At 36.9% G+C, this 122,705-nt stretch overlaps 9 protein-coding genes across 11 annotated transcripts; 5 read left to right on the top strand and 4 right to left on the bottom strand.

The window, feature by feature from the left end:
• Positions 1 to 3,756: 3,756 nt before the first annotated feature.
• LOC128239076 (NADH dehydrogenase [ubiquinone] 1 beta subcomplex subunit 9-like) lies at positions 3,757 to 9,938 on the bottom strand. Its single transcript, XM_052955528.1, has 4 exons — positions 9,792 to 9,938; positions 6,416 to 6,555; positions 4,457 to 4,512; positions 3,757 to 4,122 (listed from the first exon to the last, which is right to left on the bottom strand). The coding sequence occupies exons 1-4, from the start codon at positions 9,896 to 9,898 to the stop codon at positions 3,976 to 3,978; spliced, it is 450 nt and encodes a 149-aa protein (XP_052811488.1). The 5' UTR covers positions 9,899 to 9,938; the 3' UTR covers positions 3,757 to 3,975.
• Positions 9,939 to 18,804: 8,866 nt separating this feature from the next.
• LOC128237647 (mesotocin receptor-like) lies at positions 18,805 to 19,824 on the top strand. The gene has a single exon (XM_052953239.1). It carries the CDS (start codon positions 18,805 to 18,807, stop codon positions 19,822 to 19,824), a length of 1,020 nt encoding a protein of 339 aa, XP_052809199.1.
• Positions 19,825 to 20,618: 794 nt separating this feature from the next.
• Positions 20,619 to 27,308, top strand: LOC128238928 (bifunctional 3'-5' exonuclease/ATP-dependent helicase WRN-like). Its single transcript, XM_052955264.1, has 2 exons — positions 20,619 to 20,754; positions 26,057 to 27,308. Exons 1-2 carry the CDS (start codon positions 20,643 to 20,645, stop codon positions 26,779 to 26,781), a joined length of 837 nt encoding a protein of 278 aa, XP_052811224.1. The 5' UTR covers positions 20,619 to 20,642; the 3' UTR covers positions 26,782 to 27,308.
• A 315-nt stretch (positions 27,309 to 27,623) lies between these two features.
• LOC128238854 (probable methyltransferase-like protein 25) lies at positions 27,624 to 37,903 on the bottom strand. Its single transcript, XM_052955139.1, has 7 exons — positions 37,879 to 37,903; positions 35,740 to 36,309; positions 34,255 to 35,218; positions 33,799 to 33,923; positions 31,027 to 31,194; positions 29,560 to 29,706; positions 27,624 to 27,755 (listed from the first exon to the last, which is right to left on the bottom strand). The coding sequence occupies exons 2-7, from the start codon at positions 36,286 to 36,288 to the stop codon at positions 27,672 to 27,674; spliced, it is 2,037 nt and encodes a 678-aa protein (XP_052811099.1). The 5' UTR covers positions 36,289 to 36,309; positions 37,879 to 37,903; the 3' UTR covers positions 27,624 to 27,671.
• Positions 37,904 to 37,960: 57 nt separating this feature from the next.
• LOC128238651 (exostosin-2-like) lies at positions 37,961 to 53,801 on the top strand. Of its 2 annotated transcripts, none has more exons than XM_052954775.1 (12): positions 37,961 to 38,091; positions 41,484 to 41,661; positions 42,539 to 42,681; positions 43,404 to 43,600; positions 44,417 to 44,623; positions 45,242 to 45,431; positions 45,721 to 45,860; positions 46,709 to 46,934; positions 47,250 to 47,433; positions 48,104 to 48,270; positions 51,553 to 51,696; positions 52,174 to 53,801. In XM_052954775.1, exons 2-12 carry the CDS (start codon positions 41,493 to 41,495, stop codon positions 52,522 to 52,524), a joined length of 2,118 nt encoding a protein of 705 aa, XP_052810735.1. In that variant the 5' UTR covers positions 37,961 to 38,091; positions 41,484 to 41,492; the 3' UTR covers positions 52,525 to 53,801. The 2 variants fall into 2 exon arrangements, with proteins under 2 accessions (XP_052810735.1, XP_052810736.1); XM_052954776.1 differs by having other exon boundaries at positions 37,965 to 37,991.
• A 1,654-nt stretch (positions 53,802 to 55,455) lies between these two features.
• On the bottom strand, positions 55,456 to 77,859 carry LOC128239402 (protein CIP2A homolog). 2 transcript variants are annotated; one of them, XM_052956028.1, is made up of 22 exons: positions 77,836 to 77,859; positions 77,312 to 77,431; positions 74,035 to 74,194; positions 72,728 to 72,840; positions 71,930 to 72,024; positions 71,294 to 71,390; positions 70,478 to 70,600; positions 69,999 to 70,144; positions 69,246 to 69,321; positions 68,199 to 68,592; positions 67,720 to 67,861; positions 66,996 to 67,098; positions 66,671 to 66,780; positions 66,196 to 66,313; positions 64,245 to 64,358; positions 61,610 to 61,783; positions 60,782 to 60,915; positions 60,381 to 60,443; positions 59,942 to 60,055; positions 59,235 to 59,317; positions 58,123 to 58,262; positions 55,456 to 57,567 (listed from the first exon to the last, which is right to left on the bottom strand). In XM_052956028.1, the coding sequence occupies exons 2-22, from the start codon at positions 77,414 to 77,416 to the stop codon at positions 57,370 to 57,372; spliced, it is 2,802 nt and encodes a 933-aa protein (XP_052811988.1). In that variant the 5' UTR covers positions 77,417 to 77,431; positions 77,836 to 77,859; the 3' UTR covers positions 55,456 to 57,369. The 2 variants fall into 2 exon arrangements, with proteins under 2 accessions (XP_052811988.1, XP_052811987.1); XM_052956027.1 differs by having other exon boundaries at positions 77,669 to 77,857.
• Positions 77,860 to 81,708: 3,849 nt separating this feature from the next.
• LOC128236492 (integumentary mucin C.1-like) lies at positions 81,709 to 83,567 on the top strand. The gene is made up of 2 exons (XM_052951378.1): positions 81,709 to 81,861; positions 82,380 to 83,567. Exons 1-2 carry the CDS (start codon positions 81,810 to 81,812, stop codon positions 82,958 to 82,960), a joined length of 633 nt encoding a protein of 210 aa, XP_052807338.1. The 5' UTR covers positions 81,709 to 81,809; the 3' UTR covers positions 82,961 to 83,567.
• Positions 83,568 to 84,134: 567 nt separating this feature from the next.
• Positions 84,135 to 87,413, top strand: LOC128237646 (salivary glue protein Sgs-3-like). Its single transcript, XM_052953237.1, has 2 exons — positions 84,135 to 84,678; positions 86,311 to 87,413. The coding sequence occupies exons 1-2, from the start codon at positions 84,612 to 84,614 to the stop codon at positions 87,411 to 87,413; spliced, it is 1,170 nt and encodes a 389-aa protein (XP_052809197.1). The 5' UTR covers positions 84,135 to 84,611.
• Positions 87,414 to 90,246: 2,833 nt separating this feature from the next.
• LOC128237645 (dynein light chain Tctex-type protein 2B-like) lies at positions 90,247 to 95,639 on the bottom strand. Its single transcript, XM_052953236.1, has 3 exons — positions 95,635 to 95,639; positions 91,680 to 91,707; positions 90,247 to 90,870 (listed from the first exon to the last, which is right to left on the bottom strand). The coding sequence occupies exons 1-3, from the start codon at positions 95,637 to 95,639 to the stop codon at positions 90,247 to 90,249; spliced, it is 657 nt and encodes a 218-aa protein (XP_052809196.1).
• Between the last annotated feature and the right edge of the window lie 27,066 nt (positions 95,640 to 122,705).

The raw sequence follows: 122,705 nt of genomic DNA, 5'->3' as shown, positions 1-122,705 counted from the left end.
TGGCCCGCAACCAGCCGGATCAGACTATTCACTCAAGAGTTTATGCCCTTCCTCTACTGTATTATAGTACTACAGACATGGCCCGTAACCAGCCGGATCACACTATTCCCTCAAGAGTTGATGCCCTTGCTCTACTGTATTATAGTACTACAGACATGGCCCGTAACCAGCCGGATCACACTATTCCCTCAAGAGTTTATGCCCTTGCTCTACTGTATTATAGTACTATAGACATGGCCCGCAACCAGCCAGATCACACTATTCCCTCAAGCGTTGATGCCCTTTCTCTACTGTATTATAGTACTATAGACATGGCCCGGAACCAGCCAGATCACACTATTCCCTCAAGAGTTGATGCCCTTGCTCTACTGTATTATAGTACTATAGACATGGCCCGTAACCAGCCAGATCAGACTATTCACTCAAGCGTTGATGTCTTTGCTCTACTGTATTATAGTACTATAGACATGGCCCGTAACCAGCCGGATCACACTATTCCCTCAAGAGTTGATGCCCTTGCTCTACTGTATTATAGTACTATAGACATGGCCCGTAACCAGCCAGATCACACTATTCCCTCAAGAGTTGATGCACTTGCTCTGCTGTATTATAGTACTATAGACATGGCCCGTAACCAGCCGGATCACACTATTCCCTCAAGAGTTGATGCCCTTGCTCTACTGTATTATAGTACTATAGACATGGCCCGTAACCAGCCAGATCACACTATTCCCTCAAGAGTTGATGCCCTTGCTCTGCTGTATTATAGTACTATAGACATGGCCCGTAACCAGCCAGATCACACTATTCCCTCAAGAGTTGATGTCTTTGCTCTACTGTATTATAGTACTATAGACATGGCCCGTAACCAGCCAGATCACACTATTCCCTCAAGAGTTGATGCCCTTGCTCTGCTGTATTATAGTACTACAGACATGGCCCGTAACCAGCCGGATCACACTATTCCCTCAAGAGTTGATGCCCTTGTTCTACTGTATTATAGTACTACAGACATGGCCCGTAACCAGCCGGATCACACTATTCCCTCAAGAGTTGATGCCCTTGCTCTACTGTATTATAGTACTATAGACATGGCCCGTAACCAGCCGGATCACACTATTCCCTCAAGAGTTGATGCCCTTGCTCTGCTGAGAGTTGATGCCCTTGCTCTGCTGTATTATAGTACTATAGACATGGCCCGTAACCAGCCAGATCACACTATTCCCTCAAGAGTTGATGTCTTTGCTCTGCTGAGAGTTGATGCCCTTGCTCTGCTGTATTATAGTACTATAGACATGGCCCGTAACCAGCCAGATCACACTATTCCCTCAAGAGTTGATGTCTTTGCTCTACTGTATTATAGTACTACAGACATGGCCCGTAACCAGCCAGATCACACTATTCCCTCAAGAGTTGATGCCCTTGCTCTGCTGTATTATAGTACTACAGACATGGCCCGTAACCAGCCGGATCACACTATTCCCTCAAGAGTTGATGCCCTTGTTCTACTGTATTATAGTACTACAGACATGGCCCGTAACCAGCCGGATCACACTATTCCCTCAAGAGTTGATGCCCTTGCTCTACTGTATTATAGTACTATAGACATGGCCCGTAACCAGCCGGATCACACTATTCCCTCAAGAGTTGATGCCCTTGCTCTGCTGTATTATAGTACTATAGACATGGCCCGTAACCAGCCGGATCACACTATTCTCTCAAGAGTTGATGCCCTTGCTCTGCTGTATTATAGTACTATAGACATGGCCCGTAACAAGCCGGATCACACTATTCCCTCAAGAGTTGATGCCCTTGCTCTGCTGTATTATAGTACTACAGACATGGCCCGTAACCAGCCGGATCACACTATTCCCTCAAGAGTTGATGCCCTTGCTCTGCTGTATTATAGTACTACAGACATGGCCCGTAACCAGCCAGATCACACTATTCCCCCAAGAGTTGATGCCCTTGCTCTGCTGTATTATAGTACTACAGACATGGCCCGTAACCAGCCAGATCACACTATTCCCCCAAGAGTTGATGTCTTTGCTCTGCTGTATTATAGTACTACAGACATGGCCCGTAACCAGCCGGATCACACTATTCCCTCAAGAGTTGATGCCCTTGCTCTGCTGTATTATAGTACTACAGACATGGCCCGTAACCAGCCGGATCACACTATTCCCTCAAGAGTTGATGCCCTTGCTCTGCTGTATTATAGTACTACAGACATGGCCCGTAACCAGCCGGATCACACTATTCCCTCAAGAGTTGATGCCCTTGCTCTGCTGTATTATAGTACTACAGACATGGCCCGTAACCAGCCAGATCACACTATTCCCTCAAGAGGTGATGCCCTTGCTCTGCTGTATTATAGTACTACAGACATGGCCCGTAACCAGCCAGATCACACTATTCCCTCAAGAGTTGATGCCCTTGCTCTGCTGTATTATAGTACTAGAGACATGGCCCGTAACCAGCCGGATCACACTATTCCCTCAAGAGTTGATGCCCTTGCTCTACTGTATTATAGTACTAGAGACATGGCCCGTAACCAGCCGGATCACACTATTCCCTCAAGAGTTGATGCCCTTGCTCTACTGTATTATAGTACTAGAGACATGGCCCGTAACCAGCCAGATCACACTATTCCCTCAAGAGTTGATGCCCTTGCTCTACTGTATTATAGTACAACAGACATGGCCCGTAACCAGCCAGATCACACTATTCCCTCAAGAGTTGATGCCCTTGCTCTACTGTATTATAGTACTATAGACATGGCCCGTAACCAGCCAGATCACACTATTCCCTCAAGAGTTGATGCCCTTGCTCTGCTGTATTATAGTACTATAGACATGGCCCGTAACCAGCCGGATCACACTATTCCCTCAAGAGTTGATGCCCTTGCTCTACTGTATTATAGTACTACAGACATGGCCCGCAACCAGCCAGATCACACTATTCACTGAGTTGTAGCAATTTCTCTACCTTTTTGTATATCTATAACAAAATGACTCATAACCAGCCAGATCAAACTTTTCACTCTGGAGTTAAATGTCCTTGCTATACCTTTTTATGGAACTATTTGCATGGTACAGTCTAAGCAGCCAGATCATACAAAAATGTTATTCATTCTAGAGTTGTGGCCCTTTCTCCACCTTGACAGCCCTTCTTTTAGAAATATTCTACAATAACCCTGCATGATGATGTACAGTTGTACAGGAAGATTTCTCAAACATAGCTATAGACCACCTTTGACAACTCCTACCATGTCTTCATATAGGTAACTGATGCTGTAGATATTGACTGGCTATAGATACTGATACATAGCTACCTACTATATTCCAAAGAATTTCGTAAAGAATAACTAGATTGTTACCAGAAATTCACTTAAATGCAATTATCACTTGATAATTTCAAGGGCCATAATAGGAGTACCATTAACTAAGGAGTACAAAGCTTCAATGTTTAGCTTTATTTCCTGTCAACTATATCATATGTACGACAAAGGTTCTTAAAAATTATTGCCAAATTGTGATATTATATACTACAATGATATTTGTTTGATGTCATTCTTTGACTTCATTATACTTGATATTTACTTTTTGGCTAAATAGTCGCTGTGTCTAACAACTTTTGATACAGAATAAACTAGCAATTAATGTTTCCTATATATGTAATATATTTTATATGAAAAATATATAACAGGAGGTCCCTAATTTGAATAGTATATAATATAGAATAAAGACCAGAACCAACCATAATACATTTTATTTTTCAGTGCCAAAAACACACATCAAACTGAACTAAGAGATAGATAATGTAGCAGAACCCAAAACATTTATGAAACTCCTAAAAGATCTTTCACAAGTTTATCGCTTTGTACTATCACACATATGCAAGCATATGTCAAGATAAAATAACATTAGGTCTCAGAGAATAAATACATAGTATTTGTCAAAGAAAAATGATCTTCTAAACTTCGACGCCTTCTTTCTGTTTTTTATTGTATTCCTCCACCATTTTGTCATATCGTTCTAAGTGTTCCCTCTTTCGAATATCCCTTACTGCAAAGTAGTGCGGGAACTGGGCCTTTTCGAATGGATGCCACATATCGATCATCTGAAAGTAGGCAAAAATGTTAACATGTACAGTAGACCACTTTAAGGAACACTTTAGTATATTGTCGGATTCTCCCATTGCCACACTTCTCTATGCTTTATTGTGTACTGTGGGTGAATTTGCTATGAAAATCTCGTTATCATGAAAAATTAATGACGCAATTTTATTGGTTTTGTAAGGTACCAGATGTTTTCCTGTAGAAAAAATACTCTGGGGATAGACAGAATTGAACCGGGTCCACTTTCTCAGTAGTGAGTACAATAAATTTTGACCTCAATTTGTCTTCCCCTTAACTGGTAAAAAAAGCCCCGATTATTTAACAGTAAACACTTACGGCATCCTGTTTAGGAGGATAACGCATATAGGCCGTGCCCCCAACACTATTGGGAACTGAAAAGAATACAATACAACATCACAGTTCAATTTCTTGTATGTATATTTCACAATTTGCACATAAACATATTCATAATTTTGATTAGTCGAGAAAGAGGAGTTGACAAATTGTGATATAGACTAGTAAGCAATGAATACTAAACAACATGTATATCTAATGAAACAAGAGTGCTGCAGAGCTAGTGCCAATATTTTCAATTTAACAGTCAAACAAGAGCTGTCACAGAGACAGCGCGCTCGACTACTACGCCGCTTTTTGGTGTATGGATTGAAAAGTTTTGGCGAAACATGCATGGATCACTTTGAAATTAGATTTCAATGCAAAACATGGTGTGCTGAGAAATTTATATAAATTTAATTTGAAAATATTTGTGGTACGCAAACTTTAACATAAATTCTAAGTCGTAAAAGGGGCATTATTTTGTCAAAATGCGTGATAGAGTTACCTCCTCCTGTGTACAGGTTGGGGGCATGACGGTGAACAAGCGTGCTAAGTTTCAAAGCCAGATGTCAATGGACTTTGAAAATATTTGAGGTGGTACGCAAACTTTAACGTAAATTCTAAGTTGAAAAAGGGGCATAATTTTGTCAAAATGCTTGATAGAGTTACCTCCTCCTGTGTACAGGTTGGGGGCATGATGGTGAACAAGTGTGCAAAGTTTCAAAGCCAGATGTCAATGGATTTTGAAAATATTTGAGGTGGTACGCAAACTTTAACATAAATTCTAAGTCGAAAAAGGGGCATAATTTTGTTAAAATGCTTGATAAAGTTACCTCCTCCCGTGTATAGGTTGGGGGCATGATGGTGAACAAGTGTGCAAAGTTTCAAAGCCATATGGCAATGGACTTTGAAAATATTAGAGGTGGTACAAAAACTCTTACAAAAACTTTAACATAAGTGGTTACGCCGACGCTCGGGTGACTAGGATAGCTCTCCTTATTCTTTGAATACTCTCGCTAAAAAAGGGGCATATCTCAACAATTATTGATGCCGGAGTTATGGGCCTTGCTTCACAGGTGTGTATTGCCTTAGGTGAAATGTGTAACAAGTTTCATATAAATATCTTGAACGAGTTAGAATCAAGTTTTTGCATAACGACATTCGTACACAACTGCTTTTACCATAGCTCAATTTTGTTTTCTTTGAAAAAAAAGAAAAGGTATAGAACTGAATCCATACAAGACAAAAGGCCCACCTTTATCACAAAAGCAAGGGGCATTATTCAAACTATAGTTGTCAATGTACATCAAAGTTCCCAATTGCACAACAAAAGAGTGGGGTTATCAAAAGGCAATATCAAGACCAAAACCACCAAGAAATGATGACCTAGAACAATGTATAAAAAGAGCTGTCACAGTGACATTGTGCTCAACTATTCTGCTGTTTGCAAATTTAAAAAAAAAAAAAACCTTGACTGGATGACTTTAAAATTAGATAAAATGCTAAACCGTAACTAGAATTTATATGTTGGATAATAAAGCTCAATCATAAGAATTAACTTGGTTATTAAAGTCTGTTGGTCAGCTGAATACCATTGTGGACAGTCTAAATGAATACATCAAGAATTTGGTGCGATATTAACCTATGTGTGTTTACATGCAAAACCATCACCAGATTTTCTAAGTCAACTAAAGGCCCATAATTTGCATTAAAGTAAGTGTTATCTGACTTGATTTATTAAGTAGGTTGGATAGTTGGAAATACATACATGTATCTAAAGATTCAATGATCCACCATGCATTTGCTGGGATAATGACTAAACTGTGCTGACATGCAAAACCTTAACCAAGGAATGACTGCAACGCTGGGTGAGTAGTATAGTTCTCCTTATTCACAAATAGTCGAGCTAAATAGCAATTAAGCTATATGGCAGATTCAACAAGATATTTAAGCTCTTACAACATAAAGGAGAAGGGTTTGTATATTTATAGCATTCCTCTTCTCCGTCAGCCAGAGCAGTCTGTGCTTCTATCTGAGACATATTTCTGTTTTTCTCAAATCGTTGTCGCACCAGTAAGCAGTTGTACCTTTGGTCGAGTCTGAAATGCCATAAGAAACAAATTAAAGTAAATAGAAAAATTAGTTTTTTAAACTGCATATATCATAATGGGATTGATGGCAACCCTGCCTTTACACTAGGTTGTCTGTTAGGAGGACGTGTACTTGCTACTCACCTAAGTGACCGGGGTTCGATTCCCTGTCTTTGCACATATGAGTTTGAATAGTGGTCACTGATCCAGACAAGTCGGTCAAGAATAATACCATTGAAACATTATGCTCCCCCTGACAGCCATGTTGTCAGGAATATTTTGGACAATTGAATGAAATATACATGGACCTATATGACAGCTAATTTGTCATTGACATTTGATGCCTATGAGGCAGTTTTAAGATTATGACCATTCATAGTGTAAGAATAGTAGGTACAGGTTTTAATCATGTTCAGATGATGACTGAAATATATTAGGGATGCAAACAAATATTCGAATATTTGATCGAACGTTTGGTATTCGAATGTCAAAATCTGTATTCAAATATTCAATGTTTTTTGTTGAATTAATAAATTAATAAACTTTTTGCCTACAACTGTCATCTTCGTCTGTCTTGTTTTTACAACGATGGACCCATAATGCCAGAGGTGTGAACCTGATGACATTATACACGCGTCATATCGGATATATCATCGGGAACTATAAACAGTCCCCGTAATGTTGCATTTACTGGCTGTAAGACGAGCGACATCAAACACATCCCAATTATTTCGGGAACATTTAAGATCGACCTTTATACCAATGTGTTGTCTTCACTGCTAATTAAGCTTGGCGATATTGCGCAAATCGTCTTGATGATTGGAAGGACATGTGCTAGTTATGTGCTTTAAACTGTTTTCCATGTTTCGATACAACGGTCTTGCCTTGAAAAGTAACTATATGGTTTAACGTTTAAGGATATATGTCCTGTATTGTTGTACAATACATCATTAAAAATCGACGTTTGGCCATGGTTGGTGTCATTTTCTATAAATATATTTCATAAACATCAATCCCAGAACGAGGCTGCAAGTACCACATTGGTGCTTATCGTCATTTATTAAACCGGGAAAAACTAAATTACCAGATCTTATTTTTGCATTGTTTACAACAGTGAATGCAGAGGAATTGATATAGTTTTCTTATTTAAAATATATCGCTTTTTCTTGGGATATATTCTGAAAATGGGGAAATTCAGAGGCTAATTTGTGTAACAATAAGTGTCCGTCGCGTGTACCGCATACGACAAATAAGGGTAACAGGGCCCTGGCTATTACGTTAGTGAATATTAGTTTACTACAATTCTTAAAGGATCATTTTGGTATTCGAATATTCGATCGAAAGAATTACCGAATATTCAAATATCAATTTTGCCATTCGTTTGCATCCCTAATATATATATGCAGATAAAAATGTATCCTCTTAGCAGCAGGAAATAAATAGATATGCCATAATTTTTTATGACTAAAATAAGTTGTGACCTTGACCTTTGACTCCATTACCTCAAAATCCATATGTGTCATCTTCTGACCACACTCAACCTAAATTACAAGTTTAAGGGTCATTTTGTAGGCATTGTCAAGTTATCACACCAACAAGCTTTCCATGTTCAAGGTCACTGTGAACTTGACCTTTTACCCATAAAATCAAAAGGGGTCATATACTGGTCAGGCTCAATCTCAAAGTCAAGTTTTGGGGCCATGGGCACAATGATGAGTTATCACTAGGGCACCCTTTTCACATTCAAGGTCACTGTGACCTTGACATTTGACCCGTAAATCAGTAGGGGTCATCTACTCATCAGGCCCAGCCTCCATGACAAGTAAAATGACCATTGGTCCAGGCATTATTGAGTTATCACTCAGAGCAGCTTTGACAACGTTTGCAATAAAACCTGGCAATAAAACTCTCCGCAGAAACCAGCAACTCAGCGAAATTCAGCCGATTTTAGCGAGGGAAGCAGGTTATGTACTTGGCAGATGTTCGCAATAAATTTTTAAACTCTCTTGATTTACCAAGGAAAATGGTAGTTCCGCAAGGAGTGTACTGTAGTCTAAAATAGTAGACGCATTACAGTCATTGAAATTAGACTTTTGGATGAACAAGCCCAAATTCATATATTTTAGTTTGAAATCAAATTTTTGAACAAGCCCTGCTAGATAAAATTCAGAATTTGAGCAAGCCTGGAAGACATCTTACCAGTGAAGGGCTTGCGGGCTTGTGTTAATTTCGACCACTGGTGTTATACGGGATTCTTCCAATCCCTAACGTCTAAACAGGTTTGTGCAAAAACCTGGGGTGTTTGAAAAGTATTGAAATTGTATTAATTAAAGTATTTTATGGTTGAAATTGATCATAAAGGTTAATATTCATATTTTACCATGTAAGTGAAAAGTTATTTTGCACTAAACAAGCATTTAATGTGTTAAAACACATTGTTTACCTTTGCAATAAAACGAAAGTTGACTGACACAAAAAACAATTATGCCAAGTGGAACAACTCAATCCAATTGTATTTTGCACAAACCCATGTTAGACATTAGGGACAAAAAACTCTAAATAAAAGCTGCATAAAATCAAAAGCATACACTGATTTTTTAACTTCAAATTTAATAGATAGACATGCTCCTAAACCGTATGTCCATAAAGCAATCCTTTTGCTCACAATGAAAAATATTAACATTTTTTTGTGTTGTAATGCACCAGTCAATTGTAACCACGCCCCCCCCCAGGTCCAGGGAATAGCGGCGACTTTGACTTTTGGTCTAGCCAACCCCAGGTAAAATCCCTGCTCTGCGAGGACAAACTGATGGTAAAACCCCCGCCAAATGCCCCCGCACCCCAGAGACTCTATATAAGGCCCAATCTCCGCAAAATTTGGTGCCAAGACAAAAACCCTGCGGGCCCACAAGGAAAGTAAAAACACGGCCCATTTCCCACGCTATCCCCCCGGACCTGGGTGGGCCGTGGTTTCAATTGACTGGTGCATAAATTGGAACCACATTAAAAGAATGTCGTGCACGCAAATACAATATTAAACTTTAAGCAGGCTCTCACACAGCACTACTAGAACCCCTCTCTCCGAAGATATATGCCAAAAGTTGCCATTCTACGTATTTAGCCAGCTACATTTTAAAATTATACAAATCAACAAAACAACTTAGTGTTCTGTAACCCATATTGGTCACAAATCGTCTCCATTGGCTTCATTAATAGACACAAACACATGAAATATAAGCAATTACAAGTTTCGGCCATTCTGTCCTATCGTCTGACGCAATGCCTTCTTATACAACCGTAAAACCTTCTGTTGATGTGAAAGAAGCTCGGCAGTTAAAAACCCTGCCGACATTTTTGCTTCTTCAAGGACGTTCTTCAACGTGAAGGCCGGTTCCCGGTGCTGTTTCGATATCAGTTTTAAACATTATTGCACACAGTGAGCTCCCCTGTCTGCTCAATGGCAAACAATAACGTACATTTGTTCAAATCAAATCAAATCAAATCAAATTTTATTTTCAGTCGGTATGACATAACAGAGAAAACATTAGCTATGAATAGCTATTGACCGACTAAATTTGAAAAGATATATATCTATTTTTATAGTTTTTATAAACACAAATGGATTTATTTCGGGATTGCTATGGAAATAATTGGAAAACGGTATTTTTAAAAGGACCAGTTCATATATAAGAAAGGAGACCTTTCGGACCCTAACAACTACAGGGGGATTACACTGATCAGTTGCTTTGCAAAGTTGTTCACCGGTATATTAAATGAGAGGATTAAGAAATGGGCGATGGAGTACGATGTTCTCACGGATGCACAATTTGGTTTTAAGAACAATTGTAGTACAGTAGATCCCATATTTATATTACAATCATTGATTCAAAGACAGTTAAACTCTAAAAAGAAGTTGTATTGTTGTTTTGTGGACTTTAAAAAGGCGTATGACAGTATAAGTAGGAGCAGGCTATGGTATAAACTAATAAAATCCGGCGTCGATGGTAAATTACTGGCCCTTTTACGCTCAATGTACGAGGAAGTGAAGCTTTGTGTTAAACATGTTGGGACATTGTCTGATTTCTTCGATAGTAATGTCGGATTATTTCAAGGGGAAATAACTTCCCCGATTTGTTTCTCTCTGTTTTTAAATGATATAGAGTTACATATGCAACAAGGAACTTATGCCGGGATCTCTCTCGATGAAATAAATATCTTTATGTTGTTGTTTGCAGACGATGCTGTGTTAATGTCAGAGTCGAAAGAAGGCCTTCAGACGTCATTAGATAACTTACAAACATACTGTGATCGCTGGAATCTCACTGTAAATATTGAAAAAACTAAAATAGTTGTATTTAGAAAAGGCGGTAGATTGTCGCAAAATGTTGAATGGAAATATAAAGGTGTTGTTGTAGAAATCGTAAATTCCTTCAATTATCTTGGTGTTGTTTTCTCATCTGGTGGCTCATTTGCTCAAGCAGCTAAAACTTTAGCTGGCAAAGCTATAAGGTCTATGAATAGTCTATTTGCGGTTATAAAAGATACACTCGCCCCTGTCCATATTCTTTTTAATCTGTTTGATGCATATGTTATGTCTATACTTAATTATGGATCGGAGGTATGGGGATTTGGTAAGTATGAATGTTTGGAAAGAGTGCAAAAAAGGTTTTGTAAATGGATCCTCAAAGTGAAAAGGTCGACAAATACTCTTTCTCTATATAGCGAGCTGGGCCGGTTCCCATTGTATATTGAAAGATACATGCGATGCATTAAATACTTTGTTAAATTGTTTACATGCAAATCTAAGAATTGTATTTTAAGAACTATCATTTTAAAGGAAGTGAGTGAAGTAGAACTAAATCCTGTTGTCATAAATTGGGCCTCGAATGTTCGAGATGTATTACAACGCTCAGGTTTTAATGATGTTTGGTTATTCCCCGAATCAGTGAATATGTCTGCATTTGTACCTCTGCTTAGAAATAGATTACGAGATATTTATATCTCAGAATGGAGAGTGGGTATGGATAGCTGTAGTTCATTAAATATATATAAAAAATTTAAATGTAATTACCAAGTTTCTAATTATATTTCTCTATTAGACAATATCAAATACAGACAAGTGCTTGCACAATTACGGCTGTCTTCCCATAGGTTAAATATTGAAGTTGGCCGACATAATGGTATTGCAAGACATGATAGAAAATGTACCTATTGCAACCTTAACGATATAGAAGACGAGTACCATTTCGTTTTAAGATGTCCACTATATGCTGAAATTCGTAGAAGGTATTTGCCAAATTACTATTCAAGACATCCTAGTATGGAAAAATTTATTACCTTACTGCAAACAGATAATAAACCTCTTCTGGTTAAACTAGCTATTTATTGTTTAAAAGCTTTCAAAGAAAGAAATGATTATGTTTGAATACATATATGCTTTTTCTAGAAATATTTATATCCTTGTACTGGATGTTATCCCATGTGTTTTGTAAGGTCTTAAGATTAGTTGTATTTGTACTGTTATCTTTGCGCTGATAACTATTTAGTGATCAAACCACTGTATTCTTTTAAAGTACCCTTGCCTAACATTTGCCTAAACGTTCCTCTATGGAGAGTAGGGAGTGAACACTCTCACAGGTATCTATAGGCGCGATGAAAGCTGTTGTTGTTGTTTTGTTGTTGTTGTTTTTTCTCTATCACCATATATATAGAAATTGAATAATTCATGCATTTATTCATCTATGTATTATTTATTTGTATGTGTATGCGTATTGTGTATGTTGTGTAATGTGACGATGAGCTGTTTATATGCTTAAGTCAAAATAAATTTTCTGTTCTGTAAAAAAAAAAAAAAAAAAAAAAAATATTTATATATTGACCAATGATAGGTACATGTGCATGTACATGAAGAACGAAATCAGTCTACGGCGAACCAGTGCAGTATGGACTCAGGGAAAAACAAACACGTTAATTAAATGAAAAAAAAAACATGCCGCGGTCTTTTTAAAATTGCATTATTGGAGGCTTCGATTCGCATTTTTTGTTTAAACTGAGAGAATGATTTTTTTAGTAGTCCTAAGTCAAAGAAAACATGTTTATGTCGATATCGAAGATAAAATATTTCTATCAATTTTTCTTAGGGCAGAACTACAATGTTCAACAGTCGAACATTTAAGTTGTTTTCGTTTTTACGCCAATCTTGGATCAGGCACCAATTTCTCAAAAAATCTTAGGCCTAACTAACTTACATAATGTAAGTATCTTATTTCATGTAGCAAAACACTTACTTAAATATGATTTTATAAAACAAAAAATTGTTTCCTTATTTATCTCAAATACCTTTTCCTTTATAAGCCTCAAATTGACTCTTTAAAACGAGAATATTACACAATCTTTACCAAATCAAAAATAGTGTGCTGAGCTTGATCCTGTTATAGCTAGGAGACTTAAGATGTTTCGAGAAATTGGGGCCATGTCTTATATATAAAAATACGGGTGCATCATGAATGTGTGTAATACGTGGCATGATTGTGTGCCGAAGGAAATAGCGGAATATTTTAGAAAAACTAATTATGCTTTTGATTGCAGCATTAACACCATGCGTCTACTACGGCTTTTTCAGGGACCATTTACAAAACGTGTCCTTCGGGAAGATGGGTGCTGGAAGATATAGATAGATATATCTATTTCAGTAAGGAATGTACATACATGGACATTTAAAATAAACAACATGTATAGTAAATAACATTATACATACATGATATTTTCAATAGCCATGACAGGTACACCAAACCAAGGATGACACAAAAAAGCGAAAACTCTTATTTACGTTGTGGTCCTTTGTTTTGGTGGCTTGGCATAAGGAGGCATTGCATATTTAAGTAATAATATAGCTGTAATCGTACAAATATATTAAAAGTTAGTCTTTATGCATTAAAATAAATATTGCCGTAGTTGTATCACAGTCACTATACATAATTTAGTAACATAAAGTTATAAGTTGAGAAAGTTAAACATAATTATTACAATATAGCAATACAGTATGAATATGACAGTATGTAGTACTTAAAAAATGCGAGATAAAGTTAAAATAGTTCTTTTACTGAAAATCTTTGAATAAATAAATGCGTAAACTGTCTTTGCTTTTGTGTAAACATTGTTTGTTTTTGTTCGGCATCGTAGACTGTCTTTGTTTTTGTTCGTCTGCGTAAACTGTATTTGCTTTTGATCGGCAGCGTAAACCTTGCTTGCTTTTGTTCGGCAGCGTAAACTGTCTTTTTTTTATTTGACAGCGTGGTCATTTCTTTTGTTTCGGCAGCGTAAACGGTGTTTGTTTTTTGATCGCTGGCGTAATCTGTGTTTGCTATTGATCGGCAGCGTACACTGCGTTAAACTGGGTTCGACAGCGTAAACGTTGTCTGTTTTTATTCACCAGCGTAAACTGTCATTTCTTTTAATGAGAAGCGTAAACTCTGGTTGTTATTGTTTGGCAGTATACTGCATTTCCTTTTGTTCGACAGCGTAAACATTGTTAGATTTTGTTCGGCTGCGTAAACGGTGTTTGTTTTCTTCGTCAGCGTCAATTGTGTTTGCTTTGTTTCGGCAGCCTAAACGGTGTTTGCTTTTATTCACCAGCGTCAACTCTGTTTGCTTTGTTTCGGCAGCCTAAACGGTGTTTGCTTTTATTTCGGCAGCGTAAACTTCGTTTGCTTCTGTTTGGCAGCTGAACGGTGTTTGCATTCATCAGCGTAACGTATCTTTATTTATGTATCAATTCATAGTAATTTATGTTGTTGTAAAATAGAATACTATGAAGCCGTGTATCTAAAACTATATGCACATAATTGATCATTGTAGATTGGGAATTAGTTTGGCACCTTGCTGAAAATGCCTTACTGAGATCTTTTGTCTCAGAATTCCTACTGGGCCAAAATCATTAAGATAATCATGTTCTGAGGATTAGGCAATTTTTAATTAAACATTTTCTACCATTGTTAAAAGGTTGAAGCAAGTTGCCAAGAATTAAAGCCCAGAAAATAGTCATCTCATGGATATTCAAGCTAACTATTTAAGGTAGCCACCATGACCAATACCTAGTAAAGTGACTGTTAATATTCGTCTTATGGACATTCAAGTTGACTACTAAGTTAAGCTAATCACCATGTTTCAATGCCGCTAGAAAAGTGACTTTTTACATAGTCGTCTTATGGACAAGATGGCTTGCTATAAACTATAAAACTATGTTCCTAGACTGGTTATTTTTCAGTATATACAATATCTAATACTATGTACTTATGTACTACAATGACGCAGATATAATTAACACCAACGCCACCAGATTTTACCGCATGGCGCGGCAGTGTTGGCATGGAACTTTATCAAACTGTTCACAATAATTGATTATCAACTGATTTGTTCACACGTTCGAAGACGACATTTCAGGCTTGGGATCCCTGAGCTGTCACGAGCAAATGTTACCTTGAAGCGTATAGTTGATGTATTCTATATTATAAAATATAACTCGTTATGTGAAAAAATACATGCATATAAACATCTATATAAGCTTGGTTGTCAACTTGTCAGTATTGAACTGACGAATAGAAATAATTTAAGTCTAAGTTTCATGAACATGTACAATTTAAGCTTTCAAGCGGCTGGAATCTCTTTGAACCCAATTCAATGCTATGCAATGCAATACTCAATTCAATTCAATGCAATTCAATTTAATTCAATTCAATGCAAGGAATTCAATTAAATGCATTTATTTACTACAGACTTTCGGCCCAGGACAAAATTATTTCAGCATAACATACACTTGAGTGATAGTGGTCAACGTGAAAGTAATATAAAACACGGATTATAACAGAAAAAATTGCCAATGTATATACATGTACAAGCAAAAAAAGTGAAGTCGAATAGTTTGACGTACATACTGTTTACATGCATGATATTGGAAAGCCGCATACATGCACGAGGGACAAGTATAAACTGGTTCCACATATTTTATGTTCATACAGCCGAACCTCCATTGGCTTGAACTCTCAGCCTGGAGAAATTCGAGCCAAGCGGGAATTCTAGTAACAAAAAACAAACGTTCATTTACACCCATTTCGAGACAACGAAGAAATTGAGCAAGGCAAAATCGAGCCAACGGGGTTCGAATGTATTTATTTACGAGGGATGTATTTTATTCGTAAGTGTATATTATATGCTTTCCGGCGGTTTATAGAGATTTATCAGTGAAATAAAACTGATATTTCACCGTATTTAACTGTTTTTTTAACTGTTTTGAAATTTAAGCCCGCTCTCGGTTCCCTGACGTTACGTGCGCATACAAATTGGCGCCTTTTTGTAAAGAAGTTAATTAAATTACCTTTAATTCTAATTTTAGGCATTTAATGATAATATTATTTATTTGTTTCAGTGGAAGATATAAAATTATATTTAATCTCGTGACCATCAATAGTGAATACATTTTGGTGGTAACTATGTGAAAGATATAACGATCTTATTCTAAAACAAACAATTATCCTCCATATAATATATACACTTCTATATAAAAAAGTTGGTCAGTTTCTGACTCGGTCTTTACATAATTTGTTTATCAAAATTAACTTTCCACACTTTTATTTCCATATTGCCCAGTAACATAACATTTGTTTGATCTACAACAAGTTTGCATTGAAAATGAAAACTTACGAAAAAGAAAAAAAATGCCAGAAAGAACATTATAAAAATAAGTCGACGATTTGTCACAACATATTAACAAACTTCTTGTGAAACGACATCTTAAAATAAAATAATAAAATAAAGTGTTAACTTATTCGATAAGTCAACATTTGTAGAATGCCACTCCTGAAAATATTTGTCAAAGTTTTAAGTGCCAATTTCCTGCGACGCGGAACGTTATTTGTTTTATCCTTATTTTTTCTTGTCGATTATTAAAATACTGACAAGTATTTAAGGTGGAATTGTTTGAATTTATGTCCGGAAAATTGGTATACAACAGCATAAACAGTTCATATTAAATGCTTCGCAGCGTAAAAGAATATCCACTGATGAAGTAATAGAGGGCGCGCGAACACGAAACGTTCAAGTCACCCGATCAACGTCATTTTCGCTGCAGTAGGTAAGTGCCTTTTTTCGTTTATAAATTTTATATCATTTTAGGACCGGAAAACTAAACTAAGAACATGTGTAAGAACATGATATTGATAGATGTTTTTAAATTTAAGAACATGCTTAAGAAAACGCTTAAGAAAATGCTTATAAATATCAAAAGTATTTTTCAAGTTAATGCGAAGTAATTTCAGTATATGAATGCTACCTTTGGCTGAGATTTGTTTTCTGTTGCGATTTGAACGCGCCACATGTCTTTGGTTGAATTAAGGAAGCCTTAAAGAGGTGTGCTACTGTAACAGAGCAAATTAACTAAGCGAGATGGTTCATGTTACACCACATTGCACCGAAAAGACGATCAATTTGTACCGCCCATATAGCATCTTTAACACTTCCAAGAGTTTCGTTTGTCACCGCGCCGTTCTTAAAATGCAATACTGCCTCATTAGGTAGTCAAAACTCCTAGAGGGCCTCTTTTGTGGCCCAACAATAACCCTGTTTAGGACAGATATTAAAAGTTTAATGTGAAATTAAAGAATGGTCATTTTTGATAATTTCTGACGTCATTTCCGCGTTGAAGTCGTCTGCGTGATATTTCGCGCGCGAAATTGGCAATGCCGTCGCTATACTGGGTATTTTTTTTATACTTTTAGTTCAATAAGTTTAGTTCAATATTTAATAAATTATTAGAGTGCATGTTTCGCTTTTGAATAAATCATTTTTCGTGCAGTAAAAGTATATTCACTCAACTCCAAAGAAATTCCTGTATCCACTGACTCATAAAGTTAAGAACTAAAAGCACAGCCTACCAACTGTCTGAAACAAATAATTAGAACAGAACACCAGTCAATGAAAGGAAATGTCAAAAATGCAACAAACTTGTTGACGAATTCCATTTTTTTTCGAGTGACTTATTTTTGACAGTGAGCGATAGCAAAAAAATTAAACCATACTTTCACAGATATCCAAAAATGAACAAACTAGAAAGAAATTGTTCAATGCGAATAGAGCTAATGCACCAGTCAATTGCTACCACGCCCCCCACCCCCGAGGTCCGGGAAATAGCGGGACTTTCGGTCCAGCCAATCCCATGTAAAATCCCCGCCAAATGCCCGAGGACATCCTATGTAAGGCCTATTTTAATGTACCAAAGCCACGGCCCATCCATTCCCCATTATTTTCGGCGCGAAAACAAAACCATCGCATTTACTCGGCACTGCGAAGCCACCAGCAAGATGAAAACACGACACATTTCCCCCGTTATCCCCGGTTTACTGGGGGGGGGGGCGTGGTTACAATTGACTGGTGCAAAATAAAATATATTTTTTGAAACTGTGTAAAATGGCAGATGTTATTATCAGATTCTTGCAATATATGTTATATTTGACGTACATTGTAACTAGTCAGGAGCGTATCCAGGATTTGACGTAAGAGGGGCGACACTTAGGGGCGAAACCTTATGACATGCGCCCCTTCCTCAGAACCATTTTTGTGTGACGTCACAATATCTTGCAAATATTGACAATTTTGGAGTCGCATTGCTCCGTTACCTTTGGTTACTTTAATATTCACGAAGAAATTACTTAATCAACTCTAACCTATGCTTTTGTATTTCCCACTTGCCATTTTGGCGCACGGATAACATCATGCACGTGGAAGTTATATGAAGTCCCCGGCGTTTGTAGAAGGATGGCGAATATCTGGATGGAATTTAATCCGTCGGAAAAAATGTAGTTCGTTTCATCGCTAATCAAGATGTGCTTTAAGCACGTACTGTAAGCTTTTTATACGGTTTACTGTTGTTTTAAGTCGAATAAGGGGCATCACTCAATAAGTAAGCCAGCGTTATGAGCATTACTTTACAAGAGTGTGATGTCTTTTGTGTGTATCATTTCAGTATCTTGGCCAAGGTTATAGTATTTGCACACCGACCAGAACCAGGGCTTTGGCAATGCCTCGACTCTTTCTTAAGGAATCTAACGAGCTAAAATAGGTTCGTGTATTGAGTAGTAATACTATTTCCCGTTATCAAGAGTTTACACTTGTTTCTATGTCGAACAGGCAACTACTGTATGCGAAAAAATTGATAGCAAATTTTGCATTGGTTTAGAATACTACCGTTGTGTTTGCAGATCCGCGATGGGGGTCCGACTTCCGGCACACATAGCGTTCATCGCCCTGTCACCGATACTTTCCACGGCATTCGTCGTCCTGAATAGTTTCACGATCGCCATTTTCGTGAAAAAGTTTCGCCTCGCTTCACTATCGCTCGTCGTCATGGTGAACATTTGCGTTTGCGATATTTTTGTTTGCCTGTTTTCAAACAACTTCTACTTGCTGAATCTTCTTAACCCAGCGTACTCATGGAACACAGGTGGCCTAGCCTGCAAGCTCTTCAAAACGCTCACGATGATGGCGAATTTGAATCAGATATTTAGTTTGGTTTTCCTTTGCGTCGATAGAATGGGCCGTTTCATCAGTACAAGCAGTCGCCAGTTCAAAAAGGAACATGGTTTCGCGTTCTTAGTTATAACATGGGTTGCATCGATGATATTGAGTGCTCCTAGAATGTTTCTTTTCGACGAAAAAATAATCACGAAATTCATCCCAGAAACAAACACGTCAGTGATTGTAAACTACGCCTGTAAACCCATTGGAATAGAGGCTGCAGGATACATAGCACTTACAGTTGTCCAGTTTATTGCCGGCTACGCCATACCGATGGTGGTTATACTCTACTGTCTAATACGTTGCGAGATATTCATCCGACGCCACATGTTAATGTTGTCGCAACTGAATCTAGAACGCGCGTCAAGCGTCGCGATGCTAAACCAACAGATCTCCCAGACCTTCAACATGACGGGACTCCTGTTCATGGTCATCTGGACGCCGTTCTTCATCCTTTCCATTCTCGACCTTCACGTGAACCTCCTCGGCCGCAATGACCTCAAGGATATCAACTTCACGCTCCGTTGCACGTTGTTAGTACTAGGAAGTGGTAAGCCACTTATCTACTTGGTGAGCCTGAAGAAGTTCCGGTCTGCGTTCTGCGGATACTTTAGGAAGGGTTCTTCGCTTTCTTCTGGGAGTTCCAAGTACAGCCACTCTTCAGGCACTGCACACGGCAAAGGGGTGTCATTATCCACATCGGGCATGTAGGATTTTGTGCTGGGATGCTCAATCCAAAGTCACATTTGTAAGAGAATCTTTCAAATGATGCGTATTTGAGGTGGTAAAATCAGTTAAGTTAAAGCCTTTTATTTATTGTAATTATCGTATTTGTGGAACCCTTCGAGATGTCAAGATGTAAATGGAAACGACTATAAATGTTGTTTGCTAGTACATTGTATGTGCTGTTGAATAATATTGTGTTGGTGTCCACAGATTTGGTTGGCAATTTTATTATTATATCTGTTTGATATTGAGTTATTTTACTAGAGTTTATGAAGACCAAACAGTTAATGGCAGATGTTCATTTGAACATGATTTATCAATCCCGTGCCTAAAAATATTAAATTTCGATCCTTTTAGTAACTTGGCTATGTTATTAATATAATTCGAGTTGTTAATAATTATTAAAAATGTGACAGAAGATGCTTTAATTTGAATTATCATTGTTACCTACATTTTGTTCATGTTCACATTGGACTGCGACTTTTATTATAATAGTATGTCTATAGTTTTGTTACATATACGTTGTTATATATTATACCTAATTTTAAACACGATTTTTTCAATTCACTTAACTATCCAAAACAAGCCTTTTTTGGGCCAAAAACAATGTACAATGTCGTGATAATAAATTCGTTATGACATGAGAAGTAACATTTTGTGATGATTTTGAGTTGATCAGCACCGAATATCTACCGCTGTAAACACATGCTGATTATAGAACATTGTAATAGTTATACGTAGCCTTTCTAATACAAAGTTACGTCCCCTATTTTAATTTTCGCCATTAACTTTATTTACCGAGAATGGCATCAAGGAGGAAAAGAGCGCTGCCACCTTGGCTACAAGGCACATCTGTAAAAAAGAAAACTTTAGAAGAAAATATCTGTTCAAATGAAGAGGCCGTTACTAAATCAGGTACTCCACTACTTAATCCACCTTGATGGCCGTCCCATGAACGCTCATTATTGTATTTGTAGCTACTACACTGTATTTTGAATGATCGAAACATTGTTCATGCTGAAGAAAATGTTGTCCTATAAATAAAAGCCAGGAGTCTTTTGGTGTGTTTTGGTATTGGCACACTTGTTGTGTCCATACCCATTGCCATTTACTCAAATGTTGCATCCACCACAAACAAATGTTTATAATGTTACTGGGCAGTTGCCTAATTCCGGATCAATTTTGAAGTTTTCTTAAAATATTGTCATAATTACTGAATATAAGTACATAAACTTTTAATAGAAAAATGTTTGGTCCTATATCGACCAAAATGGAAAAAGAATAAAAGAAAAAAACAATTAATTATAATATAATATTCAGTACAAATAAGGGCATAAACGACGTCCAAAAACCTGCATTCAGTGCCTAAATATTCGGATTTTTTCAAAGAACAAAGTAAACATTATCATGTCAATATACAAATATTTAAATGCTTCTTAAATGAACATCATGTATTAAATGTTTAACCAGAATATAAATTTTATACATCTCTGAAGTATTTGTATGTGTATTTAAGGCGTATCCGAACTACTAATTTGTCCGAATTTGCAAAATGTTGAAAGTACAAATCTGCTTCATTTTTGCTTCGTTTTCATATCAAATGCTGCACAACACAAAACAATGATATCATCAATTTATTTACTTTATATGTAATTGGCATTGTATTTCGTGATTGACGATAAGTTATAAACATTGTATAGTAGGTCTAGTGTTTAAAGATAACCCTGTCGAACCTTAATATAAAAGCTCGTGCTGTGTGACGTCATCCCCCACGTGACTAAATATTGACATTTAGGAAAGCGAAAGTTTAGAGGTATTTATTTTGGGGTTATACTCGAATAGCTGCACTTTTGCGTTGTTTCTGTTGCTATGGAGGTCAGTTGCGTAGACTGTGATCATTCTATATTGATCACGGTCGCCGAAACGCTTTTCAAACGATTTCCGAATATTTAGGCAAATCCGGAATTAGGCAACTGCCCAGTACTTGTAGTAGCATCACAAAGTTCATTTATTACAGATCATACATGCCATATTTCCGCAAATACATAAATCGTCAAAAACTCTAAAGCAGCTGTTTATATGGACTATGGAGGAACCAGTTTTTAAACAGCTTTTCACATTGGAACGACTAACGTTGTTGTTTGGGCGTGCGCGCAGTTAGGGTTGACATAACTTGACAAAACTTTGTATATAGAAAGAGATTATGGAGACCTTTCATCTGATTGCCATTGGGGACCTTAGGTTCACGGTCAAGGTCACTGTTATTAAAAATAGAAAAATGGTTGAACTGATTAATTTTAGTTAGGGCTGACATATCTTGACTTAAGTTGGTGTGTAGGAAGAGATTATGGAGACCTTTCATGGTATTGCGTTAGAGGTACCTGGGGTCAAGGTCAAGGTTACTAAAAATAGAAAAACGGATGAAACTAAGTAACTTTAGTTAGGGTTGACATAGGAAGAGTTTATGGATGATCAATATCAGGATCAAACACATTCGACTATTAGGGAAATGGAGGGAATGTACAATACTGATAATATTTTATAATTCGGTTTATATACAAATATTAATGAATGAATCACTTCGGGGATGAAGAAAAAAGGTAAATTGATGCTTATGTGGATGTGATAAGTATTGAAAAATGAAAATCCCCTGGGAAGCCTTCTAAATGGCATGTATGCTGAAAATGTGAGATTAATGTTGAAAAAGACTTCTTTATGATTGAGTTTTAGTGTTTTTAATACAGTTTTTCAAAAAAACAGAACCTTTTTATGCCCCCGAAGGTGGGCATATTAAAATCGCACCGTCCGTCCGTCCGTCTGTCCGTCCGTCCGTCCGGCCGGTTGGCTCTGTAACTTTCCCTTGTATGGACAGATTTTAAAATAACTTGCCACATGTGTTCCACATACCAAGACGACGTGTGGCGTGCAAGACTCGTGTCCCTACCTCAAAGGTCAAGGTCACACTTAGTGTTTATTCACAATAGAGTGCTGCATATAAGGACATATAGAGTATAGGTTGTCGTGTCCGGGCTGTAACTTTCTCTTGTATGGACAGATTTTAAAATAACTTGCCACATGTGTACCACATACCAAGACGACGTGTCGCGTGCAAGACCCGTGTCACTACCTCAAAGGTCAAGGTCACACTTAGTGTTTATTCACAATGGAGTGTGCATATAAGGACATAGAGTATAGGTTGTCGTGTCCGGGCTGTAACTTTCCCTTGTATGGACAGATTTTAAAGTAACTTGCCACATGTGTTCCACATACCAAGACGACGTGTCGCGTGCAAGACCCGTGTCCCTACCTCAAAGGTCAAGGTCACACTTAGTGTTTATTCACAATGGAGTGCTGCATATAAGGACATAGAGTATAGGTTGTCGTGTCCAGGCTGTAACTTTCTCTTGTATGGACAGATTTTAAAATAACTTGCCACATGTGTTGCACATACCAAGACGACGTGTCACTTGCAAGACCTGTGTCCCTACCTCAAAGGTCAAGGTCACACTTAGTGTTTATTCACAATGGAGTGCTGCATATAAGGACATAGAGTATAGGTTGTCGTGTCCGGGCTGTAACTTTCTCTTGTATGGACAGATTTTAAAATAACTTGCCACATGTGTTCCACATACCAAGACGACGTGTCGCGTGCAAGACCCGTGACCCTACCTCAAAGGTCAAGGTCACACTTAGTGTTTATTTACAATGGAGTGCTGCATATAAGGACATAGAGTATAGGTTGTCGTGTCCGGGCTGTAACTTTCTCTTGTATGGACAGATTTTAAAATAACTTGCCACATGTGTTCCACATACCAAGACGACGTGTCGCGTGCAAGACCCGTGTCCCTGCCTCAAAGGTCAAGGTCACACATAGTGTTTATTCACAATGGAGTGCTGCATATAAGGACATAGAGTATAGGTTGTCGTGTCCGGGCTGTAACTTTCCCTTGTATGGACAGATTTTAAAATAACTTGCCACATGTGTTCCACATACCAAGACGACGTGTCGCGTGCAAGACCCGTGTCCCTACCTCTAAGGTGAAAGATACACTAAGTGTTTATTCACAAGGGAATTCTGAATATAAGGACATAACAGTGTAGGTTGTCAAGTATGGGTGTTATTTTTTTATGTTCAGAGGCAATTTAAAATAACTTGCCATATGTATTTGACACATAAAGGCAAGATCGACTTTTCATGTACTGACCTTGTTCATAGGTCAATGTCACATTCGGGGGCATTCGTCACATACTGTGACAGCTCTTGTTTAAACATGTCTTCATTGTTTTCACCATGAAGGTAACCTTCTAATCGTCAGGAAGGCACCGACTAGTATCTGTCCTTTTTATGCCTTCAAAGTTTTTCATGAAATTAATAGGGTCAATAAAGTGTCCAATACCAATTTGAAGGTTGAATACTTTCTGGTATCATAAGAATAGGGGCTCATAGAATGGCTGCGCTGCATTTAGCACTAAGTGAACAACATGAATGCTAAAGGTCAATACCAAAGATCATAAAAAAGACTCCTGGTGTCCTAATTTGTGTAGGGGCCTAGTCTGATAAATGTAGCTATGATGTTAAATCCATCAGGCCCCATGATTATGGTTTGAACAGTATCAAGTCTAAGTTTAGTCTTAGAATCAGAAATACACTTCTATCAAATCTTTTATTATTAAAGAATCACCTTTATAATAAAGGTTATTCTTTATTTCATTTTTAGCTTGACTATTCGAAGAATAAGGAGAGCTCTACTACTCACCCTAGCGTCAGTGTCTCACCTTGGTTAAGGTTTTGCATGTGAGAACCTTTAAGTCATTATGTCAGTAAATACATCATTTATTGCATTGTAACTTTGGATATGTATTCCCAACTATCTAACCTACTTAATTAATGAAGTTAGATAACCCTTTATGTGAATATAATGCAAAAAATAGGCCTTCATTATTTGACTACTTGATGTATTGCATTGAGACTTTATACAACGGTACTCAACCATCCAGTCTACTTAATTAACTAAGTTAGATAACTCTAGTTTGCATTAATATTGCAAATATGGTAAATTCTGAAGTTAGATAACACTTTTTTGAATATAATGCAAATTATGGGCCTTTATTATTTGACTTAGAAATTCTGTTTAAGGTTTTGCATGTAAGCACAGATAGGTTAATATCTAAACAACTACTTGATGTTTTGCATTGATACAATGGTATTTAACCATCCAATCTACTTAAATAACCAAGTAAGATAACTCAAGTTTGCATGAAATAAAAAAAATGGCCCTATAATAATAATCCTTACACTGGAAAGTGGCGGATTAGTCGAGCACACTGTCTCTGTGACAGCTGTTGTTTTTTACAACACTAAATGTAGATAATTGTACATCATCAAATAGTACCTATCATCAATATTCAACTAGATGGGGTAAGTTGCAATGAAATGAAGATGTGCAGTTTTGCCACTTGAGCCTGAACTCAGACTCGATACTGGCCTCAGAGAATAGCTAGTCAATCTTAAAGGGAGATAGACACCAGATGATACCATTGCCAAAAAAAGAGAAAATTGTCAAAAACTCACATAAAATTGACATTGCATTAAATCTTACTTACTGATGTATCACATCGCTTACGACATACGCTTTTTACGCAGTTTTTGCTCATTTTTCAAATTCGAAAATAACTAGTGTTGTCTACCACGTAATATCCACTAAGTTTAAAAATAGCGATGGTATATTTATGGTAAAACTGTATTTATTAAACTGGGAAACCATTATGCGCTACAGGAAAACACAGATGAGACAGCAAAATGATCGATGCGTTTATTATTTAAACCATTTAAAGAGATGTATTAACGGCTTCCTACTAGCTCGCATTCACAATTCTAGGCTAATGTTTTGAGGAAATACTGTATTTGCTGATTTTCGGACCATCTGGTGTCTAGCCCTCATTTACATACTCTGAACATTATACGGTAATGTACAAGATGTAATGTAAGATAAATTGAAAGTACCTAAGATTTATATAAAATGATTTCAAAACCTGATTCAGGTAGTGAATCAGGTCCAGGATCTTGGGAAAAAAAGATTAGAATAAAAGTTCAGTGACTAATAATGTCCATACCCAAAATAGCAATCATCTTGTAAAGAATTTCCTGAACGAATACATTTTAGATTTTCAGGAGTGTCAAATCAATATTGTAAAATTTATTTTTTTTTGGTTACAGATACACAAATCGAAAGATCTGTAGATGCCAAAAAGACTTCAGATAAGCAAGTTGAGAGATCTTTTAATGCCAAAAAGACTTCAGAAGAACAAGGAAAAGTTGAATGGACAGCAGAAGAAGCAGTTGCCATGTCATATAAAGAATTCCTATTTCAAGGATGTATAATCTACTCATATGACATTAATGACTGCAATATATTGTGTGAAGAAATAATCATTAGCATTGGCACTGATAACAGCAATGATGTTTTCATAGGATTTGACTCAGAGTGGCCTGTGACATATGAGAAAGGTGCTCAAGCAAAGACCGCTCTAGTACAGCTGTGTTTAAATACTGAAAAATGTTACCTCTTTCATTTGTCTTGTATGTCAAAGTTTCCTTCAATGTTAAAGAAGTTAATCGAGATGGAGAATGTGAAGAAAGTTGGTTTGAATGTTGAGTATGACATCTGGAAATTAGGGACCGACTTTGATATCAAGTCCAAAGAAGTCGTACAAAAGAGTACAGTAGAGTTACGGACACTAGCCAACAAGAAACTCAGGTCATCGGAAAACTGGAGCTTGGAGGGGCTAACAAGGAATGTTTTACATCGTCGAATCAGCAAAGACCCTAGTGTGCGAAAATGTGACTGGAGGCAATTCCCACTCCCAGAAACCCAGCAGAGATATGCTGCCACCGACGCTGTTGTGTCCTTACTTCTTTACCAGCATTTGATAAAGAAATAAAACAACATTTGACAAATGTGAATGTACTCTTGTGTGAATAACATTATATTTATTAAATTATTCATAAAATATGATATTAGCAATGAATTTGCCAGACTGCAGTTAAAGCTGCACTCTCACAGATTTACCGTTTTTACAACTACTTTATTTTTTGTTCTGAAAAGAGCAATTTTTTTGCGTAAATATCTGCAAACCAATGACAAAAGATTGCCGACAAAAGATCTGATGGCAGATTTTTGTTTTCCGTCCGATGGCTTAAACGGTTTAAGAAAAATGTATAAAACATCAATATTTGTGGGATGGGCCAATTTATATGCCTTCCTGGCGTAGTGTATGTCTAAATGAAGTAGCCCTTAATGAACTGTGTCTTTTTTTGTTTTGTTACAGAAACTGACATTGTGACACCGTAATTTGGGCATTTATATATATTAGATATATTGTGTTTTTTTCTGTTCAAATGAATTCTTGTTAGAATTAAATTGATATTGCTCTGTACTTATATTACTATTAAAACATTTAAGGTTTAATGACCTTGGTAAAACTATCAGTTAGAGAGATCAACTGGTCAAGGATAATCCACCACTGAAGTTTGATGGTCCTGGGTCAATTTGTTTTCGAGTTATTGTGCGGACAAAGTTTTCCTGCTTGTTGAAAGTCAAATCTTTTGAGTTATTGAGTGGACTTGACAGACCAGCATTTGCAATCCTATAAAAAATTATGCTCTTTATTTCAAAAGAAGTCGAAACGAAGACATTTTTTTGTCCTGTATAAAACTCTGTGAACCTTGAAAAGGTCACATCTATTACCCAAACTTGTACAGAAGGAAGTACAAAAGTCAAACGATATGTTAAAAATTTAATGAAAATATCACATGAATTCTGTATCACAGTTTATTTCAAGGCTACAATGCCATAACAGCGTGGAGAGATGAGAGGATCAAACATCTTCACGAGGTAGACGTCTCGCACAGTTGGCTGAAATTGATTTAAAGAATGCATTAATATTTAAAAAAGTACATTCTTAAATTGTTACATATCAATCGCATACATAAATTGTCAAATTTAGTGGAAACCTTGGAGACAATTTTCAGACATCTCTGAGCTTCAATTTCATGCCATATTAATCACTCTTTGAACAATTGACATGACACCAGAACACCCTGATAGTGTTAAACCAATGGAGATGTTTACTAGTTACATGAAAACCATGGACACAATTAATTATTGATTTAAAAGCCACATCAACATGTCTTATACTGGCTTAAAAGGGGTTCATACAGGCTTACCCTCAAAGGGGTTCATACTGGCTTTAAATTACAGTACAGGCTAACTGTTAAAGGGGTTGATACTGGCTTAAAAGGTCTATAAAAGGGGTTTGTACTTGGGGGGGATAATACAGGCTTACCATAAAAGATGTATGGGGATCATATAGGCTTAAAAGGGGTTCATATAGGAAAACCATAAAAGGTGTTCTTACAGGCATAAAAGGGGTTCATACTGGCTTAAAAGGAGTTCATATGTGCTTAAAAGGGGTGCATATGTGCTTAAAAGGGGTGCATATGTGCTTAAAAGGGGTTCATACAGGCTTGAAAGGGATTCATACAAGTTGACTGCAAAATGGGTTCATACAGGTTTACTGTAAAAGGGGCTCATACTGGCTCAAAAGGGGTTCATACAGGTTTACTGTAAAAGGGGCTCATATTGGCTTAAAAGGGGTTCATACATGCTAACTGTAAAAGGGGCTCATACTAGCTTAAAAGGGTTACAGGTTAACTGTAAAAAGGGTTCATACAGGTTTACTGTAAAAGGGGCTCAAACTGGCTTAAAAGGGGGTTCATACAGGTTAACTGTAAAAGGGGTTCATACAGGTTTACTGTAAAAGGGGCTCATACAGGTTTACTGTAAAAGGGTTTCATACAGGTTTACTGTAAAATGGTTTCATACAGGTTTAGTGTAAAAGGGGTTCATACAGGTTTACTGTAAAAGGGGTTCATACAGGTTTACTGTAAAAGGGGTTCATACAGGTTTACTGTAAAAGGGGTTCATACAGGTTTACTGTAAAAGGGGTTCATACAGGTTTACTGTAAAAGGGTTTCATACAGGTTTACTGTAAAAGGGTTTCATACAGGTTTACTGTAAAAGGGTTTCTTACAGGTTAACTGTAAAAGGGTTTCATACAGGTTTACTGTAAAAGGGGCTCATACTGGCTTAAAAGGGGTTCATACAGGTTTACTGTAAAAGGGACTCATACTGGCTTAAAAGGGGTACATACAGGTTTAGTGTAAAAGGGGCTCATACAGGTTTACTGTAAAAGGGTTTCATACAGGTTTACTGTAAAAGGGGTTCATACAGGTTTACTGTAAAAGGGGTTCATACAGGTTTACTGTAAAAGGGTTTCATACAGGTTTACTGTAAAAGGGACTCATACTGGCTTAAAAGGGGTACATACAGGTTTAGTGTAAAAGGGGCTCATACAGGTTTAGTGTAAAAGGGGCTCTTAAAGGTTTACTGTAAAAGGGAATCTTACAGGTTTACTGTAAAAGGGGTTCTTACAGGTTAACTGTTAAAGGGGCTCATACAGGTTTAAAAGGGATTGATACAGGTTTACTGTAAAAGGGGCTCATACTAGCTTATGAAGGGGTTCATGCAATTGACATGATTTAAAATGAGTTTTTCACATTTTGGAAGGCCTATAGATAAAATACCTTTCATAAGAAATCACTAGAACCTTAACAAAATTTGCTACAGGGGAAAACTTTATCTGGTACTTATAATTTACCTGTTCAAGAAGAAAGCACACTCTGTCAAGGACCAGCAAGGCCTCTATACAAGGCGCAAGGATGGTTTTCAACTGGAAAAATGCTGCTTGTTTGGCACGTTCTGGCTTGAACCTCACCAAATACTGCCGAATGTGGTCGTCAGAGATCTGTTTACAATACGTACATGAAGCACTTGATTATTTTATCTTACTAAGTATTAGCAAGTGGGAGTGAGAAGGATACATGAGTAAGAATCGAGTTATCAGAAATACTGTGTACAGTAAGATCACAAATTTATATGACAGCCATCAAAATTAGGCTTTTGAATCAACAAGTGTGATTTCCAACTTCTACTTGGCATAAGAAATTGCAACAAGCATGGCTATATAAAATAAAGATATTGAGCAAGCCAGCATTAACCATAAAGGGCATGTGGGCTTGTGCTTATTTTGACCACTGCTTTACTCCAGGTTCAATGGCAGCAATAACTATAAACATTTCTCATAACATACATTATATGGCCTGGTAAGTAAAAAGGTCTTTAAATATTAAGAATTTACCTCTAATATACACATATCGGCTTATCATTAAATACAACACTTTTAAGTAAGTGAGAGAGAAACACTCCTTCAGGGTATGAATTGGTAAATGGTGCCATTTTTAGTGTTTTATTGAAGATAAAATAATTGTACAGTGTAAAATTAATGTATCAGGCCCCAACTAATAGACAGTTTGTTTTTATATTTCCAGACTGACTCCAAAAAATATCTGTGACCCCGAAAGTATTTTTAGACTTTCTTGGTGGTCATTATTTTCATAGTTTAGTTTATTATAAACATTGTAAAACAAGTTATAACAACATTATATCAATCACTGTTGTTGGTAAGATTTTACGCCATTGTAACATTGTAAACTGTCCATATTACACATTCGAGGTTGTTTTCCATGGAAAATGGCTTAAGTGTTCCAATTGAATGATGTACATGTGATTAACAATCTATATTTCACTTGACAAGATGAATGAAATTCAAATTAAATAAATATGATATCACAGAGAAAAAAAGATTTTACGCCAGTGTGGTCTTGTGTTGTGGGGTGAATGGAATATGCGGAGAAAAATCCACTCGGTGAACACTTAACAAACTCACATTCACCTAGGTGAAAAATAAGTGCTCTAACCACTGCACTAACCGGACAACAGTTAAAAAAAAAATCATTATGGAGTTAGGAAGAAGCCAACTTAACAATTAATTGTCCCCCCCCCTCAAAAAATATTTGGGTAGGTAAGTAGGCGAGAAGGAGATTCTGTACCAAGCTGACCTATGTAAAGGTATATCACTATTGTATATAATTTAAGATTACTAAAAATGAGAAAATAACGGGAAAAAATACACGCTCTGGCACGGTGTACGGTTGGGAGGAAAATATAGGAAAACAAGTTAGTTAACAAAATTTTCGATTGAAAACATATATTTCTGTATAATCACCTGATCAGAAACACCAAGTTTATGGCAAGCAGCCTTGATGTAGCCAAAGTCTGAAGTTGATTTCTGGAGAAGTTTCCGCAGTCCTGTCCACTTAAAGGAGCCCATGTCACACAGGTCCGTCACAATCTTCTCAAGCAAGGCACGAGGGTAAAACTGCTCACCCTGTAGCTGTATTAAAAGAGACTATATGTATTCAAAATGTTGTCTATGAAAAAAGTTAATTATTCATTCATGTACAGTAGATACAACCCACATATAGACGAAGTCAATGCAGATACAATACAAATTTAGACGAAAAAAGCCAAAATAACTGATAAATGATTCCATTTTGCCTCTTTCCTCTGGATATACAACTGAAAAGTGAGACATTAATTTCAAACAATCTTCAGTAATTGGAAGCATTTCAAAGAAATCAAAATGATAATGAGGGGTGTTCAAAAATCATGCATAATAATAAAAAAAAAATCAGGGCGGGTAAGGTTGAATGACTTGCCTATGAGACTGCCCTCCATTTATTAACAGACCTATTACTATTTTGTTGCATCAATCAGCTATACTCTAATAAAGTTATTATATACATTTCGTAAAAGTGTTGGTGTGTCAGTTTCGGTTATATTTGAAGAAATGGAAGCACTTTTCAGAGTATATTTTTTAAACACCACTTCTATATATAAATATATATATATACTTGAAAGATATTGTATAATCTTCTTTTACCATGGTCACATAACTGCCTTGCAAGTTGACCCATACAAGATGGTAAGATGGCAATATAAATACATGTATAGCACAATCATGGGAAAATTGCTTAAACATCAATCCTAGTTACTTATTCAAAGATAATTGAGAACTAGAGATTGCTTTTTAGTTCACCTGAGCACAAAGTGCTCAAGGTGAGCTATTGTGATCGGTCTATGTCCGGCGTCTATCGTCCGGCGTCTGTCGTCAACAATTAGTTATTATGATCATCTTCTCCTAAACCGCTTGGACAATTTTAATGAACCTTCATAGGAATGATCCTTGGTTGGTGCTTTTTCAAAATGGTTTAAAGAAATGAATTCCATGCAGAACTCTGGTTGCCATGGCAACCTATAGGAAAAGCATCAAAAATTGGTTATAATCATCATTTTCTCCTAAACCGCTTGGACAATTTTAATGAAACTGCATAGGAAGGATCCATGGTTGGTGCTTTTTCAAAATTGTTCAAAGAAATGATTTCCATGCAGAACTCTGGTTGCCATGGCAACCTAAAGGAAAAACTACAAAACTTTTTTGCACTACTTTCTATTTTTAGTAACAAGAATTAAAATTTTACTTATGATGAATTTAATTATCAGACTTTTCCATTGAACCTCATCTTTTGTGTTGATAGTGAATAAGCGTTATATAAAAAGAATTTGATTTCGTAAATATGAAGGAAGGTGATGTTGTCTTAGATGGAAGAAGAGATAATATTAGTTATAAGTGCAGAATGGGTACGGATATTTGATTTTTAGAGCTTTAGGCTGTTTATTGATTTTATTGGATGGTGCACTGTGTGTTGTTTGTGAGTCTATACTAAAAGTTCTTTCAGTGTGCAAGCAATTTAATATAGTTTTGTCAGTGTGCAGGCAATTGAACGAAGTTCTGTCAGAGTGCAGGCAATTGAACAAAGTCCTGTCAGTGTGCAGGCAATTGAAAAAAGTCTTGTCAGTGTGCATGTATCTGTATCAAGTGCTGTCAGTGTACAGTCAATTATCAAGTCCTGTCAGTGTGAAGGCAACTGAATAAAGTCCTGTCAGTGTGCAGGTATGAGAATCAAATTCTGTCCGTGTGCAGTGAATTATCAAGTCCTGTCCATGTGCAGTGAATTATCAAGTCCTGTCAGTGTGCAGTCAATCATCAAGTCCTGTCAGTGTGCAGGCAATCACCAAGTCCTGTCAGTGTGCAGGCACCAGTGAAAAGTCCTGTCAGTGATTATCCAGGCAACATGTTTGACCAGTATGTTTTTCAATATTCTTTGAGAACAAATATTAAGCTAGATTGATTACAAAAGTTAAACTCTTTTACTCAGATGAGCGATTAGGGGCCATCATGGCACTCTTGTTTGAAAAAGTGCTTGTCTCCCCTATTGCGTGGTCGTAGCTGAGAAAAAATAACTGATGGACATGAAATTTGTCATTTTCGACTGGATATGAACCAACAGTGAAGTTTGGTTTATTCACCCGTATTAAATAATGAATATCTACTGCAACCTTGACCTTATCATCTACTAGTCATGACCAACTAGCATACCAAGTATTTAAGTTCCTGGGTCTAAGCATTCTATAGTCATTGAGCGGAAACGAAGTGTGATGTACAGTCTGACGGACGGACTCATGGCGGACAGGGCAAAAACAATATGTCTCCTAATGAATAGGGGAGACATAAATAATGGCGGAAAATAATTTTTAGTAACAGTTAAATACAAACGTGGGGCTAATTCCTGATAAATAAATAACAGTACTGGTATAAAAAAAGGGCTAAGTGATTGCAACTCTTTGGTTCAACTGACGGTAAATGGAACTAGAGAAATGCGAGCAGAATTGCAAACAATTATCCCTTTTCTCAAGGGGCTTTATTCAGCAAGTATTTTAGCAAGATTTACTGTATGAGACTTGCTACAGATACATGTGTTTATTATTTTACCTACATCTCTTTGGCATAAAGAACAATAGGCAATGTCAATTCATTGACAAGCTATATATCTACTCTTTAAATAAAATATCCAGCTCTGCTCCATAATGACATTACCTGGTTGGCCTCTGCCACTCTATGTACAGACTGGCAGGCGAGGTTCCTGGCTGTGATTCCAAGGACTATCTTTCTCTCTGTCAGAAAGTTGCTCATCGGAAAGCCATACTCATCTTCAGTCTCATCTGCAACACGTGAGTTAATGTACATGAAGAAAACATTCAGGACATATTATGAAAACATGAACTTTATACAAGAACATGATAAACAGATAATGATCCATGTTACAATAGAACATACTCCTCCATTTAATGAAAACTTTCTAATGGGAACAGCTTCTGAGACTACATCTATGTTAAATTAGCTACAAGACTACCCTAGTTTTTCATGGATTGTTTTTGCCTGCGTCTTATACTCATTATCGTCTTATAACCAGTCATTTACAGTATCCACAAAAATAAAACCCAAAACATGATGTATATATCCACAGAATAAAGCCATTGACATAACTAATACCTGAGGCTGAGCAATTGTCCTCGTTATTCAGGAATCTTTCGTGTAGAAAATGGTAGCAGCAACTGACATTGCACAGTGCAGTCAACACTGGACTGGTTGCAAACAGTTCTACTGAGGTGCTGGCTAGGTTTCCACATGTGTGTAAACCAGTCAACAGAATCCTGAAGTCATTCTGTGGTGGCTGTTGTTCACATCTTTCTGTTGTTAACAGAGATTCACCGTCTTCAACACTATTGTCAGAGCATGAACAATGTTCACAGAGATGATAATTTACTGCCATTTCTGCATTACTATTTTCACAAATTATCGGTTTGCAAGAACTTTCATCTTCTGCCTTTGTTATTCTATCACTTTGTTCAGAGTTACAATCATTAGAAACTGAAACACTTGCCAGATTAGATATAATATGATCATTTATCATATCAACTGATTCATAAGAATGTTTAAAACTATTTGGAAGCTTGTGGATAGTTTTTCTTGTGCAGACTTGTTTTGATTGACAGTTATCACCTGCTGCCGAATATAACCTGTTTCTTCTTTTCTCTAGTATTTCTGGAATACATTTCTCCACAATATCCATAAAGTCTGTTTCTTTATCAATGTACACTGTACAAGGAACAAATCTAGCTTTGCAAGCAGACTTAGCTTTGACACAGTTCGGCTGACTATGTGTAGATTTTACAGTAGAATTATCAATGCCATCTCCCGAAGATTTCATCACATCATTAATAGACTTATCAGAGGCAGCTTTCAGTTTCTTTTTCTCCTTCTTAGTCAATTTTTGATTGGATGAAGCCAACTTGACATTTCTCTCCAGGCCCTCCCACTGTTTAGCGAGGATATTTTTGCGTCGTTCTGCCGACCTCGTGTTGATATCCCTAGCATCCGCACCAATCACTGGGATCCCATGTTGTAATACAAGCTGGTTACTTAGGTAACCCTTACCACTTCCGAAATCAAGCACCTGAAAAGATGAAAAAAGTAAAAACCATACTTTTATAATTGCTTAAATGCCTAAAAATAACACTTCACATGCTGGATTGAAAACATAATCCTTAACAAATTTCTAATCCTTATTTAAAAGTGAAAATATCAAGAGTGTCACGGGGCAAACACTCGTCAGTTGTTCCAATTTTGAAAAGGGACATTGTGCCTTCATACACATTTGTCTAAGGCAGCATGTGTGTTAAGTTTCATTGGAAAATCTTGAACGGTTTTTGAGTTATGGCCAAAGATTGTTCACCACAACACCATTGACAATGACACCAAGGCTATGACAATACCTCAACTTTTTCCTTCAAATAACAGTAATTAATCAAGCCTTTCTATTATAAATTAATAATAATCAAATAGCTAGAGAAATAAACAAAGAGTGAGTGTTGTTTTTACTTTAAACATTTTCCCAAAACGTTGTATTATTGTGTGTTCTGCAAATGATTAAAAAACTTTAAACCAAATTGAAAGGTCATAAGCGTAATTTTATACCAGGTCAGAACGGCAATGTTTGGTCAATGTTGCACAGACACCCGACATAATCTCAACTTCATGACATTTCTTTTCATCCATAAAAGCTCCAACAAAGTCCTGCTGTTGACTGGAATTGAAAGTCTTGAGTAAGTCTGAAACTGAAGTGTCAAGCCTGCAGCCTTCTATTGTGCAGCGTGAAGCATCTGCACAAAACTTGCTCAATTGTGTAAAAACTTTATCATCTGCACTCTCATTTGAGCTAAATGTATTAGTTTCCTCCGATATTGTTAAATCTGGACACTCATCTGATGATAAAACTGTATCATTTGATATCTTATTCCTGACATGCACATCAAATGGAAGTGTCTTTAAATGTAAATTAGGAAAAGACAAGAGTTCTTGTTGTATTTCAGGTTGCAATATATCCCAGTGATTCTTAGTAATAAAGTCAGATGCATGGGTATTTGCCAGCTTTAAATGTGGTGTTAAAAATTTCAAAATGTTTTGCAGACTTTCCTCAACAACATCTAAAGTCAGTTTTTGACAGGAAGAATCTCTTTCCGCCATTGTTGTATCCTTCAGCAAACTCTGAAAAATAAACTTTTTTTTTATCAACAACATACATGTATGCAATATTGATTCCAACCCATCTCGTGGTCCCCTGATGGAGGATCTATATCCCCTGGAATAAAAAATAAATAAAAAAACTAGCTCAAGGTTGACAGTGGAACGCATCCATAATATTATGAGTGTGAAATTCCATGAAGGACCATGATCACTTAGTCTTAAAATTATTGTAATAAGAGTATGTTTCTGTATTTATTCTTATATCATAAATATAGATATTGTGCTAAATTTCGCTGCGTAAAAATCCCCTGGGATCAATCCTACTCCAATATAATATCAAAATCCCTGGAATTCAGACCAAAAAAACAACTTTGAAGCCACTCAGAAATATGGCAAGTATGAAACAAATATAAATTGTCTAAAATGGTCAATAGATATGTAAGGCATACAAATAAATTTTATAAAGCAGAGGACAATTCACAAACAAATATTTTTTTTCCTGCATGATCAATCTGATTTATCAAGGTTTAATCTGACAAATCAGTTATTGCTTGTATTTCCAGTTAGCAGGACTGAGGAAACACCCCCTCCCCAATTGTATGTGTAACTCTTTGTATGTATTTCTTAAGACCTTGCAGTCAGGCTTCTTTTCTTTAATGATGTTTAGCCTGGATTGCATTTTAGAATGACTATGTGCTTAGTGTAAAGCACCGATACTTTGGACATGACTATGCTGGGTTAAACCAGTACTGAGTACACCACTTTTCCCAGCACTACCCTTTAAATGCCCAGTGCAAGGCAAGGGAGCTACCAGTACTTTTACCAACTTTACCGTCTTTCAGTTTGATGCGGCCAGGGGTCCTATTAAGCTATTAATTAGGTAGGGTCAGGTAACCCTAACCAAATGTATTTTTAGTTTAGGCTTACAACTATATTAAGTGTCTGACAACAAAATAATGCATTATTTATTGTCTCTGCATACAGTGTAACACCATCTTGAATCCTTAATTACCGCTCTTTAAAGCCACGATCATACCATAAACCATGGTACTGTTACTGTAACACTAACAGTCCGCTGTAGGCGGCAGATGTGCGTTCATAGTATAACATTCTGTTGTAGACAGAGGTATGTTTATTGTATGTATGTTTACTTGGTTGATAATATGCAAATAAGCAAAGCCTGGGCTCTGTATAGATTGAGAATTTACTGTATATAAAGACCAAAGTACCCCTTCAGGGTCAAACATGCTTTACTCTGTTCAAAGGGATCCATTGCGTCTTTGACGTCGCACGTTACAATACTACAAACAGGGTTATGTAATCTGCAATCTCATATAATTGATTGTGAAATTTATTTTTAGTTCCAACACTCATTTGACATGTTAAACGAAAGAAAGAGTTATGGTATAAAAGTCCGAAATTTATATATATTCCGAAAAACTTATACACTTTCAGAAAACTAAATTTATGTTCCTTTCCAATAATTTTCATTTCAAAAATCTTTGGATAGTTGCAAACACGAGTTGAATGACACATATTGTATTTCTGATATTAAATTTTTTAAAGTACACAATTAGATAAAACAAAAACCTTTAACAGCTGGAAATCACGTCGGAATCACACAACAGTTTTAAACATGTTGTGTGCTCTTTGTAGGACCACTTTCGTGGGAAGCATTTAGCACGAACACCGTAAAATGGGAAGTGAGTTGTCAACAAATTAAAATGTTTCAAAAGAACAGGAAACATTAATTGTACAATCGAAATGAATAGGCAGTATTTTTCAGTGAATTTCCCATAGTCTGTAAGTGTCATATTCGATTAAATTCCATTAGTTCATCTCGCTTGAATTGTTTTGATGAAATGTTAAAAAAGGACTAAATTTTTAAGAAAAAGAAGATTTTAATCACAGAAATATTATGGTAGATGATTTTTTTGCTCTAGTTAACACATGGGGCAGGGGATCACGGGGGGGGGGGAGGGGGTGCTGTGTAGGGTTGCAGTCACAGTATGTATAACGGTATTCATCACCCAGAATATATTTATGTGAAAATAACGACTCTAATGACAAATTCCATCCAGTTAAGATCACTGTTGGGTATATATTGAACAACTTTGTCATTATTAGTCAACATCGATGGCTAATATACTATACATTCTTTTGCCCGGTGTTAAATGTTAGAGTTGTAGCGTTACAGGGATACATAAGAAATGTCAAAATAATAAAACAAGTATCTCTGATCGCTCATTATTGTATCTAGGCGCCTCCCCAATATTTCGGCTGCTGAAGAGAAAAAAAAATGTTATAAAAATATAATTTGTATACTCAAAAATCAGTTGCTGCTGCAAGCAGAAGCAGTAATGTATCATTTCTTCTTCATATTTCTATGATAAAAATGTCAGAGCCAAGTCATCCTCAAAATATAAATTTTCAAAAGCGTTTATTTTGAAAAAAAGAATCCAGAGTTACGGTCATTCAATGCTCGGTGGTTCAAATTACATTCTTGGCTGCATTATGATGAGCTATGAATATTAATATACATTCATATAAAAAAGCTGTTTCATACGATTGATGTGAGACCTGAAAATGTGTTAAAATGTGTTTTAAGCAATGTGGTTTAAAAGAATCTGCGCAACTGGAAGAGGGGTCATACCCTCCTGGACCCACCCCTGTCTCCCCACTAGTCATTCTAAAATGCAGTCCAGGCTTTTTTTTTTTAATGATGGTTAGCCTGGCTAACCATCATTAAAAAAAAATGCCTGGACGGCATTTTAGAATGACTACCTCCCCACGTACGAAATTCTTTCCTGTGCTTCTGCGTTGACAGTTGTCCTGGAAAACTTGTGTTATCATGACTCGTAACACCCAGACAGAACGAAAGTTTTAATTATTCAAACTTATATTACTATAATTATTCTTTCTCTCTGCAAACCCTAATATTACTATAATTATGTCTCCCCCTCTCTGGGGGAGACATATTGTTTTTGCCCTGTCCGTCAGTCCGGTAGTCCGTCAGTCCGTCAGTCCGTCCGTACGTCACACTTCGTTTCCGATCGATAACTGGAAAACCGCATGACCTAGGATCACCAAACTTGGTAGGGAGGTTGGTCGTGAGGTGTAGAGGATCCCTATTGTTTTTGGGGTCACTAGGTCAAAGGTCAAGGTCGCGGCGACCCCCAATATAAAAAACATTTCTGCTCAAAATCTTGAGAACGGTTTGACCTAGGTTCACCAAACTTGGTAGGGAGGTTGGTCATGAGGTGTAGAAGATCCCTATTGTTTTTGGGGTCACTAGGTCAAAGGTCAAGGTCGCGGCGACCCCCAATGTAAAAAACATTTCCGCTCAATATCTTGAGAATGGTTTGACCTAGGTTCACCAAACTTGGTAGGGAGGTTGATCATGAGGTTTAGAAAACTCCTATATTTTGGGGGGTCACAAGGTCAAAGGTCAACGTCGCTGTGACCTCTAATGTAAAAAAATATTTCCGTGCAATATCAGGAGAATGCTTTGATCTAGGTTCACCAAACTTTGAAGTGAGGTTGGTCATGATGTCTAGATGATCCCAATTGTTTTGGGGGTAACAAGGTCAATAGTCAAGGTCGTGGTGACCTTCCATGTAAAAATCATTTGCGTGTAATATCTTTATGTCTCCCCCATTTATGGGGAGACATATTGTTTTTGCCCTGTCCGTCAGTCAGTCCAGTCCATCAGTCTGTCAGTCAGTCAGTCAGTATGTCACACTTCGTTTCCGCCCAATAACTATAGAACTCTTAGACCCAGGAACTTCATACTTGGTATGCTAGTTGGTCATGACTAGTAGATGACCCCTATTGAATTTGGGGTCACTAGGTCAAAGATCAGGGTCAACGTGACCTTGAGGTGAAGAAACGGTTTCCACTCAATAACTCAAGATCCTTTGGGTCCAGGAACTTCATACTTGGTATGCTAGTTGTTCATGACTATTAGATCAAAAGGTCAAAGGTCAAGGTTACCTTCAGGTAAAAAATGTTATGTTGGCAGTGACCTTAAGCTTAAAAATGGTTTCTGCTCAATAACTAAAGAAAGCTTGTACCCAGGAACTTCATAGTTGTTCATGACTAGTAGATGACTCCTATTGATTTTGAGATCAGTAGGTCAATGGTCAAGGTCACCGTGACCTTGAGGTGAAGAAACTGTTTCCGCTCAATAACTAGAGAACGCTTGCAACCAGGAATTTCATACTTGGTATGCTAGTTGGTCATGACTAGAAGATGACCCATATTGATTTTGAGATCACTAGGTCAAAGGTCAAGGTTGCCATGACCTTGAAGTGAAGAAAAAGTTTCCGCTCAATAACTAAAGATCCTTTGGTTTCAGGAACTTCATACTTGGTAAGCTAGTTGTTCATGACTAGAAGATGACCCCTATTGATTTTCAGATCAAAAGGTCTAAGGTCAAGGTTACCTTCAGGTAAAAAATGATACGTTGGCGGTGACCTTAAGCTTAAAAATGGTTTCTGCTCAATAACTTAAGAACGCTTGTACCCAGGAACTTCATTCTTGGTACGCTAGTCGGTCATGACTAGTAGATGACCCCTATTGATTTTGAGATCAGTAGGTCAAAGGTCAAGGTTGCCATGACCTTGAGTTGAAGAAATGGTTACCGCTCAGTAACTAAAGAACACTTGCACCCAAGAACTTAATACTTGGTATGCAAGTTGGTTATGTAGATGATCCCTATTGATGTTGTGATCAGTAGGTAAAAGGTCATGGTCACGATGACTGTGAGCTGAAAAATGGTTTCCGATCAATAATTGAATAACGCTTGCGCCCAGGAAATTCATACAATGCAAACTTCGTTTACATTTTCCATGATTAATCAACAACACTTTCTACTCTTCACTATTTAATATAATCCAATAAACCAAACTTCACTGTTGGTTTGTCTCCAGTCCAAAGTTACAAATTTCATGTCCATCATTTATTTTTTCTCAGCTACGACCACACAATAGGGGAGACAAGCGCTTTTTCAAAAAAGCAATCTCTAGTTATTCTTTCTCTCTGCAAACCCTACTAGGTTTAAAACAAAGAGATTTTTGGTGGGGTTACCCGGCCCTTCCTACAAAATAAAAGCCGACCCTAGTCTGTCTGTTAAATCCCCTCAAAAAATAAGTGATTTTTGTGATTAAATTTAATGAATTTACTATTTTATTCAGAATTACAAGATGAATAAGCAACTTACTCGGAGCAGGTCCCTGTTCAAGCGTTTTTTCATATGTCTTTTTGCGGTGCTGCTGTCAGTGCTAGTAGTAGCCCTGATTGTGCTGGTTTGGCCCCAGGAAAGTCCACAGGAGGTTCATGCAGAAAAACAGCAGACCAGTAGGCTTCCCACAGGTGTGTATTTGATTTGATGTTAAATGGAATATAAGTTTACCTGCATTTCATTCATGCCACATGTTATTTATTTGAATAGTGGATGATATTGTACATCAACTATATATCCAAAACTTATGGAAAGAACAGACCACGAACCTGGGGCTGTATTCAATAAGTATCTTAGATTAAACTTAAATTTAAGATTAGAAAATAAGTGTTTTGATTAGCCAGTATATTTAGCTGACCAATAGGCTGAATGGAATCACAGGGGCATATCTAAGAACAAGGATAAGATCAATATTGAATACTGGCCCTGATCCACAGATGATAGTGCCCAGATTGGTAAAAATACAGCCAAGGTTGAAAGACAATATGGCGCAATTAAAAAATCATACATTCCACATTTGTCCACGATTCTGGGCTGTCTTGTTTTCAAATTTGTACCTTTTCAGATTAGCTTATCTTGATCATACCAGCTGATCTGGGCAATATGGCCCATGTTTGGACTATGATTTTCACTTTGGGCCATAATTTTATGGTCTTAGTCTTTTTTCTATCTATGATGTATTGTCTGCTGATCTGGACTGTATAAGTGTTTAATGAATCACACTTAAAAAATTCTCAGGTAAAATCAGTACAGGCGTCAATTTCACGAGGTCAGAAATAACTGCTGCTCAGGGGGGTTGAACCCACCATCTTTTTTTGAAAACTTTGTAATTTAGTGTGATATTAGAGTCAAACATTAAGTTACACCTTCAATCTATTAGTTATTGATACAGATAATTTTAAATTGATTAAAAAAGTATTATTTTGAAAATATACATCAATTTTGTATAATGAATCAATCATTCTCGTATGACAATACCCAGGTCACTTGATTCTGTCCATGATATAGGTCCTGCTATTGTGCTTCGTGATGACAGCCCCCTTGCAGATTCACGGGACGAGCTATGTACCTTCCACAAGTGCTTCAATGTATACGACTGTGGATACAATGACCAGACCAGGATCAGTGTGTATGTCTATCCTCTACAACAGGTAGGTGTTCAGTAGCAATTTTTACTGCAGATAATATAGACAATGCGCCTTGAAGTAATGGTAAGAATTTTTTCTGTAAAATCTTATTTCTAAATAAGATTTGGAGGCTTTTCTAATATCAGCCTGAAATGTATTTGGAAAATCTTGTCCAAAACATAAAACGATCTATAGCCCCATGGATGTGATTGACCTGGCAGCTGAAGTGCTGAAACCATTTTGGCGATGGCTTTATGTGGCACTTTAGGCCCCCAATGAAGCTCAAAAAGTCTGAACTGTAGGCATGCCGTCCTTCCCTTCTAATCACATTTTTTGGAGAATATTTGTGTATGACCGACAGTAAAAGTTTTGTCTGTTAAATTGTTTATGTGATTAAACTTTGAAAGTCATGCTTACCGGTTACTTACATTGTAATTATTATAATTTGAGTGTATACAGTTATATACTACATGGTCATCTTCTTATGAGCTTTGCCATATTATGATAAAAATATATGAAGTAAGGAAATTACAATGTAAAGTGTCCATGTATAACTTTTAAAGCCAAAAATACAACTTAGCAGTAATTCTCCTCTTTTTTATCTTTTTTTTTTCAAACAATAAGTCAAAAACACCTGAAAATTTGGTTTCATTTCAAGCACTTGGAGAAAAATGAATCCTCATCCAAAAGATTTTTATTTTATCTACATTATAAACTATGACTGTTAACTGTGATACACATTTCAGTTTGTTGATGAGACTGGTGCCGCTGTGCTGCTTCCAATCTCCAAAGAGTTTTACGAGATACTGACAGCCATCATGGACTCCCCGTTTTATACCACAGACCCTCAGAAATGCTGCCTTTACGTGCCAGCGGTGGATCTTCTCAACCAGAACAAACTACGGCTGAAAGAGACCAGCCAGGCACTAGCCTCTCTGAAATGGTAGGTATATAAGGTATGAATAGTTGATGAGTTTAAGTGCTTCACATTTGGTGTCCATTATTCTGATTGATAGTGGTTTAACTCTGTCGAATGGTTCTTTTTGCATATCCCTACCTCTTTTGTTATTGTTTTTCCTGAGAATACAACTTCTTAAATATGTTCATCCAGGACATGCACTGTTTTAAAGTGAAATGTACACAAAGACATGCTTGTGAATCTCAGAGTTTATTTCAGTACCTATGTTGGTGAAATATGTGAGTCTCAAGGAAAGCACTTACACATATTTGAAAATGAATCTTATCTGCTATCTTAATTCATCATGATGCACAGACTAGCAACTTGTACGCCAATTAGTTTATTTTCATTATTATTTATCATTTCGATGCAATCATAAAGTACATGTATTGAACAGCTACTTTTTAAGGAATGATAGAAATTATTCGTTTGTTCCATAAACTAACTTTTCACCCCTCTGATGTAAGCATGTGCTAGAAACTTAATTAAAAAAGGGATTGTTTTTATAATCATCATCGCATGATGCACTGGAAACAATACATTATTGATAATTGGATTTAAGTTGTTAATTAAACAGTATAAGGTGAAAAAACTAACACTAACAAAGCTTGTGTTAGTATTTAATTGTGTTTTTGGTGCCAGATGACACATAGGGCGTCAAAGCAATTATAGATATCTGTCCACCTGCTATGTTTCTCAGTTAAGCCTTTAAATGATTAAAGAAACTGTTTATGGCAGTACATCATTATCCTAAATAACAAAAACCTTGACAGCTAATGCAAATATTTATATATTGTTCAGGTGGGGAGACGGATCAAACCACCTGCTGTTCAACATGTTACCTGGCAGTGTACCTGAATACAACACTGTACTTGACGTAGATGTAGAGCGGGCTGTTATTGCAGGTGGGGGTTTCTCCTCATGGACATACAGACGGACGTACGATGTCGCCATCCCCGTGTATAACCCTCTTACTGCCCAAGTGAAGCTGCCAGAGAAGTCCTATCTGTAAGTCAATTAATAATTAAGTTTTGCAATGTTTCTATAATGATCAAAATTATCAATAGTACATTGCTGAACATAATGATAATGTTCCAGATTATTCATTATTTCATTGCAAGTAAATACAAGTAATCGGTATTCCATAGAGTGTTTCGGCTGGAGGTACTGTGACCCTCCTGGTCAACAAATTAAGCATCGCTAGAAATTATAGAGTCCAAGAATGTCCAAGGTTCTATGAGGCAGACATAATAAATGATGATATAATTTAAGTATTTTACGATTAACTGTAGAGTCTACTAAAAATAACTGGCCTCCACCCTAGTTTCTCTAGACCCTGCCCCTAAAATACTAGAAATAAATGTTTAAGCATCCAGCTGATTCCATTCAGTGAGGCGCTTCAAAGACTGCTGGTATCTGTACCCTGTCCTTGAAGTACTTTTTGTAATATTATACAGCTGTTATCTTCGTTTCCTATTTTAACTTCACGTCAGTGACTGCTGGTGTCTGCCCGAACTGGCCTCCATCAGAAATACTGGAACATCATGGCCTGTCTAGACTCTGTCCTTGAAATACTAGTTGTAGTATCATACAGTTAATTCCATTGTCCCCTATTTTAACTTCCAGCGAGGCGCGTCAGTGGCTGCTGGTTTCTTCACAGACGGGCCTCCACCGAGAATACCGAGACGTCTTGGCCCGGCTAGACTCTACCCTGGTTCTCACTGTTGACAAGTGTGCCAGCTCAGACGAAGGAGACTGGGACTTCTATAAGCGATGCCAGGGAGAGTACGAGTTCCAGTATCCACATATTCTACAGGTATATACCTTAGTTATTGTTGATTCTCTAAGTAAATCTCTGAAAATGAAACCATTACTCAATTGAGTTTTAAGCATTTGCTTAAACATACAATATTAATTTAGATTTAAATACATATATCTAAGTAAACTTTAAGAAAAGATGTTGACTGATTTATGTACAGAAGAAAAAGCCCAATTTTTGCTCTGAGATGTCCTGCTTGGCATACATAGGAACTTTCAAACAATTATTCAACTATTAAATGATATAACAGATAACAATGACCTTAATGTTGTTGCTGTTTTTACAGGAGGCTACATTTTGCTTGGTATTACGAGGTTCACGTCTGGGTCAGACGGCTCTTTATGATGCCATGAAGGCGGGCTGTATTCCTGTGGTTGTAGCTGACAGCTATGTCTTGCCCTTCCATGAGGTCATCGACTGGAAAAGGTAAAAACTAAAATACATTGCCTTATTCAACAATAACATTAAGCTTGTTGATCTTGAAATGAAAATATATTTTCTGCATAATACATTTACAAATTTGAAACTAAATAAACAGAAAGAACCTAGTTCTGTATGACCATGTACATTATCGATGTAAACTTGAGTTTAATAAACTGTGAAGATGAGGTTGTGAAATAGAAAAGGTATCTGCCTCACACTTATGGTGCTGGCAGGTTTTTTATGCCTTATATAGGATTTGAAGATGTTTGATAGCACAATATATTCAAAAGAAATCCCCTTTTTAAAAAAAATGCAGCGATTTTTCCACTTCTCAAAGGTGGCAGGCCCCTTCCCCTTTTTCAGAAAAAAACTTGGCCTGTGACCGATTGTTGGACGTTTTTGATTCACCCCCAAAAGGGTCACTTTGTAGATAGGACTAGTTTCTACCCAAAATATTCGATTCAGATGGTTCAATTTTAAAGCTTACAGCTTATTTCACAATCAAACTATAATAAATACACCAGCCTATCAGTACAGGTGCCCATAAAGGGAAATTAAACTGGGAGTTTACATAAATGTTTGATTATATTTTTTTTATTTATGTTGTTGAAAATAGTCCAAGGGTTCGGTAATAGTCAAACTTACAAGGAATTTCTCATGCTCTCCCAACAGCGCTATCAAGGATAACATAATTCTTGAAAAGTTTTAATATCTTTCTGAACATTTTTGGTCTAGAAGCTGCAGTGATCCAGAAATTGGAATTAAACTTGAATCTCATTTGTCCACAAACATTTGCATCCTATAAACATGATAAAATAAAATTACAATACTATTGGCTGTTTTTTTTACAGGGCTGCAGTGACAGTTCGTGAGGACGATCTAGGGGAGGTGGTGAAAATCCTCCAGGGGACAAGCCCTGCGCAGGTCCTCGAGATGAGGCGTCAAGTGGGCTTCCTGTTTGAGCATTACATGCGCACAATACGGGACATGACACTTACGACTCTCCAGATTATTAACGATCGAGTATTCTCATTTGCTAGTAAAAAGTATGAGGATTGGAATGATTTCAACAGACCTGTGAGTATTTATTTCAAAAATATGTATCAATTACCGTAGTTATGCCACTAAAGTCATGAGAGCTACAAGTGACAGTTAAACAGTAATAAGTTATGAGAAGTGGACTTCCATAGAACTGAATAGTCTGTTTGAAAAAGATATATCACTTTTCAACGCCTATTTTGTAAATATAAATTAGTTTTAAATAATAGCACTTCATTTACAAGGAAACTGACCCAAGCAGAATTCAGATATTGTCTCATAATTTGGCAAATGCTATATATTTTTTGGCCATAAAGCTCCGATGGAAACATACATTTGAACATTTATATTCAGGGCAGTTCAAGAAACCCATTGTTCCTACCATTAATGCCGCCCAGCAGTCAGGGCTTCACGGCAGTAATTCTCACGTATGACCGTCTGGAATCGCTATTCGAGGTGATTCTGCAGGTTGCCAAGGTGCCGAGTCTTGCCAAGATACTCGTTGTGTGGAATAACCAAGAAAAACCTCCGCCACAGAGTGAGTTTTGACCAACAAGTTTAAGTCACTAGTTGTTATTCACTGATATATTAAAGCATTTGGTTAATATGAGATTTGTTTTATCATCATATCCATTGATACACATTTATTACTTAGTATTACCAGAAAAAAAAACAGTGGAAATTTTATCAAAGTGGTTGCCGCCTTAAGTCTGTTAAACAATCCCAAACAAGCTGTGTAAGTGTTATATGCCCTTAAGGCTACAAAGATATGCAGCTCTTATGGTATCGGATGTACAATTAAGTTTGTGATTTTACCGAGCCATAGGTGATTATGTTAAAATTTAAATGCCTGTCAGCCAAATATAATTTTGGTACTTTTTTGTAAGGCTATTGCTTGCTGATTAATGAGATGTTTAGTAAAAATACATTATAGATGAAGTTATGATACCTGTATGATATTGCAGTGTGTATATTTTTCTTTATTTGAATTGAAGTTGGGTTTTAAATAGCCTGTTTAGCAATCTTTCAAAGATAGTACATGTATGAACTATTTTTTGGGGGGGGGGGGGTAATTTTTACATATTCTTTCACTACGCATTTAACACTTTCAAAAGGTACAACAATAATACAGAGTCACCAGCTATATACAATTGTAATTGTGCAGAAGATAAAACAAGTTATGAATTACTGAGTGTTAAATATTTCAGTGTCCGCCTGGCCGTCTGTTGGTAAACCCCTGAAGGTTGTACAGACGTCACAGAACAAACTGAGTAACCGATTCATGCCGTACGAAGAAATCGAGACAGAGTGTATCCTCGCCCTAGACGATGACATAGTCATGCTCACAGCTGATGAGCTCCAGTTTGCATTTGAGGTAAATGTTACGTTAACTCGTTTTGCATAACTGTGTATTAATTGGGGTCGAGCACATGACCAGATATTATTGGATGAAGAATTTTAGTAGGAGATTATGTTATGAGCACTTGCTGAACAATTTATAAGCAAATTAGAAAATGCTGTAACTTAAATAATAAGATTAAAAAAAATCATGATTGCTACTTCCATTAACCAGTTCATAAAAGTGATTGTATGTATATGTTTCGATTGTTGAGATGGCCTCATTTGGTGTAAAACAGACAATCACATTGATACATGTAATGATACCTGCAAAGAAGGATAATTGATGAAAATACTGCCATTCAATGATCCTTTATTATCCTTTATTAATGATTCAGACCAAACTTACAGCGGTCAAGATCAAAATCCTACTGCATCATGCATTTCATTTTTGTGATGACTCGTGCTCAATTTTTATACGCCCGAAGGGTCGTATTATGTTATGGCTTCCATCGTCTGTCCATCTGTCTGTCCGTCTGTCCGTCCGTTAGCAATTCTGTGTCCGGGCCATAACTTGGTAACTAATAAAGCGATTTTCAAATAACTTTATACAAATCATCACAACATTAAAAGGATGTGTCGCGCGCAATTTCCAGGTCCATACCTCAAAGACTAGAATCACCAGGGGGTGAGTTAGCAATACCGTGTCCGGGCCACAACTTTGTCACTAATAAAGTCATTTTCAAATAACTTTATACAAAGCATCATTACATTAAAAGGATGTGTCGCGCGCAATTTCCAGGTCCATACCTCAAAGACTAGAATCACCATGGGGGGGCGTTACAACTTTGTCACTAATAAAGTCATTTTCAAATAACTTTATACAAAGCATCATTACATTAAAAGGATGTGTCGCGCGCAATTTCCAGGTCCATACCTCAAAGACTAGAATCACCATGGGGGGCGTTAGCAATTCCGTGTCCGGGCCATAACTTGGTAACTAATAAAGCGATTTTCAAATAACTTTATACAAATCATCACAACATTAAAAGGATGTGTCGCGCGCAATTTCCAGGTCCATACCTCAAAGACTAGAATCACCAGGGGGTGAGTTAGCAATTCCGTGTCCGGGCAACAACTTTGTCACTAATAAAGTCATTTTCAAATAACTTTATACAAAGCATCATTACATAAAAAGGATGTGTCGCGCGCAATTTCCAGGTCCATACCTCAAAGACTAGAATCACCATGGGGGGGCGTTACAACTTTGTCACTAATAAAGTCATTTTCAAATAACTTTATACAAAGCATCATTACATTAAAAGGATGTGTCGCGCGCAATTTCCAGGTCCATACCTCAAAGACTAGAATCACCATGGGGAGGCGTTAGCAATTCCGTGTCCGGGCCATAACTTGGTAACTAATAAAGCGATTTTCAAATAACTTTATACAAAGCATCATTACATTAAAAGGATGTGTTGCGCGCAATTTCCAGGGCCATACCTCAAAGACTAGAATCACAATGGGGGGGGGGCGTTAGCAATTCTGTGTCCGGGCAACATATTTGTTACTAATAAAGTCATTTTCAAATAACTTTATACAAATCATCACTACAATAAAAGGATGTGTCACATGGAATTTCCAGGTCCATACCTCAAAGTCTAGAATCACCATGGGGGGGGGACGTTAGCAATTCCATGTCCAGGCCATAACTCAAAGATTAGAATCACCAATGGGGGGCGTTAGCAATTCTGTGTCCGGGCCACATCTTTGTTACTCGTCCGTTAGCAATTCCGTGTCCGGGCCATAACTTGGTAACTGATAAAGCGATTTTCAAATAACTTTATACAAATCATCACTACATTAAAAGGATGTGTCGCGCGCAATTTCCAGGTCCATACCTCAAAGACTAGAATCACCATGGGGGGGCTTTTGCAATTCTGTTTCCGGGCCACATCTTTGTTACTCGTCCGTTAGCAATTCCGTGTCCGGGCCATAACTTAGTAACTAATAAAGCGATTTTCAAATAACTTTATACAAATCATCACTACATTAAAAGGATGTGTCGCGCGCAATTTCCAGGTCCATACCTCAAAGACTACAATCACAATGGGGGGGCGTTAGCAATTCTGTGTCCGGGCCACATCTTTGTTACTAATAAAGTCATTTTCAAATAACTATATACAAATCATCACTACATTAAAAGGATGTGTCACATGGAATTTCCAGGTCCATACCTCAAAGTCTAGAATCACCATGGGGGGGGGACGTTAGCAATTCCATGTCCAGGCCATAACTCAAAGATTAGAATCACCAATGGGGGGCGTTAGCAATTCTGTGTCCGGGCCACATCTTTGTTACTCGTCCGTTAGCAATTCCGTGTCCGGGCCATAACTTGGTAACTAATAAAGCGATTTTCAAATAACTTTATACAAATCATCACTACATTAAAAGGATGTGTCGCGCGCAATTTCCAGGTCCATACCTCAAAGACTAGAATCACCATGGGGGGGCGTTAGCAATTCTGTTTCCGGGCCACATCTTTGTTACTCGTCCGTTAGCAGTTCCGTGTCCGGGCCATAACTTAGTAACTAATAAAGCGATTTTCAAATAACTTGACACAAATCATCACTACATTAAAAGGATGTGTCGCGCGCAATTTCCAGGTCCATACCTCAAAGACTAGAATCACAATGGGGGGGCGTTAGCAATTCTGTGTCCGGGCCACATCTTTGTTACTAATAAAGTCATTTTCAAATAACTTTATACAAATCATCACTACATTAAAAGGATGTGTCACATGGAATTTCCAGGTCCATACCTCAAAGTCTAGAATCACCATGGGGGGGACGTTAGCAATTCCATGTCCAGGCCATAACTCAAAGACTAGAATCACCATGGGGGGGCGTTAGCAATTCTGTGTCCGGGCCACATCTTTGTAACCCGTCCGTTAGCAATTCCGTGTCCGGGCCATAACTTGGTAACTAATAAAGCGATTTTCAAATAACTTTATACAAATCATCACTACATTAAAAGGATGTGTCGCGCGCAATTTCCAGGTCCATACCTCAAAGACTAGAATCACCATGGGGGGCTTTTGCAATTCTGTGTCCGGGCCACATCTTTGTTACTCGTCCGTTAGCAATTCCGTGTCCGGGCCATAACTTGGTAACTAATAAAGCGATTTTCAAATAACTTTTTACAAATCATCACTACATTAAAAGGACCTCAAGCCGAATCTTCTTCGGGCGTATAATGCTCTGTTTCACGGTGCTCTTGTTAAATTTGACACTATCAGTGTATGATTGGTTCTGTGCAGGTATGGCGTGAGTTCCCTGACCGACTTGTCGGGTTTCCATCTCGGGTCCAGCTGTGGGACAACACAACGGGCAAGTGGCGGTATGAATCCGAGTGGACCAATGCCATATCCATGGTTCTCACTGGAGCTGCCTTCTATCACAAGGTGAGTAAGATTAATGTGGGGTTACATTTGCATATATATTTAATATTTATACAAAATCTTCTGTAAAATGAAGCCCCAAACTAGAAATAATAAAAGAATGCATTTCTCTTTTAAAAACGTTGTCTTCAACAGAACAATTTTATTCTTACATTGTTAATATTTCTTCAGTAGTGATGTACTATTAATTTGGTTTAACTAATTTATTTTTGGTTGTGTTGAAAGCTGAAAGCTTATAAGATCACTCTCAAGTCTGTTTCTTGGGCAGAAACAAGTACTGTGTCTTTTTTGAGAGGTCATGAGAAAGTACCCCTGGTGGGGATTGAACCCACAACTTTTTGGCTGAGAGGCAGACACCTATTCCACTAGACCACTCTCACCCTCTACGACCTTATTAACTGTAGGGATATCGCCATGAACTTTTTCTGTTCAATATAAAATATACATGTAATCTATTGTCTGTATTCCCCTGTGTTACAGTACTTCAGCTACCTGTATACCCACAACATGCCGGGCAACATTAAGGCCTGGGTGGACGACCACATGAACTGTGAAGATATCGCCATGAATTTCCTGATCTCTAACATTACTGGGAAAGCCCCCATCAAGGTCACGCCACGGAAGAAGTTTAAGTGTCCGGAATGCACAAATACCGAAATGTTGTCAGCAGATATCACACACATGGTCGAGAGGTCAGAGTGTATTAATAAGTTCACAGACGTTTACCAGGCCATGCCACTTAAGACAGTCGAGTTCCGGGCTGATCCAGTATTATACAAGGACAATTACCCGCCAGAGTTGAAAAAGTTCAATGACATTGGAAGTTTGTGAGATTAGGAACCTCTCATCTTTAAGGTGCCATTCGGTTTAAATTTCATTGTGAATGTAAATAGTGTTTGCTGCTTTTATCTGATACAACTGCATTTAAGAGATCTGTGATAATGTATTTTAATACACATGTAATTTAACATATAGCTTGTTAACCTTACAACAGACAATAAATTCAAATAAAAATTGTTAACCTTACAACAGACAATAAATTCAGATAAAAAATTGTTAACCTTACAATAGACATAAAATTGTTAACCTTACAATAGACAATAAATTCAGATAAAAAATTGTTAACCTTACAATAGACAAAAAAAATCAGATAAAAAATTGTTAACCTTCCAATAGACCATAAATTCAGATAAAAAAAATTGTTAACCTTACAACAGACAATAAATTTAAGTAAAAAAAGATAAGAAAAGATAGCAAAACATGTTGTTTTTAAGGCAGTATTATGATAGTTTCAATTGCAACATGTATTGTTGGTAAATTCAATTGTTTTCGGTCGAATATAAAGGGGATGATAAAAGATCAAGAACATTTAGTGCTAGTATAAGGGATTCAGACGCATGACTCGGATAAGGGTCTAAGACCCCTGTTAAAAATGTTTTGCAAGCCTTTTATATCAATGTATCTCTTACTATTTAGAATTCAAAGACCATTTTCACCATTACATATTTTTTACAGCTGTATAAATGCCAGAAATTGGGAGCTCTCGATCCTGATCCAGAATTAATCCTGGAGCCAATTTCTCAAAGAAGTTTAAGCAGCTTAAGTCTCCTATTTCATTTAGTCGAATTACTTACTTATAAGTTCATTTTACAAAATAAAAAAGGTTTATCATATAGTAATTATCATAATAATAATATCCTATAAAAGTCTTAAAACTTGTCAATATAAAAATATCACACATATTATACCTAAACAAAAATAGCATACTTTACATATAATCCTGTTATAAGGGATTTAAACTTGTTCAAGAAATTGGGTCCTCAATTTTATCATCCCTGATATTATACTACCAAGATATACTGTGTTACATGTATTATGTACATTTTGACTTCTTGTGTGGTCAGCATTCATTTATCATTTACATATGGGCATAGCTCTCCATTTTTATATATCTGTATTTATTGCTGTTGCTGCAGGCTTGTGATAAATGTATCCTTTATCATATTTTTTGCTTTAATATAACATTATACATTCTGAATGTTTATGAAACTATCTGGAATGAATGCATTTATATATTTGTATTTGTAATAAAGATATTTTACAAAGAATTTCTCAAAGAACCGGGAATTTCTGCATCTGCATTAAATTCCTTGTTTGTATCCAACATACGGTGGGTGACACGGTGAAGAATATTGATGAAACTTGTCAAATGTTCTATGTACAGTAAAACTGCGATCGCTCAAGGACCGAGCCAAAACCTCGAGGGAACTGATGTTTCGAACGACCCGAATTTCAATTTTACAGTCTGTTATGAAATATCTTCCAGTGTGTTTTTTTAAGTTTGAAGTCGTCAAATCAACTGTTTACCACGACACCGATTATGTGTTGCGTTGTGGAAATCCCTCATATGTTCAAAGGCTGTCGTATACTGAATGTAAAATGTAAAAGAAATATCAATAAGTGAATAAATAGAAATGTTATTTTTACAAATTTGCCATATTGCAAAGCAAAGTGACAAGAAGAAATTATTTCCAGAGATTCTGATGTTGGACCATTATGGTAGCGTTTATTCATATTTTTTATTACTCATGACATTTCTAAAAATTTACTTCTCATAATTATCTTCACAAATGCCCTTATCAACTACTATTGGTCATGCGTAAACAGTGATATACGGTTTTTCACACCTTATCAAATTGCCTTTCAACTGTCATTGCAATTTTAACAACTTGAGAAAATTTAAGCAACTAACAATTCTTTGTTTATTTTGGAACAAGTGTTCGGGAAAAAGTGTGAAATTATGACCTCGAGGGAGCCATAAGGTTTTGTGCATAATTTGTGTTCATGGGACCGACTTTATTGCTCGACTCCACGACATATTTAGGTTTCGATGTAGCGTAGGTATATTTTATATGAAAATAGAAGGAAAAATGTTCGGGACCAAGCTCCGACCTCGAAGAACCGCTGTTTCTCGAACAACCGCAGTTTTACTGTATTAATCAATAAGGGGACAAGCTGGTCCAGGCCCAGGTCATAATACTTGATCCAGGCTTTGAGCCTGGCATTTCATGTCTGCTTCATATAACCTACATCCATTGAAGGATATTGATTAAACTTTGGTCACTTGTTTGACTTCAAGTTTGTATGAAGAGCACATGATAAAAGAACACAAGCATTAGATTAAGGTCACATTCGGTCTATTGCATGTCATTCCTGCTCGATATCTTTAACCTTCATGGAAGTAAATTGCTGCAAGTAAGATCTCAATGTACCTTATAAATGAGAAGTGCAAACCTATCTACCTTTTCATGGCACTGGGATTAAAGCTGCATCAAAGCATCTGCGGTACTTTATTCAGTAGTATGAAGCAGAGCTTAACATTGTACAGGTAGGATCAAATGATGGTTTCCAGGAGGATTTTGAAATAAGTGGGCATAAAATTAATGTTATTCACATCAAGGTGACATTGCAATTATTTTTTTCCAGCCAAGCTGCTTCACATTTTAAGATACAGCTGTCAGTGTGAGGGAGGGTTCAAGTTTATTCATTCTTGAAATCTGGCTGATGGTTCTTCGGTATATGTGTTGCAGCCAAAAAAGAGGCTCCCTTCACAATCTGATCAAAATGGGGCCAGATGAACACAATTTAATTTAATCTATGCAGTTACTTCCACTATAATACCAAATAATCTTATGTTACGTTTTGTTTTTTTCTAAAATGGAATTCTAAACTTCGAAAACAAAATAATAAAACAAATTTATAAACATTTTGTGTTTATTTCAAGACATTTTTAATATCAAAACAAGTAAAAAATGTTAAAAATGTCAGACAGTGAGGCTATTCTACATAACACAAAATTTAGTAGAAGTTAGCCATTACAATTAAGAAATAAATGCATATTGGTAATATTTCAGCATGTGTGGTCATGAATAATTACTAAATAATTACATTTAATAACATCTACAACTTTCCCTTACCAATTTGTTATACTTGACAATTACAATAAGATACAACAACTTAAAATTCCTTTAGAGAGATTAAAGTGACACTCTTGTCCAAAATCTATAAACACACATGTATAACAAACAAACAATTTGAGTAATAAACCTTAAACCTTCTTTAAACACTTACTAAATAATGCATTTAGGAAAAATACTAATTACGATAAAAAGATTGTAACTGTGTATTTAATAGCTGAAAACGCAAACATATTAAATGATTGGTGAATGCAAAAAGGTTTACTGCGATCTACTATAGTCCCACAAGCCAGAAATACTGTTTTTTCTGCATCTTTCTTTCAAATTAAACTTGGTATCCTTTATAAAAGCCATTGTTTTCGACAATTATTTATCATTTTTGGTATATTTAAACAATTATATTATTTGTGGTAAATCTTATTTGGGAGTAAGAGTGCATCTTTATAAAATAAATAATGGCTTATGCTTAATATTTCATTACAATCAATAAAATTCGAAATAAGCAAATATTTGCATTTGACTAAGAATTTGGGACTTTAATGTTACGGTAATCTAACAATTCTCTCCATATAAGAAAATTAGAAACTAATTTGTAACTGTTGATAACAATGATACTAAGTCTAAAAAGTCCCGCTTAATTGATGAAAAGTATGAGACGTTTGGACAAAGGCTGAATACACATGTACGTAACAATACCATAAGAATAAATAACACAGTTACTGGCACACACAAAAAGAAAAATGTGGAGCTGAAAGTTAGACATATAGACATAATACAGATGATGAGGATAGAAAAGAGAAGAAATAATGAGAATGATAACATGTGCATGTCGATGCAGATTTACAATGTACATTAGAGGTGGTGTTTTCATTAGGGGTGGGGTTTTGTATAGACACATTGAATGTTTTTGTTTACATGTGTTCATATGCCAATTAACCAACCAGTATGCCATTGGTCATGGGTTGGATTTCATTATGAAATCAACCAATCAAAAACTGGTAGGAAAATACCATATGAATTGTTATGTCACTCGTCAATCTGTCTATTGGTTTTATTTGAAACTAATAATAAACAGATTGCCATGTTAATTAGAGTCTGTATTCAATATCGTTCTTATCCTTGTCCTAAGACACGCCTCAGTGATTCAATGCAGTCCATTGGCCATTTAATTTTACAGTCCAATCAAAACACTTGGATTCTAATCATAAAATTAAGTGAAATCTAAGATGGTCATTGAATACAGCCCCAGATTGTGCAGAAAAGAACAAACATTTGGCATACATGTATACATATATACATACAGCATTTATGCATAGCCTCAAATCGTCTTAAATGTAAGTAACTTACATTTTTTAATATCACCCAAGATTTGAGTTTTAGAACTACTAACAAAGGAAGGGCATGTACAAACATGTACATGTAGATTAGTATCTTTAATTACCTAGCAACATGTAACATGTACAACTTACATTTGTTTTCTGAAATTTTGATTTATACAACTAACTTAGACAAAACAAACTTTTACCTTTAATAAGATATATAAATGTTTCGCAAAGGAAGGGCAACAAATAACAAATTGGATCAGTGATTGCCAAAATGCTTTTCCATCTTTCAATTTTCATTCTCAAATAAGCCATCTTTGCAATGCAAAGGCACACAAATATTCATATCACATTTCCCACTTTAGCACAATTTTCCATTAATGCTCTCCCTTTGTTGAAGATGTTTTTGAAGCATTTGACATGCTGGCATCTGAAGGCTGTCCACCGCTTAGACTGTTTATCAATGCTGCTATTTGTCGATGCTTATGAACCTCGGTTTTCAGTTCTTTAATTTCCTCTTCATAACTGGTGATCTTCGCTTCATTTTGGCTACATGCAAATTCCAGTTGCGACACCTAGAAGAATTACAGAAGTTTTATCAAAAGTGTTTAGCAATCACTGCCAATAATTATTTTCAAACTTAACTTATTCTTCACTGACCATTTGTTATAAATGCCTTTGAGCAGGGCAGCATGATATTACATGTGGCATACAGTAAATCATGATAAATGTAGTTATCGAATTTGAGATATTTAGAAGAACAAGCCTGAATTCTAAGACTAGTGCTTGGAATCATATATTGTAACAAGCCCTGCAGTATAAAATCCAGACCCAGAAACCATTTTACCAATGCAAGGAGTTCTGGCATGAGCTTATGACGTATGAAGTAGTCAAAAACACAACTTGTCAAGCGTAATGAAAATTACAAAAGCCTTCTTAATTCTTCACTCATTCTGCTTCTAAACAATTATCTTAGTCAAGATGCTTGAAAACATTTATTGGTCACTTCTCTGCAATTTGTGATTTACTCAAGACCACCATCCTTGGCACCCCAGCGTATCATAACCTATATGTATCATATAGGTTATGATACCCTGGAGGGCCGAGGACAAAGTACAAAAGTTGCCTACCTTTTCAAGTAACTGTTTGTTTTTGCTCTCAGAAGACGTGAGGTCACTACGGAGTTTCTCAATACTCATCTCCATCGTCTCACGCTCCTCCTCTGACCGCTTATAATCATACTCCCATTTCAGCGCTGCCTTCTTCGAATCTGAAACATATTAGACCTCAAAATATGTAGTTCTGACTCAATTTGTTCCTCAGTCTTGGGGTGAGTTTTGCATAGGCTTAGCGCTAATTGAGTGTACCAGATAAGAGCCCATTTACCTAAGCAACATTCTGAATCAAAATAGTGCTATCTGGCTAAAAAAAATATCAACAAGGGGAAATAACTTTGCAATCAGGAGCGCCAGAGTTATAATTCTAGAAAGATGCACAACTTATCAGTATCTTTATATATTTCAAGTTTCAATCATTTTCTACAAGATGTTTTTGAGTTCTGTTCCTGATAAAATTTGGTTGAAGAAAGGGAAAAATGAGAGTAAGGACAAATGCCTCAGTATGCCTGCCTTTGAGCTAAAGGGGAGGCATACTAATAAATAGAAAAAGGGCAGGAAAGGTTGAGGCCCACATGCAAAGAATCTGCATGTTTTTTTACAATTTACATTTCAGACACAATTTTCTATGCAATGTTCAACCTAAATCAAAGTATTGCTATCTGCAAACGATAACCAAGATGGTGCTGTATGCTGATGTACAGTTGTATAGGGTTTGGTTGTAAATTGCTATATAGAAAACATCTTAAGAACTGCACGCATGGTTTTTGGCTAGAAACAAGTAGTAGTATCAATTGTGGAAACCAAGTTATACATGTGAACTACCACAAAGAAAGGCCCCTTGTATCCCATCAGCTCAGGTTTACTCATTTAACACCTGGGACTGTATCCAACGAACACCTTAGTTTTTCAAAATATGAATCCAAGAATTTTGATTGGACTGTAAAAATAACTGGACAATGAACTGAATGGAATCATTGAGGCATGACTAAGGACAAGGATAAGAATGTTATTTAATATGTCCCAACAGTTGTCTTATAAGTATGATCATTTCAAACAAATTTGTGCTTATTTTACTAAAAAAATGTTCCTTCATCTCTGAGTTTCATATCAACAGGTCTACTCACCATCCAGTTTTGCTTCTGAAGTCTTCAGCTGTGTGGATATCTTTCTCCGTTCATCCTGTAATGCTGTCAATTGCTCCATGGCTCTATAATAAAGAAACATAATCATAACATAGGTCTTATTCAATTAAATAGGTGAGCAAAATCAGACACAATCTGATTTTATTGTCAAAATCTTTTTGAAATCAGCCTAAGAAATGGACTTAAAACTTAAAACTATTTATAGAACACAGGCAATATTTAAATCCTATTCTTTGGAGACACAATCTTATAATAACTCAAGTCAATTCTCATTCAAAGGTACAAGGATAGGATCTACCCTTTCCCTTACATGGGTTGTATAAACATCCATTGGTACTCACAAATCATACTGCTGTTAACAGGAATACACATGCTATATATACATCCATTGGTACTCACAAATCATACTGCTGTTTACAGGAATACACATGCTATATATACATCCATTGGTACTCACAAATCATACTGCTGTTAACAGGAATACACATGCTATATATACATCCATTGGTACTCACAAATCATACTGCTGTTAACAGGAATACACATGCTATATATACATCCATTGGTACTCACAAATCATACTGCTGTTAACAGGAATACACATGCTATATATACATCCATTGGTACTCACAAATCATACTGCTGTTTACAGGAATACACATGCTATATATACATCCATTGGTACTCACAAATCATACTGTTGTTTAAGGTTGGTGTTATGTTTCTGTAACATCTCGTGCATCTCTGTCAGGGAGTTATGCTCCTGTCGTAACGTCTGGTGCGACTTCTGTAGGCTCTCATGACTGAAAAAAAGTATCAAGAATAGTGAATACAGCTCTTAGCATTCAAGTATCTTCATATACCAGTATGTTAGAATCATGTTCATACAGAACTTAGTTTTGCCACAAGTGACAAAGTCTTGAATTTGGTAAAATGGCCAGATCAACCATTGATAATCTTACTACATCCATGTGTTAATATCTGGGTTTTACAGTATTGTCTAATCCATTTCATTGATATTTAATTATTAACCTTCATTTATACTTATTAATTGAGACAGATCACAATATGGCAGATATACTGCTGATATTCAAAGGGTTTCAAACACTACTCCTTTGTACTACTTACGCCTCAGTGAGCTCTGTGTGAACCACTGTTAACTGCTGGTGCATCTTGGCCACCTCCTGCAGTCTGCAAGGAAAAACCCATAACTCATTTAAAATTGTCAAAAACCTCTCCGCAAATGATTATATCTAACGGGGATATATTTGATATTTGAATTTCCCATATGCAGTAGTAGGCTGTACTCTTGTAACTTGGTGTTCAGAAACAGCAAAATAAATTACACATTTGGTAATCGTTACTTGTGACATAATTACATCTCGGATCAAATGATTCTGTCTGCACTTTAAATATTGACTGTGCCACTGTGGTACATGGTGTATACCTGTTTGATATAATTTGAGGTAGTGGTCGTAATTATGACAAAGGCCTAGTATCATAATGTTGCAATATTCTATCTGACTCACTTCCTGTTCTCTGTGTGAAGGTCATCCACCTCCTTGCTGTACTTGTCAATGCGGCCCTGCATGTCCGTGCTGCCATGTTGCAAGCCCTCACATCTCTTCTCCGCTTGAATCAGCAGGGACCGAAGCCGATTAAACTGAAACATATTTAATGCAGTGAAACATTTATACAACTGAATTTATATGTATGACTTTTGAAATGCACCATCTGACGTGTACAATTTTGGCGAGTTTTTTGCAATTTTAGGAAATGAGTTTAATAAATTTCATATCGAGATTGTGAGATTCTATTTATATCATAAATACTTGCGTGCCAATTAACAGCGCAAAATATATAAAACATCACTATATAGCACGGCCATAACATTACAATTTTTGGATAGTTATTACACTAGTTAGTTATATATGAAAGATATTGACGTTATTGCATGATGGTCATGCCATTTATGATATAAAAATACATGTAATACATAACAAAGCACCACAATCAGACTTCATTGCACATCTTCATTTCAATGTACTGGCAGTATAAGGAACATAAAACAAGAAACATAAAAGTCAAATCTTTTAATAGGTACTTCACATACATTTTGATTGTATAAAACTGGTAAATACTTTGGTTTGGTTAAAGTTAGCCAAAATGTTTATTCATGGGACAACATAAATCTAACAACTACTATTAGCCCATCAAATAATTTCAATGTGACACGAGCCAAATCTTATCAAAGTTTTTGAGTCTGCTGACCAAGTTTTTTGCACAACGCCAACATAAACGAAAACATGACAGCTACATCAAAGCTATTGCTTTTCTGATGGAAATACAGTCCCTACCTCAGCCTCATCCTGGCCCTTCCTGGACCGGTACTGGGCCAGCATCCTGTCTGCTTGTGTCAAGGCCAGGGTCTTGGCCTCCAGCAGGTCCTGTAGATGCTGCTCCTTCGTCTGAAGAGCTTGCAACGAGCGCTCATACACAGCCATGAGCTCGGGCATCTTCCCGTCCTTTATCTAGGAATACATGCATTGCTAACAAGGCGTAATTGTCATCTCTGTTATAACTGCGTATTGAGATACATGTGGATTATACTCCATGGAATGAAATGTTAGCAAATATATTCTATTTGTAATATATTCTATTGATATCATTCATGTTGTCCGTTCAGCAAGGTGGTAAGCACATTTGTTTTTCACCTAGGCAACCCGGGTATGATTACCAGCCTGGGAGTAAGTGAGTTTGGTTTCTGGTCAGCAAGCTGGACAAAATGGGTTTCCTCAGGGTACTCCCGTTACCCCCACTACACAATACCACACTCTTGTGCAACTCAGTTATAAAAAAAATAATAAATAACTGACTGCCTATAGTCTATGAGACTTATTCATAACAATATTACAAGTAGCAATTATCCATAATATATAAACTAGAGCTGTCACAGGAGTGACGAATACCCCCAAAAGCCATAACTCCAAGGTTACTGCACATTGCATCTTCTTTTATCATGCATGTATTGTTTGTCCGGAAACCGTTTTTCTATTTTCGTAACAGTGCACAAAAACCTTTACTCCACTGGCCCCATTTTCAATCACAAGCATTGTCTTCACAGAGGCTGCCTATACAGCAAGTTTCATCACAATATCTCATGCCCAATTAAAGTTATGAAGCAGAAACCATTTTTCTTTTTTTAGTAACAGTGACCTTGACCTTGGCCCCACCAGCCCCAATATCGAACTTGACCTGTATCTTCTGATGTTACACCTGTGTACCAAAAAATGTTCAAATCTGTCAAGCCTTTCATGAGTTATTGTCCGGAAACCATTTTTCTATTTTTAATAACAGTGACCTTGACCCCACCAGCCCCAATATTGAACTTGATCTGTATCTTCTGATGTTACACCTGTGTACCAAAAATTGTTCAAATCCGTTTAGCCTTTCATGAGTTATCGTCCAGAAACCGTTTTTCTTTTTTTAGTAACAGTGACCTTGACCTTGGCCCCACCAGCCCCAATATCGAACTTGACCTGTATCTTCTGATGTTACACCTGTGTACCAAAAAATGTTCAAATCTGTCAAGCCTTTCATGAGTTATCGTCCGCAAACCATTTTTCTATTTTTAGTAACAGTGACCTTGACCCCACCAGCCCCAATATCGAACTTGATCTGTATCTTCTGATGTTACACCTGTGTACCAAAAATTGTTCAAATCCGTTTAGCCTTTCATGAGTTATCGTCCAGAAACCGTTTTTCTTTTTTTAGTAACAGTGACCTTGACCTTGGCCCCACCAGCCCCAATATCGAACTTGACCTGTATCTTCTGATGTTACACCTGTGTACCAAAATTTTTTCAAATCTGTCAAGCCTTTCATGTGTTATCGTCCAGAAACCGTTTTTCTATTTTTAGTAACAGTGACCTTGACCTTGGCCCCACCGGCCCCAATATCAAACTTGACCTGTATCTTCTGATGTTACACCTGTGTACTAAAAATTTTTCAAATCTGTCAAGCCTTTCATGAGTTATCGTCCGGAAACCATTTTTCTATTTTTAGTAACAGTGACCTTGACCTTGGCCCCACCAGCCCCAATATTGAACTTGACCTGCATCTTCTGATGTTACACCTGTGTACCAAAATTTTTCAAATCTGTCAAGCCTTTCATGAGTTATCGTCCGGAAACCGTTTTTCTATTTTTAGTAACAGTGACCTTGACCTTAGCCCCACCAGCCCCAACATCGAACTTGACCTGTATCTTCTGATGTTACACCTGTGTACCAAATTTTTTTCAAATCTGTCAAGCCTTTCATGAGTTATCGTCCGGAAACCATGAAAACCGACAGACCGACCGACCGACCGACCGACCGACAAGCTCACTCCTATATACCCCCTCAAACTTCGTTTGTGGGGGTATAAATATGATGAAATACAATTTTTATTGTGATAACAATTTTTTTTAGACAGCTAAAAATTGTCTAGGCTGAAAAATAGCTGGAGTCTGTTTGAGTATTAAAATTGTTGCTAGTAGATTATATTCATTTCAAGGTACTTCTTACTGTCTTTGATGCAAATGTCGGAGCTCAAGACAATCTTTACAACAGTCTTTACAAGAGTGTGAAGTAAAACGTTCCCAATCCTAATTTCAAGATTAGTCCTGGTCCCAATTTCTCGAAACTTCTTAAGCTTAACAGGCTTAAGTCGCTTATTTCAATTAGCCAAAATACATACTGAAAATGGATTTTGATAAATGAAAAATGGTTTATTCTGATAATCATATAGATTATTCCTACATAATTTCTAAAAATTATTGAAGAAGAAAATATAACACATTTTATAGAACAACAAAAATAGTGAGATTAGCTTAATCCTGTTATAAGGGACTTAAGAAGTTTCGAGAAATTGGGGCCTGATCCTTAGAACCCCTCACTAGATCTTAAACTTAATTTAATTTAACGGGACACTGAATTAAGCTCTTTATCCTTACCGCCAGACTATTATTGAGACTACTGATGAGAGTTTGTATTGAATCATCTCCATCTGATTTGTCGGGGAAGTCCTGACCATGATGACTATTCACTGGCTTATTTCGCAGGACCATCTGAGGAAAAAAATGCTAGAAATTATTAAATGTAGCTTTATTTAAAATGTGATAAATAGATAAAGACTTAAAAGGACATGCTGTATGTTTTGATAATAAACACATACTGGTAATATCCCATTATACACACCTGTAAGACATGCCAGGCATATGCCATTTTGAAAACCCTGCATGCTAAATCAGAAGCATTTTTCATGTTGTCGTTTTTTAAATCTGCTAAATTTGATGATTGGTCATATATATAGAGTCATAAATATCCAACATTGACTGCACTTGTCAGTATCCGTTAGAGTGTAGCTGTATACACTCCCGGGTGTAAATCAATAATAGTGTTCTAAACACCCGGCTTCAATATATCTTTACACAATGTTCAGGAAGAATGAGAAATGTTTCCCTGTTTTCAACATAGCTGATGTAACCATAATTATAAAGTATGGTATGGGTTTTTGTGAATAACATCAGCAGTCTTATACATGCCATATCCCCCGGCTGGGGGGGGGGGGGGGGGGGGGAATCCCCCGGAATTTCGAAAATCCCCCAGATCAGGCAATAATGACAAAGTGAAATCACAGTATGTGAGTGAAACTGAATATAAAGAAACAACTCCACAAGGGTGAAATGCCAAAAGGAAACTTTTACAACAAGTGATCAATTAATTTATAGTAATTATCAAAGGCAAAGAAATATTACTATTTTGGAAGGAAGAAATTAATAATATTTATTCTATTCTCATATTGTCTGAAAGTCATCAAGCTGATAGAATTAAGCACAATTCGAAAACATATTTTTCCAATGACATATTTGGTTCTGCAAGTGCATTACAGTATGACATGACAGTGTATCATAAGAATGTGATAAATCATGACATAAAATAATTCTGTATAATGAAAAAGTTAAGAGGTTTTCAAAGCAAACTATATTTTAATACATTTTTTCATACTTGCGTCTAAAAATACTTTAAAATTTCGCCAACTTAGACCTGTTAAAAAAATCCCCCTGAATACAACCAAAATCCCCCTGAATTTTCAGCCTTTTGAACAAATCCCCCTGAATAGTCTCCAGAAAATATGGCATGTATGCAGTCTGAGCATACACGCTTTAAGCAAATGTCATAAAGGGAATGCTTTTTCTAAGAATAAATTGTTTTAAGTGTATACTCTATGTAAGTAGAATGGGAAAATAAACCCACGACCTTTTGCACATAAATAAGAACATGTTCATATAATAAGACATTAACAGTATTTTCAAATGAGGTTCAAACAGCTAGCAATCAGCAATTTTGGTAGTTACAATTTAATACATGTTAGCCAAGTTACACAGATTATTAATTAGTTCTTGGCTCAAATTTAAATGGAAAACTTAATGAATTCAACTTTCAATACATTTTATCCAATGAATGCATACTGTAAATACATGTAGGATATTTTATAACTTTATATAACAGTGATTTTTTTTGTGCAATTTACTGCCTTCTAAAGGCTGTTTCCCCTTGCGAAAAACTGTCCATTTTTCCCAGAATTTTATATTTTTTTCCAAATTTGATAAATGCAGATTATATTAATGAATAAAAAAGCAATTAATTTCTTTTAATATAAACCAGATCTTGACAATGCTTATTCTTTAACAGCATAATGTATGCATAAAAAGGTTAATTTAACATATATATATATTTGCCATTATATTAGCTGTTTGGGCCTCATTTTGTATTTTTCCCAGTTTACTTTTTTTCCCAATTTGGAAGGCACAGGCGGTTTAAATAATTCCAAAAAAAATCACTGTATCAGCAAATTCAAAGCTAAAGTGGCAGGCAGAATAAGAATCAAGACTGTAATGTCACCTGATTTTCTTTATCCTCGATGAGCTGACGTTTGTGTGGGTGGGTGGGGTAACAGCTGGATGAGTGAGACGTCTGGGAATCCCGACCAGAGTTGTTGTACACCAGGGCATCAGACAGGCTGGACGTGCAAATGAATTTAGGAATTATTAAGTTTGAAAAATACATTTTTAGATTATATATCGGGTATTCATTTAGGCTTACTTGTAACGATATCTGAGAGCTGATAGGAATCATGTTTGAGTCGATTTCCTCAGTAAAATCTACTGTGTTCTTATTGATAAGCAATGAGTAAGTCTTTATGGCTGCGTTTAAATTTCCAACCTATGACCTCAATTGAAAGAGGAATCTGTACCACAAAATTTATAAGAAATTTCATCAAGTTACTGAAAAACTAAAAGCAATTTTGTAAAAGTAATCAAAATACACATAAATTATATCTACTATGTGAAGCTATATTCACTATATATGTACATACATGACAGTTGGAAATCCCTCCAGCTTAGCTCCCAGCACAATTATCTCCATGGTCTGTTGAACCCGCTGTCGATTTGTGCTGCCTAGACCACAAGCTAGGAAAGGCACCACCTGACATATGGCAGTCAAACAATTATATAATACATATCAATACATATAACAGAACGGTAGTTTATTTTTTCCATAAAATTGGTTGAAAGCAAGTAAAAATCCCATAAAACATGCAAAATTCAAATATGTTGAACGGTTTTTAATTTGTCCACAAAAACACATACATATTTAAACAACTAAATATTAACAACCATAGCATCAGTGTGTAAATGTACCTGTGTGTCTTGCATTACAAGCATGAAAAGATCCTCCAGGGACGAGCTGTTGAGGCGACCAATCAGATCCAACAGATGTAACACCAGGTCAACACCTGTCGTGCTGCAATCATACATGATCTATTAATGACCCAGTCTTCGAAAATGAATGTTGTTGAGTTATTCATGTTGACTGAAATGAACTTTAACCAAGTGGTAGGATAAATAAACAAACCTATAACGATGTGTAAAATTGAACTGAAGAAATTTCTCCCCAAAAATAGCTCTTACCGAATGTTTATGAGGCATAAGAACTCACTTAAATTGTCACTTTTTCTTCTAAAGGACTTCATTTTGTTGACTATGTCACAATTATATACATTTCCATTCCCTACATTCCACTGGCGTTGTTCATGATTTAAAAAAATGTTTCTGTTTCTTATGCCCAAAATCCAGACAAGCCAAATTACAAGGAATTTTGACCAATTACCCTAAATTGTGACCATGACCTTTGACCTACCAGTACAGACTTGGGTCATGCATGCAACATACCCTCTCGTCATAATGATATTTTTGTGCAAAATTATATTTAAATCCCATAATGCATGGCTAAGTTACAGCTCAGACAAGCCAAATTACAAGAAATTTGGATCAATGACCCTTGCTGTGTAATTTTTAAATTTGACCTTGACCAACAGACATGGGTCTTGTCAATAAACTAACTACAATCATAACACTGTACTACCTCCAGTCATCTGAGGGGGGTTGAGTGCTGGTTTTCAGGGCTACATGGTTATGTTCAAACTGGTAACACAGCAGCTTGTTTAACACTCCATGGGGCACATTCTTCGATATCAGCGTTAGGAAACTGTCATCATGACAAAAGGCTGGGCAGAGTTAAGGAAAGCAAATAAATTCAGTCCGTATATTTTTTACATGAACACGCAAATAACTAAACAGTCCAACGACGAAAACATTTACCGTAGTTATCAAAACAAAGATTTACCCAAAAATAAAATAATTTCTGCCATAATAATTAGGCCAAATTCTTAATCTCTATATGAAGCAAGCTCAGACAGCTATGTAAAATTCAAATTTTTATCAAGTCTGGTGAACCTTTTTTCATGCTTGAAACAAACAGCATTCTAATATAAACTAATGCACTTTAATAGGTATTTTCTCATCAAAGTCTGGACTGAAAAACTTTGCAAATATGAAGGATACTGTTCAGTAGCTTCACACACTTGACCATGGCTTCACACCGTCTTTGTATGGTAGCGTTATCTCCATCTAGTGGAACACTCAATGTTTGTAACACAGTAGGGAGCACAGCTGAAATGTGTTTCTCGTGGTGTATGCGGTCATGTGAAAACACCAGAGCCTCGTATATTTCATGCAGCAGGTCTAAGGCGGCCAGCGGGGTGCGACCATACGTGTCTGTTGACTGCCCTGACCAGTGTATAGTGGCAAGGAGGGGGTCTGCTATCTGGCTAAGGGGGGTCTTGGCAAGATTTGGAAATGTTTTCTGGTCCTGGATTTGGAATGTGGCCAGCATGGCCTTGCACACTTTGATACGGACCTCCTTCTCTTGACACAGTGTTGTTAATAACTCAAATATCTGGAATAGACGGCAGTTAAGTTCTTGATGCACAACAAATTAATTAACTTGCTCTGAAGCTATGAAGTCAAATATTTAAATAGGATTAATTTCAATAGCTTTTACATAACTAGTAATAAATAAGAACTGATAAGAACTAAAATTCAAAGAATTGATGGCGTCTCCTGTGAGGTGGCAAACAATTGTTTTAGTAAATGTTACCATGACTTTGACCTATTGACTCCAAAATCAATAGGGGTCATCTAGTGACCATGACCAATGTGCATACCAAGTTTGAAGACTCTACGCCTTTTCGTTAAAAAGTCATTGCTCAGAAATATAAGTGTGACATCAACATCAACAGACAAAGTAAACTTTACATGATAGGCATGCTTCACAGCCCAAACAAAAAAATCTTCACACAGACATAAATTAATATTAGGGGTGACAGTGGTCTAGTGGTATAGGTGTCTGCCTCTCACCCAATAGGTTGTGGGTTCGATCCCCACTAGGGGTACCTTCTCAAAGCCTTTCAAAATGGATATCAATAATGGTTTCTGCCCAGGAAAAGGACACAAGAGTGAATCTATAAGCTATGAGCTTTCGTCATAATCGAGCTAAAATAAATTAGTATATACTAAGTGAATATAACTATGAATACAGCCTGCTTTTACTTTGATAGCCGAGTCCTGTGAAGATGTTGTAAGGAGAGTTAGGGTCTGCTCAAGACATGTGTCTAGGTACTCATACCTGCAAATGCAAAAAAAACATGTAACACTCCATCTACAAATCTCCCATACATTGTTGCCTTGAAACACTAGAACTATCAAGCCCATTCTACCAGGATGCCAATGCCATCACTAATTCATTTACCTCCGTTAACCCATGGGCAGTCACCCAGTTAACATTATGCAAGAGTGCTATATAATAACACTACAACTCTACAAAGACTATACCAATACCTATACTTATTTCTTTTAAAAAGACCAGCAAAAAATCTATATACAGGTATTTGCATTTATTGTAAAACTCATACATTTCAACCCATTTCTAATCATCCCAACACATACAAGTGATGTAAGATCCAATATTATACCTTACATGAATGTGTTCCTTCTTTGTATATTTAAAGTTTTTTTGTCCGTATATCATTGTTTTTTAATAAAAATCCAGTTTTATGACATCACAGTCCATATAGTACTTTTGGCCGGTCTGAACCTGTCAAAAAAGAAAATATGGACCGCTGATGTCATAAAACTGCTGAGTGCGGCTTTGCAATTTTCACAACGGTGAAATATTCTCCAGGTAAACAAGACCCTGTTCAATAATACACACCCGTCTCTTATATCCTAAGTGATGTGTGATATAAGATCTATTATTAAAAGTAACATCCTGTAGGTACCATACAATACCATGATCACACGTACAATGCAAGGCTTCTCTGAAGACGAGCGACTTTCATGGCATCCTTCATGAGGTCCACAGCGTATTTCCTAACCTCCCCAGAGTCCGCATCCATCAACATGTTAAAGATCATTTGGAACGTCCGGGGTGCATTCGTGTCCGTGAAGAACTGATACATTGTATAGAATACAAACATTACATGTAAATTCCAAATGTTGTGTTTGTGAAAATTGATTTTATCTTTTTTATTTTCTATTTAATTTCATAAACAACTCTTGCATGACTTCATTTAATATATATGGCTTTATTGAATACTAAATTAAGATATTATAAAATACCTATACATGTTATTGTATTCCCATAATCTCTCCAAAAAAGCAGCATAACACATCTTATGCTTAAATTATTCAAGCAACCAAGAAGCACAATCTTTCACATTTATCATTTACATGCAAATTGCTGAGAAGTGGAGAAAACCAATTTGTCTTAATAGGGAGCTTACCTTGCCTCCCACTTTTTCCTGTGAGCAAACATTCAGCAGGAGTGTAAGAGAAAACAGGACCATTGTCTGTGGCTGGTCTCCCAGAAGTTTGGTGAGTGTCCGCGCCAGGTCAGCTATATTCTCCTGGAACACAGATATACAGAGGTGACCAAGTTGTTTTTGCAAAGTGTACTTTTCCAAGCATGGACATATCTTATCACACATCACGATGAGTGAACTGTACAGTCACATGTCCACCATGAACAACAGTTTTGGATGTGAGACACAGCACATAACTCCAGCAGCACTAGGATACACCGTGTTTTCCCCATGAACATACAAGTAAATGACATTGTGCCAAGTTGCCTAGATTTTAGTACTCACTGTTAGAACAGTCCATTTTAGCTGGCAGCTGGTTCATCTTGAGAACATTGAGTATGAATGGAATGTGTACCATATAATCTGAGTTTAGTGTAAAATTACTGTCAGAAATATTATAGATTGTAATGCATACTTTCATGTATGATACAAACTACTGTTACTGGGTGAGGAACAATGTAACAGCATGTCAATCCTAGACAAATACTTCACAAAGAGAACTGAAACTTTCGACACTTGTGCTAATTATCATGGTGAACATAATTATCTGTGAAGTTTAATGTCAATGTGACTGATTTTAAACAGTTTTTATGTTATGGCAAACTTTTAAGTTAATATACTACAGCAACTCTGCTGGAAACAGCACCAAAACTACAACAATACCTTGATTGTTTTTCTTTAACACAAAAAGACAAGCAAAATCGGTTTGGAGCCTATAAAATGTTTATCACCACTTACATTGTTTTTAATGTAGGAGAGGACGGAGAAGTTGTCCCGGGTCAGGTTGACAAGGACACCCATGGAAGGCTGAGTAAACCCTGTGGTAGGGTACGCCCTGAAATACCATAATAACTGCTCAAACTACATGTATATTCCAGTAGAAAATCAGACTTTTTGGATTTACCATAATTCCTATATTCTTATATAAACCACCAAAAAAACAAACACAAGCTTGAGGTGATATAACTGATACAAATATTTAATTTCTAACCCCAAAACATTTTATTTGGGGTTTTTTAACTTTCAGCTTGTGTGAATTTCGATCGCTGATATAAGTCAATCTCTGTATGTCTGTATTACTATTAGTACAGCCATAACTGTCTGAATCCTTTAAAAATGATTTTGTTAAATTGCGGATCACCATATAAACATTGCCTAAGTATGCAGTGCCTAGGTAATAGATGATGTTAACAAAAAACAAAATGTTTTAGGCCATGATAATACATCATAGCAGCACTACAGTGATTAAGGAGTAAGTGTAGCAGATATTTCCGGCCGACTTGAATAACATGTAGCTACAAGTAGCATGATAAGTAATGTGCTACACATTTATCTGTTCAGGCCTTCATATAATTCCACAGCAGCATTACTTACACGTGCGTGAGAAGGAAATGTAGCAGATCCTCCATGAACGACTCCTCGAAACTGATCCTTTGGCCGTACGTGATTTTCTGGAGCAGGTGCAGCGCCTGAAAATAACACATGCATGCTTAGCTTCACAAAAATTTTAAGATGTATACAGTCAAACCCCATTGGCCCAAACTCGCTTCACTTGAAATCCTCTTTCGCTACAACTGGATGTAAAGGACCGATTTCTTTATACTGAATATAAGCATTCCCGCTTGGCTCGAATTTCCCTAGGCTCAAGGTATTTTCGCCAATCCCTTGGAGTTCAAGCCAATGGGGATCAACTGTATATATTTTTTTTCTTTGATATGTGATAGGGATTGGCATATTGCAATAAATATAGGGTCTGCAATATAAATAAATGTATGGTAGTTTAGTCAGTTTTCATGCTTATATTAATTATCATTATTTCACTTTCTGTTTTGATAAACATCAGATAATTATATTGCATTAATGATGTAAAAGTGACCATTATAATTGAACAGTTTTATGTTGTATTATGCATCAAACGTGTTTCTCAATTGTTTGAAAAACAGCCGAAAAATTCTTTAAGCGTTAACGCTTTTAGCCAAAAAACATCAATTTTCAACCATGAATATGAAGAACTGCGATCTAATCCTTAGTCAGCCTTCTCATAGCACTGGTTTCTGGGCATTAACGCAATAATTTGCTCATTTCAAGACAAAAATAAAAAAAAAGTATTCAAAATGGACAATCTGTGAGAGTGCAGCTTTAAGGAAGTAATGAATACAGACACAACCCTACCTCAACTGTGAGAGTGTCACCACTAGAGGATCCATGATGCCTTATTACACTCACAAGTGCCGGGGTCAGGTAAAACTTCTCATGCAGGGAAGCTCGGATAAGGCTGTCTGATACTAAAATACAACAAACAGTAATTTAACCACTGATCTTATAAATGGTTTTAGCTAGAGTTGTGGAAGGGTGCACCCTTCTGCACTCATGGAGACCAGCATTGGCACCCTTCTGCCTTGAAGTACATATATCCAAATACTTAAGACTGTCAAATATCTCTTTGGTTCTGAGTAAAACCTGATTACAAATTCATACTCGTAAACTAAAATAAATACATATTTGGAAATTTAAACTTAATATTACATGAACTACAATTAAACAAAGAGTATTTTTTCGTCAAATTCTTTACAGCCCGATGAAATGTGTCCTTTCCACCGTAAGGCTAGCACCCTGTAACTCTTCCACAACGCCCCAACCTTTTGTAAATCTGGCTTAACCCCTTAGTCAAATTCTTAACAGCCCCATGAAATGTGTCCTTTCCACCGTAAGGCTAGCACCCTGTAACTCTTCCACAGCGCCCCAACCTTTTATAAATCTGGCTTAACCCCTTAATCTCTTGTCGTTTGATTTAAAAACATACTTGTTATACCAATTAATTTATTTCAGGTTGGAATAGCAAGTCAATCAACTATCCATCTCATTATATTTATCAAGTGACTTAGTGTATCTTCTTACTGTTAGACTCATACAAAAACAGGGGTTTCATTAAGAATTTGAAACTGGAAGTATAAACTTCCTGACATTCAATTTTGGAAGTTTTTCACTGAAATGTGGAAGTTTAAGTCTCCAGAATACAATATCTTTTTCAACCATTTTTCAACAACTATATGTAAAATCAAATTTGCAACTGTAACTTGCCAAATTCACATACTTACGATATATTATAAAAATTTGTTTTACCTAAAACAGTTAAACTGATTGAAATTGTGACCACAAAAGTAATATTGGCGAAATGTTTTGATATTTTGAACTTCCATGCTTTCAGCTGTACATCCAAAGGTTCAGTTTTGGAAGTTTTAACCCATTTCTATGGAGTAATATACTTCCAAACTTCCTTTAACGAAAGCCCTGCAAAAACCATTCTTATTTCACTATATACATGTCAGTCATGACGTGTAGTTATAGTTCACAATATTATAATAGATTTAAATAGATTGGATATTCATATCTTTCACTAAATAGTGCTCTTTGATAACTATAATAATCTATTTACTCAATATTTAATCTCAATTAAAAAATATTAACTAAAAACATACCTAGGTTATTAAATAAAAGAAGGCACTTGAGGACAAGCGTGGACTTGGTGGAAGGGTCGGAAACAATGTTCACCAGGCAGGTGATACACTCCGCAGGAAGAACTTCTGATGGATTGAAGAACTTGAGAGAACAACCACGACTTGTTTTGCTTATCAGAACCTAGAACAATTTACAACAGCAGGATGATATAATCATAATGGGAAGACCATGCCTCCATTCCAAGACACATCACCAATATCGGATAAACATATAATTTAATATTTTTTAGAAACTTCATATATATGGATTTACCCTCGAGAACATAAAGCAAAACCAATTAAATAGAATAAACACTTGTGATGTTTATTTTTTTTTTTAATTATAATTTTCTTAAACCGATACACCTTCGCTTGATTGTGATATTTTAAAACATATTTACATTAAATACTTAACCCCTCTCTTCATAGACATACTTTTTAAAAATTGACTACTCATATCATACATGTAGCCTTATAGATTCGCCTTTTACACAAGTTTTATAATGAGGGGATTAACTAAAGGTGGCAGACACTGCCACTTCTCTTAAAAGGAAAGGGTTAATAAAGCAAACAATTAATAGTTTGAGACAACATTTTTGAGTTCAAGAACTAAGAAACACCACAGATCTATAAACCATGGATTGGCAACTGCCCCATATCGGTGAAACGATAAGAAATAATAATTTACCCACAATCCTTAGCGTGCGCTTGGCAAATATCGGAAAATTCCGCCGAATCTCCAATCGGTGATTAACGGCGATCTTTGGTTATTTCCGCCAACTCTGCTAATAACCCCTTGTTCGTTATAGATTTAATTATAATTAATAACTGTGATTTTAATCAGATTCAATTGGACTATTATCAACTCAAATGAAAGTACCGCGCATTTGAGTCAATTTTAATTAATGTTTCAGGGCTCTCACTAGGCTGAAAATTTTGGGAGAAGTGACTTCTCTCTTCAGTCAATTTAGGGAGAAGTGGGGAGACTTTAGGGAGAAGTGATACTTTTCGTAACACCTGATACAAAAACTATGCCATACCACACACCTAAGTTTATATTCACATTCAAATTAATTGCTATAACTATACAAAATGTTCACAAATAATATATCATTTTTGGCTCAGCAAAAGTGTATTTGTCAATGTCACATAGTTTATCTCCAAATAGAATCTAAAATGAATCAAAAACCAAGACAGCTAAGGATTTGAAACAATCAAAATGACCTTATAAATGAACTGTCAATATGGAAGGGGGACGAATCTTATTTTGGTACGTTCGGGAGGGAGCAAGACAAATCGGCCCCTTACCAAATCGGCCCCTAAGACGTTTCGGCCCTGCCATTTCGTCCCCTTAATTAAATTGACTCGAGACGTTTCGGCCCCTTACTGATTTTCAACAGAGACATTTCGGCCCCTTAATTTTATTTTATTTTTTATTTTGAATATAAAGCATCGTCAAATTTTTAGTTCAAAAGAAGTTGTAAATGAGATCTATAAATGCACAAATAGACAAATATTCATGAAATACATTATGTACTTATTTGATGTTATTACTATAGCTCTCAATATTTCATAAAAATATACCCTTATTTCAATATTTGTAGTGCATTCAATACATATTAAAGTTTGACACTGTGCCTAAAATTAAAAAAAAAAAAATCTAGTTTAGTTAAAAGAAGTAGGTACTCTTTTAATTTTAAATATAAAAATGCATACATAATAATGACGTTTAGTTGCTGTTTACTTATTGTCATTTTTTTGGTGACCTGAGTGTAGACGAATAAACTTGTAAGCTTGTAAAGTGTCACAAATTCCTACGCCTGACACCTGTAAGGAATGTGACAATTCGCCATAAGGCCGTCTGTCTCGAAAAAAATAACATCTTATAACTATCAGATTTGGTTGTTTTTTTTCATCAATTATTATCCATCTTTAAAGGCATCTCCATAGAAGATAACTTCAAAGCAAGGTAAGATTTAATTAGGGAGTTTTTGAGAAATGTTAATGCCATCTACGGAGGGCGATAGGTGCTTGATACAGTTTTAGACAGTAGACTTAATATTAAACACATATCATTATACCTCTTGTAAATATCAGCAACATGCTTATGTATATTATTTAATGATTATTTAAAGATTTTTTGAAGTTTAAAGATTATTTTTTTTACTTGATTTCTATAAAAAAAATTCATGAATAAATGTCTTTGTTCTGATGTATATTTGTGTTCAAGTAGAAAGATATTTTCTTTTAAATCTATTTTTTTATCATTTTTTATGCATATATATATATATATATATATATATATATATATATATATATATATATATATATATATATATATATATATATATATATATAGCTTTATGTGAATAATTGAAATTTTATGTTTTTATCTTATATTTAGAAATAAAAAAATAAGGGCCGAAACGTCTCCGTAATCAGGGGCCGAAAAGTCTACAGGATGGGGCCGATTTGGTAAGGGGCCAAAAAGGTAACCTGTTTAACTAGGTGCCGAATTGGTAAGGGGCTGATTTGTCTGGTAGCCGTTCGGGATGGGTACGAATGTCACATTCAGCTATGCTGTTATATACTTGTCTCTGGCTAAATAATTTTCAATATGCTGACATTTAAGAACTTCAAAAACAACAATTTTTAAAATGTCTTGCATTGTTTGTTCAATACATATATCAGTTACTTTTTAACTTCTTTAATGTTTGACAAGATTTTTCAATCTGATTAAAACAAACTTATATCATTTGATCAGGCTTCTCAATGTACATTCTGATTGGTTGACCATCAATAGCTCCGCCTACTGGCGATGTTTTGGTAATTGGATGGCACGGCCCAATTATCGGATTAGGAGATTACCTAATTTTATGAATGGCTAATTGCGGTGTTTTGACTAATGTGACAGTGGTCAAATACTCGCTGATTGACAGATTTACAATGTGCAAATTTTTTCGGTGAAGTCAATGTCGCTTTGATGATACAAAAGGGCGTAGTCTAGGAATTTTAGGCGACCACTTTGCCCAAGTCGCCCCCTCGCGAGAGCCCTGTGTTTTCCTACATGTATATATTTGGCCGATGTCGGACGTCTCGAAAATGACCACCCGGTAAGACCTCGGAATGAAATCCCGCTGTACGCGTGAGTTTGAGGTTATCGCATTAACACAGATGAGAGTTGCCAATCAACGGTTTATAGGTCCATGGAAACACAAATGATTTTCACTTGAAAGAACTTTTAAAAGATGGAAATTACATCTATCTGTCTTTGTAAGAAGACAAGGTTGCGTTCAATCTTATGACCAACGTATTGTGATGTTGCGACCACAACACTTTTAAGGAGGTTTGGTGCTGTCTCCATCCTCTATAGCTGAACCTTAAAAAATAAGACAAAAATTAGGTTTATACACAAAATTGAATACAGCTGTGGGAGAGAGACTTTACTAAAAAATAAACTAGGGAAATTTGGTCTTATGCCTTTTATATGGTCGGGTTTCTTTTCTTCGAACATCTTAATTTTGGACGTTTTGACTTGCGTTTAACCAATTAAAGTCACTTTTGTTATAATATATCATTATTTGATATATAATAAATTTCTAAATTAGTCTTTCACCTTTGTCAGAACCAATTTTGAAGAGCGATCCAACAGACACAGACACAGACACAATGAATATGAAAAATGAAACCACGTTTCACACGAAAAGAGAAAAGCTAATAAGGTGGTGTTTTATCATTGCCTTTTACAGTATTTATGTCATATTTTCGAGTTTGTTTACTTGCCGCGGATCGAATTCAAACTTGTTTAGTCTGCATCACCAACAGCTTGAAAAAAAAGAAGCAATGGATTTAGTCAAAACGGATTTTAAAAAACGGGATTTTGAGAAGCAGCTACAGAACCGATCTAAACATTGTACAAAAACAATTTACAGTAAATATTCTAGTAAAAAACAAAGAGAAATTAACAATTGTCACAATAAATGCTGTAGCAATTGTAATGCATTTTCTATAACATAACTCTTTCCCATGTATTTAAATAGGAAAAAATGGATTTCGGATTATGATATATCTGGGAGTAGGAATAATTATTAATAATTATATATAGTCCCTGGATTTTTACCAGGGTACAGTATAATTTAACATGTTTCACGTTCGTTGTATAAATAGTACTGTATACTATCATTCTATTTAAAAAGATATATGTAGATATAAAATTAAATGTTTCAGGCAACTTGGTTCTCCCCCAGCTCTCAAGACCGGCTCGGGTCTAAAGCCTCGGAGCCGAGCCAAGCACTGTAAGTCGACCACTCGCCATTTTGGTCGCCGGACGGATTCCGACCTAATCAATACGCTTTTTTCATGGTTCAGAAAACAAACAAACTATTACTAAATGTTTATTTTTACTCAAGCAACAATTTAGATTATAAATACAGTAATTGCATCAGTATGATACTGAAAAGAGAAAATGGGCAGCATCGATGTACACTGAATGCAATAACACAAATCAGAAAAACAGTTTAAACCACACGTTGTCGAGATTTATGTTAATACTGATTTTTTTGTTAATTTACTGCTATGTTTGATTATATACCTGTTCTATTTCAATGAAAACTTCCCGTTAGGATGAATTGACACCCTATTTTGTCACATCGTCGGTCTACCCTCATAAACTACAGCGCTATGCTTCCTTATGCAGGGGCGTAGCTAGAGTATTAAAAACTTGTAGGCCCGATGATTCCATGGGGGTTTGGGGACTTTAATATGCACATTACACACACTTAATTATACTTGCAATGATTACAATAAAATAAAGCAATACACCATGCATGTTGTTTAAATAAACGCCAAACTTGCTTTGGTTAAACTAATACAAACTTGTGTTGTTTTAAGTGTTTGAGTTGCTATAAGTTTTTATTGCATTTCTTGGTTATTTAAATTTTGTTATTTTTCTTAAAGAGTTGTAGGCCCAGGCCTACAAGGCCTATATATAGCTACACCACTGTTATGGTACATCGTTGTAAACGATTTGGCTAGAAAAAAATATTGTATTCATGAGTTAGAGTTATTGAGGCAGTTTAATTTTTTCAAGGAAACCTCACAGGAAATCTGACTCTCACGTATGCATAGACATTCAAACTAATGTTTCCCCGTAGATAAATAATTTTTGCGAAAGCTCGAATTAGACTTAGTCAGTTAATTTCCCCAGTTTAACAGTCTCCGTGGCCTTGTGGTTAAGCGTCCGCTTACGGAGCGGGAGGTCGTGGGTTCGATCCCAGGCCGCGTCATACCGAAAGACGTTAAAAGCTGGTACAAGTAGCTCCCTTGCCTGGCGTTTGGCATTTAAAGGGTAGTGCTTGGGAAAGTGGTGTACACAGTACTGGTTCAACCCAGGAAAGTTGTATCCCGTGTATCGGTGCTTTACACCGAGCACGTTAAAGAACCAAGAGGTCTCTTCGCAAAGAGCTAGGGTATCGCACCCGGATTTCTTGTATCTCACTCTGTTTCTTCAAGTCTTCCAATGCCTGGATTTGACTGCGAATTGCTGTCACTTCTATCTCATGTCACTTATGGCATTTAAACACAATTTAAGTCGTGATGGCGTCACGGCGGGGTCAAGCCATAATGCAGCCAATGGGCGCGGGCAGACCTTGATAAACTCAAACAAACAATTTCCCCAGTGGCGGATCCGTAGTCTAGTGATAACGCACTTGACTATCAATCCAGGGATCGCAGGTTCGATTCCCCGTCGCATCACTAAAAAAGACTAATCCGGAGGGACGTTAAATGGGGGTCCCGTGTGACAGTGCTATATACTGGTGCACGTTAAATAACCAGGGTAGCTCTAAACAGGGTTACATTCTGTCTGTGCACTATGCTCCAAACAACCTAAAATGACTAACAATCTTAACGGAACACGCGCCGAATGGGCAAGGCCCGAGTGCGAGTACAAATAAGCTTACAACACTCAATTTCCCCATGTGTATGAAGTGTAACGGAAGAAAGAACCGTAGTTGCCGACGATGACTTTGCCATGATAATGTAATGCCTTATTGCAAGCCAGCTGCCGACATTTTAATTTTCAATTATGAATGCCAAGCTAGCGTAGAATATTAATGGATAAACCAGCTTCAGGGGCCAAGGCTACGACCAGACTCAAGTCCGTGTATAAAATCAGATAAAACACTTTTATTAAATTACAAAGAATCATCTCTTTTTCATTCTTTTAACAAACACGAATGTGGAAAAATGTACAATTTCGAATAGTTATTGAATAAAGCAGAAAATTGCAATGAAAAGAAGATTCTCAGTTTTGCCACTTCAGTCTGATTTTACACTGTTCGTATGATAATTAATTTGGAGCCCATTTTAATATGGATCTTACTCGATCTTAGGTCTTAATTAAAATTATTTGAGTGTCATAGGGTTTCATTATTTTGGAACATATTTGTATGAATTGAACTGAGCACTGAAAGTAACAAAAAAGTTGAGGAAAATAAATCGTTGTACATAAATTATTACTATTACATGTATTAAAGATTTAAGATTATTAAAGACTAAAATTCTTTATTGTAACAAGCCCCTGGCCGCGTGACTGGCACTTCAAGTATTCACCAAAACTATATTCATAAACAGTGGTATAAAGGCCGCGTGACTTCAAGTATTCTCCAAAACTATATTCATGAACAGTGGTACAAAGGCCCCTGGCACTTCAAGTATTCTCAAAAACTATATTCATGAACAGTGGTACAAAGGCCTCTGGCACTTCAAGTATTCTCCAAAACTATATTCAACTATATTCATGAACAGTGGTACAAAGGCCCCTGGCACTTCAAGTATTCACCAAAACTATATTCATGAACAGTGGTACAAAGGCATCCACTATTGCTCTTTCAGATATATGATAAGGGCAATATATTAAATCGTTACAGACTACACTGTTATGAATTGTTATGAATTAAGAGGGATATGCCTGATTTTACTATTTTAAAAAGTTCATAAAAATGATACAAGCCTGTGTGATTTCTATCAGGTTTGTTCATTTTTATGTGAACAAACAAATTCCACATGGCAATAACCTGTTAACATTATAATGGTAAGAGAAACGGAGCCGTGGTCTGGTAGTAACTCACTTGACTGTCATTCCAAGGATCGCAGGTTCGATTCCCAGACAGGTTACTTAAACAAATACTAATCGTCTTCCGAGAGGGACGTTAAATGGGGATCCCTTGTGACAGTGTTATACACTGGTGCACGTTAAAGAACCAGGGTAGCTGTAACCAGGGTTTCATTATGTCTGTGCACTATACTTAAAAATCATATTGACTTACAATCTTATCGGAGCACTCGCCAAATGGGCCTTGCTCGAGTGCGATTATAAATAAGTCCCCCACCCCCACCCCATTAGAGTAACAAAAATGATCCACTTATATTATTTCTCCTCTTCCTGATACAGGAACACTTACGCATACCTTTGTTTGCATATGAAACCATAATTAAGGAAATTAAAATCATTTTCGTGTTTATTTTTTGTCACTGGAGATGAATTTGTTAACATTGATAAAGCAGCATTCCACGTACACAAATCGATGCAGGATATGATAGTCCCTTATCGTTTCCTTGATCGAAAACTTCGCTTCCTTATTCAATCAAGTCATATCCTTGTTTCAGTTCGGTCTATGTCTACATCTGACAGTATCGTCTGTATAAGCTGCAATATTGTCAAATATATGAAATTTTATTACTTAAGGTGAATACAAATGGATTCTAGGTGCCTTTTGCAGTTGTTTGTTGTTTGTTTTTACGTTTGTGGTAAGTGTATAAAATTATATTTGCATCTTATAGTTGTTTTAATTCTTAAAGTCGTACCGACTGGGCTCAATCTAATCATAGAACGTACGACAATAATCAAAAGATCAAGACATATATTTAATTTATAAGCGATTGTCAGACATATTATTATGGTATCATAGTTGATCACACACACGCACGCATGCACGCGCATACGCACGCACATACGCACGCACACACGCAGACCCACAATGATTGTATGGCGAGTCATTTTGCACCCTTTATTTGTTTGTAAAATGAAAATGATGCTATTCATGTTAAATCAACTTCCTTATTTGACAAAAAAGTTCTGCCTTGAAGTACAAGGTTCAAATATTATATGGCGAATCATTTTGCACGTTTTATTTGTTTTTACTTTAATTAAATGAAAATGATGCTTAGTTTAAGTGATATCAACTCCCTTATTTGACCAAAAGCTCTGCTTTTAAATTCCATGTTATTTCACATATATATATATATGAAAGGATTTTGCGTTTCAGGTATCTTGGCCACTACGACGACTGGTAACGTAACTACCAAGCCGCCTGCTATCACAACCACCCCGCCGACCAATACAACTACGTCACATGCTATCATTACAACGACAGCGTCTGCAAGCGTAACCACGACGTCACATGCTAAGGAAACCACGACGTCACATGCTAACATAACCACGACGTCGCCTGCTAACACAACTACTACGTCTGCTAAAACAACTACACGACCGACCAACAAAACCACAACACCTGCTAACACAACTACTACGCCAGCAAAAACAACCACACGGCCGACCAACAAAACCACAACGCCTGCTAACATAACGACGCCACATTCTAACACCACTACCACGACCACCACCACTGTTACGACCACCCCAGCTAACGCAACCACCAAACATCCGAATTCCACGACGAAGATAACAACGACTTCAAAACCGCAACCATCTGGCAGGCACCACCGCCATCTCGATGTGATATCTTTTGTTGGAGGGATTATACTGGGATTCGGCGTAGCGCTTATCATTGGACTTATTATCTACTGCTGTCACAAGAGGAGACTTAGAGGATACCAGTCCATTTAACTTCCTGTTTGTTTGATGCTTTTTGTGCCTATCCTATAGAGAAATCTATATCTTGTATGAATCTCAAATGGAGGAATTGCATCTAACACATAACCTGACCATGCCTGCATATATTACTAATACACAAATTAATTGAATGGATAATGCACCAGTCAATTGTAACCATGCCGTGTTTTTACCTTCCATGTTGCCCCGCAGTGCCGATTGAATGCGGTGGTTTTGTCTTCGCGCCAAAAATAGCGGGGCCGTACCTAGGTATCCCGAGGAGCAGGGGCATTTGGCAGGGATTTTACCATCATTTTGTCCCCGCAGGACGGGGATTTTACCCGGGATTGGCTGAACCGAAAGTTAAAGTCCCCACTATTCACCGGACCTGTGGGGGGGGGGGGTGCGTGGTTACAATTGACTGGTGCATCAGGAGTGTTTATTTCATAATTTGATTCATCCTTTTTGACGTTAGATATATTTGTAAAATCATGATACTCATTTGTTACGGTACATTACCATACAAAAGTAAGCAAAGTTTTGTTTGTACTATTATAATATATCATCCCTATTGTTTAAGGGCAATCACACCAAACGATTATTGATTAAAGTGATACTCGTATTTGAAATCAATACATACACATGCATAACAGATATAAATTTTGAGTGATAAAACTGTAACTACTTACTAAATAATGTATTTATGGAAGAATATTTATTACTGATAACAAGATTGAAGCCCTGTTTTAAATGGCTGAAAACGTACTAATATTAAATTATTGGTGAGTCCTAAAAGATTTACGGTGATCAACTATCGCTATCGTTCGAAAATTAATATTTAGTTAGTAACGGTTTAAGAACAATGCATTTATCATCATTTTTTGAGCTTAAATATAAAAATCTGCGTCCTTTTTTGTCAACAGTCTTATATAACTGGTTTCCAAAGATTTTCGCAACCATTAGCTCGTTCCAAGAAAAAAAATAAAAAAAATAAAAATAAAAAAAATATCAAAGCGTTCAATATGTCAGAGTGCAGCTAATAAAATATTGACATGGTCCCACAAGATGTTGGTATATTCGTTGACTACACCCCTGAAACTTGCAGATTTAATAGAAGATCCCGACAGATGACCATATTCGATTAAAAGCGAATGAGTTTTCAGAGATTTTGCATCTTGTACATTCGGAACACCTCGACCAATTTCCATCGAAAACAACCTCGGATGTATGCCGGTACATCAGTAGAAGCAGCTCGTAAACTATTAAATATATAAATTAATTGTAGGTTTTTAACGTGTATTTTGTACATCAAAGTTTAAATTGATTGCCAGCGAAGTGAATTATTCATAAATGAGCAATATTCACAAGAGTAAAGTCATTAAGTTTATTAAACTAAATTGAAATTACTACGCGAACTTAAATGAAAATATTTCTGACATTGTAAACCGTCCACGTTTTCGATGGAAACTGGCCGAGGTGTTCCGAATGACATTTTGGTACAGTTTACGTACAGTTGCACTTATAATACAACTGTATCAATACCATTGTTTAAAATCAGTGATAATCACTACAATTATCATCAGAATGCATGTCAGCAACTGCATACGAGATAAAAGGTTACCGTATACATTTGATACAACGTTTATAACTAAAATCGCAATAAATCATGCATCGTACTGGAAGCTCTAAGATCAGTGTGATATTCGGATTTGGAATTATTTTCCTCACTACATGTATGTTCTTTTCATATCTTATTTTGTTATTGAAATTTAAGGCAGAAAATATGGTGGCATATGACTGCCGTAAGATAACCTGTTAAAGGGACTATACACCATATTGGCACCCAAAAAAGTTTTTTCTGTAACGAATCTCAGGACAATTATTTAAAAGAATGTTTTACTCTTTGATATCATACTTGTAAAAAGCTTACCCGAAACCGTTGGAACATTTAAGCTATATACCTAACTTGGTAATATCACATGATAGCATCCACCAGCCAATCATGCATAAGAATGAATTCTACATACATACCTTGTAATATTTTTAATGGAAAAAAACCTGCAAAAATAAGCTCATTGTAAACTATGTGGTACTTCAGTTAATTAGTTTCAATGCATTGTACACATCGATACAAAGTTTATGTCAGTTTTCGACAATTTTCTTTTTTTCGCTATTTCATCATACGGTGTATAGCCCCTTTAACGTTCGCGAATTGTTTCGTGTTAACCACTTTATTTTCGTCATAATTATCTAGCTATCTAGTTAATATTCGCGAAACGTTTTCGGTAAGATAAATATCATAAGACTAAAAACTGGCTTGATATTGCCCAAAACTGCCACCTGTTACCTTTTTTACTGTACAACACTAACAGGTTAACTAGTTATGGTTTGCGAATTTTACTTAATATGAAACATAATAACTGGTTAACTAGGAAAGATTCGTGTTACCACTTATCTATTAAAGCATAAACGCATTTTTTTGGCTTCTAGCAGTATCTGGTCATACATAATATCTTCATCACACCAGACGAAGACCATGATGACCGCACTACGTCCTGGCAATTTCGACGAAAGCAGCGAGGACGCGGTCAAATTGTTAAAAAAATGCTTAACTCAAGTTCATACTACGTCCTTACTACGTCCCTGCTAGGCATTCAAAGCGTCTTACACGTTCCAAATACGTTCTTACTGCACGCATCTTCACTCTCGCACTACGTCCAATGCATTCTTAATACGCGCGCACCACGTCCAATGCGTTCTTTGTTAAGTTCTTACTACGACAAGGAAGATTGCACCATGCGCTTATCACGTCTTCATAACGTTCTTATGACTTGAATTAATTTGTAAATGTAGATATGGAATTACCGTGTTCTATTTATAACTGTTTGTTTTAGTTACGCCGTCACTACGTCCAAGCCGTCGTTAATACGTTCTAACTACGTCCTGATTCGATCACGTCCTCACTACGTGTTCTAAACATGTTTCAAAGACCGCTCAAGTCCTTCATGTCCATAAAGACCATATCACATTCTGCTGTGTTCCTTCTACGTTGACCAAGTTCTAACTGCGTCCTGTCAGAATTTTGAAGACGTAGTGGGAACGTGGCTTAGTGTTGATGGGGGTATTAACTAATTCTGGTTTGCGAGAATGATACAAACATGGTTCATACAGTCATGTTCTGGGATGTTCATCATTTTTTCAATACACATGACACTGTTAAAACAATATAGATACTCAAATTGAAACATGTAATTCATAAATATTTTATTTCAATATTAAAGTCTTAGTTGAATTAAAGTAATAAATTAATACCGTTACATTAAAGAAACTCTTTCAAATTGCATATTTTTATTCAAATTGCTTAGTGTTGGCTGTCGAAACACGACCCTCGGCTGTGGTCGACAAAATCAATGGCGAGGGACCTTCGTCAGACGCGCCACCTACAGTCAGCAATGCGACACAAGTCACTGATGAATTCCGAGATGATGACTTTGTGGCAGCATTTGTAAAGAATCAGAATGAACCGACGACAGAAACTTCTCAGCCGTTGACAAAATCAAGAGCTATTGACACTACACCACCAACAAACGCTACTAGTGCTCATCCAAGTCGAAAAACACCAAAACAAATGATACCAGCTTTTAACCCACTGAACATAAACGCTAAAGCGTCCATAAAAATGGCAAACCCCCTCCAAGTTATTAATCCAAATTCAATGACGGCAATGCCAAACACAGAGGAGTCAGCAACCGCTGCAACTACAACACCAGAGCCAACAAACAACAACACTGACACACCAGAGCCAGCAACCGCAACAACTACAGAACCAGAGCCAGCTGCCACACCAACTTCAAAGCCAGAGCCAGCTTCCGCATCAACAACAATGAATACAACGACCGCATCAACAACAACAACAACAACAAATAAAACAACCTCATCACCAACAACATTTTCAACAACCGCATTAACAACAACAACTACAACAACCGCATCAACAACAGCAACAAAAACTACAACAACCGCACCTACAACAACAGCAAAGTCAACAACCGCATCAACAACAACTACAACAACCGCACCAACAACAACAGCAAAGTCAACAACCGCATCAACAACAACAACTACAACAACCGCACCTACAACAACAGCAAAGTCAACAACCGCATCAACAACAACAACTACAACAACCGCACCAACAACAACAGCAAAGTCAACAACCGCATCATTAACAACAAAACCAACAACCCCATTAACAACAACAACTAAATCAACTACCGCATCAACAACAACAAAATCAACAACCGCAACAGTAAAAACACCACGACATAACAGTGGGTACTATCTTGACCCCGGGGCTTTCGTTGGTGGTACTGTGTTCGGAATCATAGCACTCTATATAATGTACTTTGTGTATAAGAAAGTGCAGAATCACCGATCCAGTGGCTTCCAATACGGATTAGTGCAATAAAACCCCCCAGCTAGACTGGACCATTTGGGGGAAAACGGCAGTGCCAACCAAATATACACATCATTGGCCGATGGTTCAGAGGTTTGTTATTTATGAACGACATCGTTGTTATTTTTTAAACTCGGAAAAACGGATGATTTGCTACTATATTTAAATTTAAACAAACACAGCTAAAACTTTTGTCAGAATTCGTGTTAGAAATACAGTGGAACACAAGTGTTTCCACTGAACTTAAAGGACAGTAAATATTTGAAAGTTAACAACGATGGCGTTAACAACCGTTGTTAACGTCAACAAAATTCTGAACAATTGGTCCCATATTGTATAACTATTAAAAATTTCAATACCAAAGGTCTGTTACTGTTAGCTGAAGTCACCATTTTTTGGGGGGCTCCGTTTTCGTGACGCATCAGGTTATGGGAACGTCTTGATTTCTTTATCAAAATAACATGCATACTTTGCACATTATCATTATTATTTTAAGCTTGCTAGTAATTGTTTACATGCACGTATATTTGTTTATCATTTTAAAGATAACGCTATCGGAAAGCACGAACCTTGTTCCGTGTAAAATAATAAAAATGCGATAAAATGCGGGGTTGTCGATGTCCACCTCTCACTCAATGGGTTGTTGATTCCAGGGTCATTTTCACAGGGCTTCTCAAAATGGACAACAATGTTCGTACGTACCCAGTAGCCCGGCTGCTGAATGGGATATTCAAGCCAAATCTTGCATGGCTGTGTAAAGAAAATGTGTTTGCATGTTTTTGTATCCTAAAACCTACTCTTATGCTAGAATCCGATTGATGGCCTCCATCTGTTCAAGTTAATTGTCGTAATATATGAAACGGTAGTTACATTTTATCCATAGCTTCATTCGGAACTCCTCGGCCATTTTTATCAAAAACAACATCGGATGTATGCCGGTACATCAGTTAAAGTAGTTCGTAAATTTTTGAATTATATCATTTATGAAATGACGCGTTTTAGAGTTGTATTTATTGATCTAAGTTTAAATTGATTGTCAGTGAAGTATATTATTGCAAACATAATTAAGATTTCCAAGAGTAAAGTCATGAAGTTTAACTGTTAAATAAAAGTACTACGCGATCTACTTGCAGCGGACTTAAACGTACCTCTTTTTGAGTATGTAAACCGTCCAAATACATCCGAGGTTGTTTTCGATAAAAATGGCCGAGGAGCTCCGAATGCCATAGCTTAAGCGTCCATTATCGAACGAGCGAGTAGCAATGACCATGACAAAAGCCGCTATTGTTCTATGTTGAGAGAACGAATGTCAACGAATACTAACGAATGCAACGCAGTTTCTAACCCACGCTCTTGAATTGTGCGTAGTCCTAATATAGCATAGGGGCGGATCCAGTATTTGACGTTAGAGGGGGCATAACTTTTTGACCTTTTGACTTGCGCCCCTCCCTCAGAACTGTTGGCAAGAAATATCATCCATGTCTAGACTGAAATGGTGCATTTTAGTGAAATAGAAAGAAAACTTAGACGATTTTATGGGTGGTGGTGGTGCCGCCCCCCCCCCCCCCCCGGCTGCAAGTGGATGGGTCAATACTGCTTTTTACTTCACCAGGACATTGTAAATCGGGGAATATGAGGCAAAACCGGGACATTGGGAACCATGCTTATTGTAGAACCGTTAACGAACCATCCGTCTTTAGTTCTATAACCGTGTTCTCCTGTTGTTAACATCTTAACATTTCTTTTTTCATTTTCACAATTACTTTTCAAACACATCTACTAATGCATATTTAGGTCATTTCCGTCGAAATAATACAAAAAAATATGCGATGCACGAAATACCGGACAACCGAATAGGCAACAATGACAGAAGGACTGGAAGTACACTTTTAATAGTTGGTACTATTTCATTTCCTATCCAAATCTGTTAACATACCATTATTTCAAACACAATTCAGACATAATACATTTACAGGAAAGTTGCCATCTTCATAATAGTCAGCTAATAAAATGATATTGACCATCTTTGACGAACCATTGGCTATAGGATCTATTTTGTATTTTTGAGTAAAAAGTAATTTGATATCTTTGAGTAATTTTTTAAGACATTATATATTTTCGAAATTACTTAAGGCAACATATCAAATAGAAGTCTACATAGAAAATAGTTATTTTATTCTAGAATACATGCCTTTTAAAAATTACCTCCATTTTGTTTTATTTGGCGGCATTGTTTGACGCCACTTTAAACTTGTTATGATCCAAAATAGTGTGTTATTACTTTTAAAAATAGTTTCCATTGTTTAAAAAACATAACGATTATTTCTGACCATATATCAAGCTTGCACAACTTTGAGAGAAATGCACCATTTTTTGTGACCATCTTGGAAGCCATTTTGTCGTGTTGTCGTCTGAGAGCTAAATCTATAACTGACACAACACATTTATGTTTAGCAAGACCCGTAACTCTGGCTTGAATAATTGTTGAGTTATGCCCCTTATGGACTGAAATAAGACGAGCGTTGGCGTTATCTCTGCGGTGCTCTTGTTAGTCTTGAGACTCAATCTCGGACTTAACACATAAGTGGATATGGGCAAGGACGTGGACTCTAGCATGTTTCACAGCTTTTTTAAGCACCTGGAACAACCATTAAAATATGAATTCAAACATGTAGTTTATTTACCGTAAATAACATTCCGAGATGTCTTTCCCAACAAATTGAACTCTAAATCAATACTAAAAATCATATACATGTAATCGAGATAACCTGCACATGACATACATATCAAATTAATGTTTGGCAAGCATTAAAAAAAGTTACTATCGTTCTTAACCGCCGAACGTTCATTCAAAGTAGGCCCCGAACACAAGGGCGACAACAAAAAGGTCTTTGTGGGAGAATGTGACACAAACAGAGTTGTCGTTCTTGTCATCCCAGACACAGCGACTTGCCACCTCCATTCCCTGGTCCGCCGCCTGGCCCACCATAACGTTTACGGCGATCTTGTGGCGGTTAAAACCTAACTCCTTCACTGTATCTTTAATTTTGTCCGACAAATCGCAAGTTAGCTTGCTAGCGAAGTCTTGTTCATATCCGAAATCGCCTAGTTCATCTTGCAAAAGTGTTTCCACGGCGCTCTTTATCTTTGGACAAGTTAGTTTAACGTTCTCGTCGGGTTTCATTTTGTATGTATTTTCCTGCTTAACTTTGGTCTGACCGAAATTATCAGCCGAAAGTTCTGACTTTCCTCTCATGCTCATGGATAGTGTAAGGCGCCGGAGGCCCATCCCGGGGGTCCGCGTCATGTTGAGGTGTGCAGCAAGGTCCTTGAGGTTGGATTTCCTGCGGCTGGATAGCTGCGCCCCCGATTGCATTGGCGCAATCGACTGCTTCCGTTTCTGCCATTCAGCAAATACGCCGTCCTTATCACCTTTACTGAGGTCCGACCCTTCTTTCTTAATAGCAACCTGTGAAGTTCACAAATATTTAAACTATAGTTTAATATACAATTGTGACAGTAGCTCGAAGCTAAGTCCCTGGTTCTAATCGAACATTCTGGACTACTTAAATGAATAGATACTTTTGGGTATTAACTATTAAGTGAATATGTTCAAGTAAATTTTCTATTTCATAACAAAATCATTTTTGGTGGTGGTGGCGGCGGTGGTGGTGTTTGTGGTGGTGGTGGTGGCGGCGGTGGTGGTGGTGTTTGTGGTGGTGGTGGCGGTGGCGGCGGCGGCGGTGGTGGTGGTGGTGTTTGTGGTGGTGGTGGTTTTTGTGGTGGTGTAGGTGGTGGTGGTGGCGGCGTCGGTGGTGGTGTTTGTGGTGGTGGTGGTGGCGGCGTCGGTGGTGGTGTTTGTGGTGGTGGTGTTGGTGGTGGTGGCGGCGTCGGTGGTGGTGTTGGTGGTGTTTGTGGTGGTGGTGGTGTTTGTGGTGGTGTCGGTGGTGGTGGTGGTGGCGGCGTCGGTGGTGGTGGTGGTGGTGGTGGTGGTGGTGGTGGTGGTGGTGGTGGTGTTTGTGGTGGTGTAGGTGGTGGTGGTGGCGGCGTCGGTGGTGGTATTGGTGTTGTTGGTGGTGGTGGTGATGATGGTGGTTGTGATGAGGGGTTAGGGGTTAGGTATACAGTGCTAGTTGTGAATGTTAATAAAGACCTCAGCCAAACCGGTAGTAACGATGTTAGAACAATGATGGTGTGATATGACTATTTACATGACCAACATAACGTGTTCGTACAAAAACACGATTGTTTTACATTCGCACAACAGCAGATACATACTTTGACAGACTCAGTCATATCCTGTGGCCTGGAATAAAGAAAATAAATACATTTGAATTTACATTATAAATGTTCACGCAAAGAAGAATGGGAAAAGGTTCTTACATGGCAACATGATTACAAGATGTTTTTGTCTGAGGTTTAAGTCTACTGAAGTATATTATGGAAGCGTATAATGTATATGCGCAAGATGTGAGCATGTAGTTTTGTCGACGTCTTTTTATGCCGACCACATTAATTTTATCATGAAAGGTTGTCAAAATTATGTCGACCTGTTCCATCATTAAGTATGCTGATATTTTTGTCGCTAAACCTGCTAAACATACTTTGTAAACTAAACAATATGCTTTCGGGTTAACTTGTTTAACCTTATTTGTCGACAAAAATAAGTCGTTATATCCAGTAAATAAGTGAAGACAGCAAGTCATGCAATAACTCGTCAACCCGACATAAAACAACTGTACAGCAAGTCATGCAATAACTCGTCAACCCGACATAAAACAACTCTACAGCAAGTCATGCAATAACTCGTCAACCCGACATAAAACAACTCTACAGCAAGTCATGCAATAACTCGTCAACCCGACATAAAACAACTCAATAACTCGTCAACCCGACATAAAACAACTCTACAGCAAGTCATGCAATAACTCGTCAACCCGACATAAAACAACTGTACAGCAAGTCATGCAATAACTCGTCAACCCGACATAAAACAACTCTACAGCAAGTCATGCTATAACTCGTCAACCCGACATAAAACAACTCTACAGCAAGTCGTGCAATAACTCGTCAACCCGACATAAAACAACTCTACAGCAAGTCATGCAATAACTCGTCAACCCGACATAAAACAACTCTACAGCAAGTCGTGCAATAACTCGTCAACCCGACATAAAACAACTCTACAGCAAGTCGTGCAATAACTCGTCAACCCGACATAAAACAACTCTACAGCAAGTCATGCAATAACTCGTCAACCCGACATAAAACAACTCTACAGCAAGTCATGCTATAACTCGTCAACCCGACATAAAACAACTCTACAGCAAGTCATGCAATAACTCGTCAACCCGACATAAAACAACTCTACAGCAAGTCATGCAATAACTCGTCAACCCGACATAAAACAACTCTACAGCAAGTCATGCTATAACTCGTCAACCCGACATAAAACAACTGTACAGCAAGTCATGCTATAACTCAACCCGACATGAAACAACTCTACAGCAAGTCATGCAATAACTCGTCCACCCGACATGAAACAACTCTACAGCAAATCATGCAATAACTCGTCCACCCGACATAAAACAACTCTACAGCAAGTCATGCAGTAACTCGTCAACCCGACATAAAACAACTCTACAGCAAGTCATGCAATAACTCGTCAACCCGACATAAAACAACTCTACAGCAAGTCATGCAATAACTCGTCAACCCGACATAAAACAACTCTACAGCAAGTCATGCAGTAACTCGTCAGCCCGACATAAAACAACTCTACAGCAAGTCATGCAGTAACTCGTCAACCCGACATAAAACAACTCTACAGCAAGTCATGCAGTAACTCGTCAACCCGACATAAAACAACTCTACAGCAAGTCATGCTATAACTCGTCAACCCGACATAAAACAACTCTACAGCAAGTCATGCAATAACTCGTCAACCCGACATAAAGCAACTCTACAGCAAGTCATGCAATAACTCGTCAACCCGACATAAAGCAACTCTACAGCAAGTCATGCAATAACTCGTCAACCCGACATAAAACAACTCTACAGCAAGTCAGGCAATAACTCGTCAACCCGACATAAAACAACTCTACAGCAAGTCATGCAATAACTCGTCAACCCGACATAAAACAACTGTACAGCAAGTCATGCAATAACTCGTCAACCCGACATAAAACAACTCTACAGCAAGTCATGCAATAACTCGTCAACCCGACATAAAACAACTCTACAGCAAGTCATGCAATAACTCGTCAACCCATAACTCGTCAACCCGACATAAAGCAACTCTACAGCAAGTCATGCAATAACTCGTCAACCCGACATAAAGCAACTCTACAGCAAGTCATGCAATAACTCGTCAACCCGACATAAAACAACTCTACAGCAAGTCGTGCAATAACTCGTCAACCCGACATAAAACAACTCTACAGCAAGTCGTGCTATAACTCGTCAACCCGACATAAAACAACTCTACACCAAGTCATGCAATAACTCGTCAACCCGACATAAAACAACTCTACAGCAAGTCGTGCAATAACTCGTCAACCCGACATAAAACAACTCTACAGCAAGTCGTGCAATAACTCGTCAACCCGACATAAAACAACTCTACAGCAAGTCATGCTATAACTCGTCAACCCGACATAAAACAACTCTACAGCAAGTCATGCTATAACTCGTCAACCCGACATAAAACAACTCTACAGCAAGCCATGCAATAACTCGTCAATCCGACATAAAACAACTCTACAGCAAGTCATGCAGTAACTCGTCAACCCGACATGAAACAACTGTACAGCAAGTCATGCAGTAACTCGTCAACCTGACATAAAACAACTGTACAGCAAGTCATGCAATAACTCGTCAACCCGACATAAAACAACTGTACAGCAAGTCATGCAATAACTCGTCAACCCGACATAAAACAACTGTACAGCAAGTCATACAATAACTCCTCAACCCGACATAAAACAACTCTACAGCAAGTCATGCAATAACTCGTCAACCCGACATAAAACAACTCTACAGCAAGTCTTGCAATAACTCGTCAACCCGACATAAAACAACTCTACAGCAAGTCATGCAATAACTCGTCAACCCGACATAAAACAACTCTACAGCAAGTCGTGCAATAACTCGTCAACCCGACATAAAACAACTCTACAGCAAGTCGTGCAATAACTCGTCAACCCGACATAAAACAACTCTACAGCAAGTCGTGCAATAACTCGTCAACCCGACATAAAACAACTCTACAGCAAGTCGTGCAATAACTCGTCAACCCGACATAAAACAACTCTACAGCAAGTCATGCAATAACTCGTCAACCCGACATAAAACAACTCTACAGCAAGTCATGCAATAACTCGTCAACCCGACATAAAACAACTCTACAGCAAGTCATGCAATAACTCGTCAACCCGACATAAAACAACTCTACAGCAAGTCATGCAATAACTCGTCAACCCGACATAAAACAACTCTACAGCAAGTCATGCAATAACTCGTCAACCCGACATAAAACAACTCTACAGCAAGTCATGCAATAACTCGTTAACCCGACATAAAACAACTCTACAGCAAATCATGCAATAACTCGTCAACCCGACATAAAACAACTCTACAGCAAGTCATGCAATAACTCGTCAACCCGACATAAAACAACTCTACAGCAAGTCATGCAATAACTCGTCAACCCGACATAAAACAACTCTACAGCAAGTCATGCAATAACTCGTCAACCCGACATAAAACAACTCTACAGCAAGTCATGCAATAACTCGTCAACCCGACATAAAACAACTCAACAGCAAGTCATGCAATAACTCGTCAACCCGACATAAAACAACTCTACAGCAAGTCATGCAATAACTCGTCAACCCGACATAAAACAACTCTTCAGCAAGTCATGCTATAACTCGTCAACCCGAAATAAAACAACTCTACAGCAAGTCATGCTATACGCTTCCATATTCGAGTCGCGTTCCCTGGGTTTTCCTTTTTATCTTTTTTGTATTTCTCTTTAACTGCTTCCTCATAGACATATATTTCTCCCTCGTTTCCACAAAACACGCTACGCTCGGGTCGGGATGAACCTATCTTACAATCATAATCATTCAGTTTTCAACAACTGCGTTCTTCCATCGGGCCAGACAATTTAAGCCTATGTGCTATAATGGATAGGTAAATAATTTTGCAAATGTGGTGCAAAAGAACCCACCTCATAATGTAGGATATATAAAGTGTGTAAAGATTGTTTACTGCAAAGCAAAGAATTAAAAGTACTGTTTTAATTCCATTTTGATCGTCTAATTAGGCAGACATAATCCTATGAAATAGGCAGTTGATCCATACTTGTCATTTGGGATTTAGCTTAATTTGTGACAGTTTAAATACAGAAAACCTTCAATCACGGCTGCAAATGGTGTGTTAAACATTTCGAATGATTTCGAAAGTTTCGAAGCACAATACTTTTTTATCATCAATCATCAGTCCTCTATCGATCGAAGACCAGTTTCGGTGGACTATAAGTGATTGTGATTGTTCCCATTCGTCGGCTCATCCGTCCGTCCGTCCTCCATTTCTGCGTCTGCTCTTAAACTTCAATAGAGACCAGCATTGGCTAAATTGTCACAAATGTCCACCACAATAAGATGACGTGTCGCGAACAACCACATCGATAAACTGATAAAGGATCCGCCCTTTATAATGACATGTTCTACTGGAAAACTTCTTTTCTCGTGTACGCTCTGTAGTCAAAACAGTTTCATCTTACGCCCAACCCACTGTCACTGACATTAGCCTACATTGTCTTATACAGACATACTTATAATGTGATTAACGGGACCCATTCACTACAGCGAAACTATTCCCTTCATGTAATATGTGAAAAAAGATCTTGTCACAATGATAAAACATTATCAATAGTTTAAATTAAAACAAACAGAACAGTCTATGAGTGGAAATTCGCATCTGGACAATCAAGCGCCTTTTCACCACATCTTATAACATTCATATAATACTACGTATACCTCAAGTTCGTTTTCAAATATTGATATAGTAGTAAAAGTACAAAACTATTTTCCTTGTCTCTGTCATTCTTGAATAACAATATTATTCATTTTTGTTTAAATTAAAACATAACGCACGTATAATTGAATTAACAAGGATCATCCAACGCATATGCGATTCCATACCTACGCAATATGTATGTAACTTTTCAATACTCAGTTTGGTTTACCATTATAACCGTCTTGTAACAAAAACGTATTGATACCAGTTAAAACACAATGTTCACTATAAAAGACCTTAAACCAATATTTTATAATTCTACAAAATCTGCGTATATAAAATGGATACCCCTGTAACTCACTGCAAACTGAAGCATTACTTCATGTTAATTGAACAACTTATATTCGTTTACAAAATTTCAAGTGAATTCGTTCGATTTCCTCAGTTTAACGTTACCCCAAATTTCGCATGAATAGTTTAAAATAGAAGTTACAGATTAATCAAGAAGCTCACAACAAACAACATAAATGTGTGTATTTTAAATTTGGTACCAACGTGTTTATGACCCAAGCCTTTTCTTGCAACGGTGTTATGGTTTGTACTAATGTACCAAATGCACTAAGCAAAGATCCCAGACAGATGAATTTGTGTTGTCTTTGTACAACAATCGTTCCCTATTTTGTTTTTTACCTCTCCCTTTAAATAGGTTTACTTCCGATTTGTCTGTATTGACACTTAATCCCCAGTTCGTACAAAAGTATAAGTGTTATATCGTTAAATATTAATCCGCTTTCGAATCCCGATGCTAAGTACATTTCTTAATCTTTAATGTTAAGCGAGTGAAATAAAGAAGAACGAAGTTCAATTTTAGGACCATGGGATCCGATTTCTCTCGCCACAATGCTTCACTTTCCTTAGTGGTGGTGTTAGTAGTTTATACTCCGGTCCCGGCGTGAACACATTGAAGGGTCCCAGAGCGACAGTTCAATCACCTATCCTGGGCAGACTATCAGGCGGTTAACCAGTACTAGGTGCCTTCATCTCTGCAAGGAACTGACAACTTCTGTACATGCCAGGGGCAGTGGTACAGTGCGAAGGGTCGTAGAAAGGATTTCATAACCAATCACAACAGAAGTGACCTTGTCCGCCCGGGAATCGAACCCAGGTTGTCCGATTCACATTCCAACGTTCTACCGATTGAGCTAACCGGGCGGATTCTTCCCGTAGTACTGATGAATACATGCTTTAAGCGATGTTAACAATCGTAACATCTCGGCCATCTCCGGCAAGCTTCGAGTCAGTTATGTTAGATACTGGCCGATGTGATCCGATTGCCTAATTTGCCCAAAAAATGACACAGGGCGTCTTTCCGGATGCTGTCCGACAAAGGCCTATCGCATATTGATAAACGCACAATACAGCCTTTTGCAGTTCGGACTATAATGTTCAATAAATCCACTTAAACAAAATATGTCATCTACTGTCGACAAACACCAAATTGTGCATCGGTAAAGATGGTATACACCTAACAGTATAAACTTCGTCGATGGAGAATAACGGAAGTAAATTATTTCGCAACTGAAAAGAACGATGCCTCTGTAATTATTTACGGCATTCCCCTCCCATTTCTTAAATATTGGGACAATATAACCATCCGTCCATTCGTTAGAAAAAAATTCGCTATGCAATATAAGGTAAAATATGTCAACTAAAGTGTCAGATAAAAATGTCACCCGCTTCTATGATTGAAATATCCTGTATTCAACATGCCAAGGCCTTTATAGAGTTTGCCTATTTTCAGTGTTCTAAGTGCGTCTCTGATCTCCTCAATTGTTAAGTCAAAATCAAGTTCTTCATTTGGCAAAGGCACGTCCGGTTCTTTGTCATGCGCCGCAGCGTTAGAGTCATTTTACCTATCTATATCTTCTGATAAATATTGAAAGTATTTACAATAGAAAGTTGATGCATGACATGAATGTTGCCAGAAAACTTTGCATGTTTTTCAATGTAGCGGTCTTTTATTGACATCAAAACTAAATTGATAAAGTGCTGACTTGAGACAAATATGTTAGTCGCGTGTTCCAAACTTTCTTTGTGTATGTTACATTCGTAGTCGCCAATCAAATCTGCTCTACTATATCTACATGTATTCTGCGTTTTATATCAAGGACCAGTTATTGATTATTATTAAACTATTAAAAATATCCAATATTACAGACACCAAAGCATTATCCGATATATAGCATTACAATAAGTAACATATAGAGGATATTTGTTTATTTCAGTGTAAGATCGTATTTTATTTCACGAGTATCATAGAAAAACATATTTTCACGAGTGGCGAAGACTGCTTATTTTGCAATGAAAATATCAAATTTTCACTGTTGTTATTTCTGTGATAAAACCCCAAATTTCATCGAAAAGCATGAAAGAAAAACAAATATTTTTTTAAAACAAATACAACCATTTATATTATCGAGGCAAAAATAAGTAGTTTTTTGTAATCATCTGAATAAGAACGTCTCCTACCATGAGCAAAATGAAAAAAGGGAATAATACAAATAGAGCCGCCTTCTGGCCGGCGACTAATAAAAGTTTGTCATGTGAATTTTTCGCCCGGTCGTCGTTTCTTTCTTTGAAAATTACTTGCAGACAATGTTCAGGCGTTTTCGTTTTAGACCTTTTATGATAATATCCTAAGTTACTTCATATGTATGAAATACCCTTTTTGTCTTACGTGTAATAAATTTATATGCTATCAATACATAACTACACTATTATAAATCTAATGTTAATAATAACTAAAAGATGGGTCAGAAAATGTTATATTCTTCAGAAAGGCTTTGGCATCGTCGGCAACCACGGTACATTTTCCGTTTCACTTCATAATGTAAGTGTATCGGGGGTTTCCGACAATTGGCTTTGGTAACGCAATTGAACATTGAAATTATTTAGGCTTGGATTTACACAATTCTTTTGAAATACAGTTGTTTTTTTGTGTGTTTTTTGTGTTTGCTCATATTTTCACTGTTTTTAGATTTAGTTTTGAGGTTACCAGTGATTTCTTTGGTTCGTTTTGGGACCGAAATTCGGCGCCATTCAGGCCTCTACTGGAAAAGTATATATTTATCCCATGCCAAGGTAAAATATCTCCTTAAAACGCGTTTTTTAGAAGCAATGAACTCTTTAAATTTAGTAAATGTAACACTATAGCGCCATTCATAAATACCATGACGATAGGGTTTGTTGAAGTAAAGGTTTGAAAACAAAGTGCACATTACATGTATATGAATCATGTTATTATTATTATTCCACTGTTTGACAAAACGACGCTATTTTCCCCCGCCAGTATTCCCTTAACGATGAAATCTCACAGATTGAACATTTTGACATTTTTTTCTTATTTTTTTTGTCTTGGAACGAGCCAATTTATGCGAAAATGCATGTTAAACAGTCATATAACACTGCTGACAAAATTAGATCGCATATTTTTATAATTAAGTTAAAATGATGTTTTATGCATTTTTCTTAAACCGTTAGTAACACTTTTAGCCATACAATATTGATTATCGAACGGAAATATAAAATCTGCTATCTGATCTTATGTCAGCAATCTTTTATCACTGGTTTGCAGATGTTTACGTACAAATTTGCTCATTCCAAGACAAAAAAGGAGTAAAAATGGTAAATCTGTGAGAGTGCAGCTTTGAAAATGGAGAGAAAAAACACAGGCTTCGAGGCTTCTAATGTACACAACTTTATAATTATTATTCCGTACAAGTGAATAATGCTCTCTCTTACCTGGAGATCAACTGTCCAGATATAAAATAAAACAAAAATGTAAATTCAGTTGTCGTTGTTTATTCCTTCAAAGCTCTGGCATTTATCCGCTCGGTATCCTAACAAACAATAGTCAATGGACTAATGTACATAATGGACTAATGGTAGTGATTATGTTGAGAAGATCAAGAGATTATGGCCTTTAATGACGCTGCGAGTCCATTTCTATTGTGTTACAAATATACTGACCGCTAGTACAATCGGTCAAGTGAGTAATACTTTTATGAAATCAATTCACTTTTTCTCTTCTTTTTTCCGTGTTTGGTGAGTGTGTGTGGGGGGTGGGGGTGGGGTGGGATTGTATTTTGGGGGATGACTGGTAGTGTGTGTGTGGGGGGGGGGGGGGGGGCTGATCGTGGGGGGAGTGTGTGTCTGTGTGTGTGTGTGTGGGGGGGGGGAAGTGTGTGATTGTGTCGGGGGAGGGAGTTTGTGATTGTGTGTGTGTTGTTGGGGGGGGGGGGTGTTTGACTGTGTGTGTGGGGAGTGTGTGTGGGGGGGGGGGGGGGGGTTGGGAGGAGTGAGTGATTGTGTTTGTGTGTGGGGGGGGGAGTGTGTGACTGCGTGTGGGGGGGAGTGTGTGAGTGTGTGTGTGGGGGGGGGGAGGGGGCTGTGTGTGTGTGTGTGTGGGGGGGGGTGATTGTGTGTGTGTGTGTGGGGGGGGGGGTTAGTTATTATCAAACGCATCTGGACAACTTTTTCAGCAAAGACTGGTAAAACAAATCGAAGGCAATAGCGTAAGAAAACCAGAAATGATCTTAGTAATTGTATCCCAAAAATAGCAACATCATGTGGTCGCCGTTGTTATTGCTAGATGAGGCCTGCCATTTTTGATGACCACTATTGTTAAATATTTCCGGATTTTTTGACTACTTACTTAGTATAAGTAAGACTTTGTCTTTGTTTTTCTTTATTGACCATCTTATTCCAACGATTTGGCTGGCACCTTAAATGGCATTAACATATTTTGTCATGGTTTTCAAAATATTTTTCAAATTTAGCTTATACTTACGGCTTTTTTGTTGATACCAAACTAGTTTCAGATTTGGTTTCAAGGGTTTCGGCGGTTTGCAAACCTGTTTCGAAAGTTTTGCTGGAAGTAACAAATGCATGGTTTGTGAACAGTTCCAAAAACATGATGTCGCCTTTGCATGTAGCCATTACTTCTGATTTTTTTTTAAACTACGATACTGCAGATGGTCGTTTGCCTGTTTGAACAAAATGGTGTTTCAAAACATGGCGGTAAAGTTGGAAGGTAGTTGCCAGTTGGGGATTCGAATATTCAACTACCTGCTAGTTGCCGGTTGGGGATTCGAACATTCAACTACCTGCTAGTTGCCAGTTGGGGAATCGAACATTCAACTACTTGCTAGTTGCCAGTTGGGGATTCGAACATTCAACTACCTGCTAGTTGCCAGTTGGGGATTCGAACATTCAACTACCTGCTAGTTGCCAGTTGGGGATTCGAACATTCAACTACCTGCTAGTTGCCAGTTGGGGATTCGAACATTCAACTACTTACTAAAGAAATATCACGTTTTTGTCCTTTACCCATATTACAAACACTGTTTATTTCACAGTTTTCGTACATTAGCTAGTTGGTTCTTCGAACATTGCTAGTCGGTTATTCGCGAATATCCAACTACCAACCAGATGTGTTTTTATTCATGCACACATATATGTATCGAAGTTGGATTTTTTATTCATTGGAACGTATAACACGTGTCTTAGTAGTTGTTGTGATAACATTCCCCTGAGCGTTCATAGTTTCATGTTTAAACCCTCTCCGTAGTTAAGGGCTCCGCCTTGGGAGCGGAAGGTCGAAGGTTCTATTCTTACACGCGTTTTGTTCTGATATGGTCTGGTTGCTGACCCAGGAGCTAGAACAATTGATGCGTACCGATTGCCTTTTTGTCAGGCGCCATGCACAAGGAATCGGGAGTAAATAGGTTTATCATTCAAGGTGTCTCGTAAGCCCAACGGCTGGCCCTTAATTGAGACGTTTTACACTATAATAAACACACACATTAGTATGTACACGTTTAACGTTTACAATAATTAAAAAGAGTCACAATATGAAAATACTGTAAATTTAATCAATTTCAAACTATTATTTGGTTACATAACTTTGAGCTTAAAGCTGCACTCTCACAGATTGAACGTTTTGACAACTTTTTTTATTTTTTGTCTTGGAACGAGCCAATTTTTGCGAAAATCCATGGAAACCAGTTATATAAGACTGCTGACAAAAAAATGGATTGCAGATTTTTAATTAATGTTTTATGCATTTTTCTTAAACCCGGTAGTAACGGCGTGAGAGTGCAGCTTTAAACAAAATGTATTGGGTTGTGTTTCAAATTACGGAAATCCGCATGTTCGTCTATGGTATGAAGCTCTTTCCCGTGTCTGTGACTATTGTTGTGAATGGTTTTATTCGGGCGAAGGCAAATGCCCCAACAATGTTATAGGTTTTTTTTTGCAATTCAGGGAAATACACGAACAAAAGTGATTTAAACCAGTGTTTGTCACACAGATTCATATGTATAGACGCATAAACATATATTTGGCGTGTGATTTATTCACATTTCAACCTTTCAACCATAAAACATGACAAAATCTGAATCCCCAACTACCAATTGGTTGGTAGTTGAAAATGTTTCAAACTAGTTTTCGGATGGAACGAACCGACGAAACCGCCTCCGGTGGGGGTTTCGATAATTTCGGTTTTTGTAAAACAAACGATGCACTTGTTTTCATTTTATTTGAAACTGTTACAACAAATATACAGTTTGTGAAACCAATGTTAAACCAAAAAAAGTTAATTTCCAACAAAAACGCCCTTAAACTGAATATTTATCATTATTTAAACGTGTTTCTAATTGGTTTCATTCAAAACCAAAACCGAACAAAAAAAACAACATATTTTCATCTAAAACCAGCTTTAGTTCAAAAGTCGGTTCGCTATAAATTTATAGCATGACCTTACACTTTTCTGTAGAAATTTAACCTTGTAATTAAGTTCTTGAAACCACGCCGAAACAAGAAGTTTGGTGATGTGCGATCGTATTTGCTGTAGTCCATTCAAACAGATACATGCAAACCGTAAAATGAGCTGTGTCAATGGTTCAATTTCGGATATATCGAACTTTCGTTATCTCAAATTGTCAATTTCGACACAACTGAAGTTTGTATTCTACTCAAAATATACGGCGTTCACGATGGCAAATGCCGATAAGTGAGCATTGGCGAAGGTTGCGCACACATGGTTATCCGTATGTTGGTTCCACAAGAACTTGCTGGCCGCCTTCATGTCCTGATCTTTAGATTCAGTTATTATAACTTGGCAAATAATCTTGTACCTAGGCATGTTTAACTGCTTCACCTCGTTTTTGATCACGTTTGCCACGTTGCAAGCCAATCGTCCTGCGGTGTTCGGGCAATAACTTTCACCATTCAGTTCTCTTTCTAAAACCTCATTGGCCAACTGTTGAACCCTCGTTTGACTAAATTTCTTATCCGAGTCCGGTCCAGTTTTAAACGTGTTTTCATACTTGATCGTCGGCTTCTGCTCAATTGCATTGCTTATTCGTGTCATACGACGTAGTTTCAACACTTCCGTCACGCTCTGTGCTATGCCGTTGAACGTACTGCGACGTCGTAACAGTGCGCCGTTTGACGTTGACGCCGTTTCGTTTACTTTAGTGCCAGACTTTCCATTACATTCAGTGACGTTATTTGCATAAGACAGACGTCGGTTCTTCATGACGCTGGGGCAACTCGCCGGCATTGATCCGACATCATGTGTGTCCGTCTGAAAAAACAGATACAAAGAAGAGTTATTCATAAAGCAAACGCGTTTTTATTAATAGTGTTATACTTCTAAACGCTAAGCGGTTAAATCCATTAGCCGTAAAGTTATCGGTGCCACCAAGCACGGCATTCTTTCATTTTAACAGGGTGGATATGTTGACCTATTAAGGATACATTGATAACATCACGTGATAATGTCAATCAACTAATCACGCAACACCACAGCCGTAATCAATTTTCAATCGCGTTATAAACGCTAATGAAAATTGTGGTCTTCAAAGACGATATTTGAGCAAATATCAACATTTGCTGAAGGGTTCCAGCTTTTGGTATTTTTGTTTTAACACTTCTTATGATTTGCCACAGTTTAATTTGGTAATTAAAAAAAATGAATTTCACAAACCATGAGCGAGTCACTTTAAGCTTACGAAGATAAATAAAGGCACCAAGTTGACGACCGCGCTCTAGAATAAATCTAATTTAGCCTCAAATTTTTTTTTTAGAAATGCAAGAAAAACTAAAATGATACACACAAAATTCTTAATTAATGATCTATCTTTCGAGTGCTAACATATTTTAAATATATTTAAAAGTTTCTGCTTAATACAAAGATACCACATATAGACACACATTACGGACTGTTCGTAATCATAGACCTCGGGCTCGGACTGTTCGTAATCATAGACCTCGGGCTCGGACTGTTCGTAATTATAGCCCTCGAGCTCGGACTATTCGTTATCATGGCCCTCGAGCTCGGACTGTTCGTAATAATGGCCCTCGAGCTCGGACTGTTCGTATTCATGGCCCTCGAGCTCGGACTGTTCGTAATAATGGCACTCGAGCTCGGACTATTCGTTATCATGGCCCTCGAGCTCGGACTGTTCGTAATAATGGCACTCGAGCTCGGACTGTTCGTATTCATGGCCCTAGAGCTCGGACTATTCGTAATCATGACCCTCGAGCTCGGACTGTTCGTATTCATGCACCCTTGACAAAAGAAACTTACCGCGGTGTTAGAAGAAGCAACAGACGTCATAATGGTACCTGAAACAGCCATACAAAACAGTTACACTTTAATTGTGCACGGGTAGCATGCAAAAACATGTCGCCATTAGCTGTGACATTCGGAACTCTTGGGCCATTTTTATCGAAACAACCTCGGATGTGTGTGAACGGTTTACATATTCAGAAATTGGTATGTTTAGGTCCGCTGCAAGTAGATCGCGTAGTAATTTAATTTAGCGGCTACACTTAATGACTTAACTCTTGGGAATCTTAATTATGTTTGCAATAATACACTTCACTGGCAATCAATTTAAACTAAGATCAATAAATACGAGCTAAAACTCTACATTTGATAACGATATAATTAAAAAAATACGAACTATTTCAACTGATGTACCGGCGTACATACGAGGTTGTTTCGATAAAAATGGCCAAGGAGTTCCGAATGTGATACTCGTATTTAAAATCAATATATACACATGTAAAACAACAACAGTTTTGACGGACTGTCAAAACATAATTTTGGAAACAGGGTTGTCGAAGTGTTTGATGAAACTAATCGCCTTATCAAACTCCGTTAATAAAACGCAGGCGGGGCTCTTTAAGTGGCATAAACTGCCCTTTGTTTCATTTGAAAGGTGTAGTAAAAGACAGGTTATCTTTGTTTTAAGTCTCCATTTAAGCAAAATGTTGCCTTCCGACGTAGCATATATGACGTATTTATCACGTGGTATACACACACTGTAACAAACAATGCTAATGTAATGTTGACTTGTCCATTTTTTGTGAAGCTGAAAACTTTTTTAAACAGATTTGTTGACAAAACGTCAATAGATACAAATATTAAGTGAACACGTCGACATCCATTTGACAAACTGTCGCGTTACAGTTCGTCAAATCGAGTCTAAATAAGTCGACACGATTTTATCATCAGTATATCCGATATACGCTTCCATACATATGCATGTTTATGACCAGAAAGATGGAGTTGCAGACTAGCGAACTTTGATAAATGAAGCAAAATGACATACCCAATAATTAGGGGCGGATCCAGGAATCAACGTTAGAGGGGGCGTAGCTTAGGGGCGCAACCTTTTGACATGCACCCCTCCCTCTGAACCGAAAGTGTATGGCATAAACTGTTTGCAGATGGATTGGGGTTTAGCAATCAAGAAAAATTAACAATTTGTAGTTGGAAATGATGCATTATGGGCGTATTTTATTATTTTTTATCTCCTAAATTGACATAAAAAGTAACCTTTGACGATTTTAGAGGGGGTGCGCGCCGGATGCGCCCCCCTCTAAATCCGCTAGTGATAATAATAATAATAATCCAAGAAGATATTGGTAAGTAAAACTATACGAAATATTTCTGTCCCCAAAGAAATTGAGCGAAAGATTGATTCCATTTATCGTAAACAAGCTGTCATACTCTAAAATTAAGTACAACGGCAGGTTTTAAGTCACTATTAGATAATATCTTTAAATGTTTTCAATAAAACCAAAATATGTTACATACTATTTGATATGGTTTGATATTTATGTGGTACATTATTATCTATGAACAAAAGGATTATGATATCAACGGATAATTCTATTTCTTGAAAGGCTCTTATTGACACAACAATATTTACAGACATTGTCCAATAACAAAAGAATGGAATTACAAGAGATTTGTTGCGTACTTCATTGAAAGAAACTTTAGTGTATGACAACTGTATTAACTGCAACAAAGTTCGGTCACTAAACATTAAAGATGCACTCTTACTCCCAAATAAGATTTAACACATTTAATACAATTGTTTAATATACCAAAAATGATGAACAAATGTCGAAAACAATGTTCTTATGGAGGATACCGAGGTTCAATTTGAAAGAAATGTGCAGATAACACGGTATTGCTACCTTAGACGATAGTAGAACGCAGTAAATCTTTTAGCACTCACCAATCATTTAATATATTTGCGTTTTCAGCTATTAAATACACGGTTACAATCTTGTTATCAGTAATTAAATTTTTTAATAAATGTATTATTTACTACGTTAAAGGTTTATCACTTAAAATTTTAATGTTATACATGTGTATGTATTGATTTTGAATTAAGAGTGTCACTTTAATAAATATATGCAAGGGCAATTTAGAATAATTTATTGAGCACAATTAACATACAGACATGTATTTTCTACAAAAAAAGGATTTAGTTACAGATAATAAAATCTTAGTATTAGCCTTTATGTACATGTTTTCTTTAAATTAATTGTTACGTGTCCACACATTCCCCAGTTAAAAAACACAAAAAGATATCGCTAATATTTTAATGTCTGTACCTAAATTATATGCATTATTAATTTTGATACTAAATTCATCATATAAACGAAATTGTCTGTCCATAAATACAAAATCACAATAAGACATATTTGGAAGGTATTTAAAACGTTATCATCAGAAGGTGGTCCAACGTTCATTCAAAGTAAGCCCCAAATATAAGTGCGACAACAAAAAGGTCATCGTGGGAGAATGTGACAGATAGAGTTGTCGTTCTTGTCGCCCCAAACACAGCGACTTGCCACCTCCATTCCCTGCCCGCCGTCTGGCCCACCAAGACGTTAACCGCGATCTTGTGGCGGTTAAAACCTAACTCCTTCACTGTATCTTTAATTTTGTCCGACAAATCGCAAGTTAGCTTGCTAGCCAGGGGCGTACCTTGACGAAAATATATGTGTAGGCCACGTTTTAGGGGGGGCGGGGACATGCTCCCAACCCCCCGGAAATTTTGCTTAGCTAGGTGATTGTAGGTGTGTTTTGGCGTATAATTCGTTGTTGTAAAAACATTAAAGAGAGCAACGAAATCATTATGTTTTACCTAAAATCCATTTTGTACGTATTTTAGCTAAAGAAGACAGGCCATAGAACCAAAACATTGAACATTTTATTAATTAAATTTCACTCACTATTAATGCATTTTGTTACCAAAATCAAAGTTAATCATATGTGTATTTGCACAATATATATATATATATATATATATATATATATATATATATATATATATATATAATGTCGCTCTCTACAGCACAGTTGACTTTCCGGGATCATTAAAAAACTCTAGCTTCCGGCATTTTCGCGACGCAAACACTTTGATGACGCGGTCAACATCTATGATCATGCTCTTGTGGCTGTGGATTAGGGCCAAGGATGACAACCCGTCGCTTTTCATTGTCGTTTGCAGGAAGTTTTTTATTCGTTTCCACTAAACGACCTTTCACAAAAGGTTGATGTAGGTGGCATAGTAAGAAGAACCTCGAATATTGTAAATATGCTAGGATACAGGTCCTTGTTGGTCTGCTTCGTGGTCTCTTGTAGTCTAGATAAACTTGCGGCTGCGATGCTCCATCTCACATTCCATTCTGTTTTAAATGTGTCGAATGTTTCGTGGCGATCAGGGGCCTTAGCAGCATAAATTGGTGGCAGCATGTCGTCCTTGTAGAATTTCCAGTTTTGATGGCAATACATGATGTGCACTGTATCTGTCTTTGAAGACATTGTACAAGGTTAATCTGAAGTAGTCAGATGGTGTTTGCACCTCAAGATTTGCTCTGTTTTGGTATCGACCAACTCTTCTTGGCATTTATGGTTGAATGTCGAAGCCTGAGCTTATATCCGTTGCTTTCATGTACAGTCCATTCTATACATCAGGATCAGCCCTCCAGTCATTGCACAATTTGGCAATGACGTTTGTTTCTTCAACAGCGTGTAGTAGACCATTGCCTTCCTTCTGAAGAAGATTCGTCAGGTTCATGGTAGTACCCAATGTGTTGCGCCACTACAAGTGTGATTATGAATTCAAAGCGCAGTACAGCGGGCAAATACTGGCCGGCCTTCTCGTCTCCGTCTTCATTAATAGTTTCAAGTGCGTGGACCACTACGGGGAACGCATTTTGGAACGCTTCGAGTGCATCCGCACGACTGAACAATCGTGTCTCACATAACGAGCGAAGCTTAGTGCGCCGGTTTAATTCCTCTTTCGTTGCGACTTCTCTAGAAAGCTCGTCCTGAAAGGCTGCTAGACGATTTGCTGAAAAATTGAACAAGAATCCAATGTCCTGAACTGTGTCCATCATAGTTCAGACACTCGGGTGGAAACTGGTACTGGAGGCATGATTGCCAACTTCCTTCTAGCAGTTGTTGTTTGGTATCTCTATCTATTGAAGTCAAAGTGAGACTATCGAACTCAGGATACGTAGGACTATGTTCGGCAATATTTGCGCCAGACAGTTTACAATATCAAATAATAAAGCGCCCTTAAACTTTTACCAAGCCGATTAGAAATATTTAATGTAAGGCGTCAACGCGCAGGCTACTGGTATGCAACTTTCGATAAATTATATACGAAACATTAATGTCGCGTGAAAATGTACTTTAGAGCAAAGGAAAACGATATATTTGAAATACCAGGTTTCCTATATATTAAAGCGCATTTATCGGAATTTCATATTTTAGCCCCTCACCCTCCTATGCCTTCAGTTTTTATTGCAGATTTGGCATTTTTATTTTATCGGTTTTTCTGAAAAATGTGTAGGCCGCGGCCTACACGGCCTATAGGAAGCTACGCCACTGCTAGCGAAGTCTTGTTCATATCCGAAATCGCCTAGTTCATCTTGCAAAAGTGTTTCTACGGCGTTCTTTATCTTTGGACAAGATAGTTTTACGTTCTCGTCGGGTTTCATTTTGTAGGTACTTTCCTGCTTAACTTTGGTCTGACCGAAATTATCAGCCGAAAGTTCTGACCCACCACTACGGTTACCGCGATCTTGTGGCGGTTAAAACCTTACTCCTTTACTGTAAATTTGTCCGACAAATTCATGTGCGTGAAGTTAGCACCGTAGCACCGCAACACCGCAGCACCGCGGTGCTATCACCGAAACCACGGTGCTAGAACCGAATCACCGGAATTTTACCAAAGTAAATTAATGTTATTTTAGTATAGAATAGGAGCTGCTCTTGGTCATGGTATATGTCACTGAACTGCGAACCTAGGTCATGGCAACGGTCAATTGGCTGCGATTTTAGGCAGGCTCTGGGGTTTTGATATGTTTAGGCTAACACCATAGGAATTTTCCATCAAATTTTCAAATATCTGTAGCGGTGATACCTTAAAAATGAGAAAGGGGACAACTGACACCTATACCACAGTGTAGCCTTGGCATGAACCTAGGTCATGATAGAGGGCACTGGTCTGCGATTTTAGGCAGGGTCTATGTGTTTTTTTTAATTCTTTTAGGCTTATGCCCAAAGAGTTTTACATCAAATTTTGAATATTTGTTGCGGTGATACCTTAAAAATGAGAAAGGGGACAAATGACACCTATACCACAGAGTAGCCTAGGCCTCAACCTAGGTCATGACAGAGGTCATTGGTCTACGATTTTAGCAAAACTGTATGTTTTTTATACTTAAATGTAAAAACCCTAGAAATGTTCATCAAGAATTCACGTTTATAGAGGTGATACATTAAAATGGGAAAGGGGGCCACTTTCATCTTGAAGTGTTGCCTAGGCCTAAAGTAGGTCAGGTCACAAGGCTGCAAATTAAGGCAGGTTTTGAGTGTTTGATTCTTATAACCTTACATACGAGAAAGTTTCTATCGAAATTTAAAATGTTATTTGGGTGAGATATTAAAAAATGATAAAGAAGACCACTGACACATATACTACTGTGCAGCATAAACATTTCTGTATGTCAATGCATAGGTTATTGAACTGCGATTAAAGACAGGCTCTATTTTGTATACTTATAGGCTTATTCTCGAGGTAATTTCCGTCAGAATCCGTGTGGCTTAGGCCTTGCCCTAGGTTACAGCATAGGTCACTGGAGTTCGCTGTTGGACAGTCTGTGGAATTTAGGTTAAATTTTGTGGATTTAAATTCAACATACTGTCTAACAGTGTCAGTGGTCCCCTTTCTCATTTTTAAGGTATCACCGCAACAAATATTGAAAAATTAATGAAAAATTCTTTGGGTATAAGCCTAAAAGTATAAAAAGCCCAAAACCTGCTTTAATTCACAGCCCATTGACCTATCCTATGACTTAGGCCGAGGCCTAAGCTACTCTCTATTATAGGTGAGAGTGGTCCCCTTTCTCATTTTTAAGGTATCACTGCAACACATATTGGAAAAATTGATGTTATATTCTTTGGGTATAAGCCTAAAAGTATACAACAGAGACACCCTGCCTAAAATCGCAGCCAATTGACCTATGCCATGACCTAGGTTAAGGCTTGGGCTAAACGGTGGTATAGGTGCCACTGGTCCCCTTTCTCATTTTTAAGGTATCACCGCTACACATAATTGAAATTTTGATGGAAAATGCCTAGGGTATTAACCTAAAAGTATTAAAAACCCTGATCCTGCCTAAAATCGCAGCCCATTGACCTATGCCATGACCTAGGTTAAGGCCTAGGCTACACTGTGGTATAGTTGTCAGTTGTCCCCTTTCTCATTTTTAAGGTATCACCGCTAAACATTATTGAAACTTTGATGGAAAATTCCTATGGTGTTAGCCTAAACATATCAAAAACCCTGAGCCTGCCTAAAAACGCAGCCCATTGGCCTATGCCATGACCTAGGATAAGGCTAAGGCTACACTGTGGTATAGGTGTCAGTGGTCCCCTTTCTCATTTTTAAGGTATCACCGCTTAACATAATATAAATTTTGATGGAAAATACCTAGGGTATTAACTTAAAAGTATCAAAAACCCAAAGCCTGCCTAAAATCGCAGCCCATTGACCTATGCCATGATCTAGGTTGTGGCCTAGGCTACACTGTGGTATAGGTGTCAGTGTTCCCCTTTCTAATTTTTAAGGTATCACCGCTACGCATAATTGAAATTATCATAGAAAATGCCTAGGATATTAACCTAAAAGTATCAAAACACCAAAGCCTGCCTAAAATCACCGCCAATTGACCTATGCCATGACCTAGGTTAAGGCCTAGGCTACACTGTGGTATAGGTGTCAGTGGTCCCCTTTCTCATTTTTAAGGTATCACCGCTACACATTATAGAAATGTTGATGGAAAATGCCAAGGGTATTAACCTAAAAGTATCAAAAACCCTGAGCCTGCCTAAAATCGCAGCCCATTGAGCTATGCCATGACCTAGGTTAAGGCCTAGGCTACACTGTGGTTTAGGTGTCAGTGGTCCCCTTTCTCATTTTTAAGGTATCACCGCTACGCATAATTGAAATTATCATGGAAAATGCCTAGGGTATTAACCTAAAAGTATCAAAAACCAAAGCCTGCCTAAAATCACAGCAAATTGACCTATGCCATGACCTAGGTTAAGGCCTAGGCTACACAGTGGTATAGGTGTCAGTGGTCCCCTTTATCATTTCTAAGGTATCACCGCTAAACATAATTGAAATTATTATGAAAAATGCCTAGGGTATTAACCTAAACGTATCAAAAACCCTGAGCCTGCCTAAAATCGCAGCCCATTGACCTATGCCATGATCTAGGTTTAGGCCTAGGCTACACTGTGGTATAGGTGTCAGCGGTCCCCTTTCTCATTTTTAAGGTATAACCGCTACGCATAATTGAAATTATCATGGAAAATGCCTAGGGTATTAACCTAAAAGTATCAAAAACCAAAGCCTGCCTAAAATCACCGCCAATTGACCTATGCCATGACCTAGGTTAAGGCCTAGGCTACACTGTGGTATAGGTGTCAGTGGTCCCCTTTCTCATTTTTAAGGTATCACCGCTACGCATAATTGAAATTATCATGGAAAATGCCTAGGGTATTAAGTTATTAACCTAAAAGTATCAACAACCAAAGCCTGCCTAAAATCACCGCCAATTGATCTATGCCATGACCTAGGTTAAGGCCTAGGCTACACTGTGGTATAGGTGTCAGTGGTCCCCTTTATCATTTTTAAGGTATCACCGCTAAACATAATTAAAATTATTATGAAAAATGCCTAGGGTATTAACCTAAAAGTATCAAAACCCCTGAGCCTGCCTAAAATCGCAGCCCATTGGTCTATGCCATGACCTAGGATAAGGCCTAGGCTACACTGTGGTATAGGTGTCCCTGGTCCCCTTTCTCATTTTTAAGGTATCACCGCTACGCATAATAGAAATTTTGATGGAAAATGCCTAGGGTATTAACTTAAAAGTATCAAAAACCAAAAGCCTGCCTAAAATCGCAACCCATTGACCTATGCCATGATCTAGGTTAAGGCCTAGGCTACACTGTGATATAGGTGTTCCTGTTCCCCTTTCTCATTTTTAAGGTATCACCTCAACAAATATTGAAAAAATGATTTAAAATTATTATTGTTTAAGCCTAAATGTACCAAAAACCCTGAGCCTGCCTAAAATTGCAGCCCATTGACCTATGCCATGACCTAGGTTGTGGCCTAGGCTACACTGTGGTATAGGTGTCAGTGGTCCCCTTTCTCATTTTTAAGGTATCACCGCTACGCATAATTGAAATTATCATGGAAAATGCCTAGGGTATTAACCTGATAGTATCAAAAACCCAAAGCCTGCCTAAAATCACCGCAAATTGACCTATGCCATGACCTAGGTTAAGGCCTAGGCTACACTGTGGTATAGGTGGCAGTGGTCCCCTTTCTCATTTTTAAGGTATCACCGCTACACATAATAGGAATGTTGATGGAAAATGCCTAGGGTATTAACCTAAAAGTATCAAAAACCCTGAGCCTGCCTAAAATCGCAGCCCATTGATCTATGCCATGACCTAGGTTAAGGCCTAGGCTACACTGTGGTATAGGTGTCAGTGGTCCCCTTTCTCATTTTTAAAGTATCACCGCTACGCATAATTGAAATTATCATGGAAAATGCCTAGGGTATTAACCTAAAAGTATCAAAAACCAAAGCCTGCCTAAAATCACCGCAAATTGACCTATGCCATGACCTAGGTTAAGGCCTAGGCTACACTGTGGTATAGGTGTCAGTGGTCCCCTTTATCATTTCTAAGGTATCACTGCTAAACATAATTGAAATTATTGTGAAAAATGCCTAGGGCATTAACCTAAAAGTATCAAAAACCCTGAGCCTGCCTAAAATCGCAGCCCATTGACCTATGCCATGACCTAGGTTTAGGCCTAGGCTACACCGTGGTATCACAGTCTACGGAGCCTAGCCTTCGGTCTTTTATCTGAGTTTGAATGAAAGTCTAGTGTGTAAAAACACTCCGACAAACCTTTTCACAAAACCGCCGCCTGATAGAGCACAGTCAAAACATTATTTTGGAAAAAGGTTTGTCGAAGTTTTTTTGAAAATAATCACTTAATCGAACACCAGAAATAAAACAAAGGCGGGACTCTTTAAGCGGCATAGACTGTCCTTTGTTTCATTAAAACTGGTGAAGCATGAGTAAAGTTATCTTATCATTTAAGTTTTTATTTTAAGCAAAATGTTGCCTTCCTACGTAGGATATACGACGCAATTTATCACATGGTATACACACACTGGGTATCAATACGACAATAGCATAGGCCGTAGCTTCGATTTACGCCCGGGAATCTGAAACTACTATATGCCACACGGCCTCTCATAAAACGGACTCAATATTTCTTCTGTAATACATTAAGCAATCCGTTCCGTAACAATCAGGCAAAAACTGAACAAAATAACATAATTCAACAGAAACAATACACAATTAAATTTGGAATACAGTCGACCCCTCGTTGGCTCGAACTCGCTTGGATCGAATTTCTCTTTGGCTCGAACTAGATGTAAAGGACCGATTTTTTAACTGAGGGTAAACAATCCCGCATGGCTCTAAATTTTCGAGGCTCGATATATTTTCATCGGTCCCTGGGAGTTCGAGCCATCGGAGTTCGACTGTATTTCAATGAAATTAACGTGTTTTCGCAATATTTTCATCGTGTATTTAGCATTCGTACATACAAGCATTTATCGTACACAAGAAAAATATTGTCAAGTATTGTTGTCGACTAGATTTATGTCGACTTGACGAGATATGACACATGATGCTGAAGTTATGTTGATGTGTCCATTACACGTACAGTCGAACCCCGTTGGCTCGAACTCCCAGGGACCGGCGAAAATACCTCTAGCCTCGCAAAAAATGAGCTAAGCGGGATTTTTTACCCTCAGTTTAAAGAAATCTGTCCTTTACATCTAGTTCAAGCCAACGAGGTATTCGAGCCAAGCGAGTTCGAGCCACCGGGGTTGGACTGTATTGTGCATTTTATTTGATTTGTCGACAAAATCTTATGTCAATATATCCACTAATAAGTGAACAGCTCGACATACTCTTGTAGCTCTATAATTCGTCAAGTCGACATAAAAGAAGTCGACAAGACTTTATAGCTGCAATACAGTGATTGTAAGTGTTGACACATTAAAATGATTTGTCTCAAAATCGGCTGATTTGGGCATCAATGCCTTAAATTCAGTCATATTAGCAAAATATATCTAAAACATACATTTTTGAACCTAAATATGAAAAAATGCGATCTGATATTTTGTCAGAAGTCCTATATTAATGATTTCCAGACATTCACACAAAAATTGACTCATTAAAAGACAAAACATAATGTCAAAACGATCAATTCGTTAGAGTGCAGCTTTAAGATCACGTGACCAGTAAATACGATAAACGCTTCCATACATATGTGTTTTATTTTATACCAGCAAGATGAATATGCAGAATACTGAACTTTGTTAAATACAGCAAAATGACATACCCCAAAGTTATATAGTTATATACAAAATTATAGTTATATAATTATATATTATGATAGTCAAAGAACACATTCGTTAGTAATTAATATACGAAAAATGTATGTTTCAAAAGAAATTGAGAGAGAGAATGAAAATAATAAGCGTTGATACTCTAAAATTAAAAACAATTGCAGTTTTTACGCCACTATAAGATAACCTCTTTAAATGCTTCAAATAAAACCAAAATTACATACCTAAATAACTGATATTCCAACAAAATATTTCAAAGAAATGCCTGTCCCCGAAGAAAATGAGCGGAATAATGATTGCGAAAATTTTAATAACCTTTTTATAGGCCGACTGTATGAAAGCCCCCTTGAATGTAACCAATAAAAGCAAATTAAAAGAGGTTTGATAAGTTGATGGTTTAATATTACATACATGAGAGTTATCAAGATAATGGATAATACATTTTCTAATAGGACACTATCTTACATAACAATAGATTTGGGCATTGATTGCCCAATAACAAACAAAAGTATTACTACACCATTTAAAGATTTGTTCTTTGAGAGAAAATTTAACTGTCCGCCACCTGGTTGAATTACATCATAAGTCTACAACTTTAGTTGCGTTACTACATTAGAGAAGTACATGTTAGTGCGTTGTTATTATTGTGATATTTACAATTCAAACAAATTACAGCGACCCGATGGGGCTATCAGTCACCAAAGCTGGGAAATTTTCGTTTATACATATGACGTCGAATTATAGACTATAGAATCAAAGAAAAATTCCTTTCAATATTGATTAATTTGACACTACGAATATAGAATACTTCGTCTTATCAAATAAATTTAGATATTTTTCGAGGATATAAGAACATCTAAACATGTAATAATATAGTTAAAAACTACGGCACATGTCCGTGCAAAATGTTATATTTCAGAGTTTCAGTTTGTTGGCAATATCATGAAATACATGTCGTTGGCCAAACAAAATCATCATTATATAAATTATCAAACAATATGACTCTGAGTGGTATAGGGAAATATTCCGACACCAATGGATTCATCGCCACCAACGATGCATCCAGTGTGACGGCGATTATTTTGAAAAACACTAGGATGACGTCGATTACGCTGTTAACGTCATTCCAATGCATCCGGCGTGCTCCGGGTCTGCGTTAGTGACCTTGTTCAGAGCCCTGTAACTTTTGCAACATACGTACTATTTTCATGAAATTGTCAGTGTTTGTAGTGGATACTATCCGCGTCTTGTTAATGTATATTTTGATGCATAAATATTAAACCATATTGGTTATGTGAGAACAATCCTGTTTATTTTGGATCATCCCTCGTATATGCAAATGGCCATACACAAAAACACAACAGATTAACATCTGACAAATAGAAGTTGTAGCTACACAAAATACATTTATATGTCAATATTTATAAATTTATATCAATAAATATCAAATAAATCAAGCAAAACATAACATAAAGTAATGGTGAAAGGTTGTTGTTGGAATGTACTAACAATAAAAAGTTGTTTGAAGTAAACTAAACATTCGACATTGGACATTCAAAATGGAAAGTCGTCCTGGCAGGTCATTGGACATTGGACATTCTAAATGGAAAGTCGTGCTGGCAGTAGTAGTAGTAGCAGTAGCAGTAGCAGTAGTAGTAGTAGTAGTAGTAGTAGTAGTAGTAGTAGTAGTAGTAGTAGTAGTAGTAGTAGTAGTAGTAGGTAATAGTAGTAGTAGTAGTAGTAGTAGTAGTAGTAGTAGTAGTAGTAGTAGGTAGTAGGTAGTAGTAGTAGTAGTAGTAGCAGTAGCAGTAGCAGCAGCAGCAGCAGCAGCAGCAGCAGCAGTAGCAGCAGCAGCAGTAGCAGTAGCAGTAGTAGTAGTAAGTATGTCTTACAGTCAACTAATTCCTAAGTTCCTTTGTTTATAAAAGTTTTACGCTTGTCTTTATTTTCTGAAAATTTCTTGTTTTATAAATTTACGTGAACAAGTGTTTATACAATTGAGCTTAGATTGCAGGCTTTAGAAATTTGAAGTAAATATGCCTATCCAATAGCAAAAAAAACATATAAGGACAGCGTATCAATAGCCTTATAGTAAGGTTCTCAAAATCTATTCTATCTCTAAACTAGTCGATAAAAAAGAACAAATATGAATGAGGAGAGGGTTGCACCTTGTTTCGCTCCGAAAAATACATGAAAGTAAGTCGAAAATATCTTTCACACATGATTTAACACTCTGGTATACAGAATATATCATATTTTAAATCTTATTACTAATTCCAGGGTGTCCTAATTTAATTCACCAGAATCGTGAATGAGCATGTCAAACGCCTTTTCGTCACCGATAAAAGCACACTCAAGTTTCATTTACTTTGCGAACAGAGTGTAAATGCTAAAAACAAAAAATCCATATAGAGCAACGATAAGTTAATTTTCACTTTCCCACCACTTATTTATTCGATTACGTAATGTAGGGATAATAATTAAGCCATCTTATACACACGTGTTATGCCTCGGAAAATAGAGGGATTATGTTTATCCCCCTTTTTATTATTTCGAACAATAATCCATGCATCGGAGTAGGACCATCTGTCTAAATTACAATTAAAACATGTGCAAGATATGTCGAAATAAAATCTTTGCAGTCAATAAAGGAAGTCTGCAACTGTTCATGTACAATTAGGACTCTTATGACTTGGCATGGAATAATATGTTTTAATTATTTTATCAATCTAAACACTCCAGAAACTATAATCATTTAGCGTAGAAGACATAACAGTATACTATCTCATTTCAATATTTACTATTGTTACTGTTCGCGAATTTCAAAACTAATATATGACTGTTTCATTTCAATATGCATATTTAAGCTAAATTATTGTAAACTTTACCAACTGATGACTTATTGGTACAAAGAGCCGGGTGTTATTTGTTCGATTCTTTATATTTTGAGATTTTCTGTACTGTATATACACATGTAACAATAATAAACAACTTACTAACTTACTTTTATTAAAATGATTTACAAATTAAGTCGTGTCCACATCTTTTACATCTGGTTTCTTTTTATTATATTTGTTAATAAATTTCCAAATCTTACGAAAGTTTGGTTCACCTAGGTTGCGTGGATAGTTCTGTCACTGCTATTGTGATAAAAGTGATAATTTAGATCCTAATAAATTATCGAGGCATTACATTAACTAGCTGTTTTGCTAAGTTATTTACTGTGTTAATAAATGAAACGATGGGTTAATGCAACGGTCTAACTCACTGATGCTCAATTCGTGTTTAGAAGTAATTATAGTACAATAGATGCAATTTTCTTGTTAAAGTTGTTTATTGACGAACTACTGCAAAATAAAAATAAGTTATATTGTTGTTACGTTGACCTACTTAAGTGTTTTTATTCTATTTATAGAAAGTTTATAGAAATGGATTACTGTATTTATAAGCTATTAAAGTCTGGATTAGACGGTCGTCTATTAAAATAATTAAATCAATTTATTGGGAAGTAAAATTATGTGTTAAACATATGGGCTCGTTATCTGATTTTATGAGTGTGATATTGGCCTTTTACAGGGTGAAATATTGTCACCGATTTCATTTTCAATGTAAGTTAATGATATAAAACTATACTTAAGTGTAAATAACGATGCAGGTTTAACATTAGACCAACTTTCAATTTATTTGTTATTGTTTGCAGATGCTGCTGTAATATTTTTTGATACGATTGAAGGTCTCAAAGATCTTTAAATATGATGATGTAAATCTTTACTATAGTAATAAATTGATAGGTTTAAACTCTTTAACTATCTTGGTATTGTTTTACATGTATTAACATACATAAGCAGATAAAGGAGAAAGCTATGGGAAATTTGTTTGGGATAACTAGGGGGAAAGAATTTTCTGTTAAAATTATGTTGGGTTTATTCGACTCATTTGTTTCATCAATTTGGTTTTATTCTTGTGAAGTATGGGGCTTTTGTAGAGCTGAATATATTGAAAGGCTTCATGGAAAATTTCTGAAAAGATTTCTTGGTGTAAAAATAAGCACTAGTAACTCTGCAGCATATGGTGAACTAGGACGGTACCCTCTTTATGTTACTAGATATGTACGAATTGTAAAGTATTGTAAAGCCTGGTAAAATAGTTCCTTTAACTGTATCAGTTTAAAAGAGACAATTGCATTTTATACCATGTATTGCAAAGCCTTCGATACGATGCAGATGACGCAAACTCTATTCATGTTAAAGTAACAATTAGCCAATTCTCAGGGAACTACCACTGCTTTAAATAGCATTAAACATATCAGATAAATGTAAGGACAAAATGTCAATAAATTCTATAAAATATTTGTTTCACAACGCATCTCGACCACTAGACTTATATACGATTTGGCAGCATTTTTTTTGCAAAAACTGTAAAATTTCAGCCTCTTATAATGGTTCAAAGCCGTCTGCATTGTAAAAATCGTTATTTCTTACAATCGTCACGGCACCATTGGTTTTTGTTTGTAAAATACAAAATATCATTACTTAATTCAGCAAAATATTTAGAAAATGCTTCCAATGTTATGCCATTATATTTGCTTTTTACACCTTTTCAGTATTTTCAAAAGACGTTATTAAGTTTAGAAAAACATAACTGTTCAATACGTTTATATAGTTCGGCCTTAAACAATTTACGTTTGTGTTTGACAAGCCATTTATACACTTTTTACATACGACATGAATCTATTTTCGCTTGTTTAAGTTTCGGCAATGCATCAACCTTTTGGCCATGAACAATACAATTGGAAAGGTGGCAAATACAATAAAAGGCCAAAGAAAGTCACACGTACATATTATAAAAATAGAAAAAAAATATATAATTGATTGAACTATCTACTGAATATGAAGCAACTGCATCGATGCTGAAAGAACGTCGTAGAAAAACCATGTAAATATATTTAGACTCATATATTATAAGTTATATTGTTTAACAATGATTGTATAAATTTACATCATCGGTGTAATGACGTCTGGCCGTTAAACAATGTGGACATACCACGTGGTGACGTCACATTTGGTTATAACGTGAAGCAAAAGACCGATCGATTCGGAAAGGATTATAGCTATAAGTTTGTTATTTTCATATCAATTTTTATAAAGCGGAGGCTATGCGGAAAAATGTACTCTATACTCGTTTACTGAGCGAAATGTTGAGCGATTTATGTGACGTCAAAAACCACGTGGTATGTCCACACTGTCATACAATCACCATCAAACCACTGTTTATTATTACGAAAACTACCATTAACTGTTTCTCTCATTCAAATATAACGTTTGTTTAACAAGGGATTAGCAACGATCGGACAGTAAAAGAAATTATTTGTCATAGTGTCAATATCAGATTGATGTTGCATATTTTTGATCTCTGTAAATGTATTAAACACGTGTATTTAAGATAGAATACCCGATTTAAACTGATCCTTTAATTCATCACACCATACCAGTCATGTTGGTCGCTAAGAGCGTAACTAGCTCTCAATGAAAACCATATTGGACAATGGTCACTTCATATACAAAATGGATAAAGATTTAATCCAGTTATATCATCAAAATATAATTCTGTGTATAGGTTAGAGTATATTAAGTAATTTCTTCGTGAATAAGTGACCTAAGGAAGCGGAACCCCCACATATTGCATCCGCTTTAAAATTAAGCCGTGCGCCTGTTTAAAAGACTTGTCAATCAATTCAATATATGGTCACGTCATTTAAATCAGCGTTGACACAGAACATTTTTATTTATTATATAAAACTTAATGCAAAACAACCCGAGGTGTTCAATGTGACCCGTTAACTTTTATTATCTAATAGTAAGATGACACGAGCCCTTCTTAATCATTTAGATTTACTTCAGGTCATCTAACTGACTAAGAATACAACCAGGTTACCTCTTTGTTGACGCATTAACAACGCAAAGTCTGACGCAGGGAGTGTATATCGGATGTCTGGCAGTAGGCGGACCTTTAAACAAACGCGAAAGTTGAAATTCTTAATTGTTAAGCCCTTTCGGAACATACATCCGTGGTTGTTTTCGATGGGAAATGGTCGAGGCGTTCTAAAAAGACCAAGCCTAGTATCATCGTCATCATCATCATCGTCGTCGTCGTCGTCGTCGTCGTCATCATCATCATCATCATCATCATCATCATCATCATCATCATCATCATCATCATCATCATCATCATCCATCGTCATCGTCATCGTCACCACCACCACCACCACCACCACCACCATCATCATCATCATCATCATCATCATCATCATCATCATCATCATCATCATCATCATCATTACCACCACCACCACCACCACCACCACCACCACAACCACAACCACCACCACCGAACACTGTGAGGTTAATGAATATATTTTTCTTAGACCTGGCAAAATTATGGTCCTACAGAGCCGGTTCGGAGTTCGATCTACGATCTTAAAGCCCCTATCTTAGTTGTAAACATTACGCGGCTTAACAGTGTTCAGGTACACCAGTAAAGCTAGGGGCAGAAATTATATGCGAAATATTCTTACGTTATTTTTATTGAAACGCAGTTGACAGCAAGAACGAGGTTAAAAATGCACCCTTAATCTCAAATATGTTTTACCACAATTAAAATAATTAACCAAAATGGATGGGGATGTCAAAAACAAGAGTTTAATTTGAAAGAAAGGTGTAGAAAACACGGTTTTTTCTACCTTGTGAGAATATAGTAGATCACAGTAAATCTTTTAGCACTCACCAAACATTTAATATTTCAGGTATTAAATACACGGTTACAATCTTGTTATCAGTAATTCATATTTTCCATAAATGCATTATTTAGTCAGTAGGTTTATCA

This window comes from Mya arenaria, chromosome 6 (genome assembly GCF_026914265.1).
Source record: "Mya arenaria isolate MELC-2E11 chromosome 6, ASM2691426v1".
Lineage (NCBI taxonomy): Eukaryota > Metazoa > Mollusca > Bivalvia > Myida > Myidae > Mya > Mya arenaria.
This window is presented reverse-complemented; position numbering and strand designations above follow the sequence as displayed.

Coding starts and splice junctions, on each gene's coding strand:
- LOC128239076 (XM_052955528.1), bottom strand. CDS start 9,898: ATGTCGGCAGGGTTTTTAACTGCCGAGCTTCTTTCACATCAACAGAAG. Junction 6,556..9,791: donor GGACAGAATGGCCGAAACTT/GTAATTGCTTAT, acceptor ATGGCATTTCAG/ACTCGACCAAAGGTACAACT. Junction 4,123..4,456: donor ATCCTCCTAAACAGGATGCC/GTAAGTGTTTAC, acceptor GCCTACTTTCAG/ATGATCGATATGTGGCATCC.
- LOC128237647 (XM_052953239.1), top strand. CDS start 18,805: ATGGGGGTCCGACTTCCGGCACACATAGCGTTCATCGCCCTGTCACCG.
- LOC128238928 (XM_052955264.1), top strand. CDS start 20,643: ATGGCATCAAGGAGGAAAAGAGCGCTGCCACCTTGGCTACAAGGCACA. Junction 20,755..26,056: donor AGAGGCCGTTACTAAATCAG/GTACTCCACTAC, acceptor TTTTGGTTACAG/ATACACAAATCGAAAGATCT.
- LOC128238854 (XM_052955139.1), bottom strand. CDS start 36,288: ATGGCGGAAAGAGATTCTTCCTGTCAAAAACTGACTTTAGATGTTGTT. Junction 33,924..34,254: donor GGACAATTGCTCAGCCTCAG/GTATTAGTTATG, acceptor CACGTGTTGCAG/ATGAGACTGAAGATGAGTAT. Junction 31,195..33,798: donor GAGTGGCAGAGGCCAACCAG/GTAATGTCATTA, acceptor CTTTTAATACAG/CTACAGGGTGAGCAGTTTTA.
- LOC128238651 (XM_052954775.1), top strand. CDS start 41,493: ATGAATAAGCAACTTACTCGGAGCAGGTCCCTGTTCAAGCGTTTTTTC. Junction 44,624..45,241: donor CTGCCAGAGAAGTCCTATCT/GTAAGTCAATTA, acceptor TTTAACTTCCAG/CGAGGCGCGTCAGTGGCTGC. Junction 45,432..45,720: donor AGTATCCACATATTCTACAG/GTATATACCTTA, acceptor CTGTTTTTACAG/GAGGCTACATTTTGCTTGGT.
- LOC128239402 (XM_052956028.1), bottom strand. CDS start 77,416: ATGGAGACAGCACCAAACCTCCTTAAAAGTGTTGTGGTCGCAACATCA. Junction 71,391..71,929: donor CATTTCCTTCTCACGCACGT/GTAAGTAATGCT, acceptor ATGGTATTTCAG/GGCGTACCCTACCACAGGGT. Junction 66,781..66,995: donor TTGTAATGCAAGACACACAG/GTACATTTACAC, acceptor GCCATATGTCAG/GTGGTGCCTTTCCTAGCTTG.
- LOC128236492 (XM_052951378.1), top strand. CDS start 81,810: ATGGATTCTAGGTGCCTTTTGCAGTTGTTTGTTGTTTGTTTTTACGTT. Junction 81,862..82,379: donor TGTTTGTTTTTACGTTTGTG/GTAAGTGTATAA, acceptor TTTGCGTTTCAG/GTATCTTGGCCACTACGACG.
- LOC128237646 (XM_052953237.1), top strand. CDS start 84,612: ATGCATCGTACTGGAAGCTCTAAGATCAGTGTGATATTCGGATTTGGA. Junction 84,679..86,310: donor AATTATTTTCCTCACTACAT/GTATGTTCTTTT, acceptor CAAATTGCTTAG/TGTTGGCTGTCGAAACACGA.
- LOC128237645 (XM_052953236.1), bottom strand. Junction 90,871..91,679: donor ATATGACTGAGTCTGTCAAA/GTATGTATCTGC, acceptor TGAACTTCACAG/GTTGCTATTAAGAAAGAAGG.